The 111,222-nt window shown below is 32.8% G+C and overlaps 5 protein-coding genes across 7 annotated transcripts; 3 read left to right on the top strand and 2 right to left on the bottom strand.

Moving 5' to 3' along the window:
- The first annotated feature begins 19,101 nt into the window (after positions 1 to 19,101).
- LOC130817554 (LEAF RUST 10 DISEASE-RESISTANCE LOCUS RECEPTOR-LIKE PROTEIN KINASE-like 2.4) lies at positions 19,102 to 23,750 on the top strand. The gene is made up of 3 exons (XM_057683321.1): positions 19,102 to 19,961; positions 20,877 to 20,909; positions 22,208 to 23,750. Exons 1-3 carry the CDS (start codon positions 19,163 to 19,165, stop codon positions 23,314 to 23,316), a joined length of 1,941 nt encoding a protein of 646 aa, XP_057539304.1. The 5' UTR covers positions 19,102 to 19,162; the 3' UTR covers positions 23,317 to 23,750.
- Positions 23,751 to 27,288: 3,538 nt separating this feature from the next.
- On the bottom strand, positions 27,289 to 30,793 carry LOC130817553 (PHD finger protein MALE STERILITY 1). Its single transcript, XM_057683319.1, has 3 exons — positions 30,478 to 30,793; positions 29,285 to 29,591; positions 27,289 to 28,733 (listed from the first exon to the last, which is right to left on the bottom strand). The coding sequence occupies exons 1-3, from the start codon at positions 30,791 to 30,793 to the stop codon at positions 27,362 to 27,364; spliced, it is 1,995 nt and encodes a 664-aa protein (XP_057539302.1). The 3' UTR covers positions 27,289 to 27,361.
- A 25,136-nt stretch (positions 30,794 to 55,929) lies between these two features.
- LOC130817552 (serine/threonine-protein phosphatase 7 long form homolog) lies at positions 55,930 to 57,792 on the top strand. The gene is made up of 4 exons (XM_057683318.1): positions 55,930 to 56,056; positions 56,144 to 56,338; positions 56,411 to 56,845; positions 56,925 to 57,792. The coding sequence occupies exons 2-4, from the start codon at positions 56,180 to 56,182 to the stop codon at positions 57,264 to 57,266; spliced, it is 936 nt and encodes a 311-aa protein (XP_057539301.1). The 5' UTR covers positions 55,930 to 56,056; positions 56,144 to 56,179; the 3' UTR covers positions 57,267 to 57,792.
- Positions 57,793 to 58,158: 366 nt separating this feature from the next.
- Positions 58,159 to 74,219, bottom strand: LOC130817550 (uncharacterized). Of its 3 annotated transcripts, none has more exons than XM_057683315.1 (12): positions 73,945 to 74,219; positions 72,784 to 72,894; positions 63,905 to 63,991; positions 63,688 to 63,741; positions 63,448 to 63,593; positions 63,182 to 63,332; positions 62,964 to 63,101; positions 62,258 to 62,329; positions 62,098 to 62,171; positions 61,831 to 61,972; positions 59,282 to 59,402; positions 58,159 to 58,548 (listed from the first exon to the last, which is right to left on the bottom strand). In XM_057683315.1, exons 1-12 carry the CDS (start codon positions 74,089 to 74,091, stop codon positions 58,451 to 58,453), a joined length of 1,341 nt encoding a protein of 446 aa, XP_057539298.1. In that variant the 5' UTR covers positions 74,092 to 74,219; the 3' UTR covers positions 58,159 to 58,450. The 3 variants fall into 3 exon arrangements, with proteins under 3 accessions (XP_057539298.1, XP_057539300.1, XP_057539299.1); XM_057683317.1 differs by having other exon boundaries at positions 58,159 to 59,148; positions 59,324 to 59,402; XM_057683316.1 differs by having other exon boundaries at positions 59,324 to 59,402.
- A 30,729-nt stretch (positions 74,220 to 104,948) lies between these two features.
- LOC130817549 (probable carboxylesterase 18) lies at positions 104,949 to 107,038 on the top strand. The gene has a single exon (XM_057683314.1). It carries the CDS (start codon positions 105,532 to 105,534, stop codon positions 106,552 to 106,554), a length of 1,023 nt encoding a protein of 340 aa, XP_057539297.1. The 5' UTR covers positions 104,949 to 105,531; the 3' UTR covers positions 106,555 to 107,038.
- The last annotated feature ends 4,184 nt before the right edge of the window (positions 107,039 to 111,222 follow it).

Genomic DNA, 111,222 nt, shown 5'->3' with positions numbered 1-111,222 from the left:
TAAAAATATGTATATTCTAACTCTAATAATTAAAAGCATATGTACAACAACAAACCACATTTTTAACAAAATACACATAAATCAAAATAATTAACAAATTAATAATATAAGTTTGAAAAATATCAAACTCATATACAAAATATAAATAATAATGTAACTCCCTAAACCCTTAAAATATGAAAAAACAATAAAAATTTGTATCAATAGAAATTACCTTGTGTATCTAGATGAAGAACAAATACAATGTAACCTACAATGAAATAAGAAAAACAAAATTACTACACATAACCATTTTTTTTCCAAACAAAAGTAAAAATAAACTAAAAAAAAAACAAAATTAATCGAAAAATGTACCTTGAAGAGAGAGCAGATTTGTGGGTTTATGAAGAAATTTGTGGGTTTCAAAGTTTAATGTAGAAAATTCGTGGGTTATGAAGAACAGAGTATGAAAGCAAATTCGTGGCCTTAAAGAGAGAGCAAGAATAAGATAGCAATGAAGAAGAAGAATTTCGTGGGTTATGAAGTTTTGAAGTAGAAGAACAAGTTTTGAAGAAGAGCAAATGTCGTGAGTTGAAAAAGAAAGTAGCGTTTTGAAGAAGAGCAAATGTTGTGAAATGAAGAAGAAAGCTTACCTTGTACAATAAGAATTGATAAAAAAGTATGTAGGGCGCGTATTTTTTTAAAAAAAATATAAATGTTTATGTGTTGCGGTTTTTTGGGAACTACAACACATAACCATTTTTATTTTCTTAAGAAATTCAAGTTAGACAATATGTTGCAGTTTTGAGGAGAACCACAACACATACTCAAATATTTTTTTTACTCATTTTTTCTTTTCCCATTTTATGCTGCGTCATTGATAAACCGCAACATTTTTCGAGTAGTATATGAGCTTTTTTTCACTAGTGTCGACTTAAGGATCCGCCAATTTGTTTGAATAATTTCAGTTCGGTAAACTTTAAAAATAATATATTTGCAAGTCAGGAACCTTTTGGTTCCGAATCAGGTTTTGGGTCGGATCACATTTGAACAATTCTAAGTAATTACTTATGCTTATTTGAGGTTTTGTTTACCATTTGTAGCTTAGATATTCTTAAATTGTTAGTATTTGACTTTGTAATCCTTTGAGTGTAGTAAGTTTCTCTATCTTTGTTTAGTAGAAGCAGCGAAGAAATGTACATGGCAGAAAGAAAGGACAACAAGTGATACAAATACAATCAATATTTGTTAGTCACACATCATTATTTTATTTTTATAACTAAGCAATCTTCTTAATTTTAATTAATCCCATCTTGTGAGAAGCCTAGCTAGTTCATCATGAAATTAAATAACATATCATGTGATTTGATTTCCTTCATAGGATCATGGTGGATTACACCACTTCGCTTATGGAAAACTCACTGGTGATTACACTTTACAATAGAGGAGGACATCTAAACTAGAATTAGGTTGATTTAAGATTTGTGTTTAAGTGATTTTTTTTGATAGGTTTCCAACCACTTTATGGGTCCTACATGATAGATCAACGCATGGTAATCTATATTAGGCACCCTTTTAGATTCAAGTAAGTTCAGGTTCTTTGGAAGTGTTGAAGATGTTGAGAACTGATCGTTATCATATTGCAATTTTTGTTGAAATTTTCATAGATATAATTATAGGCTTTCAGCAATGTTTTGGTTTGCTGTTGGTGTATGTTACGTTAAGCTTTGACATTTTGATCTAATATTTAGTAATTGTAGTTATTTAGAACCAAATATTGAGGATTTTTATTTTGTCAGAAGTTGTCTTTAGTATTTATGATATTTCTTTAGTATATCCCTTGATATTGAATAAGTTGTCTTTAATATTTAGCAATTGTTTTTCTTTTTGTAATAGAAGTTAAGAAGGGTCTCTTACTAAACTTCTATTTTCTTCCAATACCAATAATGCAGCAAAAGATTTATAATTGTTTGGTTTTAGATTGTAATAGACTATATAGTATAATGACTCTTTAAATTTGGTTAATAGAGGGGTGAGATCCAGAATTTTGAATATTACATCTAAAAATAAGTTAAAGTATAAAATTACCAAAAGCGCTTGTAGCTCAATGGATAGAGTATATGCATGTTGTACGGAAGATTTGGGGTTTGACCCCTACAGAGCGCAAGTATCAGCTTGGGGCTTCTTGACTGCGTGCATCCTCTTTAGTCCCTCAATGAGGGGAATGAGTATGGTCTGTTCACATCTTTCAGGAAAAAAAACCCCACCCAGACTCTGCCTTGTCCGGAATACTGGGAGTGTTCTTTACCTTTACCTTACAACAGTTTTCAAACAATTCACTTAATCAATGTGCTCTTTCTACATATTTTTGAAGCAAAATCATCTACAACACTTTCAACGTCAATTTCCTCCAAAACGTCACCTTCAAAAGCCTTTAAAGCAACTCCATTTAACCTCTCTGTGTGACATGGCACTTCGCAATAATGAATTCAATAATTTCAATTTCGAAAAACTTCTTTCTGCGGATGCAACAGTGATAGAAATAGTTAATAAAATCCTATAAGCAATTGTTACATTTGGAAAGGAAGTAAAAGATTACATAAATTGTATTATCTCAATTGCTCCAATATCCTTTGGTTATAGTTCTATAAGCAACAATAACTCCACAAACAAATCATCTCCATCAATATTGGAAACCTCACATTTTTAAGAGAACATTCTAAGTGAATACAACGATATTTAAGATTTGCATCATCTATTGAATTTAATTTATAGGAATTGAACAAAAAGCGTTCATATAATTAAAGTTATTCAAATTGTTAGTTCTTTTGTTGTATTCAAAGCATTTGAAAAACCACATGTTCTCTATGACTATTAAAAGAAGGAAATCAAACCTTTAATCAAATCCATAGCAACATCTATAATCATGTTTTTTTGTTTGTAATTGTTTGATCACTAAGTTCATTTGACTAAGAATTTCATACCAAATTTCATACCTAGCTTCACTTTGCACTAAAGGGTCAGTATCTTTTTCAGCTAGTTCATATAAGGCTTCATATTCAGCAATTTGAAACCTTGTAGCTTTGATGCTTTTAACTCTACTTTCTCAACGCGTGGTGGCTTAAGTGTCACAATTTTCACATTTTCCTGCAAAATAAGCCATCTTTTTATAGACTTACAAAATATAGTGTACATGCGTTGCACAATTCCAAAAAAGTCTCTAGCCTTTGTTGAAGTACTTGTAATATCACATATAACTAAATTAACACTATGACAACCACATGAAGTATAAAAAGCTCTAGGATTCAAATCTACTAGTTTGTTTTGAACACCTTGGTTCTTGTTCACACAAATTTATCTCAACATGTAAGTTACCGGAAGTGCACGGTGTTGTAGCACGTACGGATCGAACACAAAGAGTAAGGGTATATGCAACTTTCTTGCGTATAAGTCGGATGTAAAAGGGGTTTGTTGGAACGATAACAAAGAGGGCATGCAAAAGAAATAACGGTTAACAATCAATGATAAAAAGGGGTAGGGTTAACTCATTCATGATGACTATTTGATGACGATACTCTAGCTTCTTTAGGGTCATTAAAGGGTAGCAAATCGCACTAAGAAGAGCAATCTGATCCTTGATCGGGCATGGGATTGTCTCCAAGCTATTCACCATCCTTACTCTCATGAGTGATGATGAAGTGCTTGGGCTATACATCATCTGCTACTTTCTCATCCTTCCATACTATCGTAGGTGAAGGATAAATCCTTTAGATGAGAGGATGGATGCAAGAGGTTCAATCTTCTGTAATTCCATACCTGATTCCATCCATTGATCAAAGATTATATTACCCAAAATTCAACTCTCGTTGGTATATTAGAAGCAATCATAAAAATTCTTAACCAATGCGTAGAATAGCCCCTCATCTAAGCATTTAATGAACCTAAAATCAACTAGAGTTTCATCAGCATCAAGTCATCATAGGGTTGAGTTAACCCTAACCCTAGAAAACTACTCACTACTCATTCTGTTGCTTAAAAACATCATAATGAATAATGTAATAAGATATTGAATAATCAACAAAACAAAAAGCCAAATAATAAAGCTATTGAGCAGCAATGGTGAAAACCACAAACATGTATAAAAACAAAAATAAACTATCAATAATAACTTAGAAGAAGTATTAGAAGATAACTACAAAAGATGAGAACAATTGGAGAACAAAGATAAAAAAAAAAACCCACTAAAATATAGAAGCTTAAACCTTCAACAATGGAAATTGATGAAGAAGAGAAGCCCCAACTTGCAATAAACCAATAGATTGAATAACTATATAGCTAAAATAAACTTTGATTGAAGTATTTTTGTGATTTTCAATGTTGATTGTAGAACATAAAAACCTAGGGTTTAAGAACAAAGATGAAGAAAGAAACTAAAATGTATAAGATGATTCTTTGAAATAAGCTAGAACAAGTAACGTAAAAGATAAGGTGTTCTCATTACAAAACCTCTCCTTTATATAGTGTAGCTTAGAATGATGTGACCTAGGTCTTTAAACAAAGAATAATCCTTCAAAATGACATAAAAGGGCAGTCAAGAGAGTAGCTAAGCCAAAAAGTCAATCTTCAAAGAGGGAACGACCATGGTCATTCAACATTTTGATCTCCACTTTTCAAGTTGTTGTTCAAGTTTTAGGGAATGAGTGGTCGTTCTCTTAGGAACGAGCATGGTCATTCAACTTTCTAATCTCCAGTCATCAAGTTATTGTTTAGGGTTGAGGAAACGAGTGGTCGTTCCCTAGAGAATGAGTGGTCGCTCTCTTAAGAACGAGTGGTCGTTCCCTTAGGAACAGGTGGTCGTTCCACTTTCTAATCTTTATTCTTCAACTTGTGGTTCAAGGTTGAGGGGACGAGTGGTTGTTCCCTTGGGAACGGGTGGTCGTTCCACTTTCTAATCTTACACAATAGAGAACGGATGATTGTTCTACTGGTAACGGGTGGTCGTTCTCTTCCTGAAGTCTTATTTTCTTCCTTGTCTTGGCTTGAAATCTATTTTTTAATGCTTAGCTCGATCTTATTTCTCCCTTGATACATCCGGGGTTTAGGAACTGCCAAACCTAGCATGCTTTGGCTCAAAAATATGTGAGAAACCTGCAAAGACATGAGCAAACATATGCTACCCTCAAAGAGGGTGTAAATCCGACAAAAAGACATATATATGAATGAAAATTGAGTGCAAACAAGCTATAATAAGCTACAAGACAAGGGAAAATTAAGGATTTATCAGTTCTTCCCTTTCATATTAGGACCATTATCATATCCTTGACCCCTCACATCGTCTATTTAAAGGCCTTCTCTCATAATACCCTTGTCTATCATTTGAGATTCTTGGAACTTGTACCTTGTAGATTATGATAGACCTGATTGATCTAATTTTGGATCTCTTCTTGGGTTTTAAAACACTTACCATTCTTATCAAATAATTCATAGATACCATTTGCAGCTTATCTCTTCATAATTTAAGCATAGAAGTACAATGATTTTCATCCGTAGTCTTCAACCATGAGATTCTGGATTTTTGAAGAAGAGCAATGCCTTTAATTTTCCTCTAGTCTCTCAGCTCTTGATTGCTTTCTTCTCCTTCAGATGGAGAGCTTCGTTCAATGGGTTGCTTTGCATTTTAGTTTGGATGTCATCCAAAATTCTCCCCTATTTTTCAATTCTTCCTTTTTGATGGTGGTAGTGCGAAGTTTTTAGTGGGCGGTAGTGGTGGGACGTTTTGGGTGGATTGTTTGTGGTTGTGGTGGGTGGTTTATTGTTGTTTTTGGGTTGATTATGGTTGCTTTTAGGTTATTTATGGGTAGCTTATGGCTCTTTTCGGGTTGTTAATGGGTCGCATGTGGTTTTTGTTGCAGGTTGATGTAGGGAGGTTGGCAGTGATGTGGTGGTTGCATACTGGTGTGATGGGTCTTTTAGGGTGGTTTGACAGTAGTGATGGGTTGTATGATTGTTCCATGATTTATGTACTTTTTATGTTGCTAGATGGAGGAGATGCTTAACTCGGAGTTTAATATGAAAGACTTAGGTGCAACTAGGAAGATATTGGGTATGTAGATATATCGTGATCGGGCTAGAGGTAAGCTTTTTTTGACTCAGAAGCTATATGGAAAAGATGTTGTCTTGATTTGGGATGGAAAAATCAAAGCCTTCAAGTACACCAACTACTTTGAGTTATAATTTGTGTTTGTCTATGTCACCTCAAACTATGGAGGAGTTGTCTTATATATGTAGAGTTCGTTTTACCAACCATGTTGGCTGTATGATGTATGTTATGGTCTGTACTTGGCCGAATATTGTGCATGCTTTATTGTTAGTAGGTTTATGGCTCGACTTGAGAGGGAACTCGGGGAAGGGGTGAAAAGGATTTTTCTCTATCTGAGAAGGACAACTAATATTGGTCTTATGTATGGGAATTATAAGGAGTGCTTGGTCACTAGGTATAGTGACTCTAATTATGCATTTGATGTGGATACCAGGAGGTCTGTGGCTATTTATATGCTCATTTTGGGTGGTTCTATGGTGAGTTGGAAGTCTACATTGCAATCTTCAGTTACGTTGTCTACTACTGAAGCTAAGTGCAGGACTTTAACTTCTGCAACTATGGAGTCTATTTGGATCAAACGCCTTGTGGGTGAACTGGATATTGCACAAGAGTTTGCTATGGTGTATTGTGATAGTCTAAGGGATCGCTTGGATACCATGTGATAGAGTGTGGTTAAAATATTCCAAGGTGCTATATTACATGGGAAAGAATTACCAAAGAAAAATTTACTTGACATTAAAATAGATGGTTTGGTATAAAAGTACTAGAATAGCAAAATGTAACATGCAACTATAAAGCCCTCTTCTCTATGAGTATTCTCATTGTCTTAGTATATACTCCTAGCATTTTTAAACACAATAAACACTTAAAAAATATTCTAACAAATTGTTTCACACTTGATCTAAAATCATCATAAGATAATCATATTTTTCATCTTCATCATTCAAATCACGGAATATCACAATATCATCCTCGGTCATTTTCTTGCACAACAACAGTGCTTGAACTCTTCATATGCCAAGAACTTTCCCTAGTTCTTCACGCAAACCGAATTTGATATTCTTTGGAACTTCCAAAATCGAAACCAACTTCTCAATTTGTGCATTGGTACCCTCGATCATATTCTCCATCATAATTTATAGGTTCTTTTGCACAGTTTGAATCTCTTTATTTTTGCGCACCTTCTTTTTGGCTTTGTCCTTGGAAGAACCCTCTTCTATATCCCTTTTATTAGTCGTCGACACTTCGCTTGCCACCTCTTCTCCTCCTTTGTTTGATGTTGCTTCTTGAACCTCTTCATCATCCCTATCAACTGGCACAATAGCTTTTGAACTCGTTGCCCAATCTTTGGAATAAATCAACTCAAGATTGTCATAAAATGGAAAAGGTTTCCGAAATATGCCTTTTGCATCTTTATGAGTCTCTAATTATAAAAAAACCATAATACAATAAAAAAAATAGTATCAGACAACAATCATGACCAAATAAAGTCATAAAGAAAATAGCAACAATCATGAAAGTGATATAGCTAAAGTGCAAATTATGAAAGGAGAAAATTTCACTATAATCTAGAACATTCATTTGTAGTTTGTGAAGAAATTCTATCATTAGGATCATATAATACATTATTTTGGTAATAAGAAATGGGAAAGAAGCAGACATTATACTAAAATTGTTGCATAATATCACCAATAAAGAAACAGACATGTGTGAATACCTTAGCCCATTCGTCAAATAGTTTCCTATCACCCGTCACCATTTTCTGATTATCATCACATCCAAAACCACTTTCTTTTTGTTTGATATCATGTAATGCATTGAAGCGTTTCCAAAGATAGCTCACTCTGGAATCAATATTGGATACTTTAAGCTCAGCTTCAGGCATGCTTGTAGCAAATAACTTCTCCATGTGAGCCAAATACCCACTTCTAAAACCACTTTCACCTTTCCATTTTCCCTCAAAAAACATTTCCATCGGCAATTTAACCAAAATTTGATCTTCTTCGTAAGTCCATCTTCTTTGAGTATTCTTGTCATTGCTCCTCTTTCACTCATTGTAGGGTAATCTGCGAAAACTATCAAACCAAGAAGAAAAAGACTAAAAATATAAAAACCTAAATAGTAAGAATTTTAATACAAACAATTAAACCAACTAATTAGAATCAATTAAATAGTCAAGTGACGTTTTCTTATTCGATACACAGTCAAAATAAACAACTAAACCCAAATGAAGTAAAAACTTCAAGGGCAAAAGTTACAGCTCACAATTAAACAAACTAAAGATGATTTCAATCTCATTAGCTAACAATTTAGATCTACAAAACTTTTAAATTGAAATCAAATTTATGTTGCCTTATGAAGCCGCCAATTATAAAACATTTGACGAGCAAGGTTGTGTGTCCAAATAGTCCAAGCAGTAGATGTTTCAACCACATCGATATAGTCACCATTATTGTCATCATTCATGAATTGTCTTCCATATTTAATATCTAACAAAGGATCAAGTGGATCAAACTTCATTTCTCTATGAATAAGATTGTGGAGAAGACAACATACAGATATAATATCGGCATGTGTCTCAGCTTCATACCAACTAGAATTGCGAAGTATTGCCCATCTCATCTTAAGCAAACCAAAACATCTTTCTATTACATTTCTCGCAGACGAGTGTTTCATATTGAAATACTCTTGCGATGCTCTTGGTTTGTAACCATCTACCCATTCTTTTAAATGATTCTTTTGACATTTATATGGGGCAAAAAAGCCTTCTCCATTTGTATATCCAGCATCAACTAGATAATATGTTCCTAAAAAATGACTAGATAAAAAATGCATTATTAATCTAAAGTCAATACTTAAGATGTTGAAATAGGTAGTATCCTCACCACGAGGAACCTTAATTGGATGAGTTCTAGAATGGGTGTCCTTTAGGATTTTACTATCAGCTGCAGAGCCTTCCCAACCAGGTAAAATATAGGTAAACTCCATATCTATCGAACAAGTTGCTAAAACATTCGTTGAAATGTTACCTTTTCTTGTTCGATACCTAGGCTTGTCAACCTCTCGAACTTTCAAGTCAATGAATCTACCATCTAAAACCCCAAGATTATTCTACCAGTTACCACAAAAAAAAATCGTTTTTAAACAATCTCACATAAAACCTAAACACAAACTGTATAAAACCAAAATCTTTGTACCTTAAACCATTTCCATCTCTCATAATTGTCATTCTCTAGGATAGGTTTGGGAGTTTTTAATAGGATATAGTGCAATCGCAAAACACACATCAAAATTTCTCGAAAGTTTCTAGAAATCGTCTCATCTTCTCAAACGTCTGACAATTAATCTTTGTTTTTGATCATAGCCTAATATGTTTAAGAATTTTGCAACCCTCTCTTTAACAAACATATTTTTTGACTCCTTTAAACCGCCATGATTTTTAAGCAAATTGCATATTTGTAAAAAGTACTCCTATCAATCCTAAGTTGGTCAAAACAACTTAATTCACATCTAAGAAACTCATTAATATTTTTAATACCCAATGCTAAGCTTCTTTTGGCGGAATGAACATTTTTTTTTCGTGGAACTTTAAGTAATTCAAGGAAAGTCATTAAATAAAGCATGATAATGGAGGCGTTGAAGGGACACAACATAGAATTATTTCTAACAAAGTAAAATAAATCTCTTTTCCCCCTTCCCCGTCCCTTTCTCATCATCCCTTTCCTTTTTAAGCTCATAAACGAATTAACGTAATACTTGAATTTGAGTAAAGTAGGCGTTGAAGTCGTAGCAACAATTAATGTTCGACTATGTTACCAGCTCATTAAACTCATTCCCTAATTCCTAATATCATGAAACATCTGAAATCACTGCTAACCTGATGCATAAGAACAACACTTATCATTAATTATGTTTAGCCCGTGATTATTTTATCATACATACATAAAAGATCCATAAATAAAATTTTTCATCTTAAAATCAAAATAAAGAATTCATAAATTACGTTTTTAATCACAAAATCAAAATAAAATTATAGATTGATAAATATTTACAAATTAATGCAAGGGCAAGATATTAAATGAAGAGGAGGAAGTAAAAATAAGGATTTTTAACAATGGAGTACACAGAAAACAAATTGGAGAACAGATAAAAGACTTGTGAGGAGAGAGAAAAGATTTGTGGGATACAACTGTTGTTAAAATTTTTGTTATCTATCTTACTTTTCAGTTTTCACGCGTAAAGTATTACTCTAGGGGGGATAGCTAAATTGTAGTACTCCCATTTTAGGGATAAATTATTTTGGGCCAATTTATTTACACCTAATACAGACTCTATACTATAGTCCAATTAATTACTGGGCTACTTTTTACCCCCTTTTACATCCAAAACAGGCAACCTCTAAATGTCATATGCTTAGCTAGAGATCAAGTGTACCATGATCAAATTAAGCATATTGATGTCAGGTATCATTTCTTGCATACTAACAAGAGGGTTAATAAGGTGAAGAAGATTGGGACTGCTGACAAGCCAACTGATTTCTTCACTATGTCTATTCTATTTAGTAAGTTCAAACATTGTTTAGACTTGCTAATTATTGATTACTATATAATGTAGTATGTCCTTAGGGGCGGTGTTGTGGAGCTCCTCATGTAGGCATGTTGGCCTTAAGGTGGAGCTTGTCCAAAGCTTGTGATGCAGGTGGAGCATTATGAGCTATTATACTTGGAGAAGAGTATATGATAGGTCTTGGTTGGAGACTTAACGGGATGTATGGCTTATGCATGAGCTATGCGTCTAGTTTGGCTTGAGATAGTTTCATTATGTGTTGATGGGATCGTTTGCTGATTACGAGTTCTCGTCAAGATGGAGATTCTTAATGGTGAATGACTCAAACTAGAGTCTCTTCATGGTGTCAGATGAATCATAGGGATAGGTAAATGAGTTAGAGACAATAGCCAACGCCGAGTCGGCAGTCGATTGATCCCTAGGGGATAAAATTGAGCATTAAATACAGTTGCAAACGTCGAGTTGGCATCCATGGAGTTTGGTGGACAACCGACTCGGCTGTAGATGCCGACAAGAAGGTTTTCAATCCAGTGAATAAAACCGACTCGATGGCTGTGGGACTTTGGTGGCAACCGACTCGGCTTAGCCTATGCCAGAAATCCTTATGGTAGTTACTCACTTTTTTGGCCTATTATCTTGAATTTTAATCCCTAATTTCTTCTTTAAGGAAGACATACTATATAAACCCCTCAATTAATTAGGTTTACTGTAGACTTAGTCAGAGACGGGAACAGCAACAAGAGGGGGGGGGGGGGGGGGGGGGGGGGGGGGGGGGGGGTGGGTGAATTGTTGTTGTTACGAGTTTTAGCGTTTTTGCCCTGTTTTTGCGGAATTAATTAAAATAAATAAAGCTTAAACTTAGAGCGAAATAATGAAAGAGAAATCACGAATTTTACGTGGAAACCTTCTAGGCCTAATTAGAAGGAAAACCATGACCCACGGGATTTCTAAATTCTCCACTATGTTTAAGGCAACTCGTTACAATTACATTAAACACCTTGCTTCACTCGAAGCGCATCAACTAGGCCAATTCTTCTCTCTCAAATTGCTTCACTCAAAGCAACAAACTTAGCTTCACTAAAAGCTAAACTCTTCACTAGCTTCACTCAAAGCTATCTATTTCCCCCTTAGACTCACCCAAGTCTAATTACAAATATCACTCAAAATCCCTTACAAAAAGGAATAAAAATTCTCTAAAATAAAATCAATAAGTTGCACAAGAAAATATTATAAATTAATTGGCAATTTTAAAACAATATTTTCTTGTAAAAATTCTCCCAAAATCACGTATGATTTAATGGCTCATACTAAGGTAAGTTTTGAGGAACAACCGAATCCACTATTTATAGAGTCAATTTCCCTAATAAAAAGGAATAAACCAACAACTACTCCCTTATCCAAAATAATAAGGAGAGTAAGTTGGATCTTAAAATCCAAGTCATCCTACGGTTAGTCTCTAAAAACTAGGTAGTAATCTTGACAAAATCAAGCCCACGGTTATTTAATAATAACCGTTGTTCCTAGATACAAATAATAGATACAGTTCCCTTTAGCAACAGTTCCCATATACTAAAATTAGCTGCAGTTTCCTTTTCCAATAATAACCACAGTTTACTTTAACTAAATTTAGATACGGTTGCCTTTTGCTAATAATAGGGACGGTTACCTATTACTAATATTAGGGACGGTTACCTTTAGCTAATAATAGCTACGGATCCCTTAAAATCAGCTGTTGTTCCTTCTTAGCTAAATTTAGTAAACATACATCCTAAAATAAAGGTTAATTAAAAACGTTAGATATTTTGGAAAATATTTTGCCAATTAACTTTAGTAACTTATTAATGCTACAAATTAACTTTAATTAATACATAAACTAAAAATAATAATTAAAAAATAATAATCAGAATTTTTAGTGAAAGTAAGCTGACTCCAGTTCAGGAACAGTGCGCTGTCTCCAATTTCTAGTTTTGTTAGATCATCCAACTTGGGAACAATAGACCTTTTGTCTCCATTTTACATCCCAAGTGATACACTTCTTCTAACATCTTTCGGATCATTTTGACACGTACATTTCCATGTACCAAGTCATAGGTGCTATCAACGATCATAGTCAAGATCGGATATTGACCTGCACACAATCCCTACAAACATATTTGCTTAAATAAAGTGTAGTCATCATCAAAACTCAAGAGGTCCAACATTTACGATTACCACAAACACGAGAGAAAAGTGAGCCATTCTCGATTTGGCTGGTTATCTTGTAGTCGTTGCAGTTCATAGTGAAAACTTTTGATCTCGGTGCCCGTGAACGTAACTATCACATCGATAGTTGAACCACATAAATTCTTGGTTTTATTTTTCTTATGATTTTTCTTATTGTTATCGATTATTGCTTTCTCTGTCGCATAATATTGTTTAATGTATAATTTTATTTTAAAAAATTCAAATAATCATTCAAAATCCAAGTATTTGCAATTTAGTGAATCTTTTTAATTCAATTTATAATTTTGCATGTTGTAAAACTAATTACAAATTAAATTACATGCTAGTCAACTAGCGACATACGTTTTCCACAAATTAAAAATTCAAGTAATGTTAAAAAGTGTGCCAAGATTGTAGAAAAGTTTATCAAAGGTCAATAATCATGGTAGGTGAGTATTAATTTAGAGTATTTTTTAATCTTGAAAACTATATTAGGAGGACTTGGTGGGACTATGTTCCAATTTATTCTCCGTTCAAGTTGGTCCTTTTTGAATATAGTGTAGTTGTTGCAACTTTCAACCTTCTTTACCATTAAATTATCTAGGACAAGAAGTATATAGAACTTAATTAAATTGTAACTTTATTAAATTATCTCTATAATTTTATGCATTATTATGTAGTTAGATAATGTTTTCAATCAGCTTAAATTAAAATTTATCTTTATACTATTTGTTTTTGTTATTTTTATTATTCATAATAGTTCAGTCTTAGTCCAATTTATGTCATAAATTATTAATTTTTCTAGGTTTAATTGGCTGCACATATTCCTCTTTATTATCCCTTTGGAGGGGTAAGGCAGAGTCTTTACGTTTGACTATTGACTACGACTATGTTAATCTTTTTGCTTTATCTTTTTTTTCTATGTTTTACTTTTTAGTCTTTGTCATGAAATTTGCTACATTTTTTTTGAACATACCCCATACTATTTTTTAATTTTTATCAACACAATAGTATTTCTTTCATTTTATTTATACATTTATTTTATATTTGCAATGTTTTTCATTCTATATCATGAATTGCTGACAAATAAAATACTCCATCTGTCCTAATCCTAATAGATTTGAAGTAACGAAAAATTATGGGTTTAAACTTTGGCCTCTAATAAATGTTTCAACAAAATTTTATCGAAATTAAAATTTAAATATTTGTTCAAAGTCTAAGTCTCTCCAATTTAGTGAATCTTTTTAATACAAATTTCCTTTTGCATGGTGTAAAAATAATTACAAATCACAATCATGCATGATGCGTCCATGTGAACTTGCAAATTGCAATTTATTTATCGTATCCATAACAATTAAAAATTCTAGTAAGGTTAAGAAGTATGCAAATAATTGTAGGAAAAATTTATTATTTAATTAAACGGATATTTCACTGAGTTTCTTCGAAATTCACCATATACCACACAAAATGTTCTAATTCACCATATATCATTGAGTTTTTGTCCGTTAGCACAGAATACCATTAATAACAACTGCCGTCAGTGTGCCGTTTGTGGTAAATTAACTCACAAGTTTGTGAGTTCAAGTATCACTAAATGGGACAATGATGTTGAGGAGTTCAACGCCTTGACTATTTCAAGGTTGATAGCACACATAAGTAAATGGATTCAATCGTTACTGATTACTTCTGAAAAGAACATTAGAGCTGGAGACAAGGATTCGAAGGTGTCAAATTTTGTTTTAGATTGTAGGTGCTGGGAGATACTCAGATTTTTCTTGAAGGAATCAGAAAGAATGTGTGTTCCGTTGAGCTTGTCACGGGATATATTAAGGGTTATTGCATCTGTGGCCAGGAGTGCGTTGCATTCATCTAATTCTGTTGATACAGAAATTAAAGAACTCACTTTTACTTCTGTAGAGATTCAATTATTTAAGACTCTGAATGACTGCTTAAAATTGCTATTTTCTTCCGGTGGCTGATTGTTGAATGAAAATCTGGATGTGTGGGCAGTGGCTGTTAGCTCACTGCTTGAACTTTTAATCAGATTGTACACAGAAAGTTACCAAGATAGTGGTGTGCGAGACTTGGTCACAAAATCTTCTTGTTTGGTGCTGGAGCCATTCTCCAAGTTCTTGAGGTTGCATCCTTGTCGCAAAAATGCTTTTCGTGATTTTGTAGATAAACTTCTTGAACCACTGTTGCATCTTCTGGGTTTGTTACATGATCAAACCCGAGATAAAAGTCTTATTTTAGTGCAAAAACTGTTCAAGTTGGTCGAGGAGATTCTTTCTTATGGATTGTTCCATTCAGTTCACCTCGATGAGTATCTTAGCTTACACATTACATATAAGTACAATTCTTCAGTTGATAAAAAATTGCGAAGTTCAAGAATGATTATCAAGAGCTTTCATAGACACCTTTTCAATAAAGTAGATAACCTTGTGTCAGAGGGAAGGATATGGGCGTTGCCCAGTTTAGAAAATGTATTCCGTTTGTTTATTGTTAATGTGAAAAAACTCAAGAAGGAATCACAGGTTGCAGAAAGTTCGAGAGCCAGTGAAACCCCACATCTTTCAAAGGTTAGCAACTCGACCACCGAGAAGAACCATACCACTAAGACTCCTGCCTCGGAAATAAGGATGTCATTTTTTGTTTTTTTTTTTGTTAACTATGGAGCCATTGTTACTCGATCTCAGCAAACATCTCCAGGATGACCATCTTGAAACATCCTTACTGAATGTGTACCAAACTCTCAAATCTGTAAATAATATCTTGTCTAGCATGTTGTGCGAAAGAACCTATTTAAGAATCGAAGATAATTCTGGAGGAGCGTGTCTGAATTTCTTCAACATAAGCTATGGTCTATTAATGTCGTGTTATGCCAAGTTTAATCAAATGTGGCAGTCAACATGGGGTATTGATAGCTTCAAGGAAGTTGATTTATTAATGTCAATGGCTAAAGAGTTTATTCTTGTAGTTGAGAATTTCCTTGAAATTGAATATGAAGTCATTGGCCATGACTTAGTTAACATATGGCTTGTGATTCTCAGTTGTTTGACACTAGCGCATTCTTCAGAGGATGGCTCGCAACTGTGTGAACTGTTTTCACAATCGGTTGACCTTGGTTGTCGAATGGTTAATCTATACAGCGAACTGCGCCAGGTTAGTGCTAGTACCATTGAAGACTTTTCTTTCCTTTACTGTGCTTATGTTTCAAACTCATATGTTAATGATCTGGTAGCTTCTCTGTTTACGGTTATGTCTTCATAATTTATCATCACCTTGATGGTAGCTTCTCTGTTTCAAACTCACCGTGGGATTTTAAGGATTTTTGATGGATTTAAAGGGTTCTAGATCAATGAAGACGAATATAAAGTTTTTTGAATGGAGAAGAAGAAAGATGGAGGATCAATTTTTTGAAGAAATACGTTGTGTTTGTGGAAGTCTGAACCATATCAGCTAGGCTCAAATGAGGGCAGCAACAAAGACCCAAGAAACAACCCAAGAGAAATGGAATACAACAACAACAAGAGCAACAAACATCATTTTGATGTTTCTGATTTTATGCATACAAGGCCATTATCCATGAATAATGATGAGTCCAATGCAAACCCAAGTAATCAAGAAGAAGGGGAACTAATTATACAAAAGCTTGAGGCATCAAAAGAACAAAGCAAACCCATAGCAACTCAAGAACAGAAGCATACAGACCATTAGAAGCTTCTGACCAGCGCCACTGACCAGGCCACCTTGGCGGGCCTGTCCAGACGAACCCTAAGCCCATGGGATGAGGTGGAGGACATATTTAGAATCTCCACACTTGAACCTAGCTACCATGGTCCAGGGGTCCTACTCCAGATCAGTGGAAGCACATGGAAACTTGAGGCAAAGGTCGCACAGTCAACAAGGACAGCAAGCTCAAGTAGGCAACAACTTCTGACCATTGACCAGGCCACCTTGGCAAGCCCACCCAGACGTGACCCGAACCCATTGGATGACGTGAAGGGTAGGGCTGGAATCTCTGCACATGGACCTAGCTACCATGACCCAAGAGCCCTCCTGGAAGTCACCGGAGGTGGACTAAAAACAGAAGTTAAGGTCACCCAGTTGACAGAAGAACCAACAGCTGCTGCATAGTTTGATTGTTCTGTTTTAAGTTTCTTAGGCGCATATATAGGCACGTGTTTGTAAATAGCCGTTAATAACCGTTAGGCATGCGTGTAATTAGCCTACCTTTCATTCATAGCTTATAAATAGTTGATTCATTCATTGTAAAGACACGTTGATTGTTGAATAAAATTCCTTTTTATCAGAAAATTTCAAGTGTTTGAATTTTCTCTTCAATTGCTTGCAATTGGGTTACCAAGGGTCAGTCTACCCTTCGTGATTGTGCAACTCCTTGATCAGTCTTCAAGATTGCACGTCATTCTATCCAAGAACATTGATCATTCCATTGATTAATCAAAGGAATTCATCATTGTTGTGTTGAAAAGAGGCTTGGCAGTAGGGCTGAACACGGTCCGGTCTGGTCTGGTTTGACAGAAAAATCAGACCAGACCAGAAATTCCGGTCTGGAAATTTTTCAGACCAGACCAGACCGGACCAGACCAGACCGTTCTAGAACGGTCTGGTCTGGTCTGGTCTACGATTTTGAAAGTGTTTCTTGTGACCTAAACAGACCCTGAGTGACTAACAAGTAATTCTTGAATAATCCTAAATTTAAGAAAAAAGTAAAAAAAAAAAATCAGAAGATCAAGTAGCTGGAAAACAACAGAAGTCATAACCACAATTTGGCAAATTATGCAAACAGTTTATGGAGAACAGAAGAGCAGAAAAAAAATAATTACCAACCAAATTGCAAACAACGCACAATATCATGACTAGCAAGTAGTAACATCCTCAATTTCAAATCTTTAGCCTTAAGGAGATGAAATTATTTCACAATTGGTACCTTATTAAATCAGCAATAATCAAAAACAATAGCAGATGAAACATCTCAGTAAATATATGCGCTAATGACAACTTATTCCACCAAAATTAGCATCAATAAATCAAGTAATGATTTTGAGAAATAACAAACAATCCGTGCATCAAATCAAATTAATAAAAGTGACATATATAGAGTAAATACCATTGCGAATTGTGTTGTACTCATCGTCGAAGTTTATTCTATAGTTAAGAGGAATTCGAAGAAAACAGATGAAATCGAATTGGGGGAAAAAAATTACGATATCGCAAACCCTAGAAATAATATGGGACTTGGTCGGATACTTCCTTCCTGTAATTTACACTTACCCAATATATAAAGACTTAAGATTCAAGCAGAGGCGTCTTTGAAGGAGGTCGTTTGTCGATTGGCGTCTGGCGTCTGTCGACTGTCGATGGGTTGAAGCTTGAAGAGTTGAAGGAAGCGAGGCGAGGCGACTGTGTCTGTCGACTTCAGAGATTTCAGATACTCAGGCGAGGCGAGGCGAGGAAGAGAGAAGAATGGGAGAAGGAAGCAGAGGTCGAGGTCTGATTCAGGAAATAAGGATTAAGGAATATAAGCCCTAAATCTAATCCCTAGACCCTAATATTAGAGTTTATTACGGTTTATTGGTCCGGTTTGGTCTACAAAATAAAAAACCGGGACCGGACCGTAAACCGTTTAAAAAAAAAAAAAAAAAACCGGACCAGACCATTCAGACCGTAGACCAGACCAAATAGTTAAATTACGGTTTGGTCCGGTTTAGTTTACGGTTTAGACCAAACTGTGTTCAGCCCTACTTGGCAGTCCACCTCTTGTCAAGGCACTGTGTTCAGTCTTGGAATATCCTCCTCAATATATCTCTGTGTTCAATCCATTCCCATACATTGCTTGGCGCACATACATCAAAGTCAAGCCTAACAATGGCGCCAGTTGAATGCGTAAGGGCATACTGGTAATTTACCACAAACGGCACACTGACGGCAGTTGTCATTAATGGTATTCTGTGCTAACGGACGTAAACTCAATGGTATATGGTGAATTAAAACATTTCGTGTGGTATATGGTGAATTTCGAAGAAACTCAGTGATATATCATGAAATATCCGTTAATTAAACCTTCTTATCGCATTTAAAACGAACTAATTTAAATCGATATTGCATTAGTGAATGTAATTATAATTAATTAACGCTGTTGTCCTTTTGACAGCTCTTTATAACCTAATACTCTTGTTTTTATCTCTTAAATAATATAATTAGCTTGATACGATAAAGATAAAGTAGTGGAAGTCATATATACACATTATTAAACATTAAACACCAATCATCATCCAAAAACATCAAATTAAAATGCAGGTTTTTACACTTAGTAGTATGTTAATCATCCATTTGATGATTTCCCTTGTTTTTTCATCATTATCCAAAGCTGAAAATGGTGAATACGCAGCTTGTTCAATTCCTTATTCATGTGGGAAAATCAAAAACATAGGCTATCCATTCTGGGGAGGTAACAGACCAGAGTACTGTGGAGTTTCGGAACTTAAACTCAATTGTCTAACTAACGCAGATTACCCAACTATTGATGTTTACAAGAATGGAGACATCGGTTTAAGTGTTGTTAATATTAATTCATCTTCCCAAATCATTTCTGTTACTCGAGAAAAACTATTGGAAAGATGTTATTTACAAGATATTAGTAAAATTTCATTACTTTCAACATTAAACCCAAAACCAGGGTATCAACCAATACTCTTATTCTATGGTTGTAATACAAATAGTAGCGGGTGTTTCTCAAAGTATAAAAACTATTATTCTTTTCCTTGTTCAAACTCTAATGGTTCATTTGGTTCAGCTTATTATTTTGATAATATTTCAAATTATAGTTCGTTTAGTGAGTCGTGTTATTGTATAAATAACGTTACAGCTTTGATTGATAAGACAGGATTAGATGAGTTGAGAAATAAAAATGGGTCGCTTTGGAGTGTAATGACAAAGTGGCCTATGCAGCTGAAGTATTCTGTGAATTTGAGTGAGTGTGAGAAGTGTGAAGCGTCAGGTGGTAGATGTGGATCTGATGCGCTTCTTTCGCATCGTTTTAGGTGTATTTGTCCAGTCGATGGAGATCAGCCATTTGTGTGTTCTCGCTCAGGTAACAAACTTCATTAATTCTATTGCATATACTGTCTTATAAAATTAAGGTAATCATATTTATTTTTAACTTGTTGGTTTTTGTCTCTGAACATTTTTCTCGAGTTAAGGGACTCTTTGACCGCATTCTACTCTATTGCATATTAAATTTTTCTTTTATACAACTCTTAGGATTGTATAAAATATTTTCCTAAAATTAATTAAGGATGTGTAAGGGATAATTAATCAACTCAACTAAAAATTAATACTCCCTCCGAACCAATTTAGTTGTCTCATTTCCTTATTTAGCAAAGTTTTTTTAGTTGTCCCATTTCTATTTTTGTTAATCTTTTTTACCTAAATATCCTTAGTTCACACAAGTAATTACGAATATACCCCCATATACCTTACTTACCCAACTACCCTTCACTACTTATCCTTCACTATTTACCCTTTACTACTTACCCTTTTTAATGGACCCCACACCATCCTTAATAATCGTGCCCAAGTAAATGAGACATTTAAATTGGTTCGGAGGGAGTATAATATTATCCTCTGTACTCTAATGGCTTATGTTTTTTACTCTGCTCCTAGAGATTTTTTTTATTATATATATAAAGCTAATTTATGGAAATAGCAATATGGAATCGGTGATTTATTGATAAAGGAAGCATTATTATAGAGTTTAATGTAGTTTTCTTCACAATAATTTTCTTGGTTTTAATTTTTTGTATAATTTCCAATATTAATAAGTCTAATATACTCAAGTATGTTTAATATATCACAACATTTTAAACTGAAATAAAAGTTAAATAGATTCTGATCTACATATGTAAAAATTAACCGTTCATGACTAAATGTCAAGAGTTTTGAAATCTGGATGTATTGTGAGTGCTTATTTCGATACTAATGTTTACTACATCTTTTTTCTTTGCAGGTGTTAGAAGAAAACTCGCTCTCATAATATCAGGTATTCTTTTTGTCATACATGTGTCCCTCCCAAAGTTTTGTTCTCCCTCCGCTTCAATTTAATTATCTCATTTGTATTTTACACTATTTTTCTATCCGTTTTAATTTTTATTTTATTCACAAACTAAATGTTAAGATATGCAATTTTGATTAATTCGCCCCACTAAAAATTATTAATATCAACTTTTAATAATTTTTAATACTGTTAATTTACAATATTAAAAAAAATAAATATGTTGACATGTGTGCTGATTAAACTGGGATAATCAAATTAAATTTAATTGAAGGAGTATTTTTTGATTTTAGATTGTAAATATAACTAAATCAAAATTCCAATTAAAACATACTCTCTCCGAGCCAATTTAGTCGTTCCATTTTCTTATTTGGCAAAGTCTTTTTAGTTGTCCCATTTTTATTTTTATCAATCTTTTTTTACCTAAATATCCTTAGTTCACACAAGTAATTACGAATATACCCCCATATACCTTACTTACCCAACTATTCTTCACTACTTACCTTTTACTATTTACCCTTTCAAATGGACTCCACATCATCCTTAATAACCGTGCCCAAGCAAATGGAACATCTAAATTGGTTCGGAGGGAGTAGTATAAAACTACAGAATTACATTTCTTTGGCTTCATAGTTTAATGTACTATAATAAAATAACGCATCAATTTATAATTATTTTATTAATACTATTTCTAAATTTCAAATTAATGTATTGATTTTTCTAAGGTATATATAGTGTTGTATATTCGACTCTTTACACCTTGTCTAATAAGGTGAGTCATTGAATGACTTTTCAAACATCATATATTATACTAAAAAGCTTGGATCTTTAAAAGAAAAAAAATTTGAAAAATATACTTATTTGTTGGCTTAAGAAAATGATATAGATTTTGATCTTGACCAATATCTCTACCATTAATGCATCTTGGCTTAACATTTATTTATATTAAATTAAGTAAATTAGATTATATAATATATAGCATAATATATTATTCACAATTTTTAAAATTATAGAGTTAATTTATACATATAATTGCTAAAATTAAGTGTTTTTACTATGTGATATCTCTGACTTAATGCATTAGAAACATTGTATCCAGTGTTTTTGCTCAAAAGAAATGAGTATTTCTTAATTCGGACAGGCCAGGCTAACAGCTCATTTGGGTCGGGTTTTTGACAAAGTTAGGCTTGTTATTGGGCTGTTCTTGATCACGTCTAAGTACAATTTTTTTTTTTTATTTCAGTTTGTACTAAAAATTGAGAATTCGAATTTATTTTGTGTTGTAGGTTCCGTAGCTCTAGCACTAGCTGTAGTGATGTTGATTTGTTTTCTAGTATACGCACATAAAGGAGGAACAGCTAAGAAATTCTCATTTCTTTGGAGCAAAAGCAAAGATCCAAATGTAACAGTCTTTCTCAACAGTTATGGTTCCTTAATCCCCAAAAGATACACATACACAGATATAAGAAAAATGACCAATTCCTTCAAAGATAAACTTGGTGAAGGAGGTTATGGTAGTGTTTACAAAGGGAAACTACAGGATGGTAGATTCGTAGCTGTGAAGAAACTTAAGACTGTAAAGGGTGATGGTAAAGACTTTATTACTGAAGTACTAAGCATTAGTAGAACAAATCATGTCAATATTGTCACCCTTTTAGGCTTTTGTTTCGAAAGAGATAAACGAGCTCTTGTATTCGAGTTTTTACCAAATGGGTCTCTCGAGAAGTTTATATGTGACGGAGAAATAAGCCATTGTTTGCAATGGGAAACTATGTTCAATATTGCAATTGGAATTGCACGAGGATTGGATTATCTACATAGAGGATGCAACACAAGAATACTACATTTCGACATTAAGCCTCATAACATCCTTGTTGATGAGGATTTTCATCCAAAGATTTCCGATTTTGGTCTTGCTAGATTATGTCCACCCAAGAATAGTTTAATATCAATGTCGGAAGCTAGAGGAACGATTGGATACATTGCACCAGAGGTACTGTCGAAATATTTTGGTAACGTGTCTCATAAATCAGATGTTTACAGTTACGGAATGATGCTACTTGATCTAGTATGTGGTAGGAAAAACAAAATGAAGGTTAAAGATGCTGAACAAAGCAATGAAATGTACTTTCCTGATTGGTTATATAAACAACTTGAAGAAGATGAGGAAACTGGTATTCATGAGCTAATGAATGACAAGAATAAAGAGTTGGAAAGAAAGATGATAATAGTGAGTTTATGGTGTATACAAACATATCCATTGAATCGACCATCGATGAACAAAGTAGTGGAAATGCTTGAAGGGCCATTGGAGTCATTAGAAATACCTTCCAAGCCAAATACATGTTCTCCTGTAAGACCTGTGTTTGATTCTTCGGACATGACCACTAGTTAGGAATTTTAATTTGTTTAAATTATGGTTAGAAGAATTGTGTATTCATATATCATTACTTATCTCTAAGTCTTCCCTCAATTTCCATTACTATATGTAGTTAACACAGTAGTTCACCCTCGTGTCCTTTTTCTCTGATTCACACCACTATTAACATTAGTGTCGAAAGTTCCAATATTAATTTATTGGGGAAATATCACCACAAGTGCTCACGTTCGATAGAAAATAAGATAATTTTATTAACATACACTTAACAATATTTTAGATTTGCATATCATTAATTTTTTTCCCCTACTTGAATTATTTTCCACCTTTTTTACCAAACTTTTAAGGATATTGTTGTGTAAAATTTGATCTCACACTACAAAAAATTGTTGAAATAGCGATGGCTAAGAAATCATCACCAAAGGCGACGGACTGGCGTCGAATACCTCATCTTCTTTTGTTCATTGCAGAAGGGCGATGGGCAGGCGATGCCTAGGGTGGTCACCAAGACTAAACAGAGAAGGGGTGACGATATGGTGTACTCGCCCAACACGTTCCAAGACTTCAAACGGCTTTTTTTTTGGGAACCGAGTAGTTGGTGACGATATGGGCAGGCGATGCCTAGGGTGGTCACCTTAATTTTTTTTTTACTCTTAGCGACGACCACGCTTGGTAGCCAGCTCGTCGCCTTTTTCTACAGCTAGTTTTTGCATTTTGAATTTAAAATGGCGATGGTTTTTTCGTTGTTGTGTTGTCGCCATATTTTGTATTAATAAATAAGACGTAACACTATTATACATTGTTGTATTTTGGAAACAAAAGCAAAGCGAGGTTAACAAAGGTTAGTGCTTAATTTTATTATTTTATTAGAATTTAGGCATAATTCAATTATTTTATTATTATTTAGCTTGCTTTAATTTTATTATTTACTATATATTTTTATTTACATGAGGTTTTTTATACATTTTTATTATTTTATTATTTTATTATTTTATTATTTTATATATTTTTTATTTGTTATTATTTGCTTTAATTTTTTATTTAGTAAATATTATATATGTTTTTTTATTTACATGAGTTAATTTATATTATATGTTTTTATTATTTTATAATTTATTTTTATTGTCAATAATTTGCGTTAATAATTCATATTAAAATAATTATATTATTATCATATATAGGTGTTAAAAATAAATGTTAGACAAGAAAGAAGTTGGATGTACAACCGATGAAAAAATGGAAAATTTAGTTTAAGATTTATGAGAGGGTTGGAAGAGTTTTTAAATTTTGTTCGTAAAAATAGCATGAGTTCTGAGATTAGATGTCCTTGTGAAAAAGTGTAAAAATTGTTGTTTTAAGGAACCAAATGAAATAAGAGAACATCTAATGAGAAAGGGGTTTGTTAAAAATTACTATGAGTGGGAATATCATCAAAACACACAGGTAGGAACATCAACAACATCTGATGTTGTAGCGGTAGTGGGAGAGCAATTGTCAAACAATCCAAATCTATACTCACAGATGGTGTATGATGCAGTAGCTAGTGTATTTCCAAATACTTACCATCAGTTTCTTCCCTCCCAGTATGATGTAGTATCGGTAGATAATGAACCATCGATACACGTTGACGAATATCCAAACCCTCAGTGTCGACAGTTCTTTGAAATGTAAATTCTGTAAATAGTCCTTTATTTGAAGGTTGTAAAAATCACACCTAGATGTCTATTATTGGTCGCTTACAAACCTGAAGACAGACCATCGTCTGACTGAGAGGTGTTACGACGATATTTGTGCTATTGTGAATGAAGTGTTACCAGAAGAGAATACGATAGTAAACAACTTCTATGAAACCAAAAAACAAATAGCTGCCCTTGGATTATCCATTGAGAAGATAGATTGTTGTCCTAACGGATGTATGATATATTGGGGGATTAATGTGAATGCAACTTGCTTTTATATTTGTGAAACTTCTAGATGGAGAAGAAACAGTAATGGTGATAAGTTTTTGCGGAAACAATTTCATTATTTTCCTCTGGGCCCCAGATTACAAAGATTGTATGCTTCAAAGGCAACAACTAGGCATATGAGGTGGCATGCAGAGCACCGCACTAAAGATGGAGAGATGATACATTTATCTGATGCTTAAGTGTGGTTGACATTCAACGACATACATCCAGATTTTGCATTGGAGACTCAAAACGTGTGGATTGGTCTGTGTGCTGATAGTTTTAACCCTTTTGGAAGTTCAGGTCAATAGTATTCATCGTGGCGTGTAATTGTCACACCATACAATCTTCCGCTATGGATGTGCATGAAGAAGCCGTATATGTTCTTGACCTTGATTGTCCCTGGGCCAAGCAATCCAAAGCACAACATTGACTTATATCTTCAACCACTAATACAAGAGTTGAATATGTTCTGGGAAGAAGGGATTTATACATTTGATGTTTCAAGAAAGAAGAATTTCCAACTAATTAAGTTAATTGGCAAAATATTTTTATAACACCTTAAAATAACCATGTACTCTTTTAAAGAGTGGAATATTTCTCTCCATATTTTTCTCCTTTAAAATAGGCTTGTATTTTAGATTTAATTAAGTGATAAATTACTTTGTCTATTATTAGAAAAAAAGAAACTGTGGCTTATTACTTGAGATTAAAGCTTTCACCTATTTATTTTTAAGGGATTAACAGTGGGTTTTTAATCTTTAGATCTAAGATCCACTTAAATCTCCTTTTTATTAAGAATAAGGTAGTAATGGGTAGTTATTCCCTTTTTACTAGCTACATAAATTCCTATAAATAGAGAACTTGTTTATTCTTAAAAATGGATGCGTATGCCTTAGAGAAATCATACGTGAGATTGATAAAAACAAGAAATATTTTTGTTTCAAAAATTTGGCAATTAATTTATAATATTTTCTTGTGCAACTCTTTAATTTTATCTTTAGAGAATTTATCCTTGTAAAGGGTTTTCGAGAGAATTGTTGTAACTAGACTTGGGTAAGTCTAGGGGAGAATTAGAAAGCTTCTAGTGAAGTTAGAGAAGAGGAAAGCTTCGAGTGAAACTATAGAGAATTAGAAAGCTTTGAATAAAGCTAGAGAAGAGGGAGGCTTCGAGTGAAGCAAAAGAAAGAGAAAGAGAAAGAGAATTGGCCTAGTTAAAGAAGCTTCGAGTGAAGCAAGTTGAGTTTGTTTTATGTAATTGTAACGAATTGCCTAAAACATATTGGAGAGTTTTGAGATCCCGATGGGTCGTGGTTTTTCCTTCTATTTAGGCCTAGAAGGTTTCCACGTAAAATTGTGTTGTCTCTTTTACTTTTTCATTTTAAGTTTAAGTTTTAATTCTTCAATCTAATTCCGCAAAACAGGACAAAAACGCTTAAACTTATAAAACAACAATTCACCCCCTTCTTGTTGTCGTTCCCCATCTCTAACACATTGTACACTATTATTATTTATAATAATAACAAATATTTTATTATTTTTTATAATACAAAATTCCTTTAGCGACAAAGATGGCGACATATTTTGTTGTTTGTTTCCAAACTGGCAATAAATATGACGACAAAAATGGTGGCAGCAAAGGATTTTATTGACAACATTTTCGCTAAAAATGTTTGCGATAGTTTCAGCAATAAAATCCCTTTGTTGCCTTTTAGTTTTAATTTTGTAGTGTGTCCGTTGGGGTAAGAAGATAAACCTCTATATATAAAAATCTTTGTAGAGGAGGTTTCTATAAGCCAAGCGATTAGGCGGACATGGGCACCTCTATGAGCATCACAAGACAAACTCATTATGGGTGAGTCACCTTCAAACCTTGCTCATATATATTTTTGATATATTTTTATATCTTATAAGAAATATTTCAAATAAAATCTTGTTGACAAATTTTAACTAATTATTAAAAATATATATTTGTGAATTTGTTTCATAGCTTGACAAGACTAAAATTTAATGTTTTGCACAAGATCCCACAAATATTCAAAACAATTTTGAAACTAGAATACACATACTAATACTAATTATAATATCTTGTTCACATGAAACATCAACTTTAGATCCTACATAACTAAAGAAGGAGACAATATAATGTCTTGTTCACAACGATTACAAAGAAATATTCTTGGAACATCTTCATTGTTTGGAATCCTAACACACCTTGTATGCTGCAACACTTCACAAATATCACAACCAACCATCCTCTCACCATCATCCTCTTTTGCACCACACGCACACTCTATGCGTCCATAACCTTCATTATGACACTTACTTTCGAATTTATACATATTCCATCCATCACCATCGCCCACGAATCCTGCTTCAAGAATCACATCCCTCCCGTCTTCAATCATCCCACATACGAAATCATTTTCGTTTGCATTAACATTCAAAATTGATTGAATCACCAATCCTTTCATTCCCCAATACATGTCTTTGAACCATTTTTCAGCCTCTCTTTTTAACTCTTCAATGTTAATGATTCCTTTCAGTCTAACATTTTCAGTAGGCTGCAGAACTTGTCTGTCTTTCAGTTGCAAAGTGCAGAATAAATCTATTAAATTATCCTCCCCATTAAGGCTGAATTTGTTCCTCAATGAAAGGTTTTGATGAAAATTAAATTCTTTAATAAGGTGTTTGCTGTCAAGAATCACCCTGCTAGCTATTAAAATTGTGCTACCTTGTCCTGTTGTAGGCTTTCTTTCTCGAAGGGCGGATTGGTAAAGGTATACAATGTCCATTGCTAGTTGAACTCTGGTGACCATCATCATGTTAGACTTGGATTCTCTAACCATTAGGCTGTGATCTTGGCTAACTGATTTATCTTCCAAACAATATTCCAGAACTTTGGTAACAGGATTTAAGGTACGTCGAACAATGTACTTACCCACAACATGGTTTCCAAGTGATTTGAGAACGAAATCCAACAGTCCGGTATCACCAATGTAAGCTCTAGCAGCATCTCGAACCTCCTGTCTTGAGACCCATTTGGGCTCCGATGTTTTTAAAGCCTCTACTATGACCCTAGTAGCCATTTCAACCCTTTTAGGGGACCACCTACATGATGTTTCTAGAAGGATGCCTGGGTTGAACAAATCAGAAGGGGCGGTGTCTTTTGGGAGACGAGACCTGAGCTCGAGCATGAAGTGGAAAAGGTCATTCAAGGTGATTAAAGAATGCTCAGATAAGGCTTGGTATCTTGAGAATATGACGGGTAAGTAATTGTCTAAGGGACTTAGATGGTGGAAGAGAAGGCATAAAGGGATGTTTTGTAAGGCCTGTATGGATTTTTGATACATGGATTCTGTTACTCCAAAGCTTCCACGCCCAAATTTATAGTCCCATCGCGAAAACCAGGGCCCTCCATATGCTAGTCCATGAAGAAGTCTCAAGTCCATGCCTTTCTTCTGAGATATGTCTGTTAAGCTGACTTTCCTGCAGAAAAAATCCATATAACCTATTAACCATTCGAAGTGTTATTCTATACTGTCTGCGTAATATAAGTAGTACATTTTTAATTAGTATTACAACCGTAGGCTACTTTTGAGCCCAGCTAGCGACTTATGTTACACCGGTAAAGACCAACTTGATCATGATCTATTAATAACTTATTTGGTATCTTATAGGACGGTCCATATAAATGTATTTCTAACATGCCCTCATATTTGGATATGGGATTGACAATCCGAAACTGATACTGTAAAATGCAACCTCGAGAACCTTCTAGAATTACAAAGAGAACCTCAGAGTAACATAGAACAAAAGGCAACACCATAGCGATCTAATGTTCGTGTAGGGGTAGGGTTATTGCATAACTATAAAAAAATTGAAGCAAAGATTTGTTTCTTTATTCTGTTTTTTTTTTCCTCTTTTGGCGTTAAGGCTGGTGGGGGAAGGGTAAATTAAATTTTCCTGTAGGTGGTGAGAATCAAACCCTTGTCGCTAGACGATTGATCTGAAACCAATGTATTTGAAAGTGTAATTACCTTGCTCGTAAACCAGTGCAAATGCGATCCCAGAAATCCATGAGCTGATCACCGGCCAAGTCTGAACCCATTTCAAGCCCGTTTACACATAGCAAATGTCCGAATCCGTTGCAGTGAAAGACTCCATGAAGAGTATGGCCCTCCAGTTCCACCAAGCTGCAGGATTTTGTACATCTTGCAGTTAAAACTGTGCCATCACTACAGCAATTACCTTGGCAGCTCAAACAGGTAGAAGCCATTGCTGCTGTTTCCTTGGAAGGCACAACAAAGTGATACATCATGTTGCAGATCATATGCTGTCCCCAACCTGTTACAACGGTCAACACTGGCAGTAAATACCACTCTTAAATTGCTCTTCGTTTGAGCAAACTATTCAATTGCTTTCATTAGTTGCTAATCTAATTTCGACAAAGATTTGTATTTTTTGATTTTGGATTATAAAGGATGCAAGACACTTACAAATATTGAGAAAATATATTTAGTTGCTAAAGCTATACTCTAACACGCCCCCTCACATGAGAGCCCATTGGACTAGAAGTGTGGATGCAGCACAGGCCCTTCTCAATTCCTCATATCTGAATACCTGGTGCTAAATATTCTACTTTAAATAAAGGGTGGTTGAGATTCGAACCCGTGACCTCTTGTAACGCTGGCTTCTGATACTATGTCAAGAAACTCAACCAAAAGCTTATAATGGTTGAGGCCCCAGATTATGTTATATACTCTAACAAGTATGTAGATTTTTTTATTATAAATAAAATCCATGATCAAGAAAACTGAAAACTCCTGCCCAACAATGTCAGTGACACCTCAGGGAGTGTTGACTTTTCTAACTAGCTATATAGTATGAGCACAATGCAAAATATGGTTTGTTACCTTTTTTATTCCCTTTTGAAGAATGATTTTCAATAAGTTTTAGGTTGATTAAACTAAACTTGACTCTCTGAAATATATGTTATAATTCCTGCAGCAAATTTTATTTTTCTTTTGTTTACAGGGCAGGTTGAGGAAATTGTTGGTCTAGTTAGGTAAGAAACGCCGAATCATAGACTTTTTTAAAAAAGTGGTACTTATTCTACAACTGAGACAATGCTCAATTACCCTTTAGATCAAATTGTGTCCTTAAATCATAAAATCATGTAATTAAGCATTAGATCAAAGTTTGCAATTTTGGAGGCTTAATTAGTATGTACCTATGTAACGACAATGTTTGCAGTATCGGTAGATTGAAGCTTCAACAGGCTCCTCTATAACAAAAAGGAAAATCCGATGCTCTGGTCTATGACGATGAAGTTGTAGCTGAAAGGACCAGCTTATCATGCCATTAATACTATAATTAGTCTCAAAATGCCCAAATTCTAGTAGTGCTTTAACATTGTTCCAAAAAGGGCCATCAAACTGGGCTGGATAACCCGGTTCACAAAAAGACTTGAACCTAAACACTCTCTGATCTGCAGATGACCTTTTCCGCCTCTTATTGCAGGCGTGCAAGTAATCTAACTGTGACATATTTGAATTTATTCGTTCCACAAAAAGGAAGAAAGAAGAAACCAAAATATGAGCTAAGAAACTAAGGAAGAGAGAGCGATAAATAATGGTGCGTGCTTGATCACACAGTAAGTGCCTTGAAATAAAATTGGAGACTACAATGGAATTAATAACCATCTGGGTTTGATTGTGTAAACAAATTATAATTAATCCATGCATAGTTGTCGGAACAACATTTGTAAATTGTAACAGCAGATATATGACAGTTAAACAAATATAGGCATGCTTTTGGTCATGAGACCAAAATGGGAGTATAAAAATGATTGAAAATCCGTTAAATTTTGTGGTAAGAAAGGGATGCACTTCTGTGAGCTGATGGAAGAAATAAACATGATGTAAATGCTACATTCCTTTGCCAACTACCACTTTCTACTTCTGTATTAAATAAATGTATTTGGACTCACCACTGCAAGCACATGTACTTACGTACGTTCCATAAATAAAACTAAAGATATAACATTTTGTTGAGAGGGATTTTGTTGTGATTGATTCAAACATATTTCATCAGTTTTCTTCTAATGCTCATTACTTATTATTCAACACCAGTATCATGAAATTAAAGACCAGTATGTATAATTGCTACTGACCTAATGTTTGTTGGATTAATATGATTCATAATATTAATTATAATGGATTGTTTTTGTTGATTTAAGAAATAATGGATGATTTGCTATCTCAAATTTGCTCTAATTAAGACTTTGAAGAATATGAGAACATTGTCAATGTAGGTGCGGACAAAGAGGTAGATGAAGAATTCATCTATGTAAATGATGAAGTGGATAATCGCACAACTTTTTCAAAGTCTACAAATACAAGTTGAACATCCAATAAGAAAAATACTTCATCTCTATCACAAGTATTTGACAAGATCATGTTCGATGGCGCTAAAGGGCAAGTATTGTCAAGTTGAACTTACAGTACGGGTATCGGATACATGTGTGGATCCTAGTGTCTGGTACGACAATTTTAGAATTCTAGGATACGTGGACACCGTGCTATCTGGCACTCTAGGCATTATTGGAGCATAATGAGAGTAGGATGTTGATTACTTCTGATATGTAGACAACCTCCAATTAAAGAAAGGCTATATGGTTGTTACTTTTCATTTCATCGACCAACAATGGGTCCTTAGAAATCGTACTTAGAGTTAATAAGTCAATTTTTAATTTGTGATTAATATATGTTTACTATAATCTGAAATGTTGTTTGTTGATTTTTGAAACTCAAAAATGTTGTTTGTTGTTTTCTAAAGTTTTAAAATTTTGTATGCTTATATATGTTATATATACAGGTTTTTTATGTTCCACATTCAAATGGAGCTTTAGCTTAAGTTTTAATGAATGCTTGTCTCAATATGCTATAGAGACCTTTTTATTGATAATTGCAGCATGAAGGATTCTATATGATGGGGATTTTATTGGATAAGTTTGACAAAACTTCATTTATAACGAGTGGAATGGATATGCATAATAGATGTAATGCTCATATTTTAAACTTGATTTTGTGAAAGATGAGTTATTTGTGATTAGTTCTCGGGTTGAGAAAGTTCGAGACTATATTTCATTTAGGATTTTAACACCAAAAAGAATTGAAAATTTTTGAGGAGGCATGTCTCTTTTTGAATTTAAGTACTAGTAAGAGGCTTGTTCTTGATTGTAAGACAAGGTGAAATTCTACATTTATAATGCGTCAACCAGTTTTGCCTTATCAGGATGTATTCTTCAGGTTAAAATGTTCAAATAAGAGAATGAAATTTGAGGTTCCTAGTAAAGAAGATTGGACTTTAGCTGCTCTTATACGTGAAAAGTTAAAGATTTTTTATGATAACCCCTTGTATTTTCCGAAAGGAAGTACACTATCATTAACTTTTTTCCCTACGTATTTGTGAATTAAAGTTGCTTTGAAGAAATGATTAGAATGTCATGGTTTTTTAGTGTATGGCTCAAAAAATATAAGAATACTTTATCAAGTACTCTTATGAGATTAATGGATTGTTAGCTGTTGTATCTATTTTAGATCCGAGAAACAAAATGAATTGTATTAAGTTTATTTTGATTTGTTTTATAATGGTGAAGTTGAGATGCAAATTGAAAGAATTAGGAAGCTTCTTGATATGTTAGTTGATGAGTATCAAGAGAATATGAATAAGGAGTATGAATCACTTTATCAATTTTCCAAGAAAGGGTACGTGTGCAATCTTTTAAGAGTGGAAGGTATTTATCATTATGAATAATAATACAAAATACAAATTACAATGTGAAAATTTGTATTTTCTCTTTGTTGATGGTAAAAATAAAACTTACACAACATACATTAAGAGCAAACTTGAAGATGAACTTTGTAACGACAACCGTTACCCGGAAACTTGATACTTGTTGTAGGCGTGTAATCACTTTCTTTTTGTGATATTTACCTCACAAAGGTACTTGGGTTTTGACTTGGAAATTCACAATGAGATACAAACAACACAACACACCCTTAGTACTTAGGGTATGTCACTTAATGACAATGTGTTTGATGAATCATAAACTTTGGAAATTCTATCAAGAAGTTTATAACTCTTTTTGAAATAAAACAACTAAGAGAGAAGCAAGGATATAACAATTCAGAAATTAGGTGTATTTGACATCCTCCTCTAAGCCCCTATTTATACTAGCTCAAGTATAGCAAAGGGTCATGGCATGTTCAATCACCCATTGATGATCAACCATAATGGCCATCAATCAATACCATTATAACTATGGTATTCATGAGCATTATTCCTCCTAATTATGCCATTGTAACATCAGAATTGATATAAAATAAGAGAAGGAATCTAATGCACTTAATTCAAAGAAAACGTAAAGACACAACGGTATGATCAGAACAAAAAGTCAACTCGCCTTTTGTCCCACCCACAGGAAAGCCTACTCGGCTTTTTCTGCTGCACAAAAATTGTTTCCAGTACCTAAAGCCGACTCATCTTTAGGCCCAAAACCAGTAATAAAGCCGAGTCGGCTTTTTTTGTTTACTCGGTTTTTCAAATTTTGCTTGGTCCTATCCTATGAACCTCTTTTGGACCTTGTATTTTTAATACATTTTGTCCCACTATTAATTGTAGTACTTGGTGATAATTAATTAGGATTTAATATACACTAAATGTTCAACAATCCTCTCCCATTTAGAGTATATTAAAAACCTCTTTCTCAATTACAAAATAAATTTTATAATTCCATTTCATGCATCAACGTTAATGTTCCTACGAATTGAATTAACACCTAGTACAACACACATTACAAGTGATCGATCCAGAATTGATATCCACTCGGATTTGAATTAAATGACCTTTCCAACCATTTGAGGATGAAGTACACACAAAATCAATAACGCACAGTCATTAACCTAACACATTATAGGCTGTGTCCGTATGTTATTCATATGTCTATCATAGTTGGTATGCCAATCTTGACTACTTGAAGCGGCCACACTTCAAACTTATATAGGTAGGTTCTCACTACGTATAAAACATATCCCCGTGAAACAGATACAACACCAAGAGCTCTTCTACTCTTGATCTTTAGAACTTTCAATTGACGACTACCCCATTCATCACGGTCAAAAGCAATGATGGGTAATGCGAACTTGTTGCTTACAAAAATCAAAAGGAATTTTACCACATTGAATTCAAGACACGATGTTACTCATGTGTGAATTGGGCTTTTCCAAATGACTTTTATTGACATAATCCGATTGCAATTGACGTTTGTTCAATTGAATCCCTACTCATGGCTTTCGTAAAAGAGTCAGCCACATTGAACTTATTGTTCACATAGTCAAACGTTATGACCCCATTAGCGATAAGTCCTTGCAATAGGCTGTGCCTGAGAGCAATATGACAAGACTTACCATTATACACTTGACTATAAGCCCTATCTTAAGTCGTATGCAATCTGCATGAATTGCAACCGGTGAAATTGGCTTAGGTAACAATGGTATCTCAAACATGAGATTCCTTAACCACACTGCTTCACTTGATGCTGAGGCAAAAGCTATGAATTCCGCTGACATCGTGGAATTAGCTATACATGTTTCTTTCTTAGAGGATCATGAGATGGAACCTCCGCCATAAACAAACAGCCAACCACTTGTGGAAGAATTATCCTCTACATTAGTGATCTAGCTGACGTCAAAATAACCTTCCAAAAAAGAAGGTTCTCCACTATATGCAATACCATAATATTTAGTACGCAACAAGTATCTTAATACTCTCCTTATCGCCATGTAATGATAGGGACTCGGATTGCTTGTAAATCTACTCAGTTTACCAACCACAAAAGCTATGCCTGGCCTTGTACAGGTTATCGCATACATCAAAGATCCAATGACCTTTGAATACTCCAATAGTGAAATTAGTTGTCCGGTATGTTTGGCAAATTTCACACCTAGTTCCATGGGAGTAGAGACCGATGTCTTATCAACCATACTAAATCGCTTAAGTATTTTCTCAACATAGTGAGATTGACTTAGCTTGATTTGGTTACCTTGTCTCATGATCTTAATACCTAAGATAACATCAACCTCCCCCATATCCTTCATTTGAAAAGATCTAGACAAAAAGTCTTTTGTCTCTTGAACTTGTATAAAACTAGTACCAAAGATAAGCATGTCATCTGCATATAGACAAATGATAACCCCATTACCATGGCTATCAAATTTGCTATAAACGCACTTATCCGCTTGATTCAATTTGAATCCAAAGGACGAAATTGTTTCATCATCAAACTTTTGATGCCATTGCTTAGGTTCTTGTTTAAGTCCATATAAGGATTTAACAAGCTTATACACCTTTTGCTCTTGTCCTTCCAAAACAAACCCTTCGGGTTGTTTCATTTAAAATTCTTCATCTGATTCCCAATATAGAAATGCGGTTTTAACATCCATTTGATGGATCTCTAGATGATAAATTGTAGCTAGAGCTACCAATAATCGAATAGTGGTTATTCTTGCAACCGGTGCATATGTATCAAAAGGATCAATACCAAACTTTTGTCTAAAGCCTTGTGCCACTAACGGGCCTTGAACTTGTCAATAGTGCCATCAATCTTTATTTTCTTTTGAAAAATTCACTTGCAACCTATTGGTTTACAAGTAGGAGGAAGATCCACTAATACCCAAGTGTTATTTCCCATGATGGATTGCATCTCATCAATAACCTCTTTCCAAAAAGTATTATCATGTGATGCCATAGTATCTCTGTAAGTCAATGGGTCACCTTCCACATTTAATAAATATGGAACTCTTGAAGAAATTTTTCTCCTAGTACCTTCAACCAAATATACTTCGAAATCTGGTCCAAAGCTTTTAGCTTTTCGTTGTCTCTTACTACATTCAGGAATAGGATCAACACATTGTTGTTCATCTAGTTGTAGATTTTCATCAACATCTAGAGGCGAACCTTCTTGATTATCATCAATATCCTCATTGGTACAAACTTGTAGATTTCTTTGTCTACTTAATGATGAAAATCTATTTTCATCAAAAATTGCATCTATTGACTCAATAATCGAATGAATCGACATGAAGTCATTTTTTTTTATAACACAAAACCTATAAGTTTTGCTATGAATAACATAACCTATAAAAATCCATTCAACCCCTCGTTCGCCGAGTTTCTTTCTTTTGTTACCAGGCAATCTTACAATAGCCCTACATCCCCAAACTTTAAGATAGCTTAATTTGGTTTTCTTTTGTACTAAAGCTCATAAGGAGTTTCCTTATTTTTTCTCATTGGAACCCGGTTAAGAATGTGACAAGTCGTCAACATTGCTTCACCCAAAAATCCTTCACTCAAGCCAGAGTAGGATAACATAGAAGTAACCATCTCTTGTAGAGTACGGTTTTTCCTCTCCGCCACACCATTTGATTGTGGTGCGTATTCGACGGTTGTTTCATGTATAATACCCATTAAATTAAAGTAAGTTGGATCCTAATTAGACCTGGGAAAACGGTCGGTCGGTCGGGTTTTGGGTCGGATCAATTTCGGTCGGGTCATTTTCGGGTTGGGTCAGTTTCGGATCAGGTCAGTTTCAGGTCGGATCACTCTGGGTTTCGGGTAGGTTCGGATTGACCCAACGGGTTACCATAAAACATTAGAATATCTAATCGACTAATTCAACATAAAAAAAAAATCATTAAAATGTCTAAAAAAAATCATTAGAGAAATTACATGTACGATTTTCAAAAAATAGTTGGTATGTCAGGTTCATTTAAGTACAAGAAAAATAGGGGAATTAATACTTATTTTGAAAGACTTGTAAGATACGCGCTTTATAAAAGTTATTTTGTTTATTATAATTGTAACGTTAGATAAAAATGACGTTAAAATTATCTTCACAATTTTCATGTTGGAAAGATATACAACTAACTAAGTACTTATTTCGTCTTATAAGATACGCGTTTTATAATTTAGGGTAGCGACATTCGTTTTTTGAAAAGCTCATTCAAACGTGCGAAACGTTCGTATAAATTATATTGATTTGCTTACTGAAATGTAGAAGAATTAAAAACTCATTTGACTGATTTAACAAGATAAATGTATTCAATTAAGATGATTATAACGTCCTGTTTTTAAAGAAAAATAATTAAGATGGCTAAAAAGACGTTAAATACGTGTTTTTTGAGATCTATTGATGAATTTTAGGGTTCAAGTGATATACTCAATATGTTGAGATACTTTGAAAACTAAAATTTTATTTGAAATGAAATCTAACATTGAAATTACTCTAAAAATTGATATTAAATCGGTCAAAACGGGTCGGTTTCCGGTCAGGTCATTTTCGGTCGGGTAATTATCGGGTCGGTCATGTTTCGGATTAAGTCGCTTTCGGGTCGGTCGGGTTCGGGTTTTGTCGGGTCGGTCCCGGGTTCATTTTCGGGTCGGATCAAATTTTCCCAGGTCTAATCCTAATATTCACCTCCTTTATCGATTATTAAGCTTTTAAGTTTACTACTAATTTGTATTTCTACTTCACTTTTGTAAATCTTAAAGTAATTAAGAGCCTCATCTTTTGTATGTAAAATGCATACATAACAAAACTTGGAAAAATCTTAAATAAAAGTTATGACATATTTCTTACTTTCCAATAAAGGTGTACTATGAAAGTCACAAAAATCAATACGTATTAATTCTAAAATTTCGGATTTTTGTTCAACACTTTTAAATGGTATTCTTGTGATCTTATTTAACATGCACGTTTTGTAATTTTTAGACATTTTAGTGCACATAGGAATCAAGTCATGTCCAGATGTAAAAGCAATTTTGTAAAAATTTACATGTTCTAGTCTAACATGCCACAAATAATGTAAATCAACCTTTTCATTACTCAAATCACGTAAAATATTACATATAACATCTTTATTCAAATCTACAGAAAACTTAAAAAGATTATTACAAAGATAAGAACGTCCTATAAACAAGTTATTCTTAAAGATAATACACCTATCCGCTTGAAACACTAGTTTATAGCCTAATCGATTCAAGACCAGTCCTGAGACAAGATGTCTACCAAATTCGGGTGCATAGTAAACATCTCTTATAACCAAGAGATTCCCCGAAGTGAACAATAGCTCAATTTGTCCTTTGCCTTGGACCATGATAGGTGTGTTTTTTCCCATAAAGAGATGCTCCCCATTAACCACCTTATGTAAGGTTTTGAACCATTTTGTAGAGTTATACATGTCGTGAAGCTCCTGAATCGATCCACCAATACAAAGTATCATCCTGCATAACATTAAAGTTAGTATTCATTGAAAAAAAATTCAAAGAAGAATTTTTGATCAAAATTGCTTGATCACCTTGAGTAGGTCCTTGCTTGATCATCCTTCATTTTGCCTTGAGGAGAATGCTTGTCATAAATTTTAATGTAGCTTAATCATGCCAAGTTCTAACCTCATCTTTTCATGTTGTTCCCTTGGAAGTGATTTTATCATGATGTCTGCTATTTGCTCCTTTGTGTTAACATGCTTAACAATAATATTTTTATTTTCTACATTATCCTTAAGAAAATGATGTCTTATATGGATATATTTAACTCTAGAATGATGCACTGGATCTTTAGATATGCATATGGCACTGGTATTATCACAATAAATAGGAACACATTCAAACTTAATACCAAAATCTCTTAGCTGCTGTTTTATCCAAAGCATTTGGGAACAACAAGCTGCTGCTGCCACATATTCTGCTTTAGCGGTGGATAGTGCAACGGTGTTTTGTTTCTTGGAACACCACAATACTAAACATGAGCCAAGAAATTGTACCATACCTGAAGTGTTTTTCCTGTTAACAAGATCTTCTGCATAATCTCGCTACCGGAGCAAATGTCTCGGTATAATCAATCCCTTCTTGTTGATTGTACCCTTTAACCACGATTCTTTCTTTGTTTCTCACTATGATTCCATGCTCATCCAATTTGTTTATAAAAACCCACTTTAGTCCAATTACCTTCTTGTGTTTTGGTTGGGTTCTAAGTGTCATACTTTATTTCTTTCAAATTTATTTAGTTCATCTGGCATGGCAATAACCCATTCGGAATCTTTCAAAGCTTCTTCGTGATTCTGGGGTTCAAGTGTTGAGAGGAATGCAAAGTGTGCACAGAAATTTCTCATTTAGGATCTGGTTTGTGTTCCCTTATTTAGATCACTGACTATCAAATCAAGTGTCTGACATTTTTGATATCTCCAAGTTTTGCGCACAAATTCTCTTGTTAGAACTGTTGTAGGCTCAGGGTCATTAACTTGATTGTTATTCTGCTCATTTTTAACTGGATTAGTTTGCTCATTTCTGGGAACAGATGGATTGGGAACAACTTGTTGGTCCTCATTTATTAGTTGTTCTGTATTGTCTGGTACTTCAGTTTGTTCTTGAATCAGTTGTTCTCCTACTGTTCTTTGATCTTGCTCTTTTATTACATCTTCATCATCTTCCAAATTTGCAAGACCTATTTTAAATTCATTTGTATCCTGTTCACTTGTCATAAACTTAGTTTCATCAAAAATAATGTGAACGGATTCTTCTACGCACATAGTTCTCTTGTTGTAAACTCTATAAGCTTTACTATGAGATGAATAACCAAGAAATACTGCTTCATCACTTGTTTTATCAAACTTTCCTATATTTCGTTTTCCATTAACATCCAAACACGCAAAAATAGGAAATATTTGGTTTTACGCCTTTAAACAATTCATAGGGTGTTTTAGAAATGATAGATCTTATTAGTACACGATTTAAAATATAGCATGCAGTATTGACAGACTTGGCCCAAAAATTTCTAGGAAGACCACTAGCAATTAACATGGTTCTAGCCATTTCCTCTAATGTTCTATTTTTTCTTTCTCCTACACCATTTTGTTGCGGGGTTCTTGTTGCAGCAAAATTATGGCTTATTCCATGTTCATTACAATAATTAATAAAGCTTGAATTTTCAAATTCTTTACCATGATGTGATCTTATGTGAATAAGTTGATTATTACTAGATTTTTCTATTTTATTAGCAAAAGAAACAAACTCATTAAAAGCTTCATCTTTGCTTACTAAAAATAAAGTCCATGTAAATCTACTATAGTCATCAACAATCACAAATACATATCGCTTGCCACTACGGCTTTGGATTCTCATAGGTCCACAAAGATCCATATGGATTAGTTCAAGCGGTTTTGAAGTGGTCACCACATTCTTTGGTGTAAAGGACGACCTTGTTTTCCTTTGGCACAAGGATCACAAATTTCATCCTTTAAGAATTTTATAGATGGCAATCCTCTTACTAGGTCTTTTGATCTTAAGGTATTAATCGAAGAAAAGTTGGCATGACTTAGATGTTTATGCCAAAGAAGAGGGTCATCCTCTATGACACTGAGACAAGTCAGACTCGATTTGGGAACAGTGCTGATGTCCACAACATAAGTGTTCCCTTTTCGGATCCCTTCCAGAACAGTATCTCCTAAGTCACTCCTATAAATAATACATCTTTCAGAAGTGAAGTTTACAGAGTTACCTTTGTCACAGAACTGAGAAATACTTAGTAAGTTATGTTTCAAATTTTCGACCAAAAATACATTATCAATTACATGGGAACTTGACCTTCATACTTTTCCTTTGGCGATGATTTCACCTTTCATGTTGTCATCGAAAGTCACAGTTCCCCCATCATAGGTTTCCAGTGAGAGAAATTTTAATTTATCACCTGTCATGTGCTTGGAACACCCACTTTTTCGAGATACCATGAGTTCTTCCCCCTCACTAGAACCTGCAAGAAAAATTAATTGTTAGAATTACAAACCCAGTCTTTCTTGGGTTCCTTGTCGATTTGACATGAATCAACTTTCTTAATCCAAATACGATCGACATAGTCTCTATTGGAGACAGTATGCTGTTCCCTTTTGGCACACTGGATTTTTAGATGTCTAGTTTTTCCACAAAAGGTACATACTTCGCTACTTGAGAGATCGACATAGACCTTTTTCTTTTTATTATTCTTATGGTAATCTAGGTCTTCTGAATTTTTACTTTTAGCATTTAGAATCCATTTGGGAACATTTTTGATTTTCCCTTTTTCTCTTGAATTTAATTCAAGTTCTAATTTATCATTGTCGGTTTGGTTGGATTCTAAGTTGATTTTCAATTTTTGAAAATCAGAACATAAATCTTTAATAATTGAGTCATTTAATTCCTTATTCAAGCCTAATAATTTATATTGAGTCAATTCAACATTAAGAATAATAATTTCCTTTTTCACTCTTTCCATTGTGTTGAAGTGGATAGAATTGAAAATCATAGTCATATGCTAGAAATTACGTGTTAAGTTGCGATTTTATGCGTTTTTAAGCGTTTTTGTCAATTTCGCGCATAAAGTAGCTCAATTGGTTTGTTATGCACGAAACTTGGCACACAACACTATTTGGAATATATTATTGTGTTGAAGTGGTTAGAATTGAAAATCATAGTCATATGCTAGAAATTACGTGTTAAGTTGCGATTTTATGCGTTTTTAAGCGTTTTAGTCACTTTCGCGCGTAAAGTAGCTCAAACTTGGTTTGTTATGCACGAAACTTGGCACACAACACTATTTGGTATATATTATTGTGTTGAAGTGGTTAGAATTGAAAATCATATTCATATGCTAGAAATTACGTATTAAGTTGCGATTTTATGCGTTTTTAACCGTTTTTGGCACTTTCGCGCGTAAAGTAGCTCAAACTTGGTTTGTTTTGCACGAAACTTGGCACACAACACTATTTGGTATATATTAATGTGTTGAAGTGGTTAGAATTGAAAATCGTAGTCATATGCTAGAAATTACGTGTTAAGTTGCCATTTTATGCGTTTTTAACCGTTTTTGACACTAACATCTATTTTCTCTTAGTGCTTTCAACAACCTTCTTCTTCCGTTGAATGCGGCTACTACGCGCTGAAGTATATGGACGATATTATAAAATCCGTGAAGGAGTTTGGAGTCGAAAATATAGATGTCGTAAGTATTTGTTACGTTCTTAAATAATTATTAGTAAAATCTAATGTTTATATATTAATCTTTTATTTTTATATTATATTATAGGTTTTAAACGACATTCCGAGGGAAACACGCCCTTTGAGAAGTGGAGAGATGCGCGAATTAAAAGACAAGATTGTCGCGTATCTTTCTAATATTTGTCCTTGATAAATTGTAATTAGTATAGATTATTTTTTATACTTTAATGTGTGTGTGTGTATATATATATATATATATATATATATATATATATATATATATATATATATATATATATATATATATATATATATATATATATATATATATATATATATATATATATATATATATATATATATATATAATTATGTACGTACATAATATTATATTATATATACGAGCGAGAGTTTATTATTACAAAGAGATTATTGTTGATTATCTGTGATTATCATTGGATTAATCACTATTATTACATTGTATTATTATTGGATTATTATAAGTATAAAACGAAAAAAGAAAAAAAAATAGAAGTATTTGCTGCGGTCAGGGGCAAAACCGCAGCAAATAATGCCCCATTTATTTGCTGCGGTTTTGCCTCTGACCGCAGCAAATACCCCTCCTTATTTCCTGCGGTTTTGTTTTGATCGCAGCAAATAATGCCCTTTTTTTCTGCGGTTTTTAACCGCAGCATTTAAAGTAGAACATTTGCTGCTATCACTATTGCTGGGGGCCAAAACCGCAGCAAAAAATGGCCAAAAAACCGTAGCAAATGAGGTTTTTTCCACTAGTGCTTTAAAATAATATTTTTATCTAGCAAATTAAAGAATCTATTTTGGACGTCAGATCTAAAGGCATTTATATAAGAAACATGGTCTTTACTAATCTTAAGGTCTTTTTCAAGTTGGAGACATTTATCATTACATTCTTTGAATTTATCTTGTGTCTCCATAAGCAACTCAATTAATATACAAGTCATTAACAAACATCTCCAATCAAATTCCTTGTTCACTTGGTAACCATTTATAAACATTATTTTATCCAAGTTCAAACTCTTTTAAAAGACCATTTGGTATCGACATAAATACGGCTATGAACCTTTAGTTCATAACGAATCAAAAAATGGCTATAACTTTACAAGTTAATAGCGAAATAATACGGCAAATGAAATATATGCTTCCATTGCAAAACAGACAAAACTTTATATACCAAACATATTTATTCAAAACTCATTTAAAACAATAATGTAATAACTGTTTAAAATGTGGGAATATAATGGACCGTCAGGAAGTAGGCTTGATCTAAATCCTGAGAACACAGGTGATCGTCATCACTGAAAATACAGCTCTTGCAAGAACGAAACAGGATCGGGGGCTCGAGACCAATCCGAATAACCATTACCTATTATCTAGCTATAGGATTTCACAATAATCCAGATATGAATATCCATTGCCAATTCTCAAAAACGGACGTTTTTCGATGTCGAATATTTTATTATAAAACAAAACAAGAATTCACTAAATTTTCTTTTGAAATCACAATCATTACTTAAAATATAATCAATACATCATCATTTAAAATACCAATCAATAAAGGGAGAATAATAACCCTAAATTAATCTCAAATACCCAATAAATAACCTTAAACATCCAATTCATTTTATAGTTCCTAATCCCACTTAATAAATTTCATTTTAGTACCATATTAGGACACCTGTTAATAATTCGGTCATAACTTCCTCATAAGAACTCGTATAGACGCGATTCAAGTGGCTACGCGACCATGACTCAGAGCTCTACTATTCTTCTGCAGACACTAAAACCTAGAAACAATCAAAACAGCCCCGAAAATGGAAAAACAGAAAGCTTATTATTGATTTTTATGACAGCCTGTTGGTATTTCACTATTTTGAACATAACTCTCTCATACGAACTCATTGTGGAGCGGTTCAAGAGCACACGCGACCGCGACTTGAAGCTCTATAAATCTCATGAAGACATCAGAACCCTAAAATGACTCTAACTGTCTCAAAAATAGCAACATATGTTCGGACAGAACAAAACAGAAACCTCATTGTCGATTTTCATAACGGCCTACTAGTATTTTGAACATAACTCCCTCATACGAACTCATTTTGAGGCGATTCAAGTGCTCACGCGACCGTGATTCAAAGCTCTACAAATCTTATGAAGACACTATAATCCAAAAACAATCAAAACTGCCCCAAAAATAGTTCTCTCCGTTTTGTCATCAGTAGCCAGATGAAAACCAGTACTCAAACTCAACTTTGTTCCGAAAGCTTCTTGTAATTCTTTCCAAAAATGTGATGTGAATTTAGAATCCCTATCAGAAATGATAGTTCTGGGCACCCCATGTAATTTGACTTTCTCTCAAACATAGATTTCAGCTAATTGTTTCACCGACCAAGTTGTTTTTACAACAATAAACCGACTAGTCTTCATCAATCGATCGACTATAACCCAAATGGAGTCATTACCCCTCCTTGACCTCGGCAAACCAACCACAAAATCCATTGAAATTGAATCCCACTTCCAATCAGCTATATCTAAAGGTTGCGTCAACCCAGCTTCTTTCCTTCTCTCTGACTTGGTCTTTTGACATACCAGACATTTTGACACAAATGCAGTTACATCTTTCTTTAACCCTTTCCACCAAAACAACTTTCTGACTTCGCTAACCATCTTATCAATGATATTACAAGCAAGATAGTTAACTAAATTCTTTTAATGAAACTATACATTGAATTTAACAAGGAAAGAAATTCTTCTAGTGCTGTTGCTAATGAAGATTTATCAATGATATTACAAGCAAGATAGTAAACTAAATCACCACCTCATAGCAGGTTGATTAGAGCCTCAAAGCAAGAAAAAGTAGTCAACCCCTACAACGAACATAAAAAGAACCAAGATACTTTGTATTTCATTTATAGAAAGCACCAAGTAACTCTACAACCAATATTAAATTTAATCCACCAATGTGAAAAGAGCATATCATACCAAAACAACAAACATGAAAACATACATCAGAAACGCTATAGAAAATTACTTTAATTGTTGATTTACTTTGAACTTGAAATTTCTTTTAGTAAATTAAGATATTCTTCATTTTTCTCTTCCAGTTCGAAGCCATACATCCAACTACTAGTTGTTACAAAAATCTCCACGTTCTTAGGCAATAGTGAAGCTCTCAATATGCTCAAAATTCGACCCCCCCCAGGAAGTCTATGAAGCAACATATGTAACTAGAATGGCTAAAATATCGTTGGCCATGCATGAAAGTATTGAAAAAAAAACACTTTTAGCTTTCCTATAAGCTAAAATGTCAATTTCCTCTATATGTGATATATAGGGTAAACAAGATCGGAGTTTGGACAAGGACGATTATGGAGTCACAACCGCAGAAGGAACAAAAGAGACTGTGAAGAAACGAAAATGGAGACTGAAAAACTGTGAGAAAGGAGTTTTGTGAAGATGAGAAGTTGAGAAGTTGAGAAGGAAGAGTGTTTGAAAACCGCTAAACACTACTAAAAACGTTGCCTATACCTACACTTAATTTGACTCACTTAGTTAAGTGTAATTGTCTTATTTTAGTTAGCCAGGCACGCTTATTAAGCGTGGGAATCATAGCAACACTTATAAGCGTAACTAAGAGCTGTTAATATCAGTTACGCTTATTAAGGGCGACTAACACTATCAAATTTTAAAAAAGTAAAATGAATTCCAAATTATACTTAAAACCGCGCTACACTTTCGGCCTTTCAACTTCTCCTTCGACTGATACCATCTCAATTTTGACTGAAATACGAAATTATTAACCCAATTTAAGAAAATTTCCCTAAACTCTGAAAACCCTAAACTTCTCCTTGTGCGCTTCATCGTGGTCTTCATCAGTGTTTCCAAGATTGTCATTTGTCTTTCATCTCTTTCAAGTAAGTTTTGCATATGGTTTTCCATTTTCTTTTTGCCTTAAATTTCAAATTTTGGTTCTATAATTCCGAATTGAATCAAATTTATAGATGTATTAAGTTTTTTTGCTTGTTTTTGCATAATGTTATATTTGTATTATACAATTTTGAATTTGGGTAGTGTTTGTTAATCTCTGTTTTGATGCTATTACTTCATTCTCTGTTTTGATAATTTTATTGTAAAGCATTCATACCGAGTCATATCAAGTAATGTAGCTTCAATGATGGCATGAATTTCATCAGATGTTTTAGAAATAACCTGATGAAGTGAAGAAATGATTCCTCCTTCATAAGATTTTCCTTTGAGATTTGGTGTAGAACATTCTGGAAACACACCCCAAGCTAATAATGTAGGATGCAGATGGAGATTTGTTCCAATGTTGGGATTCTTCAACCCACTAGAGATCAAAATTGGGAGTATAAACAAAGATCCACAAGCTGAAATTTGAATTTTGGATTCAATTAGAAGATTCTTTGCTAAAACCCCAATAGATTTCTTTGATCTTTTTCCTTCATTTTTGTTGGTTTCGAGCACGAATTTCTGGGCTTTACACCCTGTTAAAATGACTACACCATTATCAACAGCATCAACTAACCAAGAAGTATCAGTTCCTTTCTTATCCCCTGTTCTACAACCATACCCACATGAACCACAGTAATGATATTTTTGTTAGAAATGTTCAATAATCAAGTCGTTTAACGTAATTAAGTCAATATACAACAAGACGTTACTTTAGTCTACGTCAAATAACATTATGTTTTACTAGTGACTAATAAACTCCTAAGTAAATAAATAAAATTTGTAAGTCTCTATCATTAAACTTTAATGTTTTATGAGACTCTTCAAAACACCCAATTCATCTAATAAGTAATTAGCATTAGAAGGTGTAATGTACGTATGTACATGAAATTTGCAAAGTCTTAAAAGGAGAGATTATATATGTTTTCTACTAGATAAGCACGAGAGATATAGTGGTACTGTGAGTTATGCTAAAATTTGAGAGAAATTATGAGTAAAATACTAGGGGTGTATACACACAAAATTGGTTTAAGAATTGTTTTTAAACATTATTCTAGTATATGAAGTCTCGCAAGATGTTGTGGGTGGACTACACTAGAGTAACTTTATTTGCGATTCTTGTTTCGTGGTTATTTTTGTTATGAATGGTGTGAATTGATTGCACATTTATGTGTGCATTCATGTGGTGACTTATGGGATTGAATCCTAGAAATGTCATGAATGAGTGTATTAAGTTTTATCTTAATGTTTGTGGTTTATGGTGATGATTAAAGTATGGATTAATGAGGTAATGAAGTGTGAGTTAATCATGGGACTTATGGGACTTACAAAAAAAAGTGCTAAGGTTTAATTCAAGATGCTCTACTATGCAAAGTTGAGTAAAATTGTCAGAAGTTCACTGAAGTGCCGCTCGACCAGCTTGCTTGATCGAGCGAGCTCCAAGGTGGGTCGAGCGAGCAGACAAAATGTAACCAGAAACTTCCTGTAGCCCGCTTAACCAAACCGCTCGACCGAGCGAGCTTCTGTTTTGGTCGAGCAATGTCTCTGATGCTCCTAGAATGTTGTTTTGACTCTTTAAGTACATGGGGCTGTTTCATTATCATTTATTCCTAGCTTTGATCCTATAAATAGAGAGCTCTCATACACACATCAAATACATCAAACACAACCCCTAAGCCAAACATATAACCTTTTGTTTTATCTCTTACTCAATTGTAATACTTCATTTGTAAGAGTGTTTTACTCCATTGAAATAATATAAACAAGCAACTACACACCACGGAGGACGTAGCCATTATTGGATGAACCTCCCTAAATCATTGTGTCAATTTTGCAAATTTTATTTTATCAAACGTTTGTTAGTTCATTGAAATTATTATCGTTCATCAAAATTCTTAACTTCGTATCGATCTTGACAAATATTTCAATTTTGCTAGTGATTCACGCTACAAAGGTATAATTTTTCGTCTCGATATTTATTTGTTTCATCTCATGTCAATAATTGAATCTTGAAAGGTTTTAGTTTTTCGCATGTTAAAAGTTAATAATACTAGAACCCTAAAGTGGTATTAGTTTCCTCTTTTATTGATATGTTTGAAAGGTTTTAGTTTTTCGCATGTTAAAAGTTAATAATACTAGAACCCTAAAGTGGTATCAGTTTCCTCTTTTATTGATATGTTTTGGGCAATTAAATATTCATTGTACATAAATAATATATATGAATTATTTATCTTCACATGATAATTATAATTTGCATCATAAAGTTATGAACTTTAGGAGAGGGTTTGTTAAATTGATGTTTTTTTTTATTCCTTCATCCTTCATGTGCCATTTTATTTTATTTTATTTTTGTTATTTTCTTAACTAAATTGTTCAGTTGATTTTAATAAAAAAAAAATTATTAGTAGATTTTGGTTTGACTAAATGTAATTAGAAGGTCTAATTTAAGTCTACGTTTTTTTGTAATTGTTTAGCGTTAGTATGGTTAAATGGTGCTAATATTGATTTGTGCTATTTTCCATTCCTTTCTATGCTAGGCTTAAATAAAAATTCATTAGATGAATGTTTAAGGGAATAATTTTATTATTAAATGTTAATAAAGCTCACTTATAATGGATATAATTTTAAGTGGGAGGTTTATTTTGCTTAAGATAAGTAAAATAATTTACTCGATTGATTATGAATCAATTAAAATTCATGCAAATTAAAATTGAATAATGAGATTAATTATCATGTTTATTTTAAATAATAAGATTATATATTCATTTATGTACTTCATTCATATTTCTTTATATTTGTTTAAATATTATATAGCATGGACCATTTACAAATAGTAAATGGGTAAATGATAATTGTTATACAGGTTATGGTAACTAGTATGACCCAATTAGTATAGATCATACGGTTTGCACGCTGTTATTTTTGAATGTAATTAAATACGATCTGTGTATCGTTCATTTTGAATGTAATAGTTAAATAGTTTATTTTTTATGTTTTAAAGTTTAATTACTATTATGTATGTATTGATGGAGTTGAAGAACAAGAAGATTAGAAATTCAAGTGGTGTTCAAAAGATGGGCCTTGAAGATTAGATTTTCAAGTGTTTTGGGGCCACACTAGAAATCTTATTTATGCATTATTTTATTGCTTTATTGTGTTTGGCTATATTGCTTGATGATGCATTCTTTGGTTGTTTAGTTTATTGATTCGATTAATTAGAGCTCACTTTTATTTGTGTTGATAAAAAAAACCATAGTCCCTAATAATATTGAGTTGTAATGCTATTTCATTTACTAACACTATGAAGCTTTAGATCGTTAATTAGGTAGGTTTCGCCAAAGCGAGGTGCTATCCTAAGATAAGTAGCTGGTGAAAAGTAGTTTAACTCAACTAAGTAGGTCAAGAAAAGTTGGCACTTAGAGGCATGGGGCAATAATAGATAAAAAGTTATATTATTACTAACCAAGAATTATTATGAATAATTAAGAAATAGTTTCTTTACCTATAACCATTAACTTTGAGTGACAAGCCAAAGCTTGCTTAAGATTAGTGGAAATGGGGTCTTGGAATCACTAAATTAAAAGGGACATTTAATTTAATTTGGTGGAATGAACTTCTTTTAAATTTGATAAATCGAAAACTTTTCTTCCTCATCTTCAAATTCTTTTCCAATTCAATTTCTTCACTATCTTCCGCCCCTACATTTTACTCAAAATCGAAATTAAATTGGAAAAGAAATTGAAGATAAGAAAGAAAGAATTTTCGTTTTTGACCAGTCAAGCCTTATATTTAACAGTCAACTAAAGAACAATATTACTTGGTACTCTTTGGAAAAGAAAAAATTTCAATATAAATTTTTTGACAAAACATTTTTTTATTTTGTACTTTTTGACAATTTTCCATTTATAAAATATATTGTCCTATATTAAATAATGTGAACACAGAAACACTAGAAATCGTATTGATTATTTTAATTTGACATTCCTACTCCTAATAAATAATTGTTTTGTCTTAATAAAGGCATAATAGGTTTTGTTTAGAGAAGGCTTTTTCCCTGTTTAAATACGGAGTAACAAAGTATCCAATTTTATGGTGTTTGAAGTTGGTAGAGACGGTCAGAACCTTGAATCTTACGATAATTTCTACAGATATCTTCACCACCACTCACCAACCACCAGGGTTGATTTTTTTGGCTGATTTTGTTGTTATATGTGGCAGTCTTTTCATGAATGTGCTGAATGAGGTTAGAATTGTAAATATCCACATTATCCATAGTGGCATAAGGCTCTTTGGAATCATCCTTCTGAAGACCATCTGAATCTCATTCACATGCACCACAACATCAGATATATTCAGGTTTTTCATTCAGAAATAATAAAATAAATCATCATTGCATCATACACATTCTTGTAATGAAGCAAAGTATTCGGGTCAACCATTTCTTTTGAAAGTGTTATAGACTTGAACAAACAGTTCTCCAATGGCACAACACCCTTATTCTCCATTAAAACATAGTAAGGGTACAAATTCATCATCAAAGGAGATACAGTCTTAGACAAAAACTTAATAATTTGAAATAAATATTGAGTCATTGAGGATTTGAGTTATTGAAAAATGCTTGAGAGGGTGGAAAGGGGTCAAAAATTTGTGAGGCTGAATGTAGGATAGAAACCTTTATCTTAGTGTAAAGATTTGAGGCCACAAGTATGTACACGCTGTACAGCAGGCAGCAGCTAAGCGGGTCACCAGGTCAATACTACCAGTCAGTACCCCATTCGTAGGTTGCAAATTTTTTTTAAAATACAGATCAGGTCGGGCGGATCGGGTTTTTTTCAACAGCCCTAATACACTACATAATCCTCTATCTCAACTTGGGATGGTTCATGTGTCGGGGTTGGGTTAGGTCGAGAGACCCAATTTTGGACCCTTAAAATTTGAACCTACTGGTTCTAGGTCCTAAATGTATCTTGGTTTAATTATTAAAACTCAATTTTTTTAACATTTTAAAAGTATTGTCAGTACTACAATCGATCGATAGATTGTGTGTAAATAAACATTGAGTCCACCTAAATATTAAAATAGGTTTAGAATGAATTTATAATTAATTTTAGATGATGTAATAAGTCGAGTCTAGAGTGGATTTGATGGGTCTGGGTCGGGTCTATTAGGGTTGAGTCTTAAATGAGTCTAGAGAGAGGGTCTGGGTCTGAAGACTATAGACCCAGGCCCATACCCATGTATTTGTACAGTACATTAAAAATTTTAGGAAAATTCTACATGGTAACCTTGAGGTATTGGGTTTTTCACGTGGTAACCAAAGGTTTTAAAACCCACGAGGTAACGTTGAGGTTCACCCGATTCATTCTCCGTAAACTTTTTACACAAAAAATATTTGAAAACGTTACTTTAGTAAAATTAAAGCATCCTGTACAACTGAAGAATTTGAAAACCCCTTATTTTTCCAATTAAACTCTCCCAACATCATATTTTTTCATTTCATCCTAATTCCCCTAAATTCCTAAATTTAAAACACAAATTCAATGAAATCTATCTCCAATAATCAAAAATTCAATAAAATGTTAGGTTAGTAAGATTAAGAACAATATAATCCTAATTTGATAGTAAAAGGAGAATTGAAAAATTAAGGTTTGATTTTTGGAAAAAAAATGTAATTTGGGGGAAAGACGAAAAAATCAAGGTTTATGTTTTGGGGGAAATTTATGTTATTAATGCAATATAATCTGGTAATTAAATAGGCATACAGAATGGTTTAATCTTACTAAACTAACATTTTCAAACGTATTCTGTGTAAAAAGGTCATAGAGAATGAATTGGTTAAACCTCCAGGTTACCACGTAAATTTTTAAAAAACTTTAGTTACCATGTGAAAAATCCAATACCTCAAGGTTACCATGTGGAATTTTCGAAAATTTTATAAAAATATTACCTTTTTCGATTTTTAACTGCTGCTAAATACTCCCTCCGATTTAATTTACTTGTCCTATTTCCTTATTGAGTAAATTCACCCTACTTGTCCCATTTCCATTTTTTTCATCGATTTTTTTTTCCTTAAATACCCTTTGTTCACACAAATAATGACCAAAATACCCCCACTTACACTACTTAAAATATCCCAACTACCACCTTAACAATTAATATAATAACTTAAAATATCCCAACTACCCACTTTTAAGTGTTCCCCCACTATCCTTAATTTGCGTGCCCAATCTAGAGGAGACAATTAATTGAATTGGAGGAAGTATCTTTTTAGTTGCTACACTTTTCATATTCAGTGAAACTGAAAAGTAATGAATTTTGTCTTTTAACACTTTAAATAAAGTCATTATTCCTTTTACTTATATACCGACCTTTATTAAGCACAATTAAAAAAAATTCTAGATCTACTCATCCTTACTCTTTACGAGTATGGACGGCAATGGGTCGGACTCGACTCGGAATATTATCCATCGGATAAAACTCGAATTAGGTTTTTCATTCCACCTCCAATCGAAGTCGGATTATGCATACTCCAACGTTGCTCTGATTCGAAACCTTGGACCTGGGATGGAGTTCGAATTAATAATAATTTAAAAGCATAAAAAAAACTAATAAAGTAGTTTTCAAATACAACTTAATAAATAAAATATGTCCTTCAACTTCTAGAATTATTAGAATCGTATAGAAACGTAGAATCGCAACTCGAATCTAACTATTTTACCGATTCTACACAATTTTAGAAATGTTTCATGCTCAAGTGGGCCTTAGCCCACCCAATAAAATAAATCCACAGACCCTAATTTCTATTGTTTTTGCTTTTTAATGATTAAATTGAGACTCTTGAACATAATATAACTATTATATGAATAGTATCCGTAAGAGTTGGGACTCTTAGCTTTTTATTGAAAATTCTCGCTACCGTAAAGCTATTTTTTTATTTAGATTACCATTTGAGGCTAGGTTTCATTTGGTGTTACTGACTTATAAATGATTGAATTGGTGTTCATATATGATAATTTTTGAATTATTGATTGTGAAGACCGTTGTGTTTTTTCATTTATTGTTATGAAGTTATTAGAGCTTTAATGTTGTTATAAAATAATGTAGCTTTGATAAAACTTATTACAAAATTACTCTATTTGTCATCGCTTAATTTAATATGAATCATTGTTACTCTATCTGTTTGGCGTGTTTGTTTACTAATTTGTTAATTATATAATTAGTGCATATCTTTTATGTTTGTCCATTCAAAAAAAAAGAAAATAGGAAACAAAAAAGAAGTATATATGTATTTATAACAACATTTTTAAAATATATAAAAGAAAACACAAATTCTTGTGCAGTAAGAGTAAGCATTAAGTTTTAATGGGTTGGGCTTGAAAGACTTCTTTTAGAGAGATGTTCTTTCAGGGGACCGGTTGTAAAAAAAAAAAAGAATTTAAGTGTTCTTTAACAATAAAAATGGCTAAAAATAATACATAGGCCACTACAACTTATTTTTGCAAAATTCTTGAATCATTCGGTTCTACGATTCGATTCTACTATCCATTTCTGAGAGTTATTTTCAATTTGAGTTAAGTTTACCTTTTAATAACCTTGGCTATAATTCACCTGCATCTCTCTTTCAATTTTCTATTATGAAACCAAAAACATTGTGTTTAAAACTTTGAGTATTAAAAATTATATTCAATTCGGAGTTGGGTGTCGGGTTGATTCGAGTCGGAGTCGAAACAGAGTATTTGATTTTTTATGAGGTGCTACTCTGGTCTGACTATGAATCGAATTCGAATATATATAATCAGATTTGGAGTCGAATATTATATTTTCCCAAAATCGAATTGGATTAAGTGCCTCAGATCGGGCCGGATAAGGGTGAATTGCCATCCCTACTTACGAGCCTCATTCTTTTTTCTTTCTTTAACTTCTTCATTTTCTACCTTCATGCAACTCCATCAACTTCTCAGCCCAATGTTATCTTTTTTTTTCTCCCTGTCAAACATGTACATTCTCAACACTTTTTCTGTCAAAGTATGAGTTTTCTTCATGCTTTTTCCTTATAAATCAAGCTTGGTGGTATATGTGAATGTGCTCTTTCCCTTTCTCTATCCTCCATATGGAACTTTTGAGACTTAAGTTTGGATTGAATGATAACTTTTATTTTTCATGATGGGAAAAGTTTGGATTGTTCTTAAAGTAGCTGAGGCTGTGGATGGTTTGTTGATGGTCATCAAGGTTGGGTAGGTGTTTCGGCAATGATAGTGGGGGTTTCAGAAAATATTTGTTTTTCATCAGTTCTTCATCACGGATGATTATATTTGGTTTTTTCCTAACCTTCTAGACGTATTCGTACAAACACTAGCATAATTTCAATCAATATATGGTAGTTTTGAGCATCATATAGCCCAACATTCAATCGTGCGAGAAAGTGAAAAAACTAAGACAATTAGACAACTTATATCCAAAAATAAGCTCCGTGAAAGCTTATTTCCCAAAATAAGCGTCCGTACATCCAAAGCTGTGGTTTGGGATTAATCGCTGTTAGTAACAGCGAAAATTTAAAAAAAAAAAAATAAAAGGCCTAAGTCGCTGTTACTAACAGCGACTTAGGCCTTTTAAATTTTTCAGATTTCTTCTTCCTCTTCATTCGAGTTCACGACATTTTGCTTTCACAAGTTCTCCTTCGTTTTTCCTCCACTAAAATCACATTCAATCCTTCAACTAAAGTCTTCAAATTCGAAGTTGGTACCACTAATTTGTTGTATAATCTTCCTACATCGAATTAAGGTATTTTTTTCTGATTCTTTTCAATTTTCGAAAAATTAGGGTTTAGTGAATTTTAATCATCTTTCCGATTAATGTAGGTTCATATACTTGCAATTTACTAATTGTTGTTGATCTACAGCTTATTGAGGTACATTTTTATTTGGTGTTGTTGTTCAAGTTGTTATTGAATTGTTGCAATTTACGAATTTACTAATTGTTGTTCAATTTTAAATTTTTCTATTTGGTGTTGATTTTAAAATGTATGGCATGTATAGTGGTCATTTAGACTTAAGCTCTACGAATATGTCGAATGTAGTTATTATTTGCCTTGATCTTCATAATTAATAGTTTGTTCGAGAATTTGTTGTTGAATTTAAAATGTGTAGTGGTAATATATTTATGAATATGATGGTGATGTTGATTTTGTATTGTGTTGTTGTAGAAATGGATTCATTTCGTGTGGCTGTTGTATGCTTTTGGAATGGTTCAATTCGATCAACTTGTAACAATGTTAAGTATGTTGGGGGAAGACGTAAACTGTTTGCAGGCAATTCATACATGGATTTGAATGAATTTAAACATTTTATATGCTCTAGGATTGGCATTGACACTAAAAGAAGTACTGTCAATTTAAGTTTTAAGTACAATCTTAGTGGAGATTTGTTAGCTTTTCCGCTTGAGGATGAGGAGGCTATAGATGCAATGTGGGTATATTCAAGGTCTACCCCTAGTCCTTCTTTAGATTTATATGTAGAAGAGGTACCCCTAGGGAATGAAGATATCAATGTTGTGGAAACCGAGTACAACTATTGTACTTGACGTTGCTTGATGTGCCATGGGAGGTCATCTCCGGGTACAGCTGGGGTTCGGCAGCCCTAGCGTATCTGTACAGGAGACTTTGTGAAGCTTCACGGAAGAACGTGAAGGAGATCGCTGGGCCCCTGATTATTCTACAGGTAATGATAAGTTTACATGTTACTGTTTTGTTTCATTTATTATATATTTTTGTATCTCTTTTACTTACTTATAATGGTAATTCATAGCTTTGGGCATGGGAGCATGTTCTCATTGGTCAACCGATGAGGAGTGTGGGACGTGGTGCATTTGCGCCACCACTGCTTCCTCCCCCGCATGTGCCATATGGATCGCGGTGGTCCTTTGAAAGACGAACAAGGACCCACACTGGATCGGGCGTGGGATTCTACCGCGATCAACTCGATCTATTACGTGCTGACCAGGTAACAACTTCACCACAACTTGTTTTATAAGTATCACATTGAGTAATTTATTAATCGATTTTTCACGTTTAGTTTCTATGGGACCCTTACCCCCCTGAGGCATACGCTGCATTGCCTCAGCACTCGGGCATATTGTCAGGGGCGTGGAGAGCATCTGTACCTCTAATCTGCTTCGACATAGTCGAAGTGCATCTCCCTGAGCGCGTACTGCGCCAATTTGGGATGGTACAGGGCATCCCGCCTCCATGTGATACAGAAGCGGAGCTCCACCACTCTCGCAAGGGTCAGGAACCCAAGAATTGGCTAGAGGTCAACTGGCGCCATGTCGCTCGTTGGGAGCACAGGCTAGAGCTGCTGGCCCAAGGTGCGTCGATCGACGCTGCAGGCGCACCTACTACGGCGGATTACATACCGTGGTTCCTCTCCATTACTCGTCGATGGATGACACCACGAGGTATCATGGCGGCATCCCAGTACACTCCCGCAGCACCGACGATGACACACTTTGTAAGTATTCTTCAACATTGATTATTATCCATACAACTTACACTTTAAACATTTCATTAATACTTAAGTCTTACTGCAGGCACAGGGCATTGCATCAGTCATCAGCTCCTCCCAAGAGGAGCCCGTATGGGAGATTGCCCAAGGCATACTCCGAGGGACGCAGTTTCAACAATTCATTCCGGAATTGACTGCGCCCGACACCACTATGTACGAGTGCGGTTCATCTTCTCATCATGCCGACGACGTTCATCTTGAGGAGGTTGACTTAACGTGCCCGGACTACGGTGCCGGGTCCTCACAGGGTGCCACATCATCACACTATCAATCCCCTCCCCTACCCGAGCGTCATGCGACTGCATCTTACTATCGTAGGAGGCGTCGTAAACCGTTACAATTAGACAAGGTACAGGAGGAGGATTAGCATTACAATAATTTTTGTATATTTTGAAGATTAGTGACATTTTGTATATATTCAACACTTGTACATGTTTAGAATTTGTAACATATTGACTTTTGTGTATACTTTGTAATATATGTGTACATGTATATATTTTAATCGTATTAGCAAACGTACATCGTTGCCTTGATGTTAAGTACTCAGACTTTTCGGCGATGAATCATTCCGCCAAGAATGTAGTATGAATTTAATACAATGTCGCTCCAATCTGTATTAATCTCAACTTCATAACCACAATCACAAAGCTCTTCAATACAATGCTCCTTTGACATCTACATAATACATATAATATAGTAACGTAAATGAACTTTTAAAAATTATATTAACATATAAAAATTAAAAGTAAAACTAATATAATACATAATGTTACCTTTAGAAATTAAGAGAAGAAGAATGATGTAGAATTGATATAATGAAGTATGGGAAATGAAGGAGCTATTTATAGAACATCATTACAACGGCTATTTTCAAGTTCCTAACGGCTATTTTTCTAACTAACAACGGCTACTTTACTTCGTAAAAAAAAAAAAAATTAAAGGACCTAAGTCGCTGTTAGTAACAACGACTAAGGCAATTTAATTTTTTTTTTCCTTCTTTCGCTGTTACTAACAGCGACTTATCCAAAGCTCTGGTCTGGATGTACGGACGCTTATTTTGGGAAATAAGTTTTCACGAAACTTATTTTGGGAAATAAGTTTTCACGAAACTTATTTTGGGAATTAATTTGTTCAAATGTCTTTTTTTTTCACTTTCTCCAATCGTGCAAGGGCAAGAACCCAAGTTTAGATACAAAAGAAAAAAATACACGAGATTATAAGGTGGACTGAACATGTGCTTAAACGCAAAAACCAATCAATTTCAAAATCTTAGATGCAATAATGTCATGTTTAATCTCATCTACAAAGTGGTAAGCCAAAAAATAAGAATAATAGGTAGTACCGATTTCCCAAAATATACTAAACTTAAGGTTAAAGACAATAACCACTGATTTAAACTATACAAAAAAAAATCCCGGGCCTACTAGAATAAGTACAAAGACCAAAGAACATGTAGCAAAAGATTTATTTACATGTATCAACAAACAAAATTCGGACTGATGTCAAGTTATAAAAGATACTGACAGGCATTAGATTACAACCCTTCGTGAATCACTCTAAAGTTTTGAGTAGCCTGAACAAATAAGCAGCTTCTCTTATCCGCGAGAATTCTATACAGAAGGCCTGAACTTCGATTAGGAGATCTTTAACTGCAAAACAAATCACAAGGCTAGAGTGTCAATATTTTTATCCTTCTCTATCAAATGTGATGGTTCTAAAAGAAAAACAGAACAATCGGAGAGATCATAACAGGAATCGAGACTTGAGATAGAATCAAAGAGAGAAAAAAATAATTGTCGGCCTAATAATCATTACAGCATCACTGCAACAGCAATGTTCAATTTATGCAACCAAAACACTCGTAAGTGATGAATACTCCCTCCAAAGAAAACAAAGCTTAATAATTAGTCCTAAAAGTTCAGAAAAGTTGTTCAAGAATATCAAAAGGCCAAAAAACAAAAGGAAGAAACTGTGTCCCGTTTTACTGTAAGCGGATGGAAGAGCTGTCGTCAGTGACAGGTGCAAGCACTAGACATCGAACATTCACCCATAACAATGAACGAGTTGTTTCCGAGTAGCTATTAACAAATTTACTGTAAGCGGATGCAGCCTCCAAAGTGGTGTCGAAATTTTCAATTTCCCACAATATAGGCGTATACACCTGCTAGTAAGTCACAGCCCCTACTGGAATCAGCAATCCTAAATACAATGCTGAAGTTTCAAGCATCACAGCTCCACCAGACCCTGCCCTATGCAAGAGTTATAGAAGTGTCTGTTTAACGTAGACATAAACAGTAATTTGGTGGTACTAAACACCAAAACATAAACAACGAGTATTCAAACAATTAAGCATGAGAAATGAGGTGATCAACAAAAACTTGCCAGAATGTACAATATTAACAGTGACATTGAACATGCACAAACCATTGTTGATATGATGGCGTATCAAGCTCTGCAAGAAGACACATACAAGTCTCACAAGCCTATTTTGCAAATACTTGTCCTGCACAGAAAATAGCAAAATCCATTTGTTCATTTCACAAATTAACTGAAATGTTAAAATTACATAGCAGATATGGAAAAAGGATGCAACAAAATAAACCACATCAAGACCATCGTGACTGATGCAGGCACGTAAAGGCAGCATCTCTAGCAACTTACTTTTTCCCTAATGTATAAGAAAATAACTCCATCAATTAGGATCCTATCTAATTTTTAACGCATACTTTCATGATAATTACTATTATAAGTTTTATTCATGTGTGACTAGAGATGTTACCAAAATAAAGCGGAGGGATGAAAAACAATACTTTACTACAGTAGGAATTATTAGCATAGTAGTGAAAGGAACATTGATACAAGTTCCTTTCAGCACTCCAATTGTCTTCACACATGAATTGACAAGGAGATTGTACAAAAATAACTTCAACTGGTGGGAGGGAGTAAGAAAGAGTAGGATGGAAAAAAGCAATGAATTCAAGTGATGGCGAGAGAATAATCAAATACAACGGTAATATATAATTTTTGTATCTAACTCAAGATCACTAGTGCGAAAACATCTGAAATTGACAACCGCCAAATAGGAATGATGAAGAAAGAAAGGGACAAGTTATAGTAATACACACTACAACCCAAATGTCATATAAGTTTTGATAAGATATTGAATTATATTTGGCGTAGACCTTTCCATGCAGACTTAAAAGACAATCAAAGACCATAGAAATCTTCTGAGGTCAAAACAAACCACACAAACAGCAAGTAAAATCCTGCCCAGCATTGAGCAACCAACTCTTTCGAAGGCCCACGATCACAAAAAATAAATAAATAAAATAAAATAAACAAAAAAATAAAAAATAAAAAAATAAATCTATATAACTAGCATTTTACAAATGATTACAGACTATTAGTCCGTTACCATGAGGAAGAGTATCCATGACCAAAAAGTCTCCCAGAGCAAGCAGATACTCATCTTACCAGCCATTAAAACAACGGCTCCAAATCGCAAGGCAAGCGAAAAGAAAATCAAGTAAAATCCCACATTTAAATACCAAGATCAAGCCCTTGTCAACATGACATCATTACATTTAAAGTCCATATTTGGAGCTGCATGGAGAAGATTGTCCACTGACAAGACATGTATCTAAATAGCAGCAGATAAATCCCAACCCCAAATATGAAGACAAGGTCTGCCTAATTCAAACACTAACGTTGAAAATCACACCTTACACAAACACAAACCTGAAAAGAAGATATTTTATTTATAGGGCACTTGACAGTGTTTATATTAAATAGACCAGCAAAAGCCAGGTCCTATTTCCACTTTTCCAGTCCTCTATTTAGCTTCTCGAGTCCAAATGGTTCCTCAATTTCACTATGGCACCAAATAAAGCCATATTTTGTACTTGTAACAGCAGGACTCTATTCACAAATGTACATAAGCACAAAAGAGGGGGTTATTTTAGCAACATAAATACTAAAAATTAGCATCTACAATCCCAACAAAAAAATTTGGCTGCAATTCCAAAGTTACACATGAATCTGATTCTTTCAATTTTACATTCTTTAAATAATTGTCAATCAAATAAGATGTGTAAGAAAAGTTTCTCAATATTAGTTTTGAAAAATGTAAATTGCCCTAAGGTGATATGGGTCCCTACAATCAAGGCCCTAGCCTTATTGAGGCTGTAAGACACTTTGAAGTGCTCGCCGTAAGGAATAAAATCTTCTAGGCTTATTAAGGCGCTCAACCCCTCTCCCACCCGACATACTCCTTAATCTTAGGCGAACTTTTTAAAACTAAGTTCTCAACTGTAAACACTATCATTTGATAAAGACCAGCGGTCAACAAATGCAGCAATAAGAACCAACACTAGATTAGGAAATATCCTGTGAGAGCATCACTATGACGCATCCTCGTGAAACCCATCATAGTTGGAGATTTAAAAATATAGTTGGTAATCTACCTTAATGATAATGATGCTTTTCTACCCAATAGCTACGTCCAATAAGTGTTCACAAAAGTGTACTATTGGCCAACAAATTATAAATATTGCTTTAAAAGGTAAATCCCTAAACAGTTTAACTACTATGACGTCACCCCTATGAGACAGTAAGACCGCCTCATTCAAAAATTAATAATGCTAGTTATCTTTGCAAATGTTAGTAGAAAGCATATGTAGACCATTTATTTAATTAGAAGCTGAAACAACAATCAATTCACCACGTATAAAAAGAAAACAAATGTAAAAAAAAAATTAAGACAGAAGGAAATAGCTTGTGTGAAGACCTCAACACAGCATTTAAACACAAAGTGCATATCCATATAGAATTGCTAGCAAAGTCTACACCAACTTAAAGAAGCAATACTCTCAAAAAATCGAAATGTTCAAACAAACTAAAACATACATTCGACTGAAGTCAAAGGAATTCACCTGGATGTTTTGACAAGAAGAAATACAATGTTTTACGTACATACGAACAAAATCTGAAGGAAGGTCCACTACTGTAGTAAGACTGTTAACAACTTCCATTGAATGTAGACTCATATCCATATTGAGGAGAACTGTAAAATAGCTGCATTGAACCAATAAGTGAAACAAATTATATGAGGTCGAAGGAAGAATTGGGGGGGATCAAGAATGCAAAACTGAAGAAAGAAATTATAATAGCAAAGACAATAGCAAACTTTAGAAACACACTCTTTAATTTCTGGCGAGTTCATCAACTTGATAAGAACTTCAACTGCAACGTTAGGATTGTTCTCCACCAAATCCTGATAAAAAAAAATACAAGCTCACATTAACGTTAAGATAAAACAATTGCACAAAAAGCACAAAAAGTTTTTCATTCATCATATACCGGAAGCTTTCTTGGAGTCAATCCGCAGTGATAGACCAGCTTAGCATCATATGTCAACTCCACTAGAACTTGCTAATGGAAGGAACAAGAGAAATTAAGTCAAGGATCATAAAATCAAATTCCCAACTACTGAAGCAAACCAACTTATAAAACAAAACTCTGGGAATCACAATCGTTAAATGGCAGTCCTTCAGTGCTGCCTCAATCATAAATCATAATAACCAAATAAGAGCAAAAGTAACAAAAAATCAAAATAAAAGTGCATAAACTTAGAAGCTTAACAAATTAAAACACGTGGTAATTGAATACAGTAAAATTACACAATAAAATACCAAAACTCATTTTCCCCACGACGTTCTACCTAATCATCGTGACTTACTAAACTTTCTTACAACAGTAGAAACTGCATGATAGCTATAATAAAAGAAAAACAGAGGTGAAGAAAGCAACTAGGCAAAATAAAAAAACCAAGTAATTCGACCACTATTTTCAGCCATATTTCTTTAGAATATAGATAAATCTGTATTCAATACAATATTGATACCTTAATACATAACATTAAATTACAATTCATAATGACCATAGAACAATATGATAAATATAACCCTTTGCAAATACTTAGTAGTACAGAAAACAGAAAAAAAATTAATGCTAAACCTAAATTGTACAACATTCTATCACCATCATAACTCAGTTAGTCAAGCACCTCTTGTTGCTCCAGAGTAAGTGAATCTTTCAAAGCCTTTTCAATCAAATCTCTCACAGCAGCTCCTCTACTTGTATCCGCACACATGCCATAATCCCATAAAAGCTCATGATTATTGTCAGGGTTGAGCCAAACCAGCTGTAAAGGGCTTACACAGGTCAAGTCCAACACCATATAAAGGTACTCCCACAATTTGATAAACTGACAGAGTGTCTAACCTCCCCTTCTTGAAGAGGAAACCTTGGCGGAAGAGGCCTGATCCACTTAGGTTCTAGCCCCTCTAGAGACAGATTTGGTAAAAGCCCAGTTATTGTTTCGTCTCTATTACCAGATCCTATTTTGGGTTTGGCTCCAGGTTGGACATCAAATCTGATAAAAAAAATTTTTAAAAAAAACCCAACAGAGTATAGTGAGAAAAGATCTTCACTAAACCAAATATGAAGTTCAAGATATTGGAACTACAAGACAAAGCAAAACACTATACTCTTCAGAAGTTGCATCACATTGAGAAGGGACATCCGGATCCGGAATCGCATTTATAACAGAAGCATTCTTGAACAAGCAATTATACGGCTCTGAACAAACATTACAGAAAAATTGTTCTTGTAACTGTTCACGGGCTGGAAAAGTCTGAAGATCAAAAGGACCGACAGAAATTCTTGTCAACGAAAACAATCCATAAGCCTGTAAGTGACCCTGTAGAAATGTGCGAATATCAACTTACAATAGATGAAGGGTCAAAGCCTTTGATATAATCTGCCACGCATTGTTTAAAAACCTGCAACAACGAACTCAATCTGAAAATACATCTCTGCTGAGGAATTATCCAGATTCAAAGCACTAAACTGTTTTCACATTCATACTACAGATGATACCTGAGAACTAGAACAGAAACTCAAAACATTAAAACAAGAGGAGCAAGTATAAAATTGACACATAACCTCCTTGTTAATTCCACTTCCAGTTGAGCTTAACAGCTGAAGAATCAGTGCTCTCTCGTACTGAGAAGCTTTTTCATCAGATGCAGCCTGTGACATTCAATATACCACAGATGATAACACTTTCAGCACCATAACATTTAACATCAATTGTAGACACATCACTAACTCATGATATACAACAAATGTAAGAGTAAATATTCAACTAGGCAGTCATATCAAGAAGAGTCCAAACTAAAAGCCAACTAAAGTCCAAGACTCAAACCCAAAAACATTGAGCAGGCTACTTAAAGGAATAAAATTGGAATTTTAACAAGGTTATTTCAGCTATATAACACTTTTCAGCTAAATGATTTTTTATACCATATTACAATGCAATAAAAATCTCAATCTTAGCCCTCAATCTAATAATACATCTATCTGGAGAGGCTAAAGTCAAATAATGGGGCCACAAGAACTTCCAACATAAGTAACTATTAAAAACAAAATACTTAATATCCATGATAAATAAACCAAACCCAAAAGAAGATGGGATTGTGGGTCAAAGGTTTGTTACCTTATCAAGTTAGCATCTTTGCTTCAGTTATTTGTACAAATATGAATATGATAACTACAAGTTACAGGTCATGGTACAAAAATATAGTTTCAGTAGCAATTAGTGTCGGGGGAACATTACGGATGCGATTGTCACACACTTGGTGGCAAAACGAGGTCGCGGATATCGCAACATGTTTTTATTTTGATTTACTTTTGTGATAGTTTTGTTTAAAATGAACACCTTTGTGATAATCGATCATAATTATTAGCTTATAATTTGTTTAAAATTTTGACCTTTGTGATAATTAATCATAATCCATAGCTTATAATTGTACAATAAAGAGTAATTGTAAACGGTTTCATACATAATAATTTATTATTATATTAATTATTTATCAAATTACATAAATTTATTTTTTTCTCCTCTAATATTCTTATTTTCATTACTTAGAAAATATTCATAAAAATTAGGGATTTTAATTTCTATTTTAAATTAGTCTATTAAAGTTTTGGAAATAAGAGAATCAATAAGTGTATAACTAGTGATGGTCATGGGGCGGTTTATGTGTGGGTCAACCATGGCCGAACTAGTCAAGAACCGTCTAGAACTGGACCGCCAAGAGTCAATTGAACCATGGGCCATCACATTCTCATCTCCTACTATTCTCTAATTATTCTCTTCAATTAAGCAACTATTCTCTTAATTACCTAATTAGTCTCTTTAACCGTCAAATATCATAATTATATCTTCCTTCTTGAAAAAAGCTACTAACAAAGTTAGTAAGGTGGCAAAATCAATTGGAGGATAAGCTCAAAAGAAAGGCAACTTATACTGCAACAAATTCAACAACACCGTCGCTTAGTAACTATAAGAAAAATTACCTAAAAGGATACAAGCAAAATTTAGATGAATTTTAAATAAATTGGAACAAGCACTTGAAATGAAGGTGAAGAAGAGAAGCCATCAACCCCTATTAGGGTAATTTGATTTCGACAATTATCAACGAGATCACAACAACAAGGTCGTGCAAGACGTGTCAATTTCCAAAATATTGATTAGCCAATTATAGTTTAAATTTTGGATATGACTTTATGTTTTTGTTCAAAAGAAAAAGATGAGCAAGATGACCTGTTCCGACCATGTCCTACAAGGTGTTAAAAGTCGTTTCATATATGTGGATCTACTTTTCGAAAACTAAATCCGACAATCCAAGAGTTCACCAACGCATTTGTCAATTATGCGATGATCAAGGAGTAAAACCTTTAGTACCATACACTTTCACCCTATGTTACCTGCGATACAATACGGTTTGGGACATGGTACAAGATCGGGAATGCGGGATGTCACTTAGACTGACTTCGGATAGACAGGAACGATAATTAAACTTATATTTAATTCTAAGAAAAGTTAGAAAAATAAAACAGAAAAGATAAGAAATTAACAGAATAAAAGAAAAATAAAAACGAAAAAGGAAATAAAAGAAACAAACCAATACATTAAGCCACATGAGAAGAAGCTGGGCAAGAAATAGTAATTTGAAACATACTAAGAGATATGGGCTAAAGCCCAATACTTTAATATATTTTAAAAGAAAAAGGAACAATTCACATTTTCTAAAGGTATGCTTTTCTTTTTCTTTTATCTCTCTTCTTCTTTTCAGATGCTTCTTATATTTATCTTCTTTTCAATCTTATTTCATCTTCTCTCAGTTATCTTTTATTTTTTCTTTTCGTTTAGTAGGTCATATACCTAATTTTCATGGAGAGATGAAAAAATTATGGGTCAGAGCAGTTGGTTCGCAACCCAAGGCGACTCGGTATGCTGTCGTTCCGCGTTTCGGGTATACCGTTCCTGATCGGAAAACGGCCTTTCATCCCGCAATCCGGGTAACATAGCTTTCACCGAAGGTAAATGATTAGTATTTTTACAAATAAAACTACCATTATTTTATAAATTACAAATATACTAGAGTATACTCCCTACTATTTACCTAAAGTGTCTCATTTAACTTTTCACCATTTTTTAGGTTGTCAAATAGGACCACTTGCGAAAGAGAAAGAGTATAATATTTTAAATTTTAATACGAGTATAGTGGGGTTAATAAGTGTAAAGGTGTGAAAAAGTTAAGTTTAGTAAGGGTAAATTGGTAAAGTTAACATACCCAAAATAGAAATGAGACATTTAGGGTGACTTGACCCAATAAGGAAATAAGACACTTCGGATAAATAGGAGGAAATATTTGTGTATGTGTTATGTGCTGGTACGGGAATTCTCACCAAATATTTGACAAGAAATCATGGAATAACAAAGGAGATTCATACAGCAAGTGCTAGCGCAACCGATAATGGAAGCCATCGAATACAACTAGGTGGGGGCGATGCAAATGTCTTGCACAAGTATGCCTTTTCATTATTATAACTATAACCAACTGATTGATGAATTTGTTAAATATGAAATGAGTGATGAGATGTGGTTTAGCCATGTTGAAAGCCAAAACTATAGTATTTTAATAGAAAAGCTTTATAACTCGACCTAATTTATAGTGGTGCCTAGAACACTTTTAAATACCGAACAATAAATTGTATGAACAAACACGTTTAGTGGTACCTAAAGAAGTTTCTATTTGCCATTTTGGGATGTTTCATTTGTTGTTCTCATAAAGAATATTTCTATTTATATCACAAATTTTGGACAAAAATAACCTTCTCCATGCTCATTTAAATATTTTAATAATGCTTATGGTCCCTACATATCTTCCACTAACTTTATTTTAACATTTTTATATTTCTTACCGTCCCCACATGTTTCCCACTAACTTTATAAAAAAAAAATATTAACTGTGGTCCCCATTTTCTCCACAAACTTTCATTTAATATTTTATTAATGTTTATGGTCCCACTTTTTCTCCATCAAATTTATTATTCACAAAGATTATATCCACTATCTTAAAAATTCTAATTTTCTTAATTCCCGTAAACATTGCTTGTGGGAACTTCATTAGGGAACGGAGGGAGTACTATGTGAGGTTTGATTCCATTGAAATACGTAGGTAGCTTGGTATTCCTTTAGGATAATAGGTTCAAGTCCTCTTTCTCCCCTTTTCTTTTGGTTGATTAATTGCCTTTGTTAATAATTATTAATTCAATTCATAATTATAGGAGTATTTGTTTTTTTTCTTTTTAGCAATTCTTTAAATTGACAAGAAACGAATTTGAATAATACTCAACAAAGGTATGTTATGTACATATTTCAATACTTACGAATGTGTGTATATTTAAATTTTTAAATAAAAAAAAATTGTTGAAACCTTGTGCAACCAATACAACCTTGCCCCGACCCATCTTGAACCACCCTTTAAACTGCATGGAACCGCCAAGGAAACACTTGGAACCAGAACCGAAATCTCTTCAACTTCTTCATACATGAATTAACAAATTGTCAAAGATGAAAGTTCAAGCAAGACTTCAATGGTGGAATTCAAGTCTTCTTCAACCTTCAAATGTGTTAAGCCATCTATGTTTAGTCATTTTTCTTCAACTTTTAGAATGTCCTTGGCAAATCAGAATACCACCATCGGCATCCCAAGTCGTGTTTCTATGCGAAAAATAAAAAAAATCAAAATTGATACGGTTTGAATGTTATATGAGCTTAAATCGGCCAAATCGGGTGTTTACAAAAGATTCATATGCATTCCCTTAAACGCAGTGCTAGTCAGCATCAACGGGAATGTGAAACGTGGAACAAACCTGTAGTAATTTTGCAACATTTGGGTTTACTAAATAGGTAATTGTGATAAGATTTTGCTTTTAGTTTTTATAAAAAATAGTAAGTTCATGAAGATAAATTTTAAAAATAGACAAAAAGAAGAAAACAATTTATTGGGGAAAGGTAAAAAAAAAAAAGATAAATGGGCAAGCAATAGAGAAATATTTCTTTCTCTCCATTAACACGTTGTTCTATGTCTTCTGTCACTTCACTATTTTCTCAATTAGAGCAAGTAAGCATTTTTTTTCTCTCTTTACTCTCTCATTCTTTATCATATTATAATCTCATAGAAAATCTAAAACATTCTATAACAGATCAACCTCGACCGTTACCAAAACTAGATAGAATGGATGGTTCGAGTCTGCCCACTAACTGACAAAAGTGTTTTTCCTTATTATTCAAATACTCCAAAGCTAACTAATTATTGCAAGGGTAGCTCTATATATAGCCTAAGCCCTAAAAGACAACTAAAAATAACAACTATTCTAATTACAAAATACAGACTGATTAATAGTGAAATGTCAATAATTCCCTTGAAACATTTGACCCAAGTCATCATATTAACTACCGCCTGAAGTTCCACCTTGCCATCAAGCTGGAAAAAATAACTTTGTGTGTCCAGTAGGTTGTTCTCAAATGTGAGCCATTCACTATTTTAAGATTGAAGGTTTTGAAGAGATGGGTTAAAGCGGTGTGTGGATTGAAAAGAAATGGATTGGAAATATTTTTAAATGGGATGAAAGTCTTTAAAATTCTTAGGCTTAAGATGTCTTGAGTTATTTTCCAAATGAAAATAAGAAATATCTTAGTACCCCAACACTTTTCAAGGTTCATGACATCTTTAGTGATGTCATCAATGGTTGCAAAAGTAAACCCTAGCTGAATTCTCTTTTCCTGCCTCCTATCCCTCTTCCCTCCTTCAATTTCAAAAACCTTATGAACGTCTGCCATGTTCTCCTCTTTCCTCTCGCCGGCATACCTCCTGAATTTCCGGCGATAATACCTTCCTCACCGGTCAACCACCATGGTGTCACGGTGAGCCGCCCAATTTTCCCTTTCTCCATTCCCTCGCCAGCGTTCCACCATCTATTTTTGGCGTCCCCAAAATCAAAATACCCTACAAAAACTACCACACCCCTGTTCTCTGCCTTCTCTCACCCGCCGGCAAACCTCCCTAGGTCCACCTCGCCGGTCGTCAGTCCAGATTCCGACGGTTCTTCAGATTCGGCCGCCATAGTTTCTCTTTGATCGAGTAAATCGTACTCGTTTTCCTCCATTCTTTTCAGTTGATCTTCATCATTTTCTCCATGGCCGTCCACCTCTCCGACCATAGCCTAGATTTTTCCGGCACCCTTTTGCCCAGCCAGATGCTTCCACCATCCCTCTTCTCTCTCAATGGTTTCTCCTTCGTAAAAACCACCACATAGTCGATGATGACTGAAACCAACAACAACCTAGAGTTCTGCCGTCGAACAAGAACCGAGCATTCTCTTTCTTCGAATCTATTTTACATGCTTGGATTTATTTTCATGATTCTTAGGATAGACCAACGTTGCCACTCCCTTTTCGCCTCTCCTGAATTTTTGCAACCACTTACACTGCCAACAACTCTTCGTCTAGCTACCTCTTCTCCATGCGAACACCCTTTACGTCGCGTCACCGTTTCTGCCTGTTCTTGGTCCCAGTGACTCCAACCCGGACCTCCCCTAGATCCACTATCATGAACATCAAAAATATGCTTCCTCTTGCATTTTCTTTTAGATACGTATCTCCACCCCTTTCTCAACACTTTCTTCTCTATTTTCCTTGTTTTATTTTTCCCATATTCCATCTGTCTTTCTTTTTCTAGCATTTTCTTTTCCCGTTCCTAATGTCTTCTATATTGCCTTTTTTCCCAAAGTCATTCTATTTTTCAATCTGTTTCTAACATTTTCTTTATGCTTATTCTCCATTATTTGCACTTTTATTCTTCATCTCTTCTTTAAACCCTGAATCTTCACCAATGGTGTTTTTTTCAATACATAGAACAGGTTCTTTGCAGTCTTGAAACATATTCTTGACAATTTCTTTCATATCTTCAAAGTCTTTCCATATGTGTTTGCGCATTGCTATACTTAACTGGTTATACTGCTTAAGTAACTTCAAATAGTCTTTCTTCCATATTACGCTGTCGTCGGCAAGTCTCCGATCACCAAGATCGTACCGCTTTGATACCATTGTAATAGATCGGCCAAGACTTGTAACCGCAATCAGATTAATAGTCGAGCAATTCGAGTTTGCCCAGACTCCTTTGTTATTTCTCTTATTCCAATATTCCCCAAAAGTTGATTCAACGTTACAAGGCTAGCTTGTTTATATAGCCTAAGCCCAACAACCAAAATACTAAAATACAACTATTGTAACTAAAAAAATCAAAAGACTAACTAATAGTAAAATGTCAATAATGCCCTTGGACCCTTTGACCCAATCCATAACATTTGTAACAGATCAGCCCTGACACATTACTGAAACTAGATAGAATGGACACTTCGAGTCTGCCACTAACTCCCAAAAGGACTTTTCCTTATTAGTCAAATATTCCAAAGCTAACTAATTATAACAAGGGTGGCTCTATGTATAGCCTAAGCCCCAAAAGACAACTAAAAATAACAACCATTATAATTACAAAATACAAAAACTAATAAATTGTGAAATGTCGATAATGCCCTTGAACCATTTGACCCTAGTCATCACACATTCTTTATCATAACACTAAGCCACAAAGACAAAGCAAAATGAAACAAGAGATACCAAAACCCTCACATTCTAAAGCATTCGATCTAATGAGCATCTTGTTATTTTTGATTATAGATTAAAAGAGAAAAAAGATGATGACCCTAGAAAATCAGAAAGAAAACGAAATCTAGAAGATATAAGACATAATCCAAATCAGACCAAACAAAAAATTTCGGTCTTGAAAATTTTCAGACCGAACCGGACCATCTAAGTCACCAGACCGGACCGGATCAAACCGTTCTACAACGGTCTGGTCTGTTTTGGTCTACGGTTTTTTTATATATTTTTCCCAAATGTGTTTATATAAATATTTCGCACCTATAATTACCAAATATAACGATTTGCAGTTAGTTGATTGCATTAACATTATTCATTTATATATTACTACATACATCTCAAAATATCAAGGTAGCAAGATATTTTTTTAAAAAAATAATAATTTTTGGTCATAATACGGTTTGCGACCTGGTTTGGTCTGAAAAATAAAAAATCGAAATCAAACCGTAAACCGTAATTGTTAAAAAAAAACATAGAAGATCATTTAGACAATAGAACAGACCAAATATTAAAATTACGACTTGGTCCAGTTTGGTTTGCGGTTTAGACCAAACTATGTTAACCCTACAAGAGGTGGATAATTTAAAAAAAAGAGGAAAGTTAAAAGAAAACCATGAAAGAAGGGAAAAACAAAAAAAAAAAAAAAAAAAAAAACAAAGAAAAAAAAACCAACCTAATGCAAGCACAGAGAGAAAAATCCACTAAGTTTTAGGATTCTAATTAAATCCTTGTTTCTTTCCCTATTCTCGATCTCTATTTGAAATCCTAAACAAATACTTATTTTTCCTATTCGTGCCAAGTCCATCGATAGTAATCTTGTTTTGTTTATTATTTGTGCTTTTACGATAGTTATTTATATTTCTTTGGTTTATGTTATTAGTGTCCCTTATTTCCATAAGCCTAAAGATTTGAAGTTTTTGATTTTGGATTATAATGAACTATAGTAAAATGGCTCATTAATCATGTGCAATTCTTATTTATATAAAGTTGTACATGATGTTTGCTACCAACAGACAATCGAAAATAAATTCTTTGTTATTGCTACCCTTAACAAGGGTAAGGTTGCGCACATTCGACCTTCTATAAGCAGGATACACTAGGTATGATAAAGATAATAAACCCTCTTAACCACTATACAAGTAAGACTTTTTATACTCATATACACATACTGCCTACCTCTGGAATTTCCTTCATTAAAGTTGAACCAATATTTTTTTCTCTCTTTTCTCTTCTCTTGTCTATTTTTGATTCGCGCCCAAACTAGTACAAATGTGGGAACGTAATTAAAATGTGTCGGCATCCCGCCATCCAAGATAATATGGTCTACTGAAAATAAGCCAATTTTCGTACTGATAATTGTCAGGTAGCATGGTAAAAGAAACAGGTGCACCAATTCACTAGAACACTCTCGATCCATGGTTTGTAGTGTTCCATCACAACTTGAATAAAAAGTCTGCCTACTTGGTACGGGAGCAAAAAGAATATTCTCTTTACAGCCAAACTAATACCAAAGAAAGTTGAAACCTAGATTAACTCTATTCAATAAAATATTAATAATAGTCATTATTTGAAGTAATCGTTTGAAGGAGGAAGAGTGCATGACCGTAAAAACCTAAAAGCTAAAACAAGGTAAATCTATACACAGACTTCAGTTTTAAGAATTTCAAATGCAAGTAATATACACAAGAAAATAAATTAAGAATCACCGTTTCAAAAAATACTAAATATGAAAAGCACATATACTCACATTGACCAAGAGTGAAACAAATGGATTATTTAATGGTTTTTGAGAAGAATATGCCTGATAAATAATACAAAATGCATATAGACGTTGATTTGGAAGAAGCATGACTTTGTCCTACAATAAAAAGAATACAGCAAGAGATGAGTAAGTGCAATTAATATGAGGCATACTCCAAGACAAACAATCCCAACACATTAAAAATTCCATAGGATAATGGATGACTACACAAGCAAGTATTGATCATATTATATTATACTCATAAAAATGCCATATAAAAAAGTCACGCAATGTGCCATATTGGTAAAAGTTCCATTCAACACTTGAGGGCTAAGACCCCCATATTGTTATAGAGATTAGCAAAGATAAACAAACAATCATCAATGGAAACCAAAAACAAGTTTCGTGTTAACCAACAGCATAATTCCAGCATAGACCAAGCGAAAGTTCACAGTGAGCAACAGTAGCAAGACTTTCAAAATCCCTACTCCTTCAATATTCCAAATAATAGGATCGGAATACATTCACTTCTTTCACCATCAATATAGTGAATATCCTTGCATGATGCCATCAAACCATATAGCACCAAAAATAAGGGCACAACAAAAACAAAAACAAAGAGATCCACAAGAATAAGAAGTTCAATTGGATGCAAAGTATAACAAGAAAAAATTAAGTTGAACTTCATGTTTTACACTATCCATGGAACCATCATTTAACACCGGCTAACCTAAATACAACACACTATCATCTCATGAACCTCAGAGATGAATCCCTCATGCAAGAGATTGAATTAGGGTCATGTGTAATCAAACTAAACATGACCTAAGCACAAGGATCCCCCATCATCACAATAAAAAGTTCAAGTACTCTGAACCAGTGCCTTGAGTAAAACATCTGAAACTTAGCCCAACACAGATGATCTTCAAAAATTATATCGAGATTCCAATCCATAATTTCATCCAATAATGATCAACATTAAAAGCAATTCATGCAATTCACATTCCATCAATTAATTCACATTCTAGCCGTATAATTAACTTAAACCGACAATAAACCAAATTACACTCAATAAACTCTAAAACAAGTATAAAAATCAGCAACAATAGTAAAAACCATCGAAGAACCAAAACCCTGAAAACGCATCGAAGAAAGAGAAAAAAATACCTCTAGAAGAGTGGCGAGCGCACTGCAAATTCTAAAATGAAGATACGAAGGGAATTTAGAGTTAAATTCCGACATAACTTCATTGAGAGAAGATTGATCTGAACTTAACAAAGAAAACAATGCCTTTGATTCTTCGATGCTGATCATCTTTCTGGTTCGATGGAAATTGGAGAAGAGAGAAATTAGGGCTTTATTGTATCGAAACGCTTTGAGATGAAAGTGGAGAGGTTAAAATTTGATCCAATCGGAGAAATTTAATTTGATTTAAATTGGAGAAAAAATTTATTTGACTCCGTGTCTGATTTAAAAACGAATTAGAGTTGAATTTCATAAAAAATTCGATACTTCAAATTGACTCTAACTTCAACTCTGACCTTATTTCAAATTTGATGTCGGCACTGAGTCAAATTCACAAAACTTTTGTTTTAATATCAGTTAACAATATAATATTCAAAACGTTAAATGCAATATTTTTGATTTCATAATTGAATATTAAAAAAAAGATCAGATGAATTATAGTATGTATTATAATGATTTTTGTTAATATTTGCAATGTTTCTCTTTTATTAACACCTATACTAAGATTATGAAAATGACTAAATATTCTACAAACACGATAATATGATTTTTTTTCCTTATTCTTGGTTGCGTTTTAGATGACGCTTTTCTTGAATTTTTTTGTTGTTATTTTTGGCTCTTAATATTGTTGTTTTTTTCACACCTAATCTAGATTTTGATTTTGGCTTTGTTTTCTTCATGGTCTTGCATTATTCCAAAAAAAGTGGTGATGGTAAACACTAAGCTACTGATATTGTTACGGTGCTGCTTCAACTTTAACTTTGCAATTGAATGAAACAAATGAGTGTGATTTGAAGCTTGTTTGGGACTTTACTAAGTTGTCATGGATGGCTTGAAGTTTAGATATTTGATGTACACATTATAAAAAAAAATTCTGCCATAATTGCTTATTTTGTCAAATAAAAAAATTATGCCAGAAAATTCTCCACAAAAATCATTAAAAACAGTAAACATAAATAAACTAAGTACGCGGTGTCCCGACCGGATTTATCTGGGTAGCCGAATACCAGGTACCCGGATAAATTTGTTTGGGACATGGGCCATTAAAATACGTATCCAGCTAACCGGCTATTCAGCTTTCCGGGTACCCAATTATAACACCCCTAGTAAGAATCGTATAATGACTAGTTGACTATCATTCTTATAATATATGAAACAAAACAAAAAAGTAATAGTAATAATAATGCTTCTCAAGATAAGTTTTCAAAAATTAAATTATTTCTCTTTTTTTTATAATTTTGATTTTCATTAGCAAACTTTTTCAAATATGATTATTAATATCATAATTTATTACGATATAGGAAAAATTGTCCTGAATAATCTAATTTATTGCCCATTATTTGTGAATAATCCCACTTTTTGAAAAATTTTAAATAATCCAACATTTGTCTTCATTTTGTTGAGAATGGAGTCTTGAAAAATAAATCGGTTATTCCAGGTTAGTACTAACCGTTTTATTCAGCTGGTCATCCTCCTCCTTCTTTATAAGTGTGTTTCCATATTCAATCTCAAAATTTTGGAGAGAGAAAAAAAACTTTCACATCTTTATTTATTGAAAATCTTAATATATTTAAAATGCTTGAACTCTAATTCATCTTCTTCTCGAAGAGTTGGTTAAATTTCCAGAAATTATGTGAAATGTAAGTATAATTTCGAAGCAAAGTTGCAAAGGGCGAAAAAAGGTTTGAAACAACCCAAGCCAGCGAAAACAGTATTATAGTATTGTCCACTAACACAGCGGAAGAACTACACAAGTTCAAAGCTAACACTTTAGGTAACTCTTCACAAAAATCACAACTTTTGCCAAAGCATCAAAACAATACGTAAAACAATATTTAAACATAATAGTAATCAATATGAAAACCGAGAATATTTGGTGATTGCCAGAAGTAGGCTTGGTCTAACATTCAAGTAAACAGGTGATCTTCATCACCTAAACGGCTCTTGCAAGAAATAAAAAGGGATCGGTGGCTCGAGGCTGATCCTAAAAGCAACCTGGAATCAAGCTCTATGGTTTTCCACACAAAACCAGATACATAGTATCCGTTGTCTAATTCCCAAAACGACAAATATTTATAATGTCTAATACTTTATACAAAACTTTAAGTAAAACATGTTTTTGTAATCTCTCTAAATACAATGTTAACATACTTTATTTTATCAAATATAATTTTCATAACATGGTTACTTTTATTTAAATCATTTTACAAAACTAATAATATTATTATATAAACAAAACAATCAATAATTATTTAGAATATCAATCGACTCATCGTGAACAACACATGTAAGAGCTTGAGTTACCATCAATGGAGTTTGACCTATTTTTAAACCAATCTTAAATTCCAATACCCAATTTAATTCAAACCCAAATAATATCAACTAACCGGATAAGAACCCATGACTTAACAATACCAATCAATAAAACTCATAATGAATAATAACTATAAACACATGATAAAATGAATACTCAATTAATGTCCAAACTTGAATAATTCCTAAATCAGTCTTTCGCCACTGAAACAATATAAGTACTTCTGCACCTATAACCTTTCTTAATTTCATGAACTTATAATTAACCTCTAAATCATAACTTATGAATTCCATAACCCATTCCTGAATCAATTTTAAATGCAAAACTTATAACACTTTCTTTTATTAAATCCATATCCAAGAATTCGTCACTAAAATGAAGTAATCACACCTATTATAGGTTTAAAGATCAATCCCGAGTCAATACTAAAGTTTACACATCCATCCAAGCAATACCCAAGCTTAGTAACAACATTGACCTCTTTTAACCACTTTTATGAAGACACACTCTCACTCAAAAGCTTATAGATAAAATTCTAATAAATATTTTTGAGTAATTCAAGTTTGATGATAAACTAGACTTCTATACAGTCGTAAGGAATATAAATTTGCCTACATTTGAGTCCGGACGAAGAAAAAATCACATTTCTACTCGTTTTTGTCCTGTTTTTGCGGAATTAGAAGCTTAAACTTAAATGCGCAAACTTAGAAAGAGAACACAATTTTTACGTGGAAACCTTCTAGGCCTAAATAGAAGGAAAAACAACCCCCGGGATTTCAAATTGTCTACTATATTTTAGGCAATTCGTTACAATTACATAAAACAAATAAACAAAACTAGGTCAACTTTTCTTTCTCTTTCTTTTTCTCTTTCTCTTTCTCTTGTTTCACACGAAGCTTTTCTCTTCTCCCCTAGACTTCCCTAAGTCTAATTACAACAATTCTCTCAAAAACCCTTTTACAAAGGCCAAAAACCTAAGGATAAAATTAATGAGTTGCACTAGAAATATTATTAAGTAGATTGGCAATTTTTAAGCAAAGAATATTTCATGATATTTTTTCTCAATACTCACGCATAAAAACAACCGGTCAAAACAACTCCCTTTTATATAGGAGTTCATGTAGCTTTGTGAGAAAAAAAATAACTACCCACTACATCCTTAATCCTTAATTAAGGAAGAGTAAGTGGAACTTGTGCTGCAAGAAATAAAGCTATGGTTTTAATTTCTAAATTAGGCAAGTTAGTTTTTTTTAATTAAAGCCAATAATTCAAGCCTATTTATGTGGAGAAAAATTAGGAGAAGTTATCTCCACCTTTTTTGAAAAAGTGCCGGAAAGTAGTTATAAAATCCTTATGCCAACTAACTTATCAAATTAATGATGCAACAAATTAATCTCACCCATAGATCAACTAAAAAATCAGAAAACTATATTCTATAGATTTCAGCTGACGTTGATTCTTCCAGACTTGAGTCTTGGGAACAAGGCACTGTCTCCACTCATCGACAAGTATCGTCAGATTATCAACTTAGGAACAGTAAATCTCATGTCTACATTTGACTTCCTACAATGATCTTCTTTACCTAACTTCCTTAGATATTTTTGACATGTACATACTTTATGCGAGAAAGTGCCAAAAAAGCTTAAAAAACCTTAAAAACCCCTATCCCCTTTAGAACGATATTGGCACGCAATATATCAAAATGCTCATTCAAAAAAGGATAGACTTCTGGAATATGATGCAACACATACAAGTGTGCTTGTAGAAGACTGTCTCGAGAAGGTGTGATAGAGAGGTGGGAAGTACAATAGGCTTTGTCATGGTCATATACTCGGCTATGAAGTTACTAAAATCATCGCTCATAGTGCCTTGAGCCATACTTCTCTCGGGTTGTGTTGGATTCCTCACTTTGTTTTGTAAAAAAGCCATGTGTCTTTCAAAAGGATAACACCATCTTAAAAAAACTGGACTCAAAAGCTTGATTTCACAAAAGAGATGGACAATAAGATAAACCATTATGTCAAAAAAAAGGTGGAAAATACATCTCAAATTTGCATAAAGTTACAATCACGTCGACTTGAAGAGCATCAAGCTTAAAGGGATCAAGAACTTTACTAAAAATTGTGTTGAAGAATGAACATAGCTCGGTAATAGCATATCTCACATGTTTTGGTAGTATTCCACAAATTGCAATTGGTAAGAACACTTGCATCAATACATGGCAATCGTGAGATTTCATGCTTCCCAAGTTCAACTCACCATTTAAGGTCACAAATCTCTTCATGTTGGATGAGTACCCAGACGGAACCTTAATGCCATACAAAGACTCACAAAATGCCCATTTTTCTTCCTTGGACAATGTGTAGCAAGTTGGAGGCAAATAATTTTTTTCATTACTCATCTTATTCTTACTGCCCTTTCCCTTATTACTGCTACCAACTTCATCAGCTCTATTTCTTTTCTTACTTACCTTAACCTGTGGCCACAACTCCGGACGAATACCCTTACATTCAAAGTAATCTCGTACGGCCTTAACATCCTTTGTCTTACCCGGATTGTTCATGAGCGTCTGGAGTAAGGCATGCATACATTTTTCTCTATATGCATAACGTCAAGACAATGCCTAACCTGTAGATCTCTCCAATATGGAGGCTTCTAAATTATTGATTCTTTTTTCCATAGTCGGTCTTCATCCCCTTTCACTTGCCCTGTTTTACCAAATACAGTTTCAACTCTCTTAACCTGTTCGTAAACCTCATAATCGGTCAACGGTCGACGAGCTACACGGTCCTGAATCTGCCCGTTGAACATCTTTTTCTTCTTACGATATTGGTGATCTCGTGGGAGGAACTTTCAATGGTGCATGAATACATGTTTGCACTTATGAATCCACGTGGATTCTATGTCATCGATATATATTGGGCATGCTTTCTTCCCTTTGTGCTTATACCCTGATAAGTTTCCATATGCTGGAAAATCATTAACGGTGCATAAAAGCATTGCACGCAAGGTGAACTCCTCATTAGCATGTGCATCAAACACGGAAACGCCTTCATCCCACATCTTTTTCAAATTGTAACCCCCAAATTCAGGGGTGTTACACAAATCTTCAACAAGACGTGCAAGATATACATATATGTCATTACCAAGTTGTTTAGGACCCGAGATAAGAAGCGAAAGCATAATGTACTTACGCTTCATACACAACCAAGGTGGCAAATTATAGATCACTAACAGTACCGGGCAAGTACTATGTTGAGAACTAAGATCGCCGAATGGGTTCATTCCATCCGTACACAGTTCGAGTCTTAAATTACGAACTTCATCCCCAAATGTTTTATGCAACCTATCAATACTCTTCCACTCCGGAGAATCAGATATACAACTACATACATAATAATTATTTTATTATAATAATTAAAAAACTAATAATATACAACTATATACATAAATAAATTATTCACATTCAAATATACAACTACGTACATAAGTAAATTATTAAGCACTATATTAATTTATTCCAAAACTAAAATCATTTAGAATAATTAACATTGTATACTTCATACTTCATATTCTAATTCTATATAACCAAACATATTCTAATTCTATACTTCATACTTCAATATTAAGCACTACATTGTAAATAAAATCATATTCAAAATATATGTATTCTAATTCTAATAATTAAAGACATAAGTATAACAAAAAAACCACATTTTTAACAAAATACACAAATAATTAACAACTTAATAACATAAACTTGAAAAATGTAAAATTCACAAATAATTGATATCTTTAGCACTAAATTACTAAATTACAAGTAAAAAAATAAAATTATAAACTTAAAAAGTATCAACATAAGTAGAAATTACATTGACTTCATGGGTTATGTAATATAATCTACAATGAAAAAAAAAACAAAACTAGTATAAAACAATTAGCCCTAATTTTCGTGTATTTTGAACTTGCAAAAACTTAAAGGTTTAAGAAATAAGATGAGAAATTATACCTTAATTTCGTGGGAGAATTTTCGTGGGTTTTGAAGATGAGCTTGAACAAGACAAAAATGGGAGAATTTCGTGGTTTTGAGAATATGATGAACAAGACAACTTGAAGAAGAGGAAGATGATAAAGTTCGTGGGTTTGGGAAGATGAAGATGTAACAACAACTGAAAGTTTGAAGATTCGAAGAGTAAAAAATTCGAAGGAAGATGAATCAGTAGCTGAAAGTTTGTAGATGAACGTTATGTTGTGCAGTCGTATGTAGGAAGCTTAATGCGAAAAAAATATAACAATAGGCATGCAAGTGTATGAGGCGGGTTTTCTTAAATTTTTTTAATAAGGTATATGCTGCGGTTTTATTAAGAACCGTAGCCTTTAAGTGGTTGGACTTTGAAAAAAATGAAAGAGTAAAGCACATATGCTGCGGTTCTAAAAAATTGCAGCCTTTAATGGGGTTATTTGCTGCGATTCTAATAAAACCGTAGCCTTTATTTGTAACCGCCTCGAATTATGAAGGCAAAACACTAACTGGAATTTAGTATTAATCAAGCGGAAGCTTACTGTTGCCAACACAATTAAGGGGTTACTTAAAGGTTAAACCAATATCCAAGCAATATAACAGAAGTCTTAACTGTCCAAAATATAGGAAAATTACAACCAAATCGAAATAAGTCCAAAGTTCAAATTACATCCTTAAATTGATCTAAATCTAAACTAATAGTCTCTCAAATACAATAAAGAGATCTAAACAAAAGGGGAGTCATACTCCAACTCGGGTTCAACTTCCGCTCGCATATCCATTCTCCGTCGAGGTGCCATAGGGGTTTACTCTAAAAAAAACCATTGGAAAAACATACAAAGCATAGTATCAGCAAAAAGGCTGTGTACAAACACACTGGTGTCCGTCAAACAAGTTATTAAAATCTTTGTTTTTTTTTTGAGTAAATTCATTTTGAAATATGCTTTTTCATTTGATAAATCATATTATGATTTAAATCCAGTTCAATAGCTCTATAGTAATTTCAAATTCTCATTTTTCATCATAAATCATAAAATCTCAATAGATCCAAATTAATTTCAAACTCATATCATAAGTTTACATGGGTACTCTGTGAGTCATCCTGTGACTCGTTTGGTAGTCAGTCTACCGTCCGTGACATGTCCGGCAAGTGTAACACAATGGTATTGTGAACAATACGCGCTCAGCATTGGTGAGCCGTTTAATCATGCACACAACATTTGCTGTGGCATATGTACCCGCCATTTAGGTTAAAACATTTTTTTGTACATAATATATATCTTGTAATTTTAATAGCATTTGAAAGTCAAAAATATTAACTTTTTCCATATGATAAACATCTTTTATTTGCACATAGCAAAACATACTTTATTTGCGACTTAGCAAAATCAAATCATAATATTTCCCACATGGGTAAAACATGCTTAGCATAATCATATCATTAAACATAACCTTTGTATTATATTGGGGCATCACTAGCATGTATAGAATTGCATCGTAACAAAAAGTAATTAAAGTTCAATACGATTTTTTAAAGGAAACCACTAAAATGTTTCGTTTCAATCCTTCTTAAAGTAAATATAACTTAAAAGGGTTTTGAAATTCATTCAAAACAACTAGAATATGATTCATAAGTCTATAAACTCATTACGACAGAAGATTTCATAAAACACTATTTTCTTAAATACGAGATAGTTTTGCCGGTAATAATATCGATAATTGATTTACAAAACACATATTAATTCTCCAACAAGGCCCAAATTAATCAAGTCATTATAATACCTTATTTAAAATAAATTTAAGGTTGTCCCATCAGATTATAATTTGTTATGCAAATTTATAACAATCTTACAATTATTTTCGACAATTTGGATATTTAACGTTATTTAAATGGTGTCTTAAATCCGTAAAATTTATAAACCATCTAATTTAAACTTAATTTATACTATTAGGCAATAGGTTATTAATATAATTATAGATTTTTTTATATAGGTCTATTTTTACCCAAATTTAATTAACAATATTACACTTTTTAATAAATAAATATTTTTTATTAATTTGATAAATTAGTAAATAATTAATAATGTATTTTATAAAATTATACCAAAGTTCCAGAAGTCATATAACATGTTTATTAGGCTATTTGAACTTATAAAACTCATGTATGATGTTTTATTATTTTGTATAGACATTTTATCGATAAATAGAATAAAATAGGTTTAAAATTATTTGAGTCCGAATAAAATATTATAAAAATTATATGATATTTCAGAAGCCATTTTAAGGGGTATAAAATTTTAAATAACCATTAAAAATCATGTGGGGTATTTTTAATAATTAATATTGTTATTTTATTGATAAACCGAATAAAATTTATTTAAGCCCATATATGGTCACGAAAATCCATATAAGTTTTTGAACATGTATCTACTATTTAATTAAGGGTCTCATAAAATTTTCATGTCCAAAAGACGTCATTTAATATTTATTTTATATTTTATCGTTTTCAAACTTACCGATTATTAATAACCGAGTAAAAATTATTAAGGTCCTTAAATGTCAACGAAACCTTTCCAAAATTTTACCAATTTTACCTACTGTCCATATGAGTATGTGATAAAAATGTCAAGTCCATATGTCTTTGTTTGGTAATTATTTTATATTTTACCATTTTACAATTTACCGTTAAACAATTTAACGATTATTCAAAAGTAATAAAAAAATTCCAAACTAAATATATTCTGGCTAAATCTTGTTGGAGTTATTATAATATGTTTTTATCAATTATTTTTGATGATGAAGAGTTCATCTAATACCATGTTTTGTAATAAGAGTATTTAACACCTTAAAATCCATTAAAATATCAATTTAACGAATAATCTCAACAAAAAGTATCCAAGAAATTTTCTTAACATATAGCTACTGGAAATTTCTTTTAAAATGAATTTCAAATATTTTCAAATTCATATAATCATTTCCATCACAATAACTTTCACAAAGTAGTGTTAAACATGCCTTTAAACATACAATAATTTATAAAATAAACATGCATGATGTCCACAATAATAATACATGTAATAAATTATTTCATACTCAAATTTATCATTTTGACATCATTTTTCAAGATTTAAGAACTTCTCTTTGGGAATTTTATTTTTTTTTTTAAAAAAAGTTTATACACAAACTTTCCCAACTTGTTCTTAAATTCTTTAAAAATCACTCCATGTGACATACCTCAACTCCAAGCCTATATAATTATTCTGTAAGCTCCGAAGCGTTCTTAGAAGCGGTTCTAACTTCGGGTCCTTGCCCTTCAAGTCTCAACTCCAACTCTTCAACTAAACATATTGCATTCATCCAAAAATCAATAATAATTTTGGATTTCTAACATGCACTTAACTTTTCCAAGTTAGAGTTGTTAGACTAATACTTGTGATGATTTTAATATATTTGGAGTATACTTATTATGTTGAGCAACATACTTAGTTAAGTCCCACAATTTTATTTGAATCCTTTAAGTAACAAAATTTATATGTTTGTGGAAATACATCATCTTACTTTCTATTATGGCCGATTTTTATAGATTTATAAGTGATGATTTTCTTAGTTTAGAGATAAAATAATCATTTTATAATGATCTTAGTTTATAAAAAGATTCATGTAAAAAAATATGTTTTACATGAACAAGTTTTAACAAAAACTAGTGGAATAAAGAAATAAACATAACTTACTCTATACTTGGTGGATTTCTTCAAGTTTGGTGTCTATGAAAAGCTCTTAAGATGAAGATTATTGTTATGGGAGATTTGATTTTATAAACATAAATTTTCAGAAGTTTTAGATGGGTTTTTGAAGAAAATTTGATGAGAAAAGAAAGTGTTTTAGTTATTGAAAGTTTGAAGGATTCTAGTGTTTGTTCATGGATGAACTTGGGAGCAATGTGTTGGGGTTTATGGCTGAATAATTATTCATAAAATAGAGTGTTTTTGCTTCAAATATTTGACTCTTGCATGCTTGTAATGATGCACAAGCTTTGGGTAGAACAAAAGGGGTTCTTGGGTAGAATTTTTAGTTTGTGTATGTAAGTATACAAATGGCTATAAGGGGGAGTAGGACAGCTTTAGCATGGCTGTTTGGGGTTGTTTTTTGGTGATTTTTGTCCATCATTTGATCTATTATAGTGTAGGAAAGGTTTATCTAAGATAGTTTAAGGTTTGGGTAAAAATTGTTGTACATGTAACAAGTTATGTAACTTGTACTTCATGTTTAAAAATCACTTGTATATGTGTGAAATATTTAATTTACTCCCATCATGGTTACATAATATGCTTGGGTAATAATAAAAAAAAAATTTCGAACTGTTATGGGTAGTTGCTCAACTTTAAGTTTTACCTCCAAAGTTTACGTTACTTGTTACGATTCGTAATCACGTTACGAATTAACAAGTTTCTAATCATTGTAGAGATTTTTCAAATTACTATCATCACTAATTAAATTATAATTAGTAACGAACAAATATATAAGAATAATTAGGCGCTAAAAACGACTAATGAAATCTCCTAATAATACGACTGCTTCATTATTATTTTTTTTCCCTCTTTTTTTTTATCTATTTTATGTTGCGTGTGTACTCAAGAGATTAATTTGTTGATTCACTTAACTAAAACTGTGAACAAAAGTGGATGATGAAAAGTTAGTGGGTAGGTTCATAGAATAAGAAGTTTGTAACAATTTTTCGAAACAGTTTACTTGGTGATGATCCGACTACCTATATTAAATATTTTACGTTAACCCACTTAAGACATGAATATTTGTGCTAGCCGTTTTTCAAAATATAATGGTGCTGGGACTTTTGAAAATAAAAATGAAAATAAGAATAAAAATGTGTCCTCGTTTTTCTTATTTATTTATTATTTTTTAATTAATTTTTTTATTTTAATTTTAATATGAGGACTATAACACACAAAACAAACAAATGCTGCTTTGGTTTAATCAATTTAACCATGCATTCAAGAAAGAATCCATAGCATATACTTTAAATAACTGCATACCTTAACCTTTCAATGATTAATATCTCAATCAGGATTTTTGTGGATGATACAACCCTTCCAATTTTTATTTTGCTTTTAGGGGAATGCTTGTCATAAACTTTAGTGGAGCTTGAATGCTTGATCATTCCAAGTTCCAGCCTCATCTTTTCATGTTGTTCCCTTGGAAGAGGTTTAGTCATTATATCAGCTATTTGCTCATTAGTATTGACATGTTTAACTGACATCTTTTTATTTTCCACGTTATCCTTAAGAAAATGATGTCTTATATGTCTATGTTTAACCCTAGAATGATGCACGAAATCTTTAGATATGCATATGGCACTAATAATAGGAACACAATTAAATTTAATACCAAAGTCTCTTAGCTGGTGTTTGATCCAAAGCATTTGATCTACTAGCGGTTTGAACACAATACCAATACTAAACGCAATATTGGGTCTACTAGCGATTAGATATAATAAAGATCGGATCATACCTCTATACATAGTTTGATCAACATTAATACCATTTGTATCTTCATCTAATCTAACATTTGTAGCCATCGGAGTGTGATTTGTTTTAGCATTATCTAAACCATATTTCTTAAGAAGTTCTTTTATATATTTTTGTTGATGAATAAAAATTCCATTAGCGTTTTTTTAATTTGCAAACCAAGGAAGAAATTTAATTCTCCCATCGTACTCATTTCAAATTCAACACTCATAAGATTAGCAAATTCTTTATACAACAATTCATTGGTGGCACCAAAAATAATATCATCAACATAAATTTGCACAACCAAAATATCAAAATCTCTATTTTTGAAATACAAGGTTTTATCAATTTTACCTCTAACAAAATCCATTTCAATCAAAAACTTTGATAATCTTTCATACAATTCCTAGGAGCTTGTTTTAGTCCATGAAGAACTTTATCAAGCTTATAGTCATGATCAGAAAAAGAAGGATTTTCAAAGTCAGGGGGTTGTTACACAAAGACTTCATCAAGAAAACCATTCAAGAAAGCACATTTCACATCCATTTGATATAACTTGAAATTCATAAAAGCAGCAAAAGAAATTTGAATCCTAATAGCTTCTGACCTGGTTACTGGAGCAAATGTCTTATTATAGTCGATCCCTTCTTGTTGATTGTACCCTTTAACCACAAGCTTCGCTTTATTTTTAACTATGATTCCATGTTCATCAAATTTGTTTCTAAATACCCATTTTAGCCCAATTATCTTTTTGTGTTTTGGTTTCGGTTCTAGATGCCATACTTTATTCCTTTCAAATTCAGCAAAATCATTTTGCATGGCAACAACCCATTCGAAATCTCTTAAGGCTTCTTTGTGATTTTTGGGTTCGAATGTTTAAAGAAACGCAAAGTGTGCATAGAAATTTCTCATTTGGGATCTAGTTTGTATGCCCTTATTTAAATCCCTAATGATGAAGTCAAGTGGATGTGATTTTTGATGTTTCCACAATTTGAGCACAAATTCTCTTGTAGGAACAGTTGTGGAAACAGGGTCACTAACTTGATTGACATTCTGCTCAGGTTCAACCTAATCATTTTGTTCGTTTCCGGGAACAGCTGGATTGGGAACACCTTACTGGTCTTCATTTACCAGTTGTTCTTCTACCAGGTCAGGTTCTTCTGATTCATCTTGAATCAATTTTTCTCCAATTGCTCTTTGATCTTGCTCTTTAGGTACATCTTCATTATCTTCCAAATTTACAAGACCTATTTTAAAATTACTTGTTTCCTATTCACTAGTCTTAAAGTTAGTTTCATCAAAAATAATGTGAACAAATTCTTCTACTGTAACACCCTCAAAATAGGTCGAACTTTTGAAAACACCTTTTATGAAAAACATGAGCCAAAACCTACTCATGGGAGTGTTACTGCCACATCTATTTCTAATAAAATAAATGTAAGGCTTAACGACTAAGAAATAACTTAATAATTTTAAATCCAACAGAGGTTCTTACAACATAGGAAAAGACTGAACGCAATCTATGTCCATACAAAATTTAAACAACTTAAGGTAAAATTTAAACTGAAATACGACTCTATGTTTTTAAGTGATCCTCACTCCACGATTCCCACGCAATTAATAACCTGCAACATAAGAATGCAAGAAAAACAAGGGAAAAACTCCCAAAATCAGGAAATTGAGTAATTCCAACTCCATCCCGTAAAACGATTAAGTTTGAAAATGATTTAAGAAAATAAAATATAATCAAATTGAAAATAAGTTTAGAAAATAATATATAGCTGAGTTTAAAAGAAAAACAAATTGAGAAAACAATATATATAACATCACATAAACCAATTTATTAATTTGATACTTAATAACGGCAACCACATAATCAATTTTTAATTTGAGGGAACGAGAATGCCAGTAGGCCGAGGCTTTACCCCTATACCTACTTCATCAAGAGGTCGTCACCCCAAATAATTCAAGGCCAGCAGAGTAGTCTCAAGGAACCCTAGTGTGCACACCCCTTCTACTTGGATCACAACAAATAGAAGGAAGACCAAACATCGTATCAAGTATCAGAAATAATAATACATGTCGGCAGCTATACTCACCAAACAGGACAACCTGTTCATCACCCTTATTTTTGGATCACAACAAATATAAGAGTTTCATTTCCCTCGTGTTACACTTTACATGATTTAATATATTTTAATAATTAGTCGCGTGCACACAAACATATAATCAAACATAAATTATACATTTTATTTTATGATCATAAATTTTCCCAACAATAATATATCTCAAGAATATTCAATTGCAATAATACGTTTTCTTGACTGAATTTTAAGCAAATGGGAGATGAAGGAAGTAGTTTGTAGGAGAAAAAGGAAGAGTGAGTAATAATGTAAATGAATTAAGGGTAATTGGTTTAATTTATAGTAGGTAAGTGAGGTTAGTTATAAGATTTAGAGGGAGAAGTGGAACGTTATTTGTTAATGGAGAGTTATTTTTATTTTTTTATTTTTAAATTTCTGAATTTTTTTATAGAATTATTATTACTATATTATTTATTATTATTGTTATTATTATTATTATTATTATTATTATTATTATTATTATTATTATTATTATTATTATTATTATTATTATTTTTAAAAATACGGATGTTACATACACTTCCCCTTAAAACAAAAGTTCGTCCTCGAACTTAGAGTTAACTAATGAAGTTTTAAAAGAAAATTGGACGGTTTGATAGACTCGCATCACCCCCCTGTTTTAAAAAGTTTCGTCCTCGAAACTCAACGTACCTGTTCGAAAAGTTTGGAGTATTGCTTTCTCATGTCAACTTCGGTTTCCCATGTGGCATCTTTGGTTTGTTGGTTCATCCATAATATCTTGACCAACTTAATTTCCTTGTTCCGGGTACATCTTGTTTTGGTATCAAGGATTTCTATTGGTTTTTCTTCAAAGGTAAGGGTTTCATCAAGTTCAATGGTTTTGGACATATTTTCTGAGTTGGGATACATGGAAGACATTGTGGACTTTGGCTAGGTTCATAGGTAAGGCTAATCTATAGGGTACTTCCCCGATTCGTTCCAATACTTCATAAGGACCTATAAAACGAGGACTCAATTTACCCTTCCTACCAAATCTCATGACACCCTTGGTTGGTGACACTTTGAGCAAAACTTTTTCATCTACTTTAAACTCTAATGCTCTCCTCCTTTTTTCTGCATACGACTTCTGACGATCTTGCACGCCCCTCATACGTTCTTGGATCATATTTACCTTCTTTGTAGTCTCCTCAATCATGTTTGGTCCCAATCCCATCGACTCATTAACATCATTCCAACATATAGGACTCCTACACTTTCTCCCATATAGGGCTTCGTAAGGTGCCATTCCTATGCTAGAATGAAAACTATTATTGTAAGAAAACTCTACATACATCAAATTATTCTCCCATGATCCACCAAAATCCATAACGCATGCTCTTAACAGATCCTCAAGAGTCTGAATCGTTCTCTCTGTTTGACCGTCTGTTGCTGGATGAAATGCAGTACTAAACTTTAGTATCGTGCCCACTGCTTCTTGTAGCATCTTCCAAAATTTGGACAGACTTCTCGAATCTCTATCTGATACAATGTCCTTAGGCACACCATGCAATCTCACTACCTCCTGAAAATACGCGTCTGCCATTCGTTGCATTGTCCAAGTATTCTTCATAGCTATAAACCTTGCTGTCTTTGTTAATCGATCCACTATCACCCATATGGCATTCTTCTCTGTTTTCGTCTTTGGCAATCCTACTACAAAGTCCGTCGAAATCGACTCCCATTTCCATCCAGGTACTTCTAATGGTTGCAATTTCCCCCCCCGGCTTCATATGTTGAATTTTCACCTTTTGACACGTTAAACACTTCGCCACAAAGCCTGCAACTTCACGCTTCATGTTGGGCCACCAAAAGTTCTTCTTAAGATCCTTGTACATCTTATCACCCCCAGGATGCATTGAGTATGGGGAATTATGGGCTTTAGTCATGATCTTAGTCTTAAGCTCCTTGTCATGCGGTATGCACCATCTTCCTTTATACTTCATTACGCCATTTTCATCACTTTCAAACACAGGTACTTGACCATCCTCCTTCAACTTCTTTTTTTTAGTTAACCAGTTATCCGTAACTTGCTTCACTTTAATTTCCTCAAAAATATCGAATTCAATCATCATTCCATTCAATTGAGTACCCACATATCTATACTCTACCACTTCTAAGTTCATCCTACGAATCTCTTCACACAACTCATCTGCTAAAATTAATGCATTCATTATATGACTTGACTTCCTACTTAGAGCATCAGCTACTTTGTTTGCCTTTCCTTCAAAATACTTCAAATCCAGATCATAATCCTTAATGAGTTATAACCATCGTCTTTGTCTCATATTCAACTCCTTTTGAGTGTACAAGAACCTCAAACTCTTGTGATCAGTATAAATCTTACACTTTACTCCAAATAAATAATGTCTCCAATTTTCATTGCAAAGACTACAGCTCTCAACTCTAAGTCATGTGTGGGGTAATTCTTCTCATGCGGCTTAAGTTGTCGTGAAGCATATGCAACCACTTTCCCATCTTGCATCAACACACAACCTAGTCCATTCTTAGATGCGTCTGTATAAACCTCATATTCTCCACTTTCATTCGGTAAAGTCAGCACAGGAGCAGAAGTAAACCTTGATTTCAACTCTTGGAATGCCGTTTCACACTTCTCATCCCATTGAAACTTAGTGGTCTTCTTCATCAAATAGTGATAGGCTGAGCGATTCTCAAAAAATTCTTCACAAATCTCCTATAGTATCCGGCTAGACCTAAGAAACTTCTCACTTCTGTTACATTAGTGGGTGTAGGCCAATTCATTACTACTTGATCCTTTGAGGGATCTACCATTACTCCATCCTTTGTAATTACATGCCCCAAAAATGCTACTTTTTCCAACCAGAATTCACATTTTGAAAACTTGGCATACAACTTATTCTCTCTTAAAATCTCTAAAACTTTCCTCAAATGAGCCTCATGCTCTTCTCGATTCATAGAGTATACTAAAATATCATCAATAAAAAAACTACAAACTTATCCAAATAAGTCTGAAAAGTCCTATTCATAAGGTCCATAAAGACAACATGCGCATTAGTGAGTCCAAAGGGCATGACTGTGAACTCATAATGGCCATACCTCGTTTGAAAAGCTGTTTTGGCTATATCCTCTTCTGCAATTCGTAATTGATGGTAACCTGATCTCAAATCAATCTTTGAAAATACTCCTGCACACCTAAGTTGATCGAATAGATCCTCAATTCTAGGAAGTCGATACTTATTCTTCACCGTCATACTATTTAAATCCCTATAATCAATACATAGTCTCAATGTTCCATCTTTCTTCCTAACAAATAACACTGGGGCTCCCCAAGGTGATACACTTGGTCTTATATATCCTTTATCCAACAAATCCTCAAGTTGTACCTTCAACTCTTGCAACTCGGCAGGTGCCATCCTATAAGGTGCCTTTGAAATGGGTCCTGTTCCTGGAACTAAATCAATCTTGAAGTATAACTCTCTCACAGGTGGCATCTCTTGAATCTCATCTGGGAACACATCAACAAACTCCTTAACTACAGGTATCTCTCCTAACTCGTCCTCTTTCATGCTCGTGTCCTTTACATGGCATAAATATACGGGGTAGCCTTTCCTAAGATGGGTCTAGAGATTTAAGGCGGAGATAAGCTTGGTCTTTGGTGGCTCGGAAGTAGTCCCTTAGTAGGTTAGTTTATTTCCCTTAGGGCCTCTAAAGGTAATTCTCTGTTTAGCACAATTGATTTTTGCCTGATACTTCCTTAACCAATCCATTCCCAAAACTTAATCGAAGTCTTTTAAATTAAAATCGATAAGGTTCACGGGTAGTTCGGTTTCAGAGATAACAATAGGCATACCTAAGTAAAGGTTCTTACTGAGAAAGGTTTCACCTGAGGGTGTGGTTACCTTAGCTTGACATGAGGAAGAAGGTTTAAAGGAATTTTTTTCGATAAAAGATGAGATAAAAAGGAATGTGAAGCTCTAGAATGAAAGAGTACAAAAGCAGGTTTAGAGTTTACAAGGAAAGTACCCGTCATAATGTTGGCGTCCGACTCAGCTTCACTCTTGCTCATAACATGGAGTCTCCCATTGAAAGTGCGTCCTCCATTTCCATTGTTGCCATTGTTGTTCTAATTGTTGTTGGTGTTATACTTGTCGTTTGCTGAACCGTTTCCTGCTTGAGTATTATTCGAGCGGTTGTTGTTGAAGTTATGGTTCCTAGATCCTCCTCTATTGTTGTTATAGCCCTTGTTGTGTCCATTCTGCCCTGGTTGATTTCCACCTTGCCTCTTAGGACAATAATTAGCCTTATGTCCAGCTCCACCACAAGCATAACATTTAATTGGTTTACCTTGGCACGTATAGCTCGAATGACTTTTCTCACATTTCTTGCAGACCCAGGCCCTTTGATTACCATTCCTTTATTGGTTTTCATTTTGCCTAGGGTTTTGGTAGTTCCTATTGTTTTATCCCCCTCCATGGTGATTGTTCCTACCATTACCCTTATTATCCCCAAACGAGGTCTTTTATCATTAGTTTGACTATCTGCATTACTTTGGTCTTTCCTCTTGTTTTTACCTAAAACATCTTCTTTCTTTTGTAAGATCCTCTCCATATTACAAGCCTTAGAATAAGCCTCTGCAAGGGTAGATGAGGTACTTCCTCCTAACCTAGTTTGTATCCTGAAAGCTAAACCATCCTCAAATTTTTGGGCCTTAGAAACTTCATCAGAAACCATGTTAGGGCAAAACTTAGCATACTCATTAAACTTTTGGGCATATTCCTTGACACTCATAAAATTCCCTTGGTTCAAACTATTGAATTCACTGCACTTTTGTCTCCTAATATGTTCAGGGAAGAATCGACCTCTAATAGCAACCTTAAAAGAATCCCAGTCAAGGTTGGTTGGTTACTAATGGTTTGTCCCTCAGTTTCCCACCATGTGTTGGCATCCTCACGTAGGTAAAACGTGGTTTGGTTAACCTTTTGGGCCTCAGGTGTTCCATTTGTAGTAAATATTTTCTCCATGTCACGTAGCCAATTCTCTAATAGTATAGGGCCCTCTTTCCCAACAAAGATAGGGGGTTTTGAAGTGGCAATCTTCTTAGCCATGACAGCTTGGAGGTCATCATGTCCATTGTTCATATTGTTAGCTTGGTTTTGCACTAGTAGTCTTATGTTTTGTGACAACTGCTCAAGTACCCTCACTCTAGCTACTAATTGTTCAGGTGTTTCGACCATGTTATTTGCTTGTTGACGCCTGCGGGATCGAGTGTAGACATTGGGGTATTGCATAGGCTGCCTATATAAGAAACTAAGCGTTTACTACTAACGTTTCCATCATGTTCATACACACACTTAATCTCAATATTCGAGATTGAAGAAAAGACAAGGAAAAAATTTGCACACACAACATAAAAAGACTCATGAAAATATTCATTAATATAAATTTTTAAATAATAATCCAATGACAATAAAATCAACATTGTTCAAAAATAAAGACAACTAGCAAAATAATTTGAGGCTAACAAATTCCAACCTATCCCATTTTTCTAGTTAACAAGTAATCATCAAAATCGCTTTCGAACTGGCTCTTCCTCAAAATCCTCCTCGGGATCCTCCTCAGGATCTTCCACATAGTCCTCCTTAGATTCATAGTGTTCTTCATCTTCAGATTGAATAAGTATAGGTATGGTATCGGTGTTATCATCTTCCCTGTCACTCTCATCCTCGTAGTCATAGGAGCTCCCAGATACATTATGAATCCACTTCGCCTTAGCATCGATCATCCTCTTTTCTAAATATTCTAGAGTAAGGAACCATTTCTTATTTTCACCCGCATACCTTTGCCAATTGGGTCTCCCGTTTTTAATTATGTCGTTGTATTCTTTCTTAAGTTCGGCATAAGGGCCTACATCACTTAAGGTTCGAATAAGGACATCTGCTTGCTTAGGTTGTGTTATAATCAGAGTTGCCATGATACTTATTTAGGTGGTAGTTCACCATGCTTACACGGAGACGATGGATATATGAGGGAATGGGTTCTCCTGCTTTCATAGAAAGGTGGTACGGTGCATCACGAAAATTTCTAACACTTTTCCTAGCAGTGCAGCGGAATCGAGGCATCTAACAAAAAAAAAAGAAAGACAACGAAAATATAATTAAAAGAAATAACACACTACTACTAAGTACTTAAAAGTACTTCAAAACAATAAACCCATTCGTCCCCACTCTCATAATTTATTTTTATTTGTAACTTACTTAAATTATTTAAAATAAGTTTACCTTGTACCATCTAACCTATTTTTAATTTAAGTCTTTATCAACTTTAATTCCTAAATGACCCTAAGATTTGACCAAAATAAACCTAAGCTACTCATACCACTTTGTAACACCCTCAGAATAGGTCGAACTTTTGAAAACACCTTTAATGAACAACATGAGCCAAAACCTACTCATGGGAGTGTTACCACCACATCTATTTCTAATAAAATAAATGTAAGGCTTAACGACTAAGAAATAACTTAATAACTTTAAATCCAATAGAGGTTCTTACAACATAAGAAAAGACTGAACGCAATCTATGTCCATACAATTTTTAAACAACTTAAGGTAAAATTTAAACTGAAATACGACTCTATGTTTTTAAGTGATCCTCACTCCACGATTCCCACGCAATTAATAACCTGCAACATAAGAATGCAAGAAAAACAAGGGAAAAACTCCCAAAATCAGGAAATTGAGTAATTCCAACTCCATCCCGTAAAACGATTAAGTTTGAAAATGATTTAAGAAAATAAAATATAATCAAATTGAAAATAATTTTAGAAAATAATATATAGCTGAGTTTAAAAGAAAAAACAAATTGAGAAAACAATATATATAACATCACATAAACCAATTTATTAATTTGATATTTAATAACGGCAACCACATAATCAATTTTTAATTTGAGGGAACGAGAATGCCAGTAGGCCGAGGCTTTACCCCTATACCTACGTTATCAAGAGGTCGTCACCCCAAATAATTCAAGGCCAGCAGAGTAGTCTCAGGGAACCCTAGTGTGCACACCCCTTCTACTTGGATCACAACAAATAGAAGGAAGACCAAACATCATATCAAGTATCAGAAATAATAATACATGTCGGCAGCTATACTTACCAAACAGGACAACCTGTTCATCACCCTTATACTCTAATCACAACAAATATAAGAGCTTCATTTCCCTCGTGTTACACTTTTCGTGATTTAATATATTTTGATAATTAGTCGCGTGCACACAAACATATATTCAAACATACATTATACATTTTATTTTATGATCATAAATTTTCCCAACAAAAATATATCTCAAGAATATTTAATTGCAATATTAATATCATAATATTTTTCTCCCAAATTCAATCGCATTTAAAATCATTATTAAAATAATAATACAACTCTCATCAAAATAATATTATAAATATTTTCTCTTTCAACTAAATCGTATCAAAATTCGTTATCAAAATAATAATATAAATTTTATTAAAATAGTAATTATAAATTCAAGTTTGATAAAAAAAAATAATAGTAAAATATAATTTGAGAATATATAAAACATAACATCATATAAAATAATGTTATATAAAATTTGCATCCTATTTAAACACATTAATTATCACTTAGCACATAATACAAACGGGATAGTCCTAATTAGATGGACATTGAGAATTACCTTGTCACGCGTTCCTAGACAACGTACGCTCCTAATAATCTATGTCTACGAATCTGATGTCTTTTTATATCAAAATCTTGCGTTTTCTTGACTGAATTTTAAGAAAATGGGAGATGAAGGAAGTAGTTTGTAGGAGAAAAAGGAATTGTGAGTAATAATGTAGATGAATTAAGGGTAATTGGTTTAATTTATAGTAGGTAAGTGAGGTTAGTTATAAGATTTAGAGGGAGAAGTGGGAAGTTATTTGTTAATGGGGAGTTATTTTTATTTTTTTGTTTTTAAATTTCTGAATTTTTTTTATAGAATTATTATTACTATATTATTATTATTTTTTATTATTATTATTAATATTATTATTATTATTATTATTATTATTATTATTATTATTATTATTATTATTATTATTATTATTATTATATATATATATTTTTTTTAAAAAAATACGTATGTTACATCTACACACATCGTTCTTTTATTGTAAAACTCCATAAGCTTTACTATGAGATGAATAGCCAAGAAATACTGCTTCATCACTTCTTTTATCAAACTTTCCTATGTTTTTCTTTCCATTAAAATGAACAAAGCATCTACATCTAAACACAAGAAAATAGGAAATATTTGGTTTCACACCTTTAAACAATTCATAAGGTGTCTTAGAAGTGATAAGTCTAATTAATACACGATTTAAAATATAACATATAGCATTAACAGCCCCGGCGCAAAAATTCCTAAGAAGACCACTACCAATTAACAGCATGGTTCGAGCCATTTTCTCTAATGTTCTATTTTTTTCTTTCTACCACACCATTTTGTTGTGGTGTTCACCATTTTGTTGTGGTGTTCTAGGTGCGGAAAAGTTATGACTTATGCCATGCTCATTGCAATAATCTATAAAGCTTGAATTTTCAAATTCTTTACCATTATAAGACCTAATCTGAATAAGTTGATTATTACTAGATTTTTGTATTTTATTTGCAAAAGAAAGGAATTCATTGAAAGCCTCATCTTTCCTTACTAAAAATATAGTCCACGTAATTCTACTAAATCATCAACAATAACAAATACATATCATTTACCACTACAGCTTTGGATTCTCATAGGTCCACAAAGACCCATGTGGATTAATTCAAGCGGTTTAAAGGTGGTCACCACATTCTTAGGTTTAAAGGACGACCTCACATGTTTTCCTTTGGCATAAGGATCACAAATTTCATCCTTTTGATATTTAAGGGACGAAAAACCTCTTAGTTGATCTTAAGGTATTAATCAAACAAAAGCTAGCATGACCTAGATGATTGTGCCAAAGAAGAGGGTCTTCTTCTATGACACTAAGACAAGTCAGTTGGATTTAAGAACAGTGTTGATGTCCATAACATAAGTATTCCCCTTACAGATTCCCTCCAGAAAAGTGTCTCATGTGTTACTCCTAGAAGTAACACATTTTTAGAAATAAAGTTTACAGAGTTAAGTTGTCACAGAACCGAGAAATGCTTAGTAAATTATGTTTTAAATTCTCGGTTAAAAATACATTAACAATTGCATGGGAACTTGACCTTCCTACTTTTTCTTTGGTTATGATTTCGCCTTTCATATTGTCACTAAAAGTCATAGTTCCTCCATCATAGGTTTCTAGTGAGAGAAATTTCGATCTATCACCTGTCATGTGATTGGAACACCCACTGTCGAGATACCATGAGTTGTTCCCCCCACTAGAACCTGTAAAATAGATTAATTGTTAGAATCAGGAACCCCGTCTTCCTTGGGTTCCTTGTCGATTAGACATGAATCATATATTTCTTTATCCAGATGCAATCAACATAAATTTTGTTAGAATTATCATGTTGTTCCCTTTTGACACATTGATATTTTAGGTGTCCGGTTTTTTCACAAAAGGTACAGACTTTACTACTCGGTAGATTGACATAGACCTTTTTCTTTTTTTATTCTTATTATAACCAAGGCCTTCGATACTTTTTGATCTAGCATCTAGAAACCATTTAGGTACATCTTTAATTTTTACTTTTCCTCTTGAATTTAATTCAATTTTCAATTTCTCATTTTGGGCTTTATTGGATTCTAAGTCAACTTTAAATTTTTGAAAATCAGTAATAAAATCATGAATGGATATGTAGTTTAAGTCCTTGTTTAAGCCTAGTAATTTATATTGGGTCAACTCAACATTAAGAATAATATTCTTTTGTTTTACCCTCTCCAATATTTCCTTTAAGGTGATGTTTTGATCTAGCAAATTAAAGAATCTATTTTGAACATCGGATCTAAATGAATTTAGATAGGAAACATGGTCTTTACTAATCTTAAGGTCTTTTTCAATTTGGAAACACTTAACACTAATTTCTTCCAATTGTTCTTGTGTCTCCATGAGCAACTCAATTAATTTATATTTCTCCAAACTAAATAAATGGTTAGGAAATGAACAAGAAGACATTGTCTCTTTTCCTTTAGACTTTACAGTCTTGTTGTCATGTGAAGCCATGAGACATAAATTGGTTGTTTCTTCTTCCACTGGATTCTCTGTTTCAGCTTCACTTTTGGATTCTCCCCATGCAGCAAACATAACTTTGCGAAAGTTAGTTTTGTTGAGATTTCGTTTCATCGGTAGTCTCTAGTTTCTCTTACCTTTTCCATGCCCTTTTCATTTTTCCATGTTGGGCAGTCTTAAGTGAAGTGATCAGTATTTCTACACTTGTGGCATTCGTAGTCAGACTTGAAGTTTGTAGATCTCTAGTCTTTGTTGTTTCTTTGATCACTTCATCAACATACACTAGTGGAAAAAAACGTATTTTCTGCGGTTTTTCTATATACGCAGCAATAAATAGGAAAAAGAATTAGAAAAAAAAGTCTACAAATGCTGCGATTTCCCTGATGCCCGCAGCAAATATTCATTATTTGCTGCGGTTTTGGTATGCCCGCAGCAAATAAGTGCATATTAAACGGAAAAAAATATATATATATAAGCATTATTTGCTGCGGTTATTGATTGACCGCAGCAAATAGACAAAGGCATTTCTCAATTGCTGCGGTTTTTAGCTGACCGCAGCAAATACTCCCTCTCAATTGCTGCGATTTTTGTGTGTGACCGGAGCAAATAACCTCTACACAATGATAAAATTAAAACCCGCCAATGCAACGTTTTATTTCACATCTTTACAAATACGTAAACTGTTACTGTTGTATTCTCAAACCCACCATTTTCGCCATTCAACGTTTCATTCTTCATCTTCATCTTCTTCTAAAAACCATAAATTCTTCATCATCTGCAGCTTTCTTCGCAACCTGATTCATAAACCCATTGAAAAACACTCGAAAAACACTACTATACGTAACTGTTTCTTCAACCTGTTCTTCATCTTCTTCGTTCATAAACCCACGAAATTTGGTCTTGTTCATCTTCAAAACCCACGACATTAAGGTATTTTTTCTCTTTTTAATTTGTTAACCATTTAAGTTTTGCAAGATATTTATGAAAACACTCAAAAATTAGGCCAACTTTGTTTCTCTGTTTTTCGTTGTATACATTCATCATCAAATGTAGTAGTATATATTTTTAAAAGTAGTAGTATATTCATATTCTACTCAAAAATAAATTTCTCTATTTGTATACTTGAACTTTCTCATATTGAAATTTAGTTACAATTTAATAATTATCTTGAATCATGAAATTTATTTTTGAGAAGAAAAAAAATAAATTGGTTATTGGACATATTTGCGTTGTATTCTTATTTTTACAAGGTCTTTCTCTACGATGTTTAGGTGGATTAAGGTTTCCATGCTAGATATTATGATGATTATACTTTTTTTCACAATATCAACCATAACATATTAAAAAAATAACTAATAATAAGAATATTGAAAAAAAAAATACTCCTTAAAGAATATACGATAAAGAGTAAAACTGCATGCTATTAACTATTAGAATTTTGTTTTGAATTAATTAATCACACTAATTAGGATGACAAAAGATTGTTCTTGGATGTATGGAAGCATTGAATCGTCGGAATTTATTGATGGCGTATTAGAATTTTGTAGTATTGCGGTTGAACATCAAGTTAGGACGGGGGGAGTTGGTTTTTATTGCCCATGTGTCACTTGTGGCAATGTATCAAAGGTAGATAGTGTTGATATCCTTAGGGAGCACATACTTCGACGTGGATTTAGGCCTCAATATCATGTTTGGGTTTGGCATGGTGAGAAGGGAGTTTACAAAGAGAAAAGTGTTTTTGAGGACGTCAATAATGTGGCCGATGTCAATGAGGATGTAGTAGATCATGTTGATGGGTATGAGACAGATGAAGAGAATGTCGATGAGGATGCGGATCGTGTTGATGAGATGATGGAGGGAGTCGAGGATGAGTTAGGAAAACGACCTCGTGTTTTTGACTTGTTGACAGAGGCTTCTGCAACTTGGTTTGTTTTGCACGAAACTTGGCACACAACATTATTTGGTATATATTATTGTGTCGAAGTGGTTAGAAATTGAAAATCATTGTCATATGCTAGAAATTACGTGTTAAGTAGCGATTTGATGCGTTTTTAAGCGTTTTGGCACTTTTGCGCATAAAGTATTATTGAGGCTAGATATTACGTGTTAATTTTGTTGCGATTTTATGCGTTTTTAAGTTTTTTTGGCACTAACATCTATTTTCTCTTAGTGCTATCAACAACCTTCTAATTCCATTGATTGTGGCTACTACATGTTGAAATACATGGACGATATTATTAAATCCGTGAAGGAGGTTGGAGTTGAAAATATAGATGCCGTAAGTATTTGTTACGTTCTTAAATTATATTATAATATATATATTTACTATAAAATTAAATATTATTGGTAAAATCTAATGATTATTAAACTTTTAATTTTTTATAGTATTATAGGTTTTATACGACATTCCGAGGGAAACGCGCTTTCTGAGAAACGGAGAGATGCGCGAATTAAAAGACAAGATTGCTGCGTATTTTGCTAATTTTTGTCCTTGATAATAAATTTTAATTAGTATAGATTTTTTAGGACTTTAATGTATATTATATATATATATATGTACGTACATAATATTATATTATATATACGATCAAAAGAGTTTATTATTACAAAGAGATTATTGGTGATTATTTGTGATTATGATTGGATTATTAGATTAATCATTGTTTATTACATTGTACATTATTATTGGATTAAATATTAGTATTAAACGAAAAAAGAAAAAAAAATACTAACTATTTGTTGCAGTTAACCGTAGCAAATAAGTGAGAGTATTTGCTGCGGTCAACCCCAAAACCGCAGCAAATAATCGTACTTATTTGCTGCGGTTTTGAGGTTGACCGCAGCAAATACTCTCACTTATTTGCTGCGATTAAGGGTTGATCGCAGCATATAATGCCCTTTTTTACTGCGGTTTTAAACCGCAACATTTAAAATAGGCCATTTGCTGCTATCACTATCGCTTGGGGCCAAAACCGCAGCAAATAATGACCAAAAAACCGCAGCAAATGAGGTTTTTCCACTAGTGATAGTAACCTCCTCTTCATCACATTTTGACTCTTCTTATTCATTTACTGTCGGAGCCAAACCTTTGTTTCTGGAACTTTCAATTGTTCTCAAATGTAGTTCGTGAGTCATAAGGGAACCAACCAGCTCTTCTAGATTGAATTTTGAGAAATCTTTTGATTCCTAGATGGTTGTGACTTTGGATCTCCAGCATTCAGCTTAAGGGAGACTACGTAGAATTTTCCTAACCTGTTCATTAGCGGGAATATGTCTTTCAAGAGAGACCAGATCATTTGTAATATTGGTGAACCTGGTAAACATCTCTTGGACGTTTTCTCTAGGTTTCATAACATACCGTTCATATTTAGACATTAGCAAGTCTATCTTGGAGCGCTTTACTTCACTAGTACCCTAGTGGGTAACTTCCAACAGATCCCAAATCTGCTTGGCAGATTTGCAACCCATAATACGGTTATGTTCGTTTGGTCCAAACACCACAGTGAAGTAGTTTAATGGCAAGAGCGTTCATCTTTATTTTTTGAAAATCTTCCTTTTTATATTCGGTTAAGGAATGATTTCATTATTCGAGTTTGTAGTAGTTACCTCAAAAACTCCAATTTCGATAACTCTCCATTCTATTTTTCCAGTATGTGAACTTACCATCGAACAATGGCGGCCTTTGAGTAGAGTACCCCTCTTCCATTCGTTCATTCATATTCAACATCTCTAAAATACCAGGGTATTACTCTCAGGGTTTTCCGATCAAATAAGGAACAGGGTTCTGATACCAATTGTAGAAACGGTTAGAGATAACAAGAAAGGCCGTAATTTGTTGTTTGATAAGTTTAAACGTTGTTGCCCTGTTTTTGTGGAATTAGAAGCTTAAACTTAGAAAGAAAACACAATTTTTACTTGGAAACCTTCTAGGCCTAAATAGAAGGAAAAGCCACGACCCCCCGGATTTCAAATTCTCTACTATGTATTAGGCAATTTGTTACAATTACATAAAACAAATAAACAAAACTAGGCCAACTTCTCTTTCTCTTTTTCTTTCTTTTTCTCTTAGTCTTTCTCTTGTTTCACACGAAGCTTCTCTCTTCTCCCCTAGACTTGAGTCTTGAGAACAGGGCACTATCTCCACTCATCGACAAGTATCGTCAGATTATCAAATTTGGAACAGTAGACTTCATGTCTACATTTGACTTCCTACAGCGATTTTCCTTATATAACTTCCTTGATATTTTTGAAATGTACAAAGTTCATAGACCAAGTCGTAGGCACTATCAACAATCTTTATCAAGACCGGATATAGACCTGCACACAATCTCTAAAATACAGTTGTTTATCTTAAGTATAATCATCATCAAAACCTAAAAGGGCCAACAACTATGGTAGATGCTTAAGGCAGAGCAGGTTTAATTGAAGGTAAGACTTCTTCATCTTCCAGTTAAATGCTTGGCCTCGATATAACTTTCAATTTTTGTTGTTGGAAAACACTTCTTAATTATCAACTATCAGGTTATGTGCACTTTTTTTACGTGGGTCAATCGAAAAGGACTTAAAGAAAAGTTGAAAGTTGCATATATCCGATCTCTCCAAACTATACTAAGTCTGAGTCACTTAATGAGATTGGTTATGGAATATTGTTACATCCAAAAGGACAACGTTGCAGAAGAGATGAAAGTGGAGGGATTTGATATGTAATGAACAAGTTCCTTATTGATTTCTTAAGAAGATATATAGTAAAAATTTTATTTTTATAGTGTCTGACATTTTCTGATCGTGCAACTTCATAATTGTTGATGCACGAATGATTGTGCAACTTCATAATATTTGTACTTTGAATTTCGTTTGGTACTTTGGATATTATTATATGTGGCTTTTGAAAAATAGTAGTTTTATGTTAGCATAATGTTGATAAATGATGACTTCAAATATTTTATGAATGATGAATCATAAACTTATTACTAATGCCTTAAAGGCTAAAATTTTTGATGTACTAATCATTCAATGTACTAATTATTTAATAAAAGGCTAGTTTGCTATATTAAAAAGAATCATGCCAAAAAATTATAACACAAAATAAACCACAAAAATCATATAAACACTGTCACAAATAAAATTGGGTAACTGGTGTTTCAACCCGATTTATTTAGATACCCGATAATTGAGTACTCTGATTAACAGGTTGTCGTTAAAATAGGTGCCCAACTAATCGGATATCCACTTTTTGGATACCCAAAATGTTGAATATCCAATTATGAACACTTGTTATCAGAGCAACTTTAATCCAACATAGGGCTGTAAATTCATTTAAAGGTCTAATCAAGTACAAGTCCATGTCGGAGAACACTATACCGTATCGTTTTCGATTTCATATCAAGTCAATTTTGGTACAAATATATATCGGGTTAATTTATAGTTCAGATCCAAATTGGTTATACTATAGGTTTAATCGAGTTAAGTTAGACTATGGGTCGGGTTATTTTCGTTTCAGTTTAACGTCGAGTCAGGTTATTTTGGGTTCTAATTGACTTCGAATCGGTTATATTATTTTTAGAGTTGTGCATTTAGTTATTCTTTGGATACTTGTCAGTAAATTGATCCAATAAGATCAAACTTATTTTAGCTAACATAAACTTGCTTTTATTAAATCAAACTCTTTTAGCTAAACAAAACATGCTTCAGCTAAATCAAACGTAATTTTGGTTAAACTAAACTTGATTAAGCTGAATCAAAATCATTATTAAATAACATTAAACTTGATTTAACTAAATCAAACTTACTTTTAGCTTAACTAAACTTGAATAAGCAAAATAAAAATTATCTTTTAGAATCATCTATTGATTCAACAAGATCAAACTTATTTTAGCTAACCTAAACTTGATTTAATTAAATAAACTTTATTTTAGCTAAACAGAACTTAATTAAGTTAAATTAAACTCAATATTCAACTGAATCAAACTTATTTTTATCTTAAACTTGATTAAGCAAAATTAAAATTATTTATTAAAATCAATAATTGATTCAACAAGATCAAACTGATTTTAGCTAACCCAAATTTGATTTAATTAAATCAAAATCTTTTTTAACTTAAATAAAACTTGATGAAGCTGTATCAAACTCATTTTTAGCTAAACTAAACTTGATTCAGTTGAATCAAACTTATTTTAAATGCAAATTCATTTAGCTTAAACAAGCTCGTTTTTGTTAAATTAGAATTGATTTAGTTAAAAAAAATTTGTCTTAATTTTAGCTAAATAAAACTTGGTTCAACTGAATTAAAATTTTTTTTATCAAACAAAATTTTATTTAGCTAAATTAAACTTAATCTTAGCTAAACTAAAGTTGATTTAACTGAATCAAGCTTATTTTGAGTTAAATTAAACTTAATTTAGCTTAATCAAACTTAAGTTTAGCTAAACTAAACTTGATTCAACTGTATCAGACTTATTTTTAGCTGAACTAAACCTGATTCAGCTAAATCAAACTTAGTTTTAGCTAACTAAACTTAATTAAGCAAAATTATTGAATTCAATTTTAGCTAAACTAGACTTGATTTAAATAATACTTATTTTTAGTTAAACTAAATTTCTACAAGGTGAAACAAATTTATTTTTAGCTAAACTAAATTTGATTCAGCTAAAGCAAATTTATATATACATGAACTAAACTTTGTTCGGCCGAACAAAATTTATTTAAAACTAAACTAAACTTGATATTGGATCTGATCAATTGCAAGTCAGGTTGATATTAGATCGGGTCGATTGCAAGCTGAGTTGATAACGAATCAGGTCCATTGCGGGTCTCGAGTTACTTTGAGTTGGATTATATTGGGTACCTAGCTGGTTATAATTAAGTTCAGGTCAGTAACATGTCGGATGTAAATTGGATTCCGCCATCCACATCTTCGATCAATATCGAAGACGGGTCACTCTCAAGTCAGATGCCAAGTCAGTGATGGATATAATGTAATAAGTTCTATATCAGTTTGAGTCACCACCACACCGGTCGACATATAGGTCAGATGCAGGTTGATATCAAACGGTTATACAGGTTTGGTCAAGTTTTAAGGCCCTACCGACAGGCCAGTAAAACCATAAGTTCATAACGAATAACATTAAAAATCACAACCGACAAACAAATGAATCATCCAACCCATAACATTTTAACATCTTTCAAACCAACTCCCCCATTATTCTCCAAGCCATCCTCCACAATTCCCCAATCCCCACTATATAAAGTAGCTCAATTTCCTTGAACAACTCCTTCACTAACCCCATTCCTCATTCTCCATTCTCTTCCTCTCTTCTTCAATGGCAACCCAAACACCAACATCCGATTCCCTTTCTTTACCTTTTAAAACCCGTATCCAACTCACATTCCTCAACTTCGTTACTGACGCCGTTCGTCGTAATAACGGAACCATTAACCGTCGTCTTATGAACTTTCTAGATCGCCGTTCACCTCCTAACCCTATCCCACATAATTCCGTTTCATCCCACGACGTCGTTGTTGACCCTGCAAAAGATCTCTGGTTTCGTCTCTTTATCCCTCACAACCAAAGCGATACCGTTTCATCCCTCCCTATTATCGTTTTCTTTCACGGCGGTGGTTTCGCTTTTCTTAGCGCTTCATCTTATGTATACGACGCCGTTTGCCGTCGCTTTGCTCGTAAACTAAACGCCGTCGTTTGTTCTGTTGAATACCGTCTCTCTCCTGAATATAAATTCCCTTGTCAATACGACGACGGATTCTCCGTCCTTAAATTCCTCGATAATCCCAAACAAATCCCTAATTTTCCTCAAAACGCCGACGTTTCATCTGTATTCCTTGCCGGCGATTCCGCCGGTGGGAACTTGGCCCACCACCTTGCCGTGAAATTCGCCACGTCATCATCCACTTTCTTGAAACTCAATGTAATCGGGTTAATAAATATCCAACCCTTTTTTGGCGGGAATGACCGAGTTGACTCAGAGATTGAACTAGAGGGAGCTCCGATTGTATCAATGGCGAGAACTCAATGGTTATGGAAGGCGTTTCTTCCTGATGGGTTGGATTTTGATCACTGGGCAGTGAATGTAAGTGGGCCTAATGCTGTGGATATTAGTCAGGTTGAATTTCCTCCGACTTTATTGTTTGTTGGTGGATTTGACCCGTTAAAGGATTGGCAGAGGAAGTATTATGAGTGGTTGAGAAGAAATGGGAAAGATATGAAGTTGGTGGAGTATTCTACGGCTATTCATGCTTTTTACGTTTTTCCAGAATTGCCTGAGACAAGTAAATTGTTTGATGAGATTATGGAGTTCATCGGGAAACAGATTTCTAAAGTTAGGTGAAGAAATAGTGGAGAAATTATTAATGTTTGTGTGTTTATTTTATTATTTGTATTTATTTATGTGTATTAGTGTATACTATTTCATAGAATAATAATGGTGATGCTAACCTTATCACAGATTGATAAATGAGATGGTTCTAGACCATCACTTTAAGGAGTATTAATTTTGCCCATGAATTTAAATTTATGGTCTTAAAGTGATAATATGCTCGTAAGAAAAAAATTTTACACAATAATTCAACATTTTTCGGTATCTTTAACAATTATTTTGTCTATTAATTAACAATTAATAATTTTAGTTTTGTGTATTTTCTTAGAGTAAATTTTGTAATTAAATGACTTACTATAATACTCCCTTCGTTTCTTTTTGATCTTCCACATTACTATAACGGGTAGTTTTAAAAGTTCTTCCACTTTAGAATACTTTCTATTTTTAGAAAGTTTTTATCTCACTTTTACCCCTTAAAATCCCCATTTTCTTTTAATGTACCCATTTTCTTTTATTTATAATTATTTTCTCTCTCATACTTCCAATACAATCAAAACTTCACACTACTATTTAATTAAAATAATACCCACTACAACCTCATACTTCCAATACAATCATTACTTCCCACTATTATATAATTAAAATAATACCCACTACCACCAAAGATTCTCTTTTTCTTAATCTTTGTGAAATACCCAAATAGGAAGAACAAATAGGAACGGAAGGAGTAAATTTTATTTTTTAAAAAAAGATAAATTAATATAAATTGTCAAAAAAAATGATTAAAAATTGTGAATGAAAAAATTTATGATTTTTTATTATTCGGGATTTTTTTATGTAAAATTTTAAAATCTTTTCCTAGTTTTACATTAATTTTTCAGCTTACTTTTTAGTAAATTACTTATTATAGATAATTTTTTCTATTTATAATTTTAAATTGATTATATATAATCTTAAAACAATTAATTGAAATATTGCGCAGAATATATGAAATGTTATAATGATATGAGGAGGTGAAATAATATGAGAGGTCGAAAGAGGAGAGAAATTGACGATTATATATCACCAGATAGATTCCCGTGTAAAACACGGATGCTATAAATATTTACTAATATGAATAATGATATTACTTTATAAAATTAATTCATTTACAACATAAACTTAATTATTAAATCTTTATATTTGTTATGATATTATAAATGTCTTCAACTATGATAATTGAGACAAATAAAATTTAAAAGGTCTTCAACTATGATAGATAGGAGGGAGTATTTAGTTGAAAAACAGCCAAATAGTTAGCTTATTCATTATATGATAGATGATTTATTATCAACGTTAAGATAAAGATGTACATGTATATTATTTTTTTCGTTTTGTATAAGGAAATATAGTTTTAATATATCATTACATATAATTATAGTCAATCAACAAATATTATATGTTTTGGTGAGTTAATTGTTTCCTTAAATATCGAGTCAAATATCAAAAGTTTTCTTGTCAATAAAAGAAAAAAGGTGGGAAAACTTTTAATGACAGTGTGACACGTGTTTCAAGTCGTTTTTTCATTAGTATATTTTATTGATTGATTGATAATTGATTATTGATTGTTGAATCTTCAAGATAATTTATAGTTGAAGCTTTCAAGTAGATATCAACGAGATGAGAGAGAAAATTATTTAAATTAACTAAGATGGGTCACATACCAAAGGTAATTTGTTTGGTTAAATATCATGAGGTTAATAGGTTATTTTAATTTTTTTTGTGAATGAAAACTAGTCAGATGAATACAATTTTTTTTTTTTGTGAATGAAAAGCTTTCAATAACATTTTTAAGAGATATATAAAAGATGAATTATATACATTGACATTTCATTCGATTTATATTAATATATGTTTTTTATAATATATTTTTTGATAAATTCTTTTTATATGTAATTAGAAATATTAAGGCTCTAAAATCGATTTGAAAAGCGTACAAAAAGTAAATGGGATGAACAAGAAAGAACGCATGAACTACTTTCTATACTCTTTGTTTATTTCAGTATATCTAATGCAATTTTAATCGTTTTATCTCTAATCGCTAGTAATTAAAAATAACAAAAATTAATTTTGATAAAAGTTATATTGAAATAAATCATATAAGATTTTAAACTAAAGTAAAAAAAAGCAAATGATACAATTGTTATTAATCGTACGAAGTATAATTTTTAAATTGGTCAATTATTATGTTTTTAAGAATATAATAAATAAGATGAACGAATTATTTTTTAATGAAAGAAATACAAATAAATCACTAACGGAACTTGTAGGTCGTTGTTCAAGGGAAAAGCATAGTGTGTGAGAAAATAGTGATATCTTCTTATTATAATCTATGTTCCTATTAATAAAAGAGGTTGAATTAATCCTAATAAGGGTTGTAGCAACGAGAAGTAGGTTATTCGTAGTCGAACCTCAATATCAATTTATTGTGCCTTGTCTATCTTTTTTTTACATACTTTATTTATTTCAAAGTTACAAATACGTTAAAGATCAGGTTTTGAAAACTGTTTGACCCTTATATTCAAGCCCTTGCAACACCTTTCAAACAAAAAATAAAAATCTGTCAAATTTTCTATTGACCCCCCTCTAGAGAATTATAGTACTCCTATATACCTCCAATTGGTAACAAAGCTTAGTTTCGCATATAAAGATTAATTATCTGGTGAATTAAATGGATCCGATAGGATAAGACTTATTTGCTTAAGGTCGTTCACGTTCAAGGCCTCCCTTATTTTGCGGCATAAATTTCTCTTATTGGAAGACATTGATGAAGATGTTTGTCATTGATCAAGATATGGAAATTAAGAAAGAATGAATCCCAATATAACCAAATTGACTTGGAAGCTGTGTCAAAAAATTACAGAGTCATGAATCAATTGTGTTGTGCCTTTGAAAAGAACTGAGCTTAATAGGGTTTCATCTTGCGTGAGTGCCAAAGAAATATGGGATAAGTTGGTCATGACGTACGAAGGCACAAGTCACGTAAAAAAGATAAAGATAAAATTTTCATGCATCAATATGAGATCACTAGTGGAAAAAAGCTTATATGCTGCGGTTTTAACCTTCAACACTTGTGATACCAAATATGACACAACATTATATGCTACATTTCAGAACCGCAGCATATAAGAGAATATATGCTGTGGTTCACCTTGAATCAAAGCATATAGTCCATATATATTTTTTTTGTTTTTTACAATTTATATTAATTTGCCACTGAATATTAATAACTATACACAAAATAATTATTACACTAATAATTATTTAATATTTCCCCAATGATCAATCATCATCAAAATTAATCATCACGTAAATATATATATATAAAATTCAAAATTAACATATATTAATGTATATTTTACAATAATTGTAATTTACACAATTGCGAATATATACACATTTATAATCTAACAATGTTATATATATATATATATATATATATATATATATATATATATATATATATATATATATATATATATATATATATATATATATATATATATATATATATATATATATATATATATATATATATATGTATATATATATATATATGTATGTATATATATATATATATGTATGTATATATATATATATATATATATATATATATGTATATATATATATATATGTATGTATATATATATATATATATATATATATATATATATATGTATATATATATATATATATATATATATATATATATATATATATATATATATATATGTATATATATATATATATGTATATATATATATATATATATATATATATATATATATATATATATATGTATATATATATATATGTATGTATATATATATATATATATATATATATATATATATATATATATATATATATATATATATGTATATATATATATATATATATATATATATATATATATATATATATATATATATATATATATATATATATATATATATATATATATATATATATATATATATATAATGTATATATATATATATATATATATATATATATATATATATATATATATATATATATATATATATATATATATATATATATATATATATATATATATATATATATATATATATATATATATATATATATATATATATATATATATATATATATATATATATATATATATATATATATATATATATATATATATATATATATATATATATATATATATATATATATATATATATATATATATATATATATATATATATATATATATATATATATATATATATATATATATATATATATATATATATATATATATATATATATATATATATATATATATATATATATATTATATATATATATATATATATATATATATATATATATATATATATATATATATATATATATATATATATATATATATATATATATATATATATATATATATATATATTTATATATATATATATATATATATATATATATATATATATATATATATATATATATATATATATATATATATATATATATATATATATATATATATATATATATATATATATATATATATATATATATATATATATATATATATATATATATATATATATATATATATATATATATATATATATATATATATATATATATATA

This window comes from Amaranthus tricolor, chromosome 7 (genome assembly GCF_026212465.1).
Source record: "Amaranthus tricolor cultivar Red isolate AtriRed21 chromosome 7, ASM2621246v1, whole genome shotgun sequence".
Classification (NCBI taxonomy): Eukaryota; Viridiplantae; Streptophyta; class Magnoliopsida; order Caryophyllales; family Amaranthaceae; genus Amaranthus; species Amaranthus tricolor.
This window is presented reverse-complemented; position numbering and strand designations above follow the sequence as displayed.

Coding starts and splice junctions, on each gene's coding strand:
- LOC130817554 (XM_057683321.1), top strand. CDS start 19,163: ATGCAGGTTTTTACACTTAGTAGTATGTTAATCATCCATTTGATGATT. Junction 19,962..20,876: donor ATTTGTGTGTTCTCGCTCAG/GTAACAAACTTC, acceptor TTTTCTTTGCAG/GTGTTAGAAGAAAACTCGCT. Junction 20,910..22,207: donor ACTCGCTCTCATAATATCAG/GTATTCTTTTTG, acceptor TTTGTGTTGTAG/GTTCCGTAGCTCTAGCACTA.
- LOC130817552 (XM_057683318.1), top strand. CDS start 56,180: ATGAGGAGTGTGGGACGTGGTGCATTTGCGCCACCACTGCTTCCTCCC. Junction 56,339..56,410: donor ATCTATTACGTGCTGACCAG/GTAACAACTTCA, acceptor TTTCACGTTTAG/TTTCTATGGGACCCTTACCC. Junction 56,846..56,924: donor CACCGACGATGACACACTTT/GTAAGTATTCTT, acceptor GTCTTACTGCAG/GCACAGGGCATTGCATCAGT.
- LOC130817549 (XM_057683314.1), top strand. CDS start 105,532: ATGGCAACCCAAACACCAACATCCGATTCCCTTTCTTTACCTTTTAAA.
- LOC130817553 (XM_057683319.1), bottom strand. CDS start 30,793: ATGTCACAGTTAGATTACTTGCACGCCTGCAATAAGAGGCGGAAAAGG. Junction 29,592..30,477: donor CAAACATTGTCGTTACATAG/GTACATACTAAT, acceptor CCGTTGTAACAG/GTTGGGGACAGCATATGATC. Junction 28,734..29,284: donor TGCACTGGTTTACGAGCAAG/GTAATTACACTT, acceptor TTTTTTCTGCAG/GAAAGTCAGCTTAACAGACA.
- LOC130817550 (XM_057683315.1), bottom strand. CDS start 74,091: ATGATCAGCATCGAAGAATCAAAGGCATTGTTTTCTTTGTTAAGTTCA. Junction 63,594..63,687: donor GCTTTGACCCTTCATCTATT/GTAAGTTGATAT, acceptor TTTGATCTTCAG/ACTTTTCCAGCCCGTGAACA. Junction 61,973..62,097: donor AACTCGCCAGAAATTAAAGA/GTGTGTTTCTAA, acceptor GGTTCAATGCAG/CTATTTTACAGTTCTCCTCA.